The sequence below is a fragment of the Ranitomeya imitator genome, chromosome 3 (genome assembly GCF_032444005.1).
Source record: "Ranitomeya imitator isolate aRanImi1 chromosome 3, aRanImi1.pri, whole genome shotgun sequence".
In the NCBI taxonomy this organism is placed as follows: Eukaryota; Metazoa; Chordata; class Amphibia; order Anura; family Dendrobatidae; genus Ranitomeya; species Ranitomeya imitator.
In genome coordinates this window covers 139,434,782-139,578,960 of record NC_091284.1, presented here as the reverse complement: position 1 = coordinate 139,578,960, position 144,179 = coordinate 139,434,782, and the positions used below count along the sequence as shown (strand labels likewise).

Here is a 144,179-nt window from a genome sequence, read left to right as displayed (position 1 = left end):
GGTGGTGAAGAGGCAGCTCCGCTGGTGGTGAGGAGGCAGCTCCGCTGGTGGTGAAGAGGCAGCTCTGCTGGTGGTGAGGAGGCAGCTCTGTTGGTGGTGAGGGGGCAGCTCCGCTGGTGGTGAGGGGGCAGCTCCGCTGGTGGTGAGGAGGCAGCATTGCTGGTGGTGAGGAGGCAGCTTGTTGTGAATTCTGTTGTCGGGCTCCCTCCTGTGGTCATGAATGGTACTTCGGCTGGTTCTGTCCATGGACTTTCTCTGGTGGCTGTGGGTGTTTCTGAGTTTCCTTCCACAGGTGACGAGGTTTATTCGTTAGCTGGCTGCTCTATTTAACTCCACTTAGATCTTTGCTCCATGCCACCTGTCAATATTCCAGTATTGGTCTAGTTCACTCCTGGATCGTTCTTGTGACCTGTCTTCCCAGCAGAAGCTAAGTGACTGCTTGTTTTTCTCTGGTTTGCTATTTTTCTGTCCAGCTTGCTATTTTGATTGTTGCCTTGCTTGCTGGAAGCTCTGGGACGCAGAGGGAGCGCCTCCGCACCGTGAGTCGGTGCGGAGAGTCTTTTTGCGCCCTCTGCGTGGTCTTTTTGTAGGTTTTTGTGCTGACCGCAAAGCTACCTTTCCTATCCTCTGTCTGTTCAGTAAGTCGGGCCTCACTTTGCTTAATCTATTTCATCTCTGTGTTTGTATTTTCATCTTTACTCACAGTCATTATATGTGGGGGGCTGCCTTTTCCTTTGGGGAATTTCTCTGAGGCAAGGTAGGCTTTATTTTCCTATCTTTAGGGCTAGCTAGTTCCTTAGGCTGTGCCGAGTTGCATAGGGAGCGTTAGGAGCAATCCACGGCTATTTCTAGTGTGGTTGATAGGATTAGGGATTGCGGTCAGCAGAGTTCCCACGTGCCAGAGCTCTTCCTATATTATCAGTAACTATCACGTCATTCCGTGTGCTCTTAACCACCAGGTCCATTATTGTCCTGACCACCAGGTCATAACAGTACAGGTGGCCCAAAGTACTAATGCATCTCAATAGAGGGATAAGAGAAGTTCTGAGACCATTTTTTTTTTTTTGCAGTGTGTTTTGTCTCTCTTTTCCCCTTTACATCTGGGTGGTTCAGAACACAGGTGTAGACATGGACATTCAAGGTCTGTCCTCTTTGATGGATAATCTCACTATAAGTGTACAAAACATTCAAGATTTTGTGGTTCAGAATCCGATGTCAGAGCCTAGGATTCCAATTCCTGATTTGTTTTTTGGTGATAGATCTAAGTTCTTGAATTTCAAAAATAATTGTAAATTGTTTCTTGCCTTGAAACCTTGCTCCTCAGGTGACCCTGTTCAACAAGTAAAGATCATTATTTCTTTGTTACGTGGTGACCCTCAAGACTGGGCATTTTCCCTTGCGCCAGGAGATCCGGCATTGCGTGATGTTGATGCGTTTTTCCTGGCGCTTGGATTGCTTTATGACGAACCTAATTCAGTGGATCAGGCAGAGAAAATCTTTCTGGCTCTGTGTCAGGGTCAGGATGAAGCGGAGATATATTGTCAGAAGTTTAGAAAGTGGTCTGTGCTCACTCAGTAGAATGAATGTGCCCTGGCAGCAATCTTCAGAAAGGGTCTCTCTGAAGGCTTTAAGGATGTCATGGTGAGATTTCCCATGCCTGCTGGTCTGAATGAGTCTATGTCTTTGGCCATTCAGATCGATCGACGCTTGCGTGAGCGTAAAGCTGTGCACCATTTGGCGGTACTATCTGAGCATGGGCCTGAGCCTATGCAATGTGATAGGACTTTGACCAGAGCTGAACGGCAAGAACACAGACGTCGGAATGGGCTATGTTTTTACTGTGGTGATTCCACTCATGCTATCTCCGATTGTCCTAAGCGCACTAAGCGGTTCGCTAGGTCTGACACCATTGGTACGGTACAGTCTAAATTTCTATTGTCCGTTACTCTGATTTGTTCTTTTTCATCCTATTCTGTTATGGCATTTGTGGATTCAGGCACTGCCCTGAATTTGATGGACTTGGAGTATGCTAGGCGCTGTGGTTTTTTCTTGGAACCTTTGCAGTATCCTATTCCATTGAGAGGAATTGATGCTACGCCTTTGGCCAAGAATAAGCCTCAGTACTGGACCCAATTGACCATGTGCATGGCTCCTGCACATCAGGAGGATATCCGCTTTCTGGTGTTGCATAATCTGCATGATGTGGTCGTTTTGGGGTTGCCATGGCTACAGGTTCATAATCCAGTATTGGACTGGAAATCTATGTCTGTGTCCAGCTGGGGTTGCCAGGGGGTACATGGTGATGTTCCATTTTTGTCTATTTCGTCTTCCACTCCTTCTGAAGTTCCAGAGTTTTTGTCGGATTATCGGGATGTATTTGATGAGCCCAAAGCCAGTGCCCTACCTCCTCATAGGGATTGCGATTGTGCAATTAATTTGATTCCTGGTAGTAAGTTTCCTAAGGGCCGATTGTTCAATTTATCTGTGCCAGAACACGCCGCTATGCGGAGTTATATAAAGGAATCCTTGGAGAAAGGTCATATTCGCCCGTCGTCATCACCGTTAGGAGCAGGGTTCTTTTTTGTGGCCAAGAAGGATGGTTCTTTGAGACCTTGTATTGATTACCGCCTTCTCAATAAAATTACAGTCAAATTTCAGTATCCTTTGCCGTTGCTGTCTGATTTGTTTGCTCGTATTAAAGGGGCTAGTTGGTTCAACAAGATAGATCTTCGAGGGGCGTATAATCTTGTGCGTATTAAACAAGGCGATGAATGGAAAACAGCATTTAATACGCCCGAGGGCCATTTTGAGTACCTGGTTATGCCATTTGGGCTTTCCAATGCTCCATCAGTATTTCAGTCCTTTATGCATGACATCTTCCGAGAGTACCTGGATAAATTCCTGATTGTGTATTTGGATGATATTTTGGTCTTTTCGGATGATTGGGAGTCTCATGTGAAGCAGGTCAGAATGGTGTTCCAGGTCCTTCGTGCGAATTCCTTGTTTGTGAAGGGGTCAAAGTGTCTCTTTGGAGTTCAGAAGGTTTCATTTTTGGGGTTCATTTTTTCCCCTTCTACTATCGAGATGGACCCTGTTAAAGTCCAATCCATTTATGATTGGACTCAGCCGACATCTGTGAAGAGCCTGCAAAAGTTCCTGGGCTTTGCTAATTTTTATCGGCGCTTCATCGCTAATTTTTCTAGTGTTGCTAAACCGTTGACTGATTTGACCAAGAAGGGTGCTGATGTGGTCAATTGGTCTTCTGAAGCTGTAGAGGCTTTTCAGGAGTTGAAGCGTCGTTTTTCTTCTGCCCCTGTGTTGTGCCAGCCAGATGTTTCGCTCCCGTTTCAGGTTGAGGTTGATGCTTCTGAGATTGGAGCTGAGGCTGTTTTGTCGCAAAGAAGTTCTGATGGCTCGGTGATGAAGCCATGTGCTTTCTTTTCTAGAAAGTTTTCGCCTGCTGAGCGCAATTATGATGTTGGTAATCGAGAGTTGTTGGCCATGAAGTGGGCATTCGAGGAGTGGCGTCATTGGCTTAAAGGAGCCAAGCATCGCGTGGTGGTCTTGACAGATCACAAGAATTTGACTTATCTTGAGTCTGCCAAACGGTTGAATCCGAGACAGGCTCGATGGTCGTTATTTTTCTCCCGTTTTGATTTTGTGGTTTCGTACCTTCCGGGCTCTAAGAATGTGAAGGCTGATGCCCTGTCAAGGAGTTTTGTGCCTGACTCTCCGGGTGTTCCTGAGCCGGCGGGTATTCTCAAAGAGGGGGTAATTTTGTCTGCCATCTCCCCTGATTTGCGGCGGGTGCTGCAAAAATTTCAGGCTGATAGACCTAACCGTTGCCCAGCAGAGAAACTGTTTGTCCCTGATAGATGGACTAGTAGAGTTATCTCTGAGATTCATTGTTCAGTGTTGGCTGGGCATCCTGGAATCTTTGGTACCAGAGATTTGGTGGCTAGATCCTTTTGGTGGCCGTCTTTGTCACGGGATGTGCGTTCTTTTGTGCAGTCCTGTGGGATTTGTGCTCGGGCTAAGCCCTGCTGTTCTCGTGCCAGTAGGTTGCTTTTGCCCTTGCCGGTCCCGAAGAGGCCCTGGACGCATATTTCTATGGATTTTATTTCGGATCTCCCCGTCTCTCAAAAGATGTCGGTCATTTGGGTGGTTTGTGATCGCTTTTCTAAGATGGTCCATTTGGTACCTTTGTCTAAATTGCCTTCCTCCTCTGATTTGGTGCCATTATTTTTCCAGCATGTGGTTCGTTTACATGGTATCCTGGAGAACATCGTTTCGGACAGAGGTTCCCAGTTTGTTTCGAGGTTTTGGCGATCTTTTTGTGCTAGGATGGGCATTGATTTGTCTTTTTCCTCTGCTTTCCATCCTCAGACAAATGGCCAAACCGAACGAACTAATCAGACTTTGAAAACATATCTGAGATGCTTTGTTTCTGCTGATCAGGATGATTGGGTGTCCTTTTTGCCGTTGGCTGAGTTCGCCCTTAATAATCGGGCCAGCTCGGCTACTTTGGTTTCGCCGTTTTTCTGCAATTCTGGTTTCCATCCGCGTTTCTCTTCAGGGCAGGTTGAGTCTTCGGACTGTCCTGGTGTAGATACTGTGGTGGATAGGTTGCAGAAGATTTTGACTCATGTGGTGGACAATTTGACATTGTCCCAGGAGAAGGCTCAACGTTTCGCTAACCGCCGGCGTTGTGTGGGTCCCCGACTTCGTGTTGGGGATTTGGTTTGGTTGTCGTCTCGTTATGTTCCTATGAAGGTTTCCTCTCCTAAGTTTAAGCCTCGTTTCATTGGTCCGTATAAGATTTCTGAGGTTATCAATCCTGTGTCATTTCGTTTGGCCCTTCCTGCTTCTCTTGCCATCCATAATGTGTTCCATAGGTCGTTGTTGCGGAGATACGTGGCGCCTGTGGTTCCATCCGTTGATCCTCCTGCCCCGGTGTTGGTTGAGGGGGAGTTGGAGTATGTGGTGGAGAAGATTTTGGATTCTCGTATTTCGAGACGGAAACTCCAGTACCTGGTCAAGTGGAAGGGTTATGGTCAGGAAGATAATTCCTGGGTTTTTGCCTCTGATGTTCATGCTGCCGATCTGGTTTGTGCCTTTCATTTGGCTCGTCCTGGTGGGCCTGGGGGCTCTGGTGAGGGTTCGGTGACCCCTCCTCAAGGGGGGGGGTACTGTTGTGAATTCTGTTGTCGGGCTCCCTCCTGTGGTCATGAATGTTACTTCGGCTGGTTCTGTCCATGGACTTTCTCTGGTGGCTGTGGGTGTTTCTGAGTTTCCTTCCACAGGTGACGAGGTTAATTCGTTAGCTGGCTGCTCTTTTTAACTCCACTTAGATCTTTGCTCCATGCCACCTGTCAATGTTCCAGTATTGGTCTAGTTCACTCCTGGATCGTTCTTGTGACCTGTCTTTCCAGCAGAAGCTAAGTGACTGCTTGTTTTTCTCTGGTTTGCTATTTTTCTGTCCAGCTTGCTATTTTGATTGTTGTCTTGCTTGCTGGAAGCTCTGGGACGCAGAGGGAGCGCCTCCGCACCGTGAGTCGGTGTGGAGGGTCTTTTTGCACCCTCTGCGTGGTCTTTTTGTAGGTTTTTGTGCTGACCGCAAAGCTACCTTTCCTATCCTCAGTCTGTTCAGTAAGTCGTGCCTCACTTTGCTTAATCTATTTCATCTCTGTGTTTGTATTTTCATCTTTACTCACAGTCATTATATGTGGGGGGCTGCCTTTTCCTTTGGGGAATTTCTCTGAGGCAAGGTAGGCTTTATTTTCCTATCTTTAGGGCTAGCTAGTTCCTTAGGCTGTGCCGAGTTGCATAGGGAGCGTTAGGAGCAATCCACGGCTATTTCTAGTGTGGTTGATAAGATAAGGGATTGCGGTCAGCAGAGTTCCCACGTCCCAGAGCTCGTCCTATATTATCAGTAACTATCAGGTCATTCCGTGTGCTCTTAACCACCAGGTCCATTATTGTCCTGACCACCAGGTCATAACAGCAGCTCTCCTGGTAATGAGGTGGCAGCTCCGCTGATGGCCGTACATTGGGTGATGAGGTGGCAGCTCCGCTGGTGATGAGGCAGCAGCTCCGCTGGTGGTGAGGTGGCAGCCCCGCCGGTGGTAAGGAGGCAGCTCTGCTGGTGATGAGGCAGCAGCTCCACTGGTGGTGAGGTGGCAGCCCCGCCGGTGGTGAGGAGGCAGCTCCGCTGGTGGTCCTCCAATGGGCAGCTTTGTAGGTCAGCATTAGTAATTTGAACTGGATGCGTTCCCACGATGAGTTTTGATGTTGTAGATTTTTAGGTCAATCAGGTTGCTTGCGTTTTCTCATTGCATTTTTTTAACATACATTTTTATTGCATTTTTCACGCTGCAGTTTTTGTTGTGTTTTTGGTATGTCATGATTGCTGCTAAAAAAAACCATGCCAATAATGTTGCTGTCTCATCATATTGACTCACAAAAAAATTGAATAAAAAGTTATTAAAAAGTCAAATGTAAAAACAAAATTGTACAAATGAAAAAACCAAACCGTCCCGCAAAAAATGAGCCCTAATATGGCTCATTCGGCAAAAAGGAAAAACGTTACATCTCTCAGAATATGAAGATGCAAAAACAAATTCACTTTTGTAAGATATTGTTTTTAGTGTGTAAAAATAGCAAAGCATAAAAAAGATATAAATCTAGTATCGCTGTAATTGTACCAACCCGAGGAACATATAAGTCTTATCACTTTTACCAAGCGGCAAACGGTGCAAAAAAATAGAAAAACAATAGCTGAATTGCAAGTTTTTGTTCATTCTATGTCTGAAAAATCTTAATAAAAAGCTATCAAATAGCATTATGTACCCCAAAATAATACCAAAACAATCTGTGACTCGTCCTGCAAAAAATAACGATGAAGGAATTTAGTTCTGAAACGCGCGTCGGCTGTGTGCGAGTACTCAGGACGGCGTGGTGCCCTAAGGTAATGATTATTAATATCATCCCTGGACTTTTCACCTTTAGCACTTGGCACTTTGTTTCAGTTTGGCACTGTGTAGGATCTGAGGAAAAGCTATCTAATATATAAAGCTGAATGTGTATGTGTATGTATGTCCGGGATTGGCATCTGCACCGTCGCAGCTACAGCCACAAAATTTTGCAGTCACACGTCTGGACCCAGAGAGCGTCATAGGCTATGTTGTGAGGCGAAATTTTAACCCCGCGCGTTCCAATTCACCAAACAATTTTGCCCCTATCTACATAATGGGGAAAAAGTGAAAGGAAAAGTGCTGGAGGCGTCGCAGCTACAGCCACAAAATTTTGCACAGTCACACGTCTGGACCCTGAGAGCGTCATAGGCTATGTTGTGAGGTGAAATTTTAACCTCGCGCTTTCCAATTCACCAAACAATTTTGCCCCTATCTACATAATGGGGAAAAAGTGAAAGGAAAAGTGTTGGAGGCAAATTGACAGCTGCCAGATGTGAACAAGGGGGACTTAAAGAGTGAGAGCGATGGCGCCAAAGAGTATATACCGTACAGATGCTAAGGTGGGGCCCCTCACCACACACGGGGATATGAACACACACACACAAAAGGCGCCACAAACTACCACGTGCTTGAACACATACACCAACCTCGCCACATAAAAGTCGAAACACAAAAGTCGCCGTTCAAAACTCGCCACGCGCAAAACTCGCCACATGCAAAACTAGGCTCACGCAAAACTCGCCACACGTGCAAAACTTGCACACGCGGAAAAATTGCCACATGCACAAAAGTTGCAACACATGCAAAAGTTGCCTCACACAAAACTTGCACTTACTCAAAACGCACCACACATAAAACTCGCCATGCGCAAAACTCGCCATGCGCAAAACTTGCTGCACACAACTTGCTACACTAACCTATCACATGCAACTTGACACACAAAAAGTTGCTACACGCATGTCGCCACACAAAACTCATCTCACAAAAGTCGCTACATGCATGTCGCCACATGCAACTCAACACACACAACTTGACACATGAAACTTGCCCTAAAACACACACAAGTCTGGTATTATCCTTCAAAAATAAAAATCTGATTAATAAGCAGACAAACTACAAGAGCAACAAATGTACCATATAGGAAATACGGCAGCTGTCAGTCACATGACCTGTCTATTATGTGTATGTGTGAGCTAATATATACTGCCAGGGGGGAGGGCTTCCTGTTGGCTGGGGATTTATCAGGCTGCCAATTTAGCTTACAAATACTGAGGTAAAAATACTGACCAAATAACGTGTGAACGCGGTCTAATACAGGAGGAGATGACACACAGATATATACTATATACAGAAGGAGATGACACACAGGTATATACTATATACAGGAGAGATGACACACAGGTATATACTATATACAGGAGGAGATGACACACAGGTATATACTATATACAGTAGGAGATGACACACGTATATACTATATACAGGAGGAGGTGACATACAGGTATATACTATATACAGGAGGAGATGACACACAGGTATATAAAATATACAGGAGGAGATGACACACAGGTATATACTATATACAGGAGGAGATGACACACACATATCTATAATATAACGCTGGGAGCGTCACTCTGTCCGAAGCCTTTATAGACTGCCCAGGCGCAAGCGCCGGCGCAGTCTGGGCCTCACAGAGTGACGCTCCCGGGAGATCGCGGTATGCGTTCACACTGATCGCACACCGCGATCTCCAACAGAGAAGCAGGGACCGCCAGGAGGGTGAGTATGAGCTATATTCACCTGTCCTACGTTCCACCGCTGAGCACCGCCATCTTCCCGGTCTTCGGCCTGTGACCTTCAGTTCAGAGGGCGCGATGACGCGCTTAATGCGCGCCGGCGCCGCCCTCTGACTGAACAGTCACAGCCAGGAGACTGGGAAGATGGCGGCGCCCAGCGGTGGAACGCAGGACAGGTGAATATAGTAAGTGCTGGGGGGCCTGAGCTGGCGGCGATACCGGCACCTGACCCCCACAGCGCGCCGGTGTCCCCGCCTGCTCAGGCCCCCGGATGGGTGCAGCACATGATAGGATGGGGACGCAGGATGGGTGCAGCACATGACAGGATGGGGACGCAGGATGGGTGCAGCACATGACGGGATGGGGACGCAGGATGGGTGCAGCACATGACAGGATGGGGACGCAGGATGGGTGCAGCACATGACAGGATGGGGACGCAGGATGGGTGCAGCACATGACAGGATGGGGACGCAGGATGGGTGCAGCACATGACAAGATGGGGACGCAGGATGGGTGCAGCACATGAAAGGATGGGGACGCAGGATGGGTGCGGCACATACCAGGATGGGGACGCAGGATGGGTGCAGCACATGACAGGATGGGGACACAGGATGGGTGCAGCACATACCAGGATGGGGATGCAGGATGGGTGCAGCACATGACAGGATGCGGGCGCAGGATGGGTGCAGCACATGACAGGATGGGGGCGCAGGATGGGTGCAGCACATGACAGGATGGGGCGCAGGATGGGTGCAGCACATGACAGGATGGGGACGCAGGATGGGTGCAGCACATGACAGGATGGGGACGCAGGATGGGTGCAGCATATGACAGGATGGGCACGCAGGATGGGTGCAGCACATGACAGGATGGGGATGCAGGATGGGGATGCAGGATGGGTGCAGCACATGACAGGATGGGGACGCAGGATGGGTGCAGCACATGACAGGATGGGCACGCAGGATGGGTGCAGCACATGACAGGATGGGGACGCAGGATGGGGATGCAGGATGGTTGCAGCACATGACAGGATGGGGGCGCAGGATGGGTGCAGCACATGACAGGATGGGGGCGCAGGATGGGTGCAGCACATGACAGAATGGGGATGCAGGATGGGTGCAGCACATGACAGGATGGGGACGCAGGATGGGTGCAGCACATGACAGGATGGGGACGCAGGACGGGGACGCAGGATGGGGACGCAGGATGGGTGCAGCACATACCAGGATGGGGACGCAGGATGGGTGCAGCACATGACAGGATGGGGGCGCAGGATGGGTGCAGCACATGACAGGATGGGGACGCTGGATGGGTGCAGCACATGACAGGATGGGGACGCAGGATGGGTGCAGCACATGACAGGATGGGGACGCAGGATGGAGCAGCACATGACAGGATGGGGACGCAGGATGGGTGCAGCACATGACAGGATGGGGACGCAGGATGGGTGCAGCACATGACAGGATGGGGACGCAGGATTGAGCAGCACATGACAGGATGGAGACCATATACCAATATAAATGCTCGCCACCCGGGCGTAGAACGGGTTCAATAGCTAGTATACTATATACAGGGGAGATGGGGCAGAGTGCTGGACAGAGATGGGGCAGAGTGCTGGACAGAGATGGGGCAGAGTGCTGGACAGAGATGGGGCAGAGTGCTGGACAGAGATGGGGCAGAGTGCTGGACACAGATGGGCAGGATTGGACACAGACGGGGCAGAGTACTGGACACAGATGGGGCAGGATTGGACACAGATGGGGCAGAGTGCTGGACACAGATGGGGCAGGATTGGACACAGATGGGGAAGAGTGCTGGACACAGATGGGGCAGAGTGCTGGACACAGATGGGGCAGAGTGCTGGACACAGATGGGGAAGGATTGGACACAGATGGGGCAGAGTGCTGGACACAGATGGGGCAGGATTGGACACAGAGAGGGCAGAGTGCTGGACACAGATGGGGCAGAGTGCTGGACAGAGATGGGGCAGAGCACTCTGCCCCGTCTGTGTCCAGCACTCTGCCCCATCTGTGTCCAGCACTCTGCCCCATCTGTGTCCAGCACTCTGCCCCATCTGTGTCCAGCACTCTGCCCCGTCTGTGTCCAATCCTGCCCCCCCTGTGTCCAGCTTTCTGCCCCCTCTGTGTCCAGCTTTCTGCCCCCCGTGTCCAGCTTTCTGCCCCCCCCTGTGTCCAGCTTTACTGCCCTAAAACACCCCCACCCGGATCGCCGCTCTCAATAAAAAAAAAAGTTCTGCTTACCTGCCGCGCTCCTGCCCTCTCCACGCAGCTGCAGCGTGCACTCGCCGGCGAATGACAATGACGTCAGACGCCGGCGAACTGCACGCTGCGGCTGGCGGCTGTTAACTATTGACGTGCGGGCTCGGGCCCGCACGTCAATAGCGTTAAACAGCTGCAGCGCCGGCCGCCGCTAAGGGCCTGCGGCTGCCGGTAGGGGGCCGGTGAGCAGGTAAGAGGGGGCCCGATGCGGGCCCCCTCTGCTCACCGGGCCCCATACGCCAGTCACGGCTGTAATGCCCTGATGGCGGCCCTGTGTTTCTGGTCATTGTCCTGTTGAAAAATAAATGATGGTTCAACTAAACGCAAACCAGATGGAATAGCATGCTGCTGCAAGATGCTGTGGTAGCCATGCTGATTCAGTATGCCTTCAATTTTGAATATATCCCCAACAGTGTCACCAGCAAAGCACCCCCACACCATCACACCTCCTCCTCCATGCTTCACGATGGGAATCAGGCATATAGAGTCCATCTGTTCACCTTTTCTGCGTCGAACAAAGACACGGTGGTTGGAACCAAAAATCTCAAATTTGGACTCATCAGACCAAAGCACAGATTTCCACTGGTCTAATGTCCATTCCTTGTGTTCTTTAGCCCAAACAAGTCCCTTCTGCTTGTTGCCTGTCCTTAGCAGTGGTTTTCTAGCAGCTATTTTACCATGAAGGCCTGCAGCACAAAGTCTCCTCTTAAGGGCTTGTTTTCACTTGCAAGGAACACGTCCGTTTCTCGCATGTGGAAACAAAGCTCTGGCGCCGGCACTGTGGAGCGGAGCGTGCGACCGCATAGCAACACATGGAGCTGCACGCTCCGTTCCGGAGTGCTGGCACCAGAGCTTTGTTTCCACATGCGAGACACGGACGTGTTCCTCGCAAGTGAAAACAAGCCCTAACAGTTGTTGTAGAGATGTGTCTACTGCTAGAACTGTGTGGCATTGACCTGGTCTCTAATCTGAGCTGCTGTTAACCTGCTATTTCTGAGGCTGGTGACTCGGATAAACTTATCCTCAGAAGCAGAGGTGACTCTTGGTCTACCTTTCCTGCGGCGGTCCTCATGTCAGCCAGTTTCTTTGTAGCGCTTGATGGTTTTTGCAACTGCACTTGGGGACACTTTCAAAGTTTTCCCAATTTTTCAGACTGACTGACCTTCATTTCTTAAAGTAATGATGGCAACTCGTTTTTCTTTACTTAGCTGCTTTTTTCTTGCCATAATACAAATTCTAACAGTCTATTCAGTAGGACTATCAGCTGTGTATCCACCAGACTTCTGCACAACACAACTGATGGTCCCAACCCCATTTATAAGGCAAGAAATCCCACTTATTAACCCCTTTCTGACCTCGGACGGGATAGTACGTCCGAGGTCAGAACCCCCGCTTTGATGAAGGCTCCGGCGGTGAGCCCACATCAAAGTCGGGACATGTCCGCTCTTTTTAAGAGCTGACATGTGCCCGCAATAGCGGCGGGTGAAATCGTGATTCACCCGCCGCTATTAACTAGTTAAATGCCGCTGTCAAACGCAGACAGTGGCATCTAACCGGCGCTTCCGGCCATCGGGCCGGAAATGAGCGCATCGCTGGCCCCCGTCACATGATTGGAGGTCAGCGATGCTTCTGCCTAGTAACCATAGAGGTCATTGAGACCTCTATGGTTACTGATGCCGGTTTGCAGTGAACGCCACCCTGTGAATTGAAAACCATTCCCAGTGACTACCTCTTGAAGCTCATCAAGAGAATGCCAAGAGTGTGCAAAGCAGTCATCAAAGCAAAAGGTGGCTACTTTGAAGAACCTAGAATATAAGACATAATTTCAGTTGTTTCACACTTTTTTGTTAAGTATATAATTCCACATGTGTTAATTCATAGTTTTGATGCCTTCAGTGTGAATGTGCAATTTTCATAGTCATGAAAATACAGAAAAATCTTTAAATTAGAAGGTGTGTCCAAACTTTTGGTCTGTACTGTATATATGTACTATATGTGCAAAATTCATACATTACAGGACAGCAGTCAAATTTAAGCATCTAAAAGGCATATAATACCCTCTCCTAGTGTTTCATCACCCATCCCCTGCAGACTGTGAGCCCTCGCGGGCAGGGTCCTCCCTCCTTATGTACCCGTGTGCCTTGTTATCTGCTCATGTTTAATGTATTTGTCTATATTTGCCTCGTATTCACATGTAAAGCGCAATGGAATAAATGGCGCTATAAAAATGTATAATAATAATAATAATAATGTCTAGTATACAATGAGATCTATATAAACCGGGGAGTAATTTTATATGCATATTTATGCACAAAAAAGGGTGGAGGAGAGAGAAGCACTCCCACAGGTTTTGCAAACCTTGTGCTAAAATAAGGAGAAATTAATAAAATAGCCCATGGGGAAAATGTCCGTGTAAGGGGAGAATGGGATGCCGACACATTGGTGCTCTGTACATCATCAAAAGGCATACAATTCCAACCTGTAATTTAGGCCTTTGGGAGCCAGACTGTCCAAGGAGATTATCCATTTGGATTCAGCGCTGACATGACTTCTATAAGATTGCACCTCTTGAATTTTGTTGAATCCTCTGGATACCCAAAAATCTGATCTCTCTTGTGCATCATTTGTGCTTTTCAAAGAAGTGCCTCAAAAGGTGGTGGCCTGTGTACCCTTTCTTGATGTCTGTGAGGTGCTCCTTGATGCGCACCATAAGCCGCCTTTTTGTTCAGCCTATGTACAATTTTTTGCACGGGCTCTCAATAAGGTAAATAACCTTAGTGGTGTAAGTGTAATGTTGCCCTTAATCCTGAATGTATTTATAGCCTCAGAATCAGTAAATGTGAGTTGCCGTGATTTATCTTGAAGCGTGTTTCGGCAGCAAGTACCACATGGGGTAAACCCAGAGGCCAAGTCCATAGGTGTCCCAACCTTATATTTATGAGTTTTAAGGGTTGGGGCCACCAAGCTGCCTAAAGATTGGGCTTTCCTATATATAACGTTAGGGACGGTGGGTAAAAGGTCCCCTATAATTTTGTCCCTCCGCAAGGTGGCCCAATGTTTCGAAATGATAGACTTGAATTTCTTGTGGTCAGTATGAAACTGCGTAATAAATGGCAATTGCTGGATCTGATCCTGAATGCTAGTACTAGTCGGATTGGTGGCTTTTACCTTGTGTACCTGGAGCTCTCTCATAGCTGTTCCCACTTCATATTTGGCCTGTTCCAATAATGAGATTGGGTATCCTTTATCCAAAAATTGTTGCGTTAGGACCCCAGCTTCCTTGTTATAATCATCCAAGGTGGTACAGTTCCGTCTTATCCTTGTATATTGTCCTCTCGGGATATTCGTCAGCCATACAGGCAAATGACAGCTACTCATATAAATGAAGCTGTTAGAGTCAACTTCCTTTCTGTAGCATCTAGTGAGCAAGTTGTTTCCTTCAATATATACATTAAGGTCCAGGAAGTTGATACTTGTAGTGCTGATCGTTGGGGTAAATTCAAGGCCAAAATTGTTCTTGCTTAAGTTAGAAATAAATGTATCTAGATCACATCTAGGGCCCTCCCGAATGAATATAATGTCATCAATAAAGCGGCGCCACAGGACTAGGCCAGTGCATAAATTACCAGATGTGTATATATGGGACTCCTCCCACTTGGCTACATAAAGATTAGCGTAGCTAGGGGCAAAACGTGTCCCCATAGCTGTACCCCATATTTGCAAATAAAACTCCCCCTCATACATAAAATAATTATGATGCAAAATGAATCAAATACATTCCTCGACAAACGAAACCTGGGTGTCCGGGTGAATTCCTAATGTATGGCAGAACTGACCTGCGATGTGACAGCCCATACTTTGATCTATTACGGTATACAGCGACTTTATATCCAAAGTGCCTAGGATGTAGCTAGGTTTCCACCTGACTTTTTCTAAAACCTGTAAAATATGGCCTGTATCTTTTAGATAAGACGGTATGAGTAGTGATATGCATTTCTGCAGGTGCATATCCACATATCGTGATAAGTTCGCTGTGAGACTATTAATCCCCAAAATGATGGGTCTCCCTGGGGGGCATGTCATATTCTTATGAAGTTTGGGAATATGATAAGAAATGGCTAGACTAGGGTCCTTATTCATCACGAACTCATACTCCTTTTTGCTCAATATACCTAGTGCTTTGCCTTTAAGGTACAGGGATTTTAGTTTTTTAACATAACTCATAGTTGGATTTTTTATATATATATATATATATATATATATATATATATATATATATATATATATATATATATATATATATATTCTCTTTTGTGTCTTCAGGTTTCTTGGTGGTGTGTGAACATGATCTTACAGACTTGTTCACTGTGCAAGTAGCCCATGTGTTCCTGTTTCCATAATTGTTCTCTTGTGTCTACAAGACTGGGGAGGTACCCACCACTCCTCCTGGGCTATCTGCACATAAGCTGTTCTACTCTGTATGCACACATGGACTTTTCCTCTCTGAACCCTGTTCATACAGGTAATATACAGATGATCAGGTTTTTAAATACATCAGATAGGGATTGTATACACTAGTTAGGACTGCTCTGACAAGGGTATACCGTGAAGTTTGGTAGAGCAGCTTAGTATACATTTTTTGCAAAAAACGTATCAACCAAATACCCTGTTTTTTACATCTTTTACTAGCACTTGCGGATTACTGCAATTTTTTTCAAACTGAGTGTTTTTGGTTTTACTATTCTCTTTTGTGTCTTCATATATATATATATATATATATATATATATATATGTGACTTCATCACCAAGAAGTCGGGTGGATTCTTTGTGGTACATCGTGCGGTCCATAGCCACAATACCCCTCCTTTGTCTGCCGTGCGGACAATGATGTCATTATTTTGCTGTATATCCTTGATAGCTTTCCTTTCTTGTTGATTTAAATTGCAAGGTGAATGTCTAGTTCGTCTCCTTTGCAATTTTCTAACATCTTCCGTGACTAGTCTATCAAAAGTGATAAACACCTCAGATTGCTCCTGGTCCGGGTTGAATGTAGATGGTTTTCCCAATGATGTCTGAATATACTTCCCAGGTTCTAGGTTGATTTTATTAGTAGAAAGTTTCTCCTTTTTAAAAAAATATTTCTTGAGAGCTAAATTTCTCAAGTACTTTTTCATAGTAATATGCAGGTCAAATGGTCGGCCTTTAGCCGTTGGAGCATATTTTAGTCCTTTTTGGAGAAGAGAAATTTCGTTGTCGGTCAGTTAATATGAGCTCAAATTAAAGATTTTGGGGGGGTTGTTAGATGCTGGGTTCATTTTTGTTTTGGGGAGTTCCCTCCCCCTCCTGCCCCTCTTTGTTTTGTAGGTCTTACCCGAAAAAATCCTGATTAATTGATTGATGGGATTTGGATCCCACTATTGTTTTCGAAGGGGCACTAACCACCCTGTTCCTATTTGATGTATTGCTCTTTGGTTTATTTCTAAGCAAAGCATTTCTTGCCGGTCTAGAGGGTAGGACGTGAGTCTTGCTCCTGCCAGGATTTGTTTTAATTTAATTTTAATTTATACTGAATTATTTTTTTATTAGTTATCACTTACATTTATTTTTATTATAAAACCACATGTATGAACAAAAAAGTTATAAAGAAAATAGGCTCGCCATGATATTAATAAAAGTTGAATCTTTTGGAATTACACATTGCACTCTGCCAGTGATTTACTTCCATCATTTTTCAGTAGGTGTGCTCCTGTGTGCAGCATTTACATCTATTGTGATTTTTCTCCAAAAAATCTTCTTTGAAAAGACCACTCACTTATTTAGGCAATATTTGCTGTGACAGATCTTAGTACCATTATATATTATGCACATAGGCTATTGTCTTTAGGAGGACCACTCCTCTACAGTTTAGAAGACCATTCTTTAGCGCAATGTTGGGTGGGCATCTCACTACCTCACTACTTTCCTTTGTCTCCCATTGACAAAGGCTTTGTCAGCCGAAACGCGCGTCGGGGAGGGCGCACTTGTGGTATTTTCCAGGCCACCTACCAGGTAAAAATACTTGTTTATGTATTTTGAATATTTGTACCTACTCTTACATGTGATGCTGTTGAGGGAGGATCTAAATTGATCCTTCACGGTTGACTCAGTGATTTCCAAATTAATCTAAAGGGCGTTGCCGGCAACTGAAAATGACCAGACGGAGACTCGTGCCTCTGTGTGGGGGATCGAGCAGATCTCTGGGCCCTCGTTTATTGTGTATGAGTTTTCATAGTCATAGAAATTATACTTCAACCAATCAGCATAAGAATACGCTCACATTTCTTAACCTATAAGAATACAGGAAAAACTTAACCCATGAGGATACAGGAAAAATGGAAACTACAGATATGGTCATGTCTTTTTGGCATAGAAAAACATATTAACAGATGCCTCAGCCTTGTATAGCGATACACCCATGAGTCTCTTATCTGGCTCACTCAAGTTAGAATACTCAAGGTCTTTATACCAATTATGAACCATAGACTAGCTGAATAACAAAATGTTATCTTCGTGAGAAACAGGACAGAGTTATTTCATAGCAGCTGTAACCTTCTACCTAAGTAAATAACAGAATTTATCTTTAACCAACAACAAAATGGAGTCAAAGCACAAAATGGAGAATCTTTCATAATTTGTTCCTTCACATTCCCCCCTAGATAAATTTTGTTAATTAATGTCCAGCATCAGAGGTACTATCCCAAGCTATAAGCTCGAGGGGTACTGGTCTTCACATGACTGGTGCCATGTTACCAGCCATGGCTGTTGCGGCATACCTGTCCCCCCTGTATACTAGAATTTATGAATAACAATTGTTGATAACGTGGTGGGGATCTTTTGAAGATAGCTATGCGCTTGGCTTCAACATCTTCATCTGGTAACTTTGTGAAATCGGTGTAGAGAGCAGGAGTGGCAACGCTTTTGGTTTCATCATTAGTTGTCTTAGTGCAGAATTTCCTAATACATACAGAAATACCCCAAAGAACAAGTTTTAGTATTACATACATGACAAGGATAAAGGCAGCGATGTGTAACAAACTTTACAAGATTCCAGCTATCCAGCCCCCAAGTCCCTCAAACCAATTGGCTGGATTAAGAAAGGAGAATGTGTCTGCCCACCAACTGTCCTTATTACGGTCATTGTCTTTATCATATTGATCTCTAAATCTTTGAATGTCCTCTAACTTTAACTTTATTGTACTATTGGGTTCTATATAATGACAGCATGCGGGTCCAATAATCTGACACATACCACCCTGTGCTGCTGTTAAGTAATCCAGTACTACAGTGTGTTGATTAGTGACTATGATAAGTTAGTTTTGGACAGCGACAGTAGTATTAAGTATATCCAATATATCCCAAATTTGATCTTCTAGATAATCTGTGGCCCTAAGCAATTTATCCCACATTTGTGTAATCATAGGGTAAATGAAAATAGAACTGAATTTTATTGGCTATACCCATCTGTACTATTAATCTTTCATGATATTGTACAAACTTATTATTCAAGGATGTTGGAGAATTTAAGCTGTCCCATTCGGTTACCAATATTATTATATGGAAATACGAAAAACCAAAACATCATGTCCCCTTATTTGCCACTAGTCTGTTTGACCAGCTTGCAGTGCGATACGTGGATCCATGTTGGCCTTCCTTCCAGCTTTACTGACATAGGAGTAATGAGGAGGACTTGGTAGGGACCGTCATACAAGGGTTCTAGTCCGTGTTTTCTGACATAGCTTTTCACGACCATAAAACCACCAGGCTTCAAATTGTGACAAGTGTCGGTTTCTGCTGAATCTGGAAGGGAAGAAAAAAACTAAAACATGGGTGTTAGCAACATTTTTACTAAGCTGAATAACATATTGAACAGTACGGTCAGTTTCCTCTGACAACTGCTGAGGCTGGAAATTTGCAACTGAGGGCCTAGCACCAAACAATATCTCATATAGGGACAGGCCATGTTTTGCCATAGGGGTAGTACGAATGTGGTACAGTACAATGGGTAGGAGCTCTGGCCATGGAGCCGTAGTCTCCTGCATCATTTTGGTCAATTGTCCCTTCAGTGTGCCGTTCAGCCTCTTAACTTTCCCACTGGATTGTGGATGGTACGGAGTAAGGAGGGCTACAGTGGATCCAAGCATTGTCAGAACCTCCTGATACACATGAGAAGAAAAGGCCGGGCCTTGGTCACTTTCATCAACTTCTGGAACACCATATCTGCATATAACTTCCATCACCAGTTCCTTTGCTGTGGTTTTTGCAGTCATGTTGGTAACGGGGAATGCTTCTGGCCAACTGGAGAACATGTCGACAACCACCAGACAATATTCATACCTTCCAGACTTAGGCAACGTGATGTGGTCCACCTGGAGCCTTTGGAAAGGATAGTCGGGCTTAGCAAGATACTTTGGGGGTACACGTTGAAGTTGACCGGGATTGCAGGTCTGACAGATATTACATGCACGGTTGAGTGCTGTCAGGACTGTAGAAACACCTGGAGTCCAGTAGAATTTTTGTACCAGGTCTAGGGCCTGGTCTTTTCCTCGATGTGTGGCCCATGCGCCCACGTGGCAATAGCAGGGTACATCCGCTTAGGGAGACACACAAGTTGGTCCTTTTTCCAGTGACCACTGTCCATACATGCTCCATCAGCTTCCACTGCTTCACTTCTTCCTTTGGAAACATTCTCTGCATCGTCATTAAGCGGTCTCGCGGGTTCCCACAGAAGACCTCAGTCTGGCATAGATCATCAGGTTCCTGTAGAGTCAGTGTTTCTTGTAACTGTTTACGCTGAGAGCGTGTGGTCACCATAGCTGGTATGGGCAGTTCAACAGGCAGAAGAGCAGCGGCTTTTGCTTGCATATCCGCAATGGCGTTACCACCAGTTTGTGGACTGTTCCATAGTACCGTGCTCCTTAACTTTGATAATGGCCACCTGAGTAGGTAATTTGATTGAGTCCATGAGGGTTTTAACAGCTTCCGCATTCTTCACTGAGTCCCGGCAGTAGTAATAAATCCTCAATTAGCCCATAGGGCTCCGAAATCATGAGCAATACCAAATGCATACTGTGAGTCCGTGTATATATTAGCCCGCCTGTCTTTGGCCAGAACACATGCAGTAGACAGAGCCTGAAGTTCTACTTCTTGCGCTGACAGTGAGGGAGGGAGTGCAGCTGCGTGCACTACAGTGTCTTCCGTAGTAACAGCGTATCCGGTGTGGAATCTGCTAAAATCATCATATCTTGAACCGTCTTTCAGGGCCTTGTAGAGAAATTGCATTATGCGGGATGCGTCCGGTATTCACTGACAACAATAAATACATAGTCCAAGAAAACGCTGGGGTTCAGTCTCTTCTTTTGGGAAAGGAAGGGAGCTGACGGCTATTTTTTTTTCTTCTGTGAGGTGTCTGGCACCCTGAAGGAGACAGTGACCGAAAAATATCACTTGACCAAGGCAGAACCGAAGTTTCGAGGCCGAAACCCGACAGTTCAGATCTGCCAGATACTTGAGGAGGCTAACAGTGGCAACAATGGCTTCCTGCTCTGTCTGTGCACACAACAAAAGATCAGCCGCATACTGAAGCAGCGTGACATAGGGATATTCTAACTGACAGGGTTAAAGACACTCGCCCATATTTTTTTGCAAACTGATTGGGAAAGGGCGTGTAAGATACACATCTCATTATATTCATCTGCATAGGGGTTATATAACATAAATACCATTTGACCATCATCTTGGAATTGTATTCTGGAGCGGAACTCGGATAATAAATCTGTCCTCAGTAAATTTACCGGACATAAGGGAGAGATTACGAACTGAACAATAACTTCAGGGAAAGGACCCACAGGGATGGGTTTTGTGAGAGTATATTTATTGGGTCTGCCATCTACTCTAATTAAAACAAGCTCTTGGTCTGAGAATTAACATGGCGAGGGAGATTTCCAGACACAGGGTTAAAATGGATATTGGAGTATGAGACTGGATTTGTGTAAGGGAGGGGGGCTGGAGCTGGAGTCTAGTGGGCCACTGATAAGGAATGGAGCTGCGTCCTTGCAGCTGTGTGGGGGGGGGGCTGAGAGCGGTGGGGGCTAGAGAGCGCAGCTGCTGATTTAGAATGGGTTAAGTTCTTCTGAAAACTTTGTACTACTTTTTTTTTTTCAATGCATCGTCCGGAGTGGAATTCTTGATGTCAGGTCTAACTGACATTATTGCCTCTTTCAATTCAGATTTAAAGCTCGGACATCAAAGCTGCCACAAAAAGGTGTGAATGGGCTTTATTATGCAGTGAAAACCCCAAATCTTGAAACACTACCATAAGACGCACATAGAACTTCTCGGCAGTCTAGGATATATTGGTGCCTTGGGGTTAAGGGGCATAGGGCTTACAGTCGGGAGAAGAGGCTTGATTTCCTGGGGAGGGACCATATTACCTAACAGGGAGCCCCCCTGTTTCAGATTATTATTTTTAATTGTTTGTCTTTCTAACACATTACCCTCAATCACTTTCTCAGTTCCTTCTTGCACCACAAACATCCAGTTTTTGTCATAGTAATAGACAACTTTCCTTTTTCAACGTAACAAAAACAAATCCGAATTTACTTTCTCTGTTAATCCTTAATCTGCTATATATCAACCACTCAACTTGAAGCAGGTGAATCTTTTACCAATCTTTCAATCACACTGATAACCAAACAATCTCTTTCAAGTTTCCTTCTAAAACTAGGCGCCATTTTTTACTTTAAACTTACAATATTTCTTTCTACTTCAATACAATATTGTACTATTGCTTTAAATAAAGCACAGATCTTCCAGTACATACTACACGACAATAGAAAATTCAGAGAGGACGCAGCATTGTGCCCGCCTCCATACCAGAAACACAGAACAGATAAGAACATCACAGCATTCCTCAACACAAAAGAAAGCAATAACGCAGCTGTTTGACTCCCTCCCATCGGATATTTTGGAAATCTATACACAGAAACAGAATACAGCAGTTCTCAGACTTAATTAATTTCTACAAAAGCTTCATCACACAATTCATATGCCAGAACACCTTAGAAAAACCAATGATTGAGAATATTTTCCTCATCTTTGGGCTAACAATATCAGATTCAACACACAAATTCAAAGTCTTCTCTTACTTCCATGGAAACATGATTCTCCTTTAGAGCTAAATATCCTTACCTAGTTGTGCACAATACCGAGAGGCCTTTACGGTTTGTTCCACTGGGTCTCTCTGTCCCCCGCTGGGACAACCCAAAAACGCGGTACTCAGTGAAAGGAGGAGGGCGTCTTAGACTTCCCTCCGAATACCTCTGGATATATATACTGTATACTTCTATATATTCCTGAGTTAGGTATCCTACCCAATCTTCGATCACCTCACCGTGCCTGATTCTAACAGTGATCAGGAATTCAGGATATTTTGACTATAAAGAGAATTACATCACTGGTCAATCCGGGGTGTACGTCCCTTATGAGGTACGGTTCGAGCACTGGGCTCCCAACGGAACTACACCTCTATATGATTCTACCCAAAAATCACCCACCATCGGGGACAAACCTCAGATCCTCTTTGCAGCAACAAACATGGGAAAACCACACCAAACGGTCAGTCTGGACAGTATAACTGCCAACTTACCGTGGTTGTTGTGGGGGATGATCAGTCCCAATTTTTCAGTGCCTGTGTCCGCTCCGAGGGTCCTTTGTCTTGTTGTCCTCCGGGGGGCAGAGGCGTTCCTGTTTGGGGCCCCACGTTTTCGGGCGCCAAGCTGTTGATGGAGGATCTAAATTGATCCTTCACGGTTGACTCAGTGATTTCCAAATTAATCTAAAGGGCGTTGCCGGCAACTGAAAATGACCAGACGGAGACTCGTGCCTCTGTGTGGGGGATCGAGCAGATCTCTGGGCCCTCGTTTATTGTGTATGAGTTTTCATAGTCATAGAAATTATACTTCAACCAATCAGCATAAGAATACACTCCCAGTTCTTAACCTATAAGAATACAGGAAAAACTTAACCCATGAGGATACAGGAAAAATGGAAACTACAGATATGGTCATGTCTTTTTGGCATAGAAAAACATATTAACAGATGCCTCAGTCTTGTATAGCGATACACCCACGAGTCTCTTATCTGGCTCACTCGAGTTAGAATACTCAAGGTCTTTATACCAATTATGAACCATAGACTAGCTGAATAACAAAATGTTATCTTCGTGAGAAACAGGACAGAGTTATTTCATAGCAGCTGTAACCTTCTATCTAAGTAAATAACAGAATTTATCTTTAACCAACAACAAAATGGAGTCAAAGCACAAAATGGAGAATCTTTCATAATTTGTTCCTTCACAATGCCTGTTACTGATCTTTGCTAGGCCACTTGGGAGTGTGCAATAATGATGGTTTATTCCTTTTCAGCATGTGCGCCCTGATGCTCGTATGAGCATGTTTTTTCCTTCCCACATGCTCCTGTACCTTTATTATATTGAATAAAAAAATGTACTTTAAATATTTTTGGGATAAATGATCGTGGGTTTTTTGTCTTTTGTTATGCTTTAAGGTTAGCCGATTTATCCCTTTACTGTCCATGATACAGTATTTTCAGGCTATGCTCTGTACTGATACTAATTTATATTTTTGATAAATGAGCAATCGTGTGGTTTCCATGAAGATTTTATGGCATTCACTACTTTCCTGCTTAATGTAGCTAGTTATAATACCCAATTACCTATATTTAGTCTGATTTTGATAAGCAGCAGTAGAGCTCTATTAAAACTGTCACTAAGGATCTGCTAAATTATATATTTTTGTGATTACCAATAATTATAGTTCAACATCCAAGCAGTTACCTGGGTAATGGTGTCATGATTGGAAAAATCATAAAGGCAGTGACTCATGGGCAGGATAGCACGTCTGGTCCCTGCTATCCAGCATATATGACGTTCAGGACGGTGTTTATAGACAATGAATATTAATGCTGCCGAGCACTGCACAGCTCTGTCCTGTTATCGATCATTACTAATTATACCTACTGACTGAGAGAATTATTCTGTGTACATGAACTGTAACTGACCTGCCAGATAAATTAGAAGGTGATGTGTCTGTGTTACATTGCAGCACCTTCAGAAAATATATACCTTTTCCACATCTTTGTTATGGTTAATATTCATTCCCACCATTCAGCACACGATTGCTTATTACCGTATATGCTCGAGTATAAGCTGACCCCCCTAATTTTGCAACAAAAAACTGGGAAAACTTATTGACTCGAGTATAAGCCTAGGGTGGAAAATGCAGCTGGGGGCAGGTGTTTTTAGCCGGGGGGGGGGGGGGGCAATAACCATGGACCCTCTCCAGGCTATTAATATCTGCCCTCAGTCACTGGCTTTACTACTCTGGCGGAGAAAATTGCGCGGGAGCCCATGCCAATTTTTTCCGCCATTTAACTTTTTAATTTAATAGCTAGAACGGCCAAATTTTGCATATACACACTACTAACATTAGTAGTGTGGAATATGCAAAAAAAATGGTGATATGAGATGGTTTACTGTATGTAAACCATGTCTCATATCATGTCGGGTTTAGGAAGGAGAAAGCAAAAGCCGGTAATTGAATTACCGGCTTTAAAGCTATCTAGCGCTGTATGAAGTAATAATATATATACATATATGTGTCTACTGACATATATATATATATATATATATATATAGACAGTATAAATGTGTTTTTTTTTTTTTACACATGGATCCCTTGTATAGCCGTATGTCGGTTTTGCAAGCCTGCGATAAAAACACGCAGTACGGATGCCATACGGATTACATACAGAGGATGCCATGCGCAAAAAACGCTGACACAGCCTGCCTACGGAGGAGCTAAGGACTACTATTTTGGGGACTTTTCAGCGTATTACGGCCGTAATATACGGACCGTATTGTCTTACACGGAGTGTGACTCCAGCCTTAAGGCTCTCTGTGCTATGGGCATAAAAGGCATCCTCCCATTATGGGAGGTGCCTGGGCAATTTGTTCATTCTATTGTTTGTGGCCTTCTGCTCAGGCCACACTCTGCTGTGCTCTGCTTTGCTCTGCAAAGTGTAGTTTATTACTTTTGGTTTTCCAATCCCTCTGTCTCCTCAGTATCCTCCTCTTGCAGTTCCCTATTCTGGATCCTTCAGGACTCTCTGGTTTCCACTCCAGGCTGACTAAGCTGCTCCTCACAGAACCTTCCAGATATTGCTGCCGGCTGGATCAGCCTTTCCAAAACTACACAGAGCTTCCAGGATTCTCTTCACTGATAGAGCCTGAATACCACCGTCTTGTTATTACGGTCTGTATGGGTCGTCCCCCTGGTCACGGGTACTGCAGCATTTAGGCCATCTGGTGTTGTGACGGGGGAATCCCTGTATAGGGGTACACCTTGCCCGGTGCTCCACTACGTGGTTTAGTGTTGTGGCCCAGAGGGTTCTTCTCTCAGGCACCTCTTTCTGTTTGTTTAAGCTTCATTAAAATAAATACCGTTGCTTTTTGGAAGCCATTCTCCTGTCTCTTGTGTACTGGGTATACAGCTGCCACTGCTCCATCAGTGGTCTAGTGAGTCCACTATATCTCCCCACGCCCTGTGGGCGTAACATTGAGTTTGTAAATTTTATGTATGTAGAAAAGCAAACATGATCGTGGGGCGCCGATGGGTTGGCATGACATCTGGTCTGCAGGAGACTCTTGTGCTTGTCATTGCCAATCTACTATGAGTGCTGCCCCGTAGCTGGTGTTCATAACAGATGAGCAATTCTGCTATCAGCCCTGCTATGTGTAGCACAAGCAATCAGACTCGCAGCCTCTAGTCTCCAAAGGAGCCTGTTAAAGCAAATAAAAATGTTTTTAAAATATATTAAAAAAATCTGAAAATTCAAATCCTTCCCTCTTTTGTGAACATGGTAAAAAAAAATATGAAAGTGCACTTTTTTCAGTTTGACTGTGCTTGTAATTTTTTGCACGTTTTCCAGTACATTATATGGTAAAATCAATGGAGAGGTTAAGAAGTACAACTCATCCCGCCAAAGACAATCCTTCACACGGCCATATTGACTGAAAAAGTTATGGATCTGGGAAGGGAGCTAAAAACGAAAACGCCCAGTGGTGAAGGGGTTAAATTCTTTACATGCCTAGAATTAATTATGGGGATAAAAGTGGCAGGTCACTAATACAAATATAATAGCTTCCGTATTATTGTTATTACATCAGGCTTAGCATAGGCTGTGCTTGGACATTGTGTACCATTAATTAAGAAGATATATCTGGCAGTACTATTATGTGAGAATTACATCTCAAGGGGATGAGGTTTGAATTACAAGTTATTATTACATCCTTCAGTGATTTCCATTGATGATCATTAATTTTGTAAAGATTATATATAGAAAATCAGAACTTAATATTTAGTACAGAAACCTTTGTTTTCAATTACAAAGGTCAGACATTTCCTGTAGTTCTTGACAAAGTTTGCGCACACTGCAGCAGGGATTTTAGCCCACTCCTCCATACAGATCTTCTCCAAATCTTTCAGGTTTTGGGGCTGACTCTGGGCAAAATTAAGTTTCAGCTCCCTTCAAAGATTTACTATTTGGTTCAGGTCTGGAGACTGGCTAGGCCTTTCAAGGTGACTTCAAGGAGACTCCAAGACCTTGAAATGCTTTTTATGGAGTCAATCCTTAGTTTACCTGGGTGTGTGTTTTGGGTCATTGTCATGCTGAAAGCCCCAGCTATGACCCATCTTCAATGCTCTTACTGAGGGAAGGAGGTTGTTGGCCAAAATCTTGCAATACATGACCCCATCCATTGTCCCTTAAATACAGTGCAGTCATCCTGTCGCCTTTGCAGAAAAGTCCCCACAAAGGATGATATTTTGCAGACTATACTTCATGGTTGGGACAGTGTTGTTGAGGTCACATTCATCCTTCTTGCTCCAAACACAGCGAGTGGAGTTGATAGGAAAAAGTTCTATTTTCATCTTATCTGACCACATAGTCTTCTCCTATGCCAAACAAACAAGATTCCGAACTGAGCGGCACCAGGTAACTAGTAATCTTCACAGGCTATAGAACATATGGGACCGGCTTTCCCTGCGACTTAAAAACACAACAATTGATGCATCCATGGGTGGTGCTCTACATATAGCAGAACAATAGAGTTCTGGACCCGTGGAAGCACATTTGTGCGAAACGGCCGTCGTCCGTTCTCCTGTCCCCACACCCCTCACTTTTACCTGCCGCCTCTCCACAGATGTCTAATGCCGCATAAAGCGAATTAAAGGACATTGTTTTTCAGCAATCTTGGGGTGAGTGCCACATCTTTTATGCTTACATAGTCTTCTCCTATGCCTCGTCCGAATCATCCAGATGGTCATTGGTGAACTTCAAACAGGCCTGGACATGTGCTGGTGTGAGCAGGGGGACTTTGCTTTCCTTGCAGGATATCAACTTTATCACACAGCAATCGGTGCCATAAGTAAGGTCACCAGGGTTCATCAGGCTTGAACTCCGGTGAACTTGCTCATGGCAGCTCAACATTAGACACTGCAGGAGTGATTACGCTTCTGTGAGTGTGAGTCGGCTGATGGGGAGAGCAGTCACTGAAGTCACTGCTCCCCAAATCATCGGATTGCTGTGGAGCAGTATAAAATATTTCACGTCGGACATGTGTGTGATATATTTGTTTATTATTTTCTGGGTTTTTTTCCAGGGGACATCGGCATAGGTAGATTAGGTGTGAAGGTGAGTATTATGGCTGTTTATTATTTTCTATCTTTTACAGGTGACATGGGTTTCAATGGATTAGGTGTAAGGTGAGTGTAACTATGTTTTTTTTATTTCAAATATAAGAGTCTGTTTCATTATGTAAATTAAAAGATTTTATTTTTGCTTTGCCTTTTTTGCAATTTAATTATGGGGTTAGTTATGAGGGCGTCTTATAGACGCCTCTACATTACTAACCTGTGGGATTGATGTCAGCAGCCATAAGACAGTTGGCATCAACACCACATCCATTACCCCACTTGCCACCGTACTAGGGCAAGTGGGAAGAGCTGGTCAAAGCCCAGAATTGGTGCATCAAATAGATGCACCTTTTTGGGGGCAGCTGTGTGGCTGCTATTTTTAAGCTGGGGGCAATATACATAGCTTCTTACCAGTCTGGGAATACCAGCATGCAGCTGTTTGCCTTAACTTGGCTGGATTTCAAAAATTTGAAGACCCCATGCTTTTTAAAAATAATTATTTAAATAATTTTAAAAAAATGGAGTGGGACCTCTCCATTCTTGATAACCAGCCATCATAAAGCTGACAGCTGGGGAATGCAGCCCACAGCAGTCAGTTTTGCCTGCGTTGGTTATCAAAAATAGAGACCCCAAATCATTTTTTTTATCTATAGCAGAGGTGTCGGCTGATGAATACTCCCATGAGCGACACCTGCTCTCGCTGTTATAAGTAACAGCAAGCGTAGACTGATGGTAGTAGTACTCTCTCATCAGCCAAAGCCCATGATCAGAGGTAGCCTTTTTACCACCAGTCACAGCTGCTGGCTCACACTGTTATCTGACAGAGTGGGAACCGTAGCTCTCTGACTGGTGGTAATAATCAGAGCCCGTGTTTGCCATGCAGATGACAGCATGGCAACCAACGGATGTTCGGGCCCCCCATTCATCTGAATGGGGTTCAGCTGCCATTCTGGTACCCGGACTGAACTTTTTTTTAGATACTTGGACAAACCCGCTGGACATGAACGTCCATGGGTTTGCCCATCACTGTTTAGGAGTCTAGTGAATGGTCTCATTCAATGACTGACAGCCTTTCTTGTTTCAAGTCTATGGATAACACTTATTAGGGGTGGGGAACACTGGGCCCCCAATTATCACAAGACTTTTATAGTATTTTTTTCCCAATACTATTATTGGGAGTATTTTGCGCTCCCCTGGGCTCTAGGGCCCAGATGCAGTTGCTTACCTTGCACCCACTATAGACACATCCCTGAATATAGATTGTATTTATTCACAGAACTTAAAAGAAACAACTGAAAAAAAGAACAAATGGAAAAATTCAAGTTAGGGTTAGTTCTGATTAATTCAGCACTCAAATGGTTTCTTTAGCATGAAAGGATGGAGAAGAGGCCACATGACTTCTCTTGTATAGTCAATGGTTTCAGAGAGTTCTTATGCTTTGATTGTGTTTCCCATTAAATCAGTAATCATGCGTTAAACACAATCTCAATCCTGTTATTTCCAAAATCAATCAACCTCTTGCATATTGTATGTATGTATTCTTGCATATTACACCAGACATTGGAATTTTTTGCAATGCTGTCAACTGTGAAAAATACAGATACAATGTTGTGTCTCCACTGAAACTTAACTATCTGAGATTATTAACTAAATTACCCTTATAAACATTCTGTGATTGCCTTTCCTGAGCCTACAGCAACAAATGATGTCTTTAAGGGAATCTGTCACCCCAAAATTCGCCTATAAACTGTGGCCACCGCCATCAGGGGCTTATCTACAGCATTCTGTAATGCTCCGATGGGAGTCGAGGTCCGAGTCCTGCGCCTCCCATCTTCATATGATGACGTCCTCTTCTTCCTACCGCAGCTCCTGCGCAGGTGTACTTTGTCCTGTTGAGGGCAGAACAAAGTACTGCAGTGCGCAGGCGCCGGACCTCTCTAACCTTTCCCAGCGCCTGCGCACTGCAGTACTTTGCTCTGCCCTCAACAGGACAGACAAAGTACACCTGCGCAGGAGCCGCGGTAGGAAGAATAGAAGAGGACGTCATCGTATGACGATGGGAGGCGCCGGACCCGGACCGCAACTCCCATTGGGCCAGAACAGAACTGGGAACGCCCCAGGTGAGTATAATATAACCTGTTTTTCTTATCTTGCAGGTTACATCAGGGCTTATCTACAGCATTACAGAATGCTGTAGATAAGCCCCTGATGGCGGTGGCCGCAGTTTATAGGCGAATTTTGGGGTGACAGATTCCCTTTAATGGGGAAATCAGGTACAGTGTTATGTATGTCTCATCTCATGAAATCTCGAATGTATATGATTTAATAATTGTGTGGGTAAAATAATGGCAAAATCAAGTTAAGAACGTTAAACCTTTTAATTATAAATTATAATTAATACATTATAAATTTATAAATTATAAATTAAATCTGTATCTCCGAAATAATAAGTACAGCTAAACATCTTGTGTACGAGTGAATACAATACAGCTCTAACAAAAATTAAGAGACCACTGAAAAATGTTCAGTTTGTCTGATTTTTCCCTTTATAGGTATATTTTTGAGTAAAATGTAAATTGTTCATTTATTCTATAAACTTCTGACAACATTGTCTTCGAATTTCCAAGCAATAAATTTTGTATTTTTTTTCTGAAAAGGAGAAATGGTCAAAATAAAAAAAAAAAACAGTGATTTCAGACCTCAAATAATGCAAAGAAAACAAGTTCATGATCGTTTAGAAACAAAAATATTAATGTTTTAACTCAGGAAGGGTTCAGAAATCAATATTTTGTGGAGTTTTTAATTACAGCTTTCATGCATCTTGGCATGCTTTCCACCAGTCTTTCACACTGCTTCTGGCGCAATAATTTAAGCAGTTCTTCTTTGATGGCTGACTTCTTGATTACATTCTCGAGGTTTTCAATGGGGTTCAGGTCTGGCGATTGGGCTGCCCATGACAGGATTTTGATGTGGTGGTCTCTTAATTTTTGCCAGAGCTGTAACTCAGATGCATCTCTTAGGCCGGAGTCACACTACAGCGAGATATGGCCGAGTCTCGCAGGTTAAAAACAAGCTCTGACAGCGGCACTCCAGAGCTGAGCGTGTAGCTCCATGTATTGCTATGCGGCCGCACGCTCCGCTCCGGAGTGCCGGTGCCCGAACTTGTTTTTAACCAGCGAGACTCGGCCGTATCTCGCTGTAGTGTGACTCTGGCCTTATATAGATACTTTGAATCCTTTGTACATGGATGTACAAATGTAAGGTTATACACATGGGAAGAAGGAATCAATATCACCATTACACACTGAATGGGAAACCACTGGGTAAATCTGACAGGGAGAAGGACTTGGGGATCCTAGTTAATGATAAACTTACCTGGAGCAGCCAGTGCCAGGCAGCAGCTGCCAAGGCAAACAGGATCATGGGGTGCATTAAAAGAGGTCTGGATACACATGATGAGAGCATTATACTGCCTCTGTACAAATCCCTAGTTAGACCGCACATGGAGTACTGTGTCCAGTTTTGGGCACCGGTGCTCAGGAAGGATATAATGGAACTAGAGAGAGTACAAAGGAGGGCAACAAAATTAATAAAGGGGATGGGAGAACTACAATACCCAGATAGATTAGCGAAATTAGGATTATTTAGTCTAGAAAAAAGACGACTGAGGGGCGATCTAATAACCATGTATAAGTATATAAGGGGACAATACAAATATCTCGCTGAGGATCTGTTTATACCAAGGAAGGTGACGGGCACAAGGGGGCATTCTTTGCGTCTGGAGGAGAGAAGGTTTTTCCACCAACATAGAAGAGGATTCTTTACTGTTAGGGCAGTGAGAATCTGGAATTGCTTGCCTGAGGAGGTGGTGATGGCGAACTCAGTCGAGGGGTTCAAGAGAGGCCTGGATGTCTTCCTGGAGCAGAACAATATTGTATCATACAATTATTAGGTTCTGTAGAAGGACGTAGATCTGGGGATTTATTATGATGGAATATAGGCTGAACTGGATGGACAAATGTCTTTTTTCGGCCTTACTAACTATGTTACTATGTTACTATGTTACTATGATGTGGTATTAGTCCATATTTTTTACTGAATTCCAGATGTTGCACAAGTTATCTTAGTTTAAGTAAATATCTTATGCATTAACAGTTTTTTTTTCAAATGTGTTAGTGATTTAAAATAGTCGTTTTTCCCGCCTATAAAAACACAATTTAGGGAATAAAAAATGGAAGGTTGGAAAAAGTGACCTGAACTTTGATCCAAATTAAAATACTTTAAGAAACGACCAAAGACGTCTTTACTTCTGTAATTTGTAACTGTGAAAAGATGGGGGGGGTAAACATTCCAAATGCCTCTCACCAATAGAAGCCACTGGAGAAAGATGCCTACATTTATTAAAATGTGCATGCCTTTTAGACAATTTGGGACATATTGGACTGGCGTAGATTTTGTCTATAAATTAGAACAATTTGCGGTATAAAGTTATAGTAAATCTGACAGATACTGGTTGGCCACGTGCCTAGCACCAGTGGAATGAACTTGTCTGTAGTACTGACTCCGACACTGACCTTAGACCCAGCCATGCCTTCTTCAACCCTGTACACCTCAGGTTCTGCAACCACTACCTAAAGGCATTTCTTAACACTAGATGTACCTAATGTAAATTCACTAGTTGTGACATCATCATTCACTAGAACATTGTTGATGGTATGTAGATGGTATTCCTAACACTATGGATTACGTAACCAATAAATAAAGTGGCATTCTGTAGCGCTAGAGCATACAAACATAAAATATTTGAAATTTGAATTGAATTACTGCTCTAGAAAATAGGAAAAAATGAGAATACTTAGTGCATAAATTGGCCAATTCATGTGTACCCGGCAGCCACGATAAGGCGATTCTCATTGCTGGGACCCTAATGTGAATCCTCTCTTAGACTAAAGTCTACATTTCTATGGGAAAATAGGATCCTGCTGTAATAAAAAAATGCCTGAGGCTGAGGGGCGGAGTGCTCAGTCAGAAAGCCTATGTATACAAATATCAAAAGACTGACCGTCACTTCCAAACAGAAATCAGGTGTGAACAGGTGCTTACTAAGAGTAGCCATCTCCATATATAACCAACAAATAAATCAGTACTCTGTAGCGCTATAGCATGCAAACATGAAATATATGAAATTTGAATTGCATTACTGGACTAGAAAATATGAAAAATTGAGAATACTTAAATTACATAAATTCGCCAATACATAAATTGGCCAATTCATGTGTACCCTATGACATGCACACTATAGAGTCTGTGATAATCCAGGGTAACCTGGACTGTTCAGAACACAACAGTGGGATTCAGATGGCATCACTCCTTCATTCTGTAAAAGTGTAGAAGACCTCAATTTTCAATTGTCTTCCATTAATATATTAAGATTCTTAAAAATGTTGGCCATTAACATTATTAGTACACATGTAAGGCTCTGTTCACAACTGCTCTAATTTCCAATGTTCTGCTTTACGATCAACAGAAATTAAGTGATGATAGTGCAGGATCTTTCAAATGATGCACAACAATGGCCCCCAATGGAATCCTTCGAATGAAATGGGATCTGACATGTTTCTATTAAAGTATTCGTCAATTTTCTGGAGGAAATATAGCATTTCATCTGGGATTTTTTTACATACTCATCAAGGTAGAAGTGAACATAGTATTAGTTCTGTATAAAATCCACCTACTATTGAACAGTTCTCCTAGAAAACATTAGATTATGCATGTTCCTTAATTTTCTTTGCTTTACCTAGAAAACGAAAAATAATGAAATGTAAAAGTTAAGATACACAGTGACATCATAATTTTTATTTTTCATACACTACAAGTTCCAGTGATTGAAATGATGTAATATCGAGCAGATGTTTCAGTGAGAATCTGGTTTACAAGATCCTCATCATGTGAGGTGCTTCATAACAAGCATTAATGATTTCGATGCAGCAGTCCCTTTGAAACCACACTCTGCTAATCCATGTAATTTAATTTCTCGCTATTCTTCTTATGTGACACACCTCCTTCCCTTTGTATCACGGACCAAAGCGGTTAAAGGCAAACAAGCTTGGGATTTGGAACAACATCAGTCACAAGACTTAGACTGTATGAGCCATAGTAGTGGGCATAAGATTTGAAGTCATGGGATGTGGAACATCTGTCAAGACAGAATATCAAGGCAGAAAGTCTGAAAATGGTAAGTGCTTAAAGTAGGTCTAGAAATTAATATTAATTCAATATAAAGTTTTCATATAAAATGCAACTAATGTCATAAACTTGCATATTTGTCAGTAGTGTACCATTAGACTATCTGGGTATATTCGTAGTATTTTTTTTTTCGTTTTGTATTTATATATTACACCTCCTAAAAACTAAAGATAATAAAAAAGAAATTCTATATATAAATTAGAGTTTTCACTACAGGAAAGAAAAAAAATAATTTTGTGTTCACTTACACCTAAACACCATTTTGGGACTTCAAAAAATGGATCCTTGTTTTTTGTGTGCATGCATGTGTTTTGATTGCAAATTGAGCAATTGTAAACAGTATGTATGTATGCATATATAATATACATAATCTAATGGTATTATTATACACTCCCCTAAATTAAAATTGCAAAGCCAAGAAGAAAAAGTTGTGGACTTATGGAAATAAAATGATTGATAGACACGCTATTGATATTTATATGCAAATGATGAGGATATGGAAACAAACTTTTCAAAACCTCTAGATTTGCTATTTGTGACGTCGATTCAGCGATATCTTCACTGGTAACCAGGGTAAACATCGGGTTACTAAGCGCAGGGCCGCGCTTAGTAACCCGATGTTTACCCTGGTTACCAGCGTAAACGTAAAAAAAAAAATCCTACATACTTACATTCCGGTGTCTGTCCCCCGGCGCTGTGCTTGTTTTTTTTAACGTTTACGCTGGTAACCAGGGTAAACATTGGGTTACTAAGCGCGGCCCTGCGCTTAGTAACCCAATGTTTACCCTGGTTACCAGGGGACTTCGCATAGTTGGTCGCTGGAGAGCTGTCTGTGTGACAGCTCTCCAGTGACCACACAGCGACGCTGCAGTGATCGGGATCGTTGTCTAGATCGCTGCAGCGTCGCTAAATGTGACCGTACCTTTACACTTCTTGGCTGCTATCAATATCAATTAGGTTAATAAAGGGAGCCTTTCACTTGATTCATCCTTTATAAACCAAGGTCAGAACATGGCAACATCATTAAAACTAACTGTATTTTTTCTCTGAAATGCCAGAGAAAGATCCAGCAAAAAAACATAGCTGGTGACAAGACTAGTGGCGCTGCTTCTCCCCCAACTTTTCTATCTAGATGGTTGACATGTATGTTCCATAGCGAGAGACCTGTCTATCACCTGAAACGTCACAGAACCAGACTAGTCAGGCTGGACAGACATCTGTCTGAGATGCTTTAGTAAATCCTGCATTGAGCAGGGGGTTGGACAGGATGACCCTGGAGGTCCCTTCCAACTCTAACATTCTATGAATAGTCTCATCTGTCTATGGTTCCCCGGTTGATCTTCTAACTATATTTTATTTGAAATGCCAGATCAGGCTCGGCTCTGATTCTTGCAGCTCCCATTATACCACTGTACATCATAATCCTGGAGGTAGGATTGGTGTGACATTACCTGATGAAGGCCTTTTTATAGCGTTGCCCACATACTCTCATGTTGAAGACTGGAGTCAGGAATGGAGCAGTGGAGGCTGGAATGTAAGTCTATGCTCTTCAACGATGAGTCCGCTTTAGTTTTCATTCCAGGTACACTGACAGTTCGGCGTTCTATTGATTTGGTTGGGAAACCAGTAATACGGCCATTTTTCCAAAGTGTCAAGGAGTCACTTTTTTAACACAATAAGACCAGATCTGCTACTGTGAGCAGCCTACGTATCCTAAATGTGCTACCATGTCCTGCAGCATCTTCAGACTTGACTTCCATCAAACACAGCTGAGATGTCATTGGTCAGTAATTGAAAAGGGGCTGACAGCAGCGTACCTTGATGATTTGTGTGTCCAAATGTATTCAGCATGGCAGAACATTCCTTAGATATCAATTAATAACCTCATTGACATCATGCCGACGCTTGTAAGTGCGTGTATTTCTTTCTGTGCTGCTCATACGAAATGCTGAATAAGTTGAGATATTTTGAAAATTTAGTTTCCATTTTTTCAACAAGAGTGGTGCTTGAAGTTATGTGAACCCATGCGAATTTTCAATATTTCTGCATACATCTTTACCTAAAACTGCATCAGATTTTCACACAAGTCCTTAAACTAGGAAAATAGAACCTCATAAAACAAATGAGTAAAAGATATTAGACTTAGCCATCTGAAAAAGTATAAGAACCGTTAGTATTAGCAGACAATTGGAGCATAAAACTATAGTCTTTTGTTTTCAGTCAATGGGATAGCAAACAGGTGTGGGTAGATGACCTGTTTTACTTAAAGAAGCACTCCTGTCTTCAAAGTTTTTATCTTTGTAATATATTTGTCATATTATATAGCACTGTGTACTTATAATTGCTCATTTTGCCTTTCTATCCAGTTAATTATTATTTTTTCTCTGCTCTATGTAGAAATAGGAAGTCTCTTTTTCCTGCATGAGTCATCTCCCTTTTCAGCTCCTGACCCAGCTGCTCCTCTGTTCCTCCCTGCCAGAAACGTTTTCAGTGATGGCTCATGCAGCGAAAATAAACTTCCTCTTTCTACCTAGAGCTTAGAAGGATTCAGCTAGTCTGTTTTTAATCAGGTGATGTCATAATCCTAATGGAAATGAGAAGAATTAGCTGAGTAGAAAGGCGCAAAATGAGAAATTGTAAGTACACAGTGGTGTATAATATGATGATTGCAATATACAGTATTAAGAGGATAAAAGTTTTGATTGGAGTGCTTTTGATTTATCAAAGTCTGATCTTCACAACATGTGTTTGTGAAAGTGTATTATAGCGTGAATGAAAGAGATCACTCCAAAAGCAAATTGTGTAAAAGTTTGTGAGTTTACAGGTACAGACATACCTAGGGTAACCTACAAGCAACTAAAGTCCTCTCTCACATTAGATAATACTAATGTTCATGAGTCCAGTATCCAGGGCCGTATTTGCCACTAGGCACTTGAGGGCACGTGCCTAGGGCGGGGACAATGCAGGGGGCGGCACCTGAGCAAGTTTAAAAAAAATAAATATTTTTTTTTTTTTAAATTCCGGGGTCGCCCCGCCCACCCACCTCAGTCCCGGCTGCTGCGGAGAGAGGGGGTCTCGGGTGCAGGGCCACCATCAGGACATTGCTGCCCTGACTACTGTATGGGGCAGAAATGGGTGCTGTACCTTTAAGCAGCAGCAGCCCAAGTTTATCATGGTCCTGACGCCGGTCATGTGACTCGCTGCGCGCTCTTTTTAATGTAAGAGGCTGAGGAGCACTGGAGCAGACTGCAGAGAAGCAGGTAATGTTTGTGGGAGAAGATACTGAAGTCGGCGGTGAGCAGGGAGAGGAGGCGGGCAGTGTGTGAGGACTCACAGGAAGCTGCAGAGAGGAGTGAGGTGAGAGAGGAGATGGGAGTCTGCTGATGTGAGTGAGTGAGGAGAGGGGAGGCTGCTAAGGGGAGGAGATGAGAGGCTGGTAAGGAGAGGAGAGGCTAGAAAGGAGGGGAGAGGCTGGAAAGGAGAGGAGAGGCTGGAAAGGAGAGGAGAGGCTGGAGAGGAGAGGCTGGAGAGGAGAGGCTGGAGAGGAGGGGAGAGGCTGGAAAGGAGAGGAGAGGCTGGAAAGGAGAGGAGAGGCTGGAGAGGAGAGGCTGGAAAGGAGAGGAGAGGCTGGAGAGGAGAGGCTGGAGAGGAGAGGCAGGAGAGGCTGGAGAGGAGAGGCTGGAAAGGAGAGGCTGGAAAGGAGAGGAGATGAGAGGCTGATAAGGAGAGGCTGGAAAGGAGAGAAGACGAGAGGCTGGAGAGGAGATGAGAGGCTGGAGAGGAGATGAGAGGTTGAAAAGGAGATGAGAGGCTGGAAAGGAGATAAGAGGCTGGAAAGGAGATGAGATGAGAGGCTGGAAAGGAGATGAGATGAGAGGCTGGAAAGGAGATGAGAGGCTGGAAAGGAGAGGAGATGAGAGGCTGGTAAGGAGAGGAGATGAGAGGCTGGTAAGGAGAGGAGATGAGAGGCTGGTAAGGAGAGGAGATGAGAGGCTGGTAAGGAGAGGAGATGATAGGCTGGTAAGGAGAGGAGAGGCTGGAAAGGAGAGGAGAGGCTGGAAAGGAGGGGAGAGGCTGGAAAGGAGATGAGAGGCTGGTAAGGAGAGGAGATGAGAGGCTGGTAAGGAGAGGAGATGAGAGGCTGGTAAGGAGAGGAGATGAGAGGCTGGTAAGGAGAGGCTGGAAAGGAGGGGAGAGGCTGGAAAGGAGAAGAGATGAGAGGCTGGAAAGGAGAGGAGATGAGAGGCTAGAGAGGAGATGAGAGGCTGGAGAGGAGATGAGAGGCTGGTAAGGAGAGGAGATGAGAGGCTGGTAAGGAGAGGAGATGAGAGGCTGGTAAGGAGAGGAGATGAAAGGCTGGTAAGGAGAGATGAGGCACCCTCTGCCTGAACAATCACTGCGGAGAGGCGGAAGACACAGCGGCACGTGGCGGTGGAACGGGGACAGGTGAATATTGCAAGTGCCGTTATCCTGAGCCAGCGGAGACTCCGGTACTTGGCCCCCGTAGCGCGCCAGTGTCCCCGCCTACTCAGGCCCCCGGCACTCAGCGCCCAGTGATGAGAGGTGAGTTTGTCATTTTTTTTTTAATCGCAGCAGCAGCAGCATACAGGGCATATTATTGTCACTTCCCTGCCACCGCCGCTTCCTGAGCCCTGCCATACTTACCTTTCATCGGTGTCCCGGCGCGCTCCCGCAGCTGCTGTTCCCTGCCTGGCACCGCCTCCTCCTCAGCGCTCGCAACCGGCTTCTGCTTCATGCTTCACGACGGGTGCGCATGCGTGCTGGGTTCAGCGCTGCACGCACACTTCTGAGCTTGGTCTCTTGCCTGCCCTCTCTATCTCCCTGGAGGACTCCAACCCGGAAGTACTGCACTGCACTGCCCTCATTAGGCAGCCTCTTCCTCTTGGCCATGCCTGATGCTCATTTGTGATCCACAAGTGAATCTGGCTCCACGTCTCTCCTGCGTTCCTTCCTGCCTTTTTGTTCGCCACTCACTTCCCGTTGCTGTATCCTTTAGCTAATCCTGGTCTTCTCCTTTGTTCCCTCCTAGTGCCTGCCTTTGGGTGTCCTCCGTTCTGTCCATGTTCCAGTGTCCTTGCCTGCCGCCCTCCTCCACCTTGTCCGTGTTCCATTCTCCAGCCTGTCTGCCCGTGTCCTCCGTCCAGTCCCTGCTCCCGCGTCTTGCCTTCCTGCTCATCCTTTCCGTCCAGTCCGTATTCCCACGCTTTCCCTGATCCTGTCTCCTCGTTAGTCCTTACTGATCCCTATTAGTTGCTTTCTTGTCCGTCCATCCTTACCAGCTGCTGTGGCGATAGTCTCCCTCGGGTCTGCCCCTAACGCTCTCTGTATAGGGGGTGGTGCACATGTTCAGCTCGCCCATAGGAAGTTCGTTGTCACGGTCCAGTGGGTCCACCCTATAGTCTCCACAGTTAATCCTCACAATTATTCTATGGAGCATCTTATGGGGCCATCAACCTTTGTGCAGCATTATATGGGGCATAATCTATGGAGCATCTTATGGGGCCATCAACCTTTATGGGGCATTATATGGGGCATATTATGCTATGGAGCATCTTATGGGGCCATCAACCTTTTTGGAGCATTATATGGGGCATATTATTCTATGGAGCATCTTATGGGGCCATCAACCTTTTTGGAGCATTATATGGGGCATAATATTCTATGGAACATCTTATGGAGCCTGTTGTGAATTCTGTGGTCAAGCTCCCTCTTATGGTCATGAGTGGTACTTCGGCTGGTTCTGTCCATGAGCTTCCTCTGGTGGATGTGAGTGGGGCTGCGGCTTCTGAGGTTCCTTCCTCAAGTGACAAGGTTAAGTCGTTAGGTGCTGCTCTATTTAACTCCACCTAGTTCTTTGTTCCTAGCCTCCAGTCAATGTTCCAGTATTGGTCTTGCTCTCTCCTGGATCGTTCTTGTGGCCTGTCTGCCCTGCATAAGCTAAGTTCTGCTTGTGTTACTTTTGTTTGCTATTTTTTCTGTCCAGCTTGCTATATTGGTTTGTCTTGCTTGCTGGAAGCTCTGGGACACAGAGGGAGCACCTCCGTACCGTTAGTCGGTGCGGAGGGTCTTTTTGCGCCCTCTGCGTGGTTGTTTGTATGTTTTTGTGCTGACCGCAAAGCTATCTTTCCTATCCTCGGTCTATTCAGTAAGTCGGGCCTCACTTTGCTAAAATCTATTTCATCTCTGTGTTTGTATTTTCATCTTTACTCACAGTCATTATATGTGGGGGGCTGCCTTTTCCTTTGGGGAATTTCTCTGAGGCAAGGTAGGCTTATTTTTCTATCTTCAGGGCTAGCTAGTTTCTCAGGCTGTGCCCGAGGCGCCTAGGTCTGGTCAGGAGCGCTCCACGGCTACCTCTAGTGTGGTGTGATAGGATTAGGGATTGCGGTCAGCAGAGTTCCCACATCTCAGAGCTCGTCCTATGTTATTAGTAACTATCAGGTCATTTTCAGTGCTCTTAACCACCAGGTCCATTGTGGTTCTAAATCACCAGTTCACAACAGGAGCCATCAACCTTTATGGAACATTATATGGGGCATATTATGCTATGGAGCATCTTATGGGGCCATCAACCTTTATAGAGCATTATATGGGGTATATTCTGCTATGGAGCATCTTATGGGGCCATCAACCTTTATGGAGCATTGTATTCTATGGAGCATCTTATGGGCCCATCAACCTTTATGGAGCAGCATATGGGGCATAATATGCTATGGAGCATCTTATGGGGCCATAAACCTTTATGGAGCAGAATATGGGGTATATTCTGCTATGGAGCATCTTATGGGGCCATCAACCTTTATGGAGCATTGTATTCTATGGAGCATCTTATGGGCCCATCAACCTTTATGGAGCAGCATATGGGGCATAATATGCTATGGAGCATCTTATGGGGCCATCAACCTTTATGGAGCAGAATATGGGGCATATTTTTCTATTGAGCATCTTATGAAGCCATCAACCTTTGTGCAGCATTATATGGGGCATAATATTCTATGGAGCATCTTATGGGGCCATCAACCTATATGGAGCAGCATATGGGGCATAATATGCTATGGAGCATCTTATGGGGCCATCAACCTTTGTGCAGCATTATGTGGGGCATAATATTCTATGGAGCATCTTATGGGGCCATCAACCTTTGCGCAGCATTATATGGGGCATAATATTCTATGGGGCCATCATTAACCTTTTATGCAGCTTTATATGGGGTGTATTTTGTATAGGGCCCATCATGAACTTTATGGAGCATTATATGGGGCTCCTGATTCAATATGGATATTCAAAAACACTTAACCTACTGATGTCTCAATTAATTTTACTTTTATTGATATCTATTTTTATTTTTGAAATTTACCAGGAGCTGCTGCATTTCCCACCCTAGGCTTATACTCGAGTTGATAAGTTTTCCCATTTTTTTGTGGCAAAATTAGGGGTCTCGGCTTATACTCGAGTTGGCTTATACTCGAGTATATATGGTATTCCTATTTATATTTTTTAATAAATGTGTGTATATGTGCATGTAATGTGAGTGTATTAATATACCCATCTACCACTGCTCTCTGTCCATACAGCTGTGGGTTAATATTAATTGCCTAAGAAGGGGCTATGGATATTGTCCCCCTCCGAGACGAAGAACATCAGCCTCAGCCACCGCAGAAAGGGCACGTCCATAAGATGTGCCAATTCTGTGGCTTAGCTTCACTCTTCCCGCGTGCCCTGGTGCGATGGCAAGTGGGGTAATAGTTGTGGGGTTGATGTCAGATGTTTTATGGCCGCTGACATCAAGCTCACAGGTTAGAAATGGAGAGCTTCTATAAGACACCTATCCATTAGTAAGCCCATAGTTAAATGTAATAAAGTACTTTAATTGAAATAAACATACAGAGTGCTTTATTTGAAATAAAAACTCCTCAACCCTCTTCTACCCATTTATTATTCCACAAAAATAAAAAAGCAAAGTTATACTCACCTTTCCGCCGATAATACATTAATGGCCATGTCCCACAATTCAGATCTGATCTGGTCTGGATAAGAGATGTACAATGATCACCCTTAGCATTAAAACTAATGTTGTGCAAGTCTACTTCATCACTTTCGGCCATTACCCTCTAGTCCAATTCTGATGCTCATGTCACCACTGTAGTTGCTTTCAGTGGTGGACAGAAATCTGCATGGGTACACTGACTTGTCTGCAACTATGCATTCCTGTATGCAGCAAGCTGTTATGCATGGTGTTTCTGACACTTTTCTTCTGTAACCAGGATTTAGGTTAGGTTCACATTGCGTTAGTGCAATTCGTTTAGCGCATACACTAACGGAATGCGCTAACGCAATGTACAAAAAGGGATTGCGTTTAGCGATCCCGCTAGCGCAGATGCCCGATCTGCGCTAGCGAGAACGGGCCCAAAAACACTGCAAGCAGCATTCAAGGTCCGTCAGAAAATAACGGGACATCGCTAACGCATGCCAAAAATGGCATACATTAGCGATGCGTTAGATACATTGCGGTCAATGGGTGCACTAACGGATCCGTTACATAGCATTAATTGCGCCATGTAACGGATTCCGTCAGCGGACACCCACTAACGCAATGTGAACCCAGCCTAATTAACTTTTTCATAAATTTGTTTTGCAGTAGGATTGCTACTGTACTAATGAGGAATCGCACCAGACAGACAAGTCTTCACTCCCCTTATAGATCCTCAAACTTTTGGTGTAAATGACCCTTTTGCTAGCTCACCGATTGTCCTACTTTGGACTACTTTTGATAGGTACTAATTGCTACTTGCTGAGAGAATCATTTTTCATGATCAGAAAACCATTCTGCTATTTTAGAGATGAATTGACCCAGTCATTTTGCCATCACAACTTGGCTTACTGTTCAGTTATTGCTTAACATATCCTACTTTTGACAGGTGGGGGGGGGCAGATATTAGGCTGTGGTTTAATTTTATGGCTAATTAGTGTGCACATACATTTAGAATTTGTCATCAATTAGTAACATAGTAACATAGTTATTAAAGTTGAAGGAAGACTTTAAGTCCATCTAGTTCAACCCATAGCCTAACCTAACATGCCCTAACATGTTGATCCAGAGGAAGGCAAAAAAACCCATGTGGCAAAGAGTAAGCTCCACATTGGGGAAAAAAATTCCTTCCCGACTCCACATACGGCAATCAGACTAGTTCCCGCGATCAACACCCTAACAAGGAATCTAGTATATATACCCTGTAACATTATACTTTTCAAGAAAGGCATCCAGTCCCCTCTTAAATTTAAGTAATGAATCACTCATTTCAACATCATACGGCAGAGAGTTCCATAGTCTCACTGCTCTTACAGTAAAGAACCCGCGTCTGTTGGTATGCTTAAACCTTCTTTCCTCCAGACATAGAGGATGCCCCCTTGTCCCTGTCTCAGGTCTATGATTAAAAAGATAATCAGAAAGGTCTTTGTACTGTCCCCTCATATATTTATACATTAACATAAGATCACCCCTTAGCCTTCGTTTTTCCAAACTAAATAGCCCCAAGTGTAATAACCTATCTTGGTATTGCAGACCCCCCCAGTCCTCTAATAACCTTGGTCGCTCTTCTCTGCACCCGCTCTAGTTCAGCTATGTCTTTCTTATACACCGGAGACCAGAACTGTACATAGTATTCTAAGTGTGGTCGAACTAGTGACTTGTATAGAGGTAAAATTATGTTCTCCTCATGAGCATCTATGCCTCTTTTAATGCATCCCATTATTTTATTTGCCTTTGTAGCAGCTGCCTGACACTGGCCACTAAATGTGTGTTTGTCATCCACCCATACTCCCAGGTCTTTTTCATTGACGGTTTTGCCCAAAGTTTTAGAATTAAGCACATAGTTATACATCTTATTACTTCTACCCAAGTGCATGACCTTACATTTATCCCCATTAAAGCTCATTTGCCATTTATCAGCCCAAGCTTCTAGTTTACATAAATCATCCTGTAATATAAAATTGTCCTCCTCTGTATTGATTACCCTGCAGAGTTTAGTGTCATCTGCAAATATTGAAATTCCACTCTGTATGCCCCCTACAAGGTCATTAATAAATATGTTAAAAAGAAGAGGGCCCAATACTGACCCCTGTGGTACCCCACTGCTAACCGCGACCCAGTCCGAGTGTGCTCCATTAATAACCACCCTTTGTTTCCTATCCCTGAGCCAGCTCTTAGCCCACTTACACATATTTTCCCCTATCCTCACTATTCTCATTTTATGTATCAACCTTTTGTGTGGCACTGTATCAAAAGCTTTTGAAAAGTCCATATACACTACGTCCACTGGGTTCCCTTGGTCCAGTCCGGAACTTACCTCTTCATAGAAGCTGATCAGTTTAGTCTGACATGAACGGTCCCTGGTAAACCCGTGCTGATACTGGGTCATGAGGTTATTCCTCTTCAGATACTCCAGTATAGCATCCCTCAGAATGCCCTCCAAGATTTTACCCACAGTAGAGGTTAAGCTTACTGGCCTATAATTTCCGAGTTCAGTTTTTGGCCCCTTTTTGAATATTGACACCACATTTGCTATACGCCAGTCCTGTGGTACAGACCCTGTTATTATGGAGTCTTTAAAGATTAAAAATAATGGTCTATCAATGACTGTACTTAATTCCTGCAGTACTCGGGGGTGGATCCCATCCGGGCCCAGAGATTTGTCAATTTTAGTGATTTTTAGACGCCGGCGTACTTCCTGCTGGGTTAAGCAGGTGACACTTAATGAGGAATTTTTGTTATCACTGATCATATTGTCTGACATGGAATTTTCTTGTGTAAATACTGATGAAAAAAAGTCATTTAGCATATTGGCTTTTTCCTCATCCTCATCCACCATTTCACCCAGACTATTTTTAAGGGGGCCAACACTCTAATTTTTTAGTTTCTTACTATTTACGTAGTTAAAGAATATTTTGGGATTATTTTTACTATCTCTAGCAATGAGTCTCTGTCTCAATCTTTGCTGCCTTGATTTGCTTTTTACAGAATTTATTTAATTTTTTGTATTTATTTAATGCCTTATCACTACCTACTTTCTTTAATTCTCTAAATGCTTTCTTTTTGTCACTTATTGCGCCCCTTACAGCTCTATTTAGCCATATTGGGTTCCTGTGCACAGGTCCTATCCAGGATGCTATTAAACGTCTCCCATTTTCTTTGTGTATTTTTATGTCCCAGGATATCGTCCCAGTTAATTGCACTAGGATCATCTCTCATCCGTTGGAAATTTGCTCTCCTGAAGTTTAGTGTCCTTGTAACCCCTCTACTACACATCTTATTAAAGGATACATGAAAACTTATTATTTTGTGATCACTATTCCCCAAGTGACCCCCAACCCTTATATTTGCTATGCGGCCTGGCCTGTTGGTTAATATTACGTCTAACAGTGCCCCCCTTCTTGTTGGGTCCTGAACCAATTGTGAAAGGTAATTGTCTCTCATAGTTGTCAAAAACCGATTACCTTTGCTGGAACTGCAGGTTTCTGTTCCCCAATCTATTTCAGGGTAGTTGAAGTCCCCCATAATAATGACTTCTCCTTGAGTCGCAGCTTCATCTATTTGCTTTACGAGGATATTCTCCATTGCTTCCATTATTTTTGGAGACTTATCACAAACCCCTATCAGTACTTTATTATTTTTTCCCCCTCCCCTTATCTCCACCCACAGGGACTCTACATTTTCATTAGATTCACCTATATTATCACGCAGGATGGGTTTTAAGGACGATTTTACATATAGACACACCCCACCCCCTCTCTTATCTGTACGGTCATTTCTGAACAGGCTGTAGCCCTGCAAGTTAACAGCCCAGTCATGGCTCTCATCCAGCCACATTTCAGATATCCCCACCATGTTATAATTATGCTCCAACACCATTAATTCTAATTCATCCATTTTGTTGGCAAGGCTTCTGGCATTAGTATACATGCACTTGATGTTCCTCTCTGTACCTCTATTCTTTCTTAAATTATTAATTGATCTAACCCCACCGCCACCCCGAATTTCCTTATTTGTGCCCAGGTCTCTATTTGCACTATCTTCCCCTCCTATAAAATGAATACCCTCCCCCCCAATTCCTAGTTTAAACACTCTTCCAACCTTCTAGCCATTTTCTCCCCCAGCACAGCTGCACCTTCCCCATTGAGGTGCAGCCCGTCCCTAGCGTAGAACCTGTAGCCAACTGAGAAGTCGGCCCAGTTCTGCAGAAACCCAAACCCCTCCTTCTTACACCAATTCTTGAGCCACTTATTAACCTTCCTAATCTCCCGTTGCCTCTCTGGCGTGGCACGTGGTACAGGCAGTATTTAGGAAAATACCTCGTTGGAGGTCCTTGCTTTCAGCTTGTAGCCCAATTCCCTGAAATCGTTTTTAAGGACCTTCCACCTACCTCTAACTTTGTCATTTGTGCCAATGTGCACCATGACCGCTGGGTCCTCACCATCCCCTCCCAGTACTCTGTCCACCTGATCAGCGATGTGTCGGACTCGAGCGCCAGGTAGGCAGCACACCGTTCGATGATCCCTGTCTTTGTGACAGATTGTCCTATCTGTTCCCCTAATAATTGAGTCCCCCACTACCAGCACCTGTCTGGCCTGCCCTGCTCTCCTATTTCCCTCCTTACTGGAGCAGTCACTCCTCCAGCTTTCAGAGGACATGCCTGGCTGCAGCAGTGCTACCCCTGTACTGGCACCCCCCTCATCTGCCAACTTGGCAAACTTATCAGGGTGTGCCAGATCAGGACTAGCCTCTCTGGCACTCTTCCCTCTACCCGGCCTTCCAACTCTCACCCAGCTTGCTGCTTCACTGTCCTGCAGCTCCATCCTACCATCCCCCGCCTCATCTATCCCATTGGGTAGAATTATTTATGCATGTTCATAAAGAAAATATTTGAAATACATGTTGCATAGTTGCAGCAATAAATGCAAAACAGATGAATAAAAGAGCACTAAAACATTTGGCAGCGGTCCTCTACATTTACAAACTCCTCTGAAACTTATTGGCCAATTATTCTTGTTATTTTCCTAACAAAAAGATGTAAAGCATAATCTTGTGAAGGCAAAATGAGCAGATCACTGTGAACAATAAAGTCCTCAGAGGTATTAGAGGCTTGGGAATGTGGTTGTTCTAATGTTTTTTTTCTTTGTCCTATAATGACGTCTACTTTGTTCCTTCTTTTTTTACAAAATCAAAAGTTCCAAAATGAAAAAGTAATTTAGTAAAGATTGTTATCGTCACACTAAAACTCTAAAAGAGGAAGAAATTATGGCTTATTAATTTCCCAGTATTCTACAAACTCATTGTGGTCATTGTTGCATAAAACCGACAAGACAACTTTTGTGTGGGGCTGCTGACTTTCACCAGTTTTAGCATGTTGAAGTGGCCACATCATGGAGTTGAATAGAAAATTTTTTTTGTCTTTTTTTAATTATTAGATATTAGCTTGTAAAGTTCAGATTCTAATTTATCATCAGCCCACAAGGGCTTTATCAGAGTTTTTTTTTCTGGGGGTGTGTACTTTTTCTCCAGCATGATGACCGTGTTGACCAGTCATAAGCAAGAGGTGTCGCCAGGAAAAAAAAACATGCCCCTAGACGGTCAGAAGAACATGCTTTCTCCTCTGCGACATTTATGACAGATTGCTCTCCTCTCAGCCCTGATTCCTCTAGCAACTGTGTACTGTATAATACTGCAGAGCTAAGTGTCATTACAAACACCTATTGCAGCTACAGCTTTCCTCTCACAGAACTTTCAGGTCTGCTATATTCCCACTGATATGAGGTGTTTGTAAAGAGAGCTGTACTTTACTCTACATGGAGCTGTAGATATTAGGAATGTCTATCATTATATCTCACAGGAGAAGGCATGTTCTTTTCACCTTCTGGGGGTGTGTTCTTTTTTCCTTCTATGAAGCCTGCTGCTTTTGATTGGTCAACGTAATACAGAGGAAAACAGTTTATACCCCCAGAAAAGAATCTCCGAGACGCCCACTTGGTTTTATCATAAGTTATAATGGAGCTCCCCCAGACACAGGGCCACTCGGTCCGGGGTTGTCACGGTGGCTAGACCCGGTCCGTGACCCTGCTAAGGGGCGTCCAATAAAAGGTGATAGTGCGTAGTGCAGAACGCGAGGAATAACAAGGACACAGGGTTGCAGCTTCTCTACCTTTTTACTGAAGGTTCCAGGATCCGCAATCCAGAACACTGCTAACAGGGCTGGCTGAGACCGGCGGTCCGAAGGCACATCCAGAGTTCCCTTTGCAGGTGGAAATCAGTGTCTACCTTCTAGCACCTGTGAGTTGTAGTCCTTCCCTGCTGAGCACCACGGGATAGTCCTCACAACTGTCGTATCTGTCCTCTCTCTTCTCTCTATCCCCCAGTATGATATGGCTAGGACGCACCCGTATGATACGTAGGCCTGGAGTTATTCTGGGACCCTAGCGATGCCCCTCTCCCATGATTGCCTCCTATGTCCGTTTAGGTAATGTAAGGTAGACAGCCAACCTGTAGTTAACTGTCCTGCCGCTGTTTGAAGTAATGCGTAGAGTCTGTTACTTCCTCGGTGCTCCGGCCACCGGCTACGTGCTTCAGTAGGATGTTGCCATCCTCGGGGCATGACTCCTACTGGCTCTATCTCCTTTGTACTCTGATCCCGTTTCTCACTGCTCCACAGTATCCTTCTCTTCGTGTCCTTTCTAAGATGCCGCCTCAAGGTAGTGCAGGCGCGGCTCTTTAACAATCAGTCTTTTCTGCTAGGCCCCTGTCAGGAACCCACCTCTGACAGGTCCTCCCTGGAGCTCTCCCAGGCTACTTTCTCTTCTAACTTCCTATCCGACCCCTAGTTTTACCAGTGTGAGGAGTGACCTAGTAAATAGTGCCTTTTGCTCCCCCTAGTGGCCGGAGCGTGAAGTGCTTGTGATACCTGGTCAGATGAACCCCTTTAGTGCAGTCAGACATAACATCACCCTCCTTAGCGGCAAAGCGACATTACTGCAACGACCAGGTCTCTGGGGCGCTGCATATAACATAAACTTTACAAGATAATATCTATGCAGTCAAGATTAGAAATTTAAAAATAAAAATAATTTTGTTCAGCTCTGCAGCCACTGTTTTATGATGTGGTCAGTTTTACATGTTAAAATTGGTGAAAGTTCCTTTTTAACCCCATTAATGCTGGAATTCCAAACATCCCCTCTTAGAAGTTATGTATCGCTTCTGACCTAAAGGTTCTCCAATACTAAGGTCAGATTGGAAAAATTAGTCCATGTATGGATACTATTGAGTAGATATGTTTTGCATTTTAGGGGCACCGTGGTTGGTTATATTAGTAGGGGCATTTATTCTATTACTAGTATGTACTCTGTGAGCGCAGCTTTATGATTTTAATTATTTTATGGGCACTGCTCTGTGGTTTGCACTGCTTTAACAGTGAATCTGTCTAAGAGTACAATGTTATTGGATATTTTAACTATGTATGTTATTACCATGCAGGTTATTCTGTTTTGCCTGCTGTACAGTCCAGTGTTTTCTAGGTATGGCACTTTCTCCTAAAGTAATTACTTTACAATGGGCAAGTACGGTATATTTTCTCCATTCTAAACAGCGCTATACTATTCATGGATAAATTGAAAGAACACAAAGTCTAGCTGACATAAAAATAAATTATTATGCTAGGATAAAAAAAAAAAAACACTTATAAATTAGATAATGTTTCTTCACACATTTGTACCTGAAGGGAATGCGAGTCAATCAGGTTACAAGTATGGTATTGGATTATTGATATCACTTTCCTCTTATTACATAGCTAAAACAAGTCACATCTTGTTTCTTTTTGTGGTGTTTGTTTGCTTTCCTGCTTTTATTGTAAATGTTTACTTTTTGCCTCCAGGAAAATTATAGACAAAAAACAGCTTAATTGTTGCAGAACATCAAACTACGGTAATCATAGTTGAAAGTCGATTTATGTTTTTTGTTCACTTAAAGAGAACTTGTCACCAGTGGCAGAAGATGTGATTCTGTTTAGTGATCATAACTAATTGCCCCTTGGATATTGATGTTCATGTACAAATCATTATTCTGGTTATCACTGATAAAGTCCTTCTCTGCCTGATAAAACATTGGGAATAACTTTAATATTTATTCTCAAATAAAACACAGCTATAAGCCCCATTACATTAGCTACTCTGGACACCTGCAAATTTGTAGAGACCTGAAACCACAATAGAATAAAATAGAGAAACCAGCAAGTTTCAGAATGATGTATGACAGTATATAATGGAGTGCTGTACGTCACCAAACAGATTTCCCACAAACAAACATAAATAATGTAATGTAATGTCTTATGGTCAGTACACTCTCACCTGTAGAGTGTAAGCTCTTATGGTCAGCGTGGCCGTCTCTCACCTGTAGAGTGTAAGCTCTTACGGTCAGCGTGGTCATCTCTCACCTGTAGAGTGTAAGCTCTTATCGTCAGCGTGGTCCTCTCTCTCACCTGTAGTGTGTAATCTCTTATGGTCAGCGTGGTCCTCTCTCTCTCTCCTGTAGAGTGTAAGCTGTTGTGGTCAGCGTGGTCCTCTCTCTCTCCTGTAGAGTGTAAGCTGTTGTGGTCAGCGTGGTCCTCTCTCTCTCCTGTAGAGTGTAAACTGTTGTGGTCAGCGTGGTCCTCTCTCTCTCCCCTGTAGAGTATAAGCTCTTATTGTCAGCGTGGTCCTCTCTCTCTCCTGTAGTGTGTAAGCTCTTATGGTCTTATGGTCAGAGCAGTAGCGTAGCTACCAGGGGGGCAGAGAGTGCGGGCGCCCCAGGTCCGGTGCTCTGAGGGGGCTCACCCGGAGCTATGCTACTGTAACTGTATCGGCGCACCGACTATGGGGCCTGCCTCATTGCAGAGTCTGACTATAGGGGTGCTGCCTCATTATAGGGTCTGACTATGGGGTCCTCTCTCTCTCTCACCTGTAGTGTGGAAGCTCTTATGGTCAGCATGGTCCTCTCTCTCACCTGTAGAGTGGAAGCTCTTATGGTCAGCATGATGGTCCTCTCTCACACTTGTAGAGTGTAAGCTCTTATAGTCAGCTTGGTCCTCTCTCTCTCTCTCTCCTGTAGAGTATATAAGCATGGTCCTCTCTCTCACCTGTAGAGTGTAAGCTCTTATGGTCAGCATGGTCCTCTGTTTCACACCTGTACAGTGTAAGCTCTTATGGTCAGCATGGTTCTCTCTCTCTCCTGTAGAGTGTAAGCTCTTATGATCAGCGTGGTCCTCTCTCTCTCACCTGTAGTGTGGAAGCTCTTATAGTCAGCATGGTCCTCTCTCTCTCTCCTGTAGAGTATAAGCTCTTATCGTCAGCATGGTCCTCTCTCCCTCCTGTAGAGTGTAAGCTCTGAAAGTCAGTGTGGTCCTCTCTAACCTGTAGAGTGTAAGCTCTTATGGTCAGCATGGTCTTCTCGCTCTCTCCTATTTTGTGTAAGCTCTTATGGTCAGCGTGGTCCTCTCTCTTTCCTGTAGTGTGTAAGTTCTTATGGTCAGCGTGGTCCTCTCTCTCACCTGTAGAGTGGAAGCTCTTATGGTCAGCGCAGTCCACTCTCTCTCTCCTGTTGTGTATAAGCTCTTATGGTTAGCATGATCCTCTCTCTCTCCTGTAGAGTATAAGCTCTGATGGTCAGCGTGGTCCTCTCTCTCTCTCTTGTTGTGTATAAGCTCTTATGGTCAGCATGATCCTCTCTCTCTCCTGTAGAGTATAAGCTCTGATGGTCAGCGCGGTCCTCTCTATCTCTCTTGTTGTGTATAAGCTCTGATGGTCAGCGTGGTCCTCTCTCACCTGTAGAGTATAAGCTCTTATGGTCAGCGTGGTTCTCTCTCTCTCCTATTGTGTATAAGTTCTTATGGTTAGCGTGATCCTCTCTCTCACCTGTAGGGTGTAAGCTTTTATGGTCAGCGGGGTTATTTTTCTTTGTCTCTCTCCTTTCCCCAACATGTATATTCCTAGCCATTACTAGTTTTCCAGTATTGAAATTCTCAAATTTACTGCCTGCAAATCAATTTCTTGGGGAAAATTCATAGACGTTGGTAATTCGAATTTGAAAAGATCCACTAATTTCCTGATTTAATGATGTGGAGAGCATAAGTAAAGATGTGCTGCCATGGAGGAGTGGACTGGACACCTGACCTGCGAATTAAATTACTCATTTTAATAGTTACTTCAGTTTTCTCCTTAATAAATCCTCTCTTTTTTGTTTCAACTAGTAATTAAAGCTGCAGTTTTGATACAGAGATGGTATCGTTTCTACATGGCGAGGTTAGAAATGAGACGGCGTTACACCCTCAATATTTTTCAGTCTATAGAGTATACGGAAGAACAGACCCAGCTTCAGGTCAGTAACATTTTTATTTATACAAGTGTTATTTTGCATATTAAAGCTGTTGTTTAAGCTAAGTTAAAAAAAATGCTCACAGCCAGTAATGCTGCTAAAATTATTAAATAATATATATCCACCCTACGTTCCATTTCTTAGTCTTTGATGCTCCCCATTGCTATACTGTTGAATTTATATACCACATGTGACTTCTGCAGCCAATCAATGGCCTCAGTGGCCTTGGAGTTTTGGCTCAGTGTTTGGCTACTTTCACACCTCAGGTTTTTTGCATCAGGCACAATCCGGTGAATTTAAAGGGACACTGTCACCTGAATTTGGAGGGAACAATCTTCAGCCATGGAGGCGGGGTTTTTGTGTTTTTGATTCACCCTTTCCTTACCCGCTGGCTGCATGCTGGCTGCAATATTGGATTGAAGTTCATTCTCTGTCCTCCATAGTACACGCCTGCGCAAGGCAAGATTGCTTTGTGCAGGCATGTACTACGGAGGACAGAGAATGAACTTCAATCCAATATTGCAGCCAGCATGCAGCCAGCGGGTAACGAAAGGGTGAATCAAAAACACAAAAACCCCGCCTCCATGGCTGAAGATTGTTCCCTCCAAATTCAGGTGACAGTGTCCCTTTAAGAAAAAAAAAAGGATCCGTTTTTTTCCCGCCGGATCCGGTTTTTTTTTCATAGAGTTGTATTAGTGCTGGATTGTGCCTGATGTCCCAACGTTTCATACGTTTTTGCCACATCCATCAAAAATTAGCTTTCCGGCGGACGGACAAAATGTCAAGAGCAACGTTTTTCTGTCCGGCGGAAAACCGCACAACAACTGATCCGGCCAAAAATGTATGAAACGCAGGTAGAAATGGCTGAATCCAACGACTGGATCCAGTTTTTAACAGAAATCATGCATTTTCCATTCTGGAATATCTCTCTCACTATTTGCGACGGATCCGTTTTTATCAAATTAGCCGGATTGTGCCTGAAACAAAAAACCTGATGTGTGAAAGTAGCCTTTGGCTGCATCAGTCGCATGTGTATACAGACTGCGATATCTGCAGCCCATGTAAACAGTATGCTAGTGCAGAGCATTAGGGACAGTGTGCTGAAGCAAAAGGTTAGTATATATTTTTTTTATTATGGGCAGAATTTTGATTAATTTGGACAACCTATCTAATTCATCCATAAATGACAAAATAATCACTGCTTTAACAGTTTAGTTTTAACAGTTGCAGGGGTGGCGACAGATCTTGACACGGAGTGTTGCGTTGCTATTAGTGATGAGCAAGTGTACTCGTTGCTCGGGTTTTCCCGAGCACGCTCGGGTGACTTCCGAGTATTTGTAACTGCTCGGAGATTAAGTTTTCATCGCCTCAGCAGCATGATTTACAGCTATTAGCCAGCTTGACTACATGTGGGGATTACCTAGCAACCAGGCAACCCCCACATGTACTCAGCCTGGCTAATAGCTGTAATTCATTCAGCTGCCATGATGAAAACTAAATCTCCGAACACTAACAAATACTCGGAGGTCACCCAAGCAACGAGTACACTCGCTCATCACTAGTTGCTATACAGGGTAGCACTAAAGAAATCTTATATTAAGAAGGAGGATGTGAGTTGAGTGTAAGTAGTGGCACAGTAGGTCGAGTTGAGTACTAACAGCCATTTGGTGCAGTCTGGCTCGGTAGGGCCTCCTGCGGAGGGTGAGGTCTATGACCATGGTTAAAGGATCACTCAGGAAGGTTAATACACTTTTAAGGAATAATCCATTAATCGGCAACTGCATAATTTGCATCATCCAATGAAATATAGAAGTCAGAGTATGGTTGAAGCAGACCTGCAACTTTACGACAGACACTAGGACACATTGTTTATATTATTTCATATATCTGCCTGAAGTTTGCTTTGCATGAAATGGCTCATAGGGAGGTTTAGCATTCAGACATTTACCAAAAATTATTTCTATTCAACTTTATGTATTATTTCACTGTTTTTACCAGTCATCTTATCTCGTTTTCCAGCTTTCCAATTTTTTTACATTCATGATGGATCACTATGCACAGATTAATGAGCAACAACTAGGACCAGGTAAGAATTACCAGATAAGTGTTAGGCTGCATTCCTACTATAATTTTTGGTGATTTTTTTATGCTGAATATTTTCTAAAAAAATAGCTGATTTTTACTTAAAGTGAACCTGGCAACGGGATTTTGCTAAGTAAACTAAAGGCATTGTCATGTTGGCGCTGTTGTACTGATTAAAATGATACCAGGGGTGAACAAATCTGTCTTGTGTTTCTTGTGTAATCACTGTTAGGATTTTTTCAGTAAATGATATGCTCGTGCTCCGGAGTGGGACGGTAAGCACTTATCTTCCTGCTCTAAGGGCAGTCTCACACGTCCAGATATTTCCGGTACCGGAAAAATCGGTACCGGAATTATCCGTGTCCGTGTGCCGGTGCGTTTCTGTGGTACATCAGTATGGCACACGTGCGGCACGTGTGCCGCCCGTGTGCCCACTGGGTACCACACGCACCGTGCCGGAGACAGCGCTAAAGTTTAGCACTGTCCCCGGCATCGTGCTGAAGCCCCATTCATATCTTCCCTGCAGCAGCGTTTGCTGTAGAGAAGATATGAATATTAGTGTGTAAAATCAATATCCAGGTCCCCACCCCCCTCCCACCCCCCGTGCGCCCCCACCGCTGTGATTAAAATACTCACCTAGCTTCCGGATCCCTCGCAGCACCCTGTCCTGGCCGCACCTTGTACTGTATGAGCGGTCACGTGGGGCCGCTCATTTACAGTAATGAATATGTGGCTCCACCCCTTTGGGAGGTGGAGCCGCATATTCATGATTGTAATCGGCGGCCCCACGTGACCGCATACAGGAGAAGATGCGGCCAGGAGAGGAAGCAGCGCCGTCGAGGGAACGAGCCGGGTGAGTATTTTCAGAACAGCGGGGGGGACGGGGGGGTGCGCACATGGGGTGGGAGGGCGGGGGGCACATAGATCTTTATTTTAAACACACTTATTCATATCTTCTCTACAGCAAACGCTGCTGCAGGGAAGATATGAATGGCGAATTCAGCACCAGTGGGGGGGACAGCGCTTAATGTAGCGCTGTTTCCTGCACGGCACACGGACTGCACATGGACAACGTCCGTGTGCGGTACGTGCTTTACACGGACCCATTGACTTTAATGGGTCCGTGTAATACGTGCGCTCCCACGAACACTGACATGTCTCCGTGTTTGGCACGCAAAAAATCAATGACATCTGAACAGAATACAGATGCATTGATTTTTATGTGTCTACGTGTGTCAGTGGCTCCGGTACGTGAGGAAACTGTCACCTCACGTACCGGCGCCACTGATGTGTGAAACCGGCCTAAGACAGAGAAACCAAGGAAAGACTCTGCCCTCAGGCCGCCCCGAAGCACAAACATGTTCCTCATCATAGAGACAGAGAGAGACAGACTGTTTGTTCTTCGGGGGCAGCCTGTGGGCAGGTCTTTCCTTGGTTTCTCAGGCTAAGAAAAAGAAGATAAGGCCCTACCTACAGTCTCACCCGGAAGGACGGGTGTTGTGAATTCTGTTGTCGAACTCCCTCCTGTGGTCGTGAATGGTACTTCGGCGAGTTCTGTCTATGGGCTCCCTCTGGTGGCTATGAGTGAAGCTGCTGCTTCTGAGGTTCCTTACACAGGTGACGTGGTTTATCCTTTGGTTGGCTTCTCTATTTAACTCCACTCAGATCGTTACTCCATGCAGCTGTCAATGTTTTAGCATTGGTTCAGTTCGCTCCTGGATCTGCTTGGTGACCTGTCTTCTCCTGCAGAAGCTAAGTTCCTTATTGTTATTTTTGCTCATTGTTTCTTTGTCCAGCTGGTTATCCTGATTTTGTCTTGCTAGCTGGAAGCTCTGGGATGCAGAGTGGGCCCCCCCCCCCCACACCGTGAGTCGGTGCGGAGGTCTTTTTTGCACACTCTGCATGGTCTTTTGTAGGTTTTTGTGCTGACCGCAAAGATTCCTTTCCTGTCCTCTGTCTATTTAGTAAGTCTGGCCTCTCTTTGCTGAAACCTATTTAATTTCTGCGTTTGTGACTTTCATCTTTTCTCACAGTCATTATATGTGGGGGGCTGCCTATTCCATTGGGGAATTTCTCTGAGGCAAGGTAGGCTTTATTTTCTATCTCTAGGGCTAGCTAGCTCTGAGGCTGTGACGAGGCGCCTAGGGAGCGTCAGGAGCGCTCCACGGCTATTTTTAGTGTGTGTGATAGGATTAGGGCTTGCGGTCAGCAGAGCTCCCACATCCCAGAGCTCGTCCTGTATGAGTTTAACTATCAGGTCGGGTGCTCCTAACCACCAGGTCATAACAGACGGGCCTATCATTAACTGAAAACTTCTAACACTGATTACACAAGAACCACAAGATGGATTTCTTCACTCCAGGAATCATTTTAATCAGTATAACAGTGGCAACATGACAATGCCTGAAGTTTACTTATCAAAATCCTGCTGACAGGATCACTTTAATGGGTGCAAAAATGGTGCAGAAAATCTACAATGTGAAAAACTCACCAAAAGATAATTGTGGGAACTGTTGTGAATTCTGCTTTTGGGTTCCCTCCAGTGGTTGTAGGTGGGAATGCAGTTGTCTCTGAGTCGCAGTCCTGGCCAGGTGTATCTGCTGATTGCAGTTCTGACTGGGATATTTAGGTGTGCAGGATTCATTAGTCCTTGCCAGTTGTCAATGTTTCTTGTGAAGTGTTGGATCACTTTCTGGCTTCTCCTGCTTAGCTGCCAATTCAGCAAAGATAAGTGTCTGTTTCTTTTTCAGTGGCACACATGCAGTGTGCTTATATTCTGTGCTATTCATTTGTTTTTCTCTTGTCCAGCTTAGACTGTGTCAGTGTTTTCTCAGTCTTGTTGGATTCTCTGGAGTTGCAGATATACGCTCCACATCTTTAGTTAGATGGTGGAGTTTTTGTATTTTCTGCTGTGGATATTTTTGGAAGGATTTTTAATACTGACCGCTTAGTATCCTGTCCTATCCTTTCCTATTTAGCTAGTGTGGCCTCATTTGCTAAATCCTGTTTCCTGCCTGCGTGTGTCTTTTCCTCTACTACTCACAGTCAATATTTGTGGGGGGCTGCCTATCCTTTGGGGTTCTGCTCTGAGGCAAGGTAGGATTCCTATTTCCATCTATAGGGGTATTTAGTCCTCCGGCTGTGTTGAGGTGTCTAGGTTTTGTTAGGCACACCCCACGGCTACTTCTAGTTGCGGGGTTAAGATCAGGGTTTGCGGTCAGTATAGTTACCACCTACTCCAGTGAAAGTTTTCATGCTGCTCCAATGTCACCTGATCATAACAGGGAACCTCGTCTTACTCTAAGGCTGTGATACTATGCTTGCAGCAAAGAGGGACATGCCCACCTTCCTGGTAACATAGGCCTAACTATAGCCAGAAAATAAAACTAGTTTTGTCGCGCCCAGAAGCTGAAAGGACCATATATAGAAACATTGATGCATGTTTATCAATCTAAATATAATTTCTACCTAAACAACTGTCTTTCTTTTGTTGCAATATGGGGTCAATTCATTAAGACTGGCATTGTGCTTGACAAAACATGACAAATAAACGCTAAAATTAATGAACATATTCATAGAAGTGTAAAAACGACTGGCTCTGCCTTTCCACCTGAAAAACTTGGCTAGTTCACACGCGTCTAAAAAAAACGTCATTCACACATATCCTTTAGAGTTAGACTATATGAAAGTATCTACGAAATTCTTAAGTGTTAAACAAAAAGCAAACATAAATGCTTTATGTTGCAGACTTAATATCGGATATATTCAGCAACTCAAAAGAGGGACAAAAAAAGCTTTTGGACTATGAAACAATTGAAGTGCCTGACTCTTATGATGGACCACGACTTTCTTTTCCGTTATCTGAATCTGACACAAATATTCTCCTCGATGCTTTCAAGCAAGAAAAGGTAAGCCCATTAATCAGATCAGCAGGTCCCTAGAAATTGCTAACATTTGATTGGTTATAACTGCTACAGCTTTCTTGATCCATCCGTCCTTAATCCCTTCCTGCAAAACGATGTAACTGTACATCCAAATTGCAAGTGCTTTCCTGCAATCTGCCACACAGTTACTTCACAGGGATGACACAGGAGTAGCACCCATGCCAACTACAGTGTGTGCTTGGTCCAGTCTTGGCTCCAATCTCAGAACCTTATCCCCCCACATGCTGATATCAATACTGACAGCTGATTGTGATGAGTGTGACGGAGGGAGAAAACTCCCTCTTTCAGTCCAACATCACCCCACATCGTACTTGTGGGGTACCAATGGTTGCTATGGCAACAAGGCAGCTCGGCAATGGCTTTCATGACTGCAAACTCCTCAGCCTATCAGATCCCAGATGGTTTAATTATGAAAAAAAACAGCAAAGCCAACATATATCTGGTATCACTGTGGCTGTAACACACTATGAAACTATATCATGGCTTATACTGCATAGTGGTACAATGTGAAAATTACTTTTTGTGTTCATCTTGCCTCACAAAAAAATGAAAAGTGATCTAAAAGCTTCATATATTGCAAAATTAAAACAAAAACAAAAGCAAGCTTTGTGGCAAAGCATAATTAAAAAACAATACATGTTGATTATCACCATAAAGGTATTGAATCACAGAAGAAAGTTACCAAGTCAATTATATTGCATCATGAACCCCATAAAAGTATATACAGTTATATGAAAAAGTTTGGGCACCCCTATTAATCTTAAGCTTAATGTTTAATAAAAAATGTTTTTTTGCAACAGATATTTCAGTTTCATATATCTAATAACTGTTGGACACAGTAATGTTTCTGCCTTGAAATGAGGTTTATTGTACTAACAGAAAATGTGCAATCTGCATTCAAACAAAATTTGACAGGTGCATAAGTATGGGCACCCTTATCATTTTTTTGTTTTAAATACTCCTACCTACTTTTTACTGACTTACTAAAGCACTTTTTTTTGGTTTTCTAACCTCATTGAGTTTTGAACTTTATAGCCAGGTGTATGCAATCATGAGAAATGCTACTTAAAGTGGCCACTTGCAAGTTGTTCTCCTGTTTGAATCTCCTCTGAAGAGTGGCATCATGGGCTCCTCAAAACAACTGTCTAATGATCTGAAAACAAAGATTATTCAACATAGTTGTTCAGGGGAAGGATACAAAAAGCTGTCTCAGAGATTTAACCTGTCAATTTCCACTGTGAGGAACATAGTAAGGAAATGGAAGAACACAAGTACAGTTCTTGTTAAGGCCAGAAGTGGCAGGCCAAGAAAAACATCAGAAAGGCAGAGAAGAAGAATGGTGAGATCAGTCAAGGACAATCCTCAGACCACCTCCAGAGAGCTGCAGCATCAACTTGCTGCAGATGGTGTCACTGTGCATCAGTCAACTATACAACACACTTTGCACAAGGAGAAGCTGTATGGGAGAGTGATGCGAAAGAAGCCGTTTCTGCAAGCACGCCACAAACAGAGTCGGCTGAGGTATGCAAAAGCACATTTGGAGAAGCCAATTTCTTTTTGGAAGAAGGTCCTGTGGACTGATGAAACCAAGATTGAGTTGTTTGATCATACAAAAAGGTGTTATGCATGGCGGCCAAAAACACAGCATTCCAAGAAAAAGACTTGCTACCCACAGTAAAAATTGGTGGAGGTTCCATCATGCTTTGGGGCTGTGTAGCCAATGCCGGCACCGGGAATCTTGTTAAAGTTGAGGGACGCATGGATTTCTCTCAGTATCAGCAGATTCTTGACAATAATGTTCATGAACCAGTGACAAAGTTGAAGTTACGCAGGGGATGGATCTTTCAGCAAGACAATGATCCAAAACACCGCTCCAAATCGTCTCAGGCATTCATGCAGAGGAACAATTACACTGTTCTGGAATGGCCATCCCAGTCCCCAGACCTGAATATCATTGAACATCTGTGGGATCATTTGAAGAGGGCTGTCCATGCTCGGGGACCATCAAACTTAACTGAACTGGAATTGTTTTGTTAAGAGGAATGATCAAAAATACTTTCATCCAGGATCCAGGAACTCATTAAAAGCTACAGGAAGCGACTAGAGGCTGTTATTTTTTCAAAATGAGGATCTACTAAATATTAATGTCACTTTTCTGGTGGGGTGCCCATACTTATGCACCTGTCAAATTTTGTTTGAATGCAGATTGCACATTTTCTGTTAGTACAATAAACCTCATTTCAAGGCAGAAACAGGCCCGGATTTAGGGGTGGGCCCAAGGGGCCTGGGCCCTGGGCCACCCACCAAGCGGGGGCCTCCCACCAATATAGGGATAAATATCTCAAAACATGTAAAATACACGTCTCTTTGCTGTGAACCATATCTAATGATAAGGAATATTTAACAAAAGAGAAACTATTGAAAGTGTAGGGACCTGGCAACGGTCCTACATCTCAGTGGCTGGCGCAGAGCGGCAGAGTCATAGCACCTGACCTGTGTCAGCATTCACTGACCTGGCTAGTCAGAGTTCCTTAGTACCCTCCCTGTACCTAATGCTTAGCTTATGGCATGCGTCAGCCTTCTCTGATCCCAACAGAAGCTTCTAGGTGCTACCTATTCAGCTACATGATCGCTACCTCGGATTAGATGAGATGAGAGTTTGTTCAGCTACCTTTGAGGAAGGAGGTGGAGCCACGATGTCAGCGCGAGAAGAGGATTCTCCACCGCGGAGCGCGGCAGGACTTCACTCTGGATCTTCAGTCACTGAAGATCCAGAGGTGAAGTGGTTCAGTCTTCACAGTGTCGCGGTGGGTGAGTATGATCTCTGTCTGTGTGTGTGTCTATGTGTGTCTGTCTGTATATCTTTCTTGGAGCTCCTGTCCTACACAGTACCATACTGTATATACAAGTCCACACTATATCCTGCATTACAGTGTGTCTGTGTATACTGTATGTATATAGTATGGACCTGTTTACAGTATATTGCTGTGTATACACTTTATACCGCCCCTCAGCCTCTATTCTATATACAGCCAGCACAGCAACAGCCTCTGATATATACAGCCCAGCAGCAGCCCCTCATATATATACAGCCCAACAGCAGCTTCTAATATATCCAGCCCAGCAGCAGCCCCTTATATATATATACAGCTCAGCAGAAGCCCCTCATATATATACAGCCCAGCAGAAGCCTCTCATACATATACAGCCCAGCAGAAGCCTCTCATACATATACAGCCCAGCAGAAGCCTCTCATGCACATAGAGCCCAGCAGAAGCCTCTGACATATAGAGCCCAGCAGAAGCCCCTCATAAACATACAGCCCAGCAGAAGCCCCTCATATATAAACACAGCCCAGTAGAAGCTTCTCATACATATACAGCCCAGCAGAAGCCCCTCATATATATATATATACACAGCCCAGCAGAAGCCTCACATACATACAGTCATGGCCAAAAGTATTGACACCCCTGCAATTCTGTCAGATAATACTCATTTTCTTCTTGAAAATGATTGCAAACACAAATTATTTGGTATTAATATCTTTATTTAATTTGCCTTAAGTGAAAAAATACAAAAATAATTGTCCTAAAGCCAAATTGGATATAATTCCACACCAAACATAATAAAGGGGGTGGACAAAAGTATTGGCACTGTTTGAAAAATCATGTGATGCTTCTCTAATTTGTGTAATTAACAGCACCTGTGACCTACCTGTGGCACCTAACAGGTGTTGGCAATAACTAAATCACACTTGCAGCCTGTTAACATGGATTAAAGTTGACTCAACCTCTGTCCTGTGTCCTTGTATGTAACACATTGAGCATGGAGAAAAGAAAGAAGACCAAAGAACTCTCTGAGGACTTGAGAAGCCAAATTGTGAGGAAGCATGAGCAATCTCAAGGCTACAAGTCCATCTCCAAAGACCTGAATGTTCCTGTGTCTACCGTGCGCAGTGTCATCAATAAGTTTAAAACTCATGGCACTGTGGCTAACCTCCCTAGATGTGGAGGGAAAAGAAAAATTGACAAGAGATTTCAACGCAAGATTGTGCGGATGTTGGATAAAGAACCTCGACTAACATCCAAACAAGTTCAAGCTGCCCTGCAGTCCGAGGGTACAACAGTATCAACCCGTACTATCCGTCGGCGTCTGAATGAAAAGGGACTGTATGGTAGGAGACCCAGGAAGACCCCACTTCTTACCCCGAGACATAAAAAAGCCCGGCTGGAGTTTGCCAAAACTTACCTGAAAAAGCCTAAAACGTTTTCGAAGAATGTTCTCTGGTCAGATAAGACAAAAGTAGAGCTTTTTGGGCAAAGGCATCAACATAGAGTTTACAGGAGAAAAAAAGAGGCATTCTAAGAAAAGAACACGGTCCCTACAGTCAAACATGGCGGAGGTTCCCTGATGTTTTGGGGTTGCTTTGCTGCCTCTGGCACTAGACTGCTTGACCGTGTGCATGGCATTATGAAGTCTGAAGACTACCAACAAATTTTGCAGCATAATGTAGGGCCCAGTGTGAGAAAGCTTGGTCTCCCTCAGAGGTCATGGATCTTCCAGCAGGACAATGACCCAAAACACACTTCAAAAAGCACTAGAAAATGGTTTGAGAGAAAGCACTGGAGACTTCTAAGGTGGCCAGCAATGAGTCCAGACCTGGATCCCATAGAACACCTGTGGAGAGATCTAAAAATGGCAGTTTGGAGAAGGCACCCTTCAAATATCAGGGACCTGGAGCAGTTTGTCAAAGAAGAATGGTCTAAAATTCCAGCAGAGCATTGTAAGAAACTCATTGATGGTTACCGGAAGTGGTTGGTCGCAGTTATTTTGGCTAAAGGTTGTGCAACCAAGTATTAGGCTGAGGGTGCCAATACTTTTGTCTGGCCCATTTTTGGAGTTTTGTGTGAAATGATCAATGTTTTGCTTTTTGCTTCATTCTCTTTTGTGTTTTTTCATTTAAGACAAATTAAATGAAGATAATAATACCAAATAATTTGTGTTTGCAATCATTTTCAGGAAGAAAATGAGTATTATCTGACAGAATTGCAGGGGTGTCAATACTTTTGGCCATGACTGTATACAGCCCAGCAGAAGCCTATCATACATATACAGCCCAGCAGAAGCCTCTCATACATATACAGCCCAGCAGAAGCCTCTGACATATACGATACGATACGATACACTTTATTGATCCCGTGGGAAATTATGGTATCACAGCAGCACAACTTAAATCATAAAAATCATAAAGGAATTACATAGTTGACATGACAGTTTGTTGACAGAAGAGCATTATACATTATACATTAGAATAGGACATACACAACGAGTGATATAATGCCCAGCAGAAACTTCTGACATATAGAACCCAGCAGAAGCCCCTCATATATATATACAGTGGGGCAAAAAAGTATTTAGTCAGTCAGCAATAGTGCAAGTTCCACCACTTAAAAAGATGAGAGGCGTCTGTAATTTACATCATAGGTAGACCTCAACTATGGGAGACAAACTGAGAAAAAAAAATCCAGAAAATCACACTGTCTGTTTTTTTAACATTTTATTTGCATATTATGGTGGAAAATAAGTATTTGGTCAGAAACAAAATTTCATCTCAATACTTTGTAATATATCCTTTGTTGGCAATGACAGAGGTCAAACGTTTTCTGTAAGTCTTCACAAGGTTGCCACACACTGTTGTTGGTATGTTGGCCCATTCCTCCATGCAGATCTCCTCTAGAGCAGTGATGATTTTGGCTTTTTGCTTGGCAACACGGACTTTCAACTCCCTCCAAAGGTTTTCTATAGGGTTGAGATCTGGAGACTGGCTAGGCCACTCCAGGACCTTGAAATGCTTCTTACGAAGCCACTCCTTCGTTGCCCTGGCGGTGTGCTTTGGATCATTGTCATGTTGAAAGACCCAGCCACGTTTCATCTTCAATGCCCTTGCTGATGGAAGGAGGTTTGCACTCAAAATCTCACGATACATGGCCCCATTCATTCTTTCATGTACCCGGATCAGTCGTCCTGGCTCCTTTGCAGAGAAACAGCCCCAAAGCATGATGTTTCCACCACCATGCTTTACAGTAGGTATGGTGTTTGATGGATGCAACTCAGTATTCTTTTTCCTCCAAACACGACAAGTTGTGTTTCTACCAAACAGTTCCAGTTTGGTTTCATCAGACCATAGGACATTCTCCCAAAACTCCTCTGGATCATCCAAATGCTCTCTAGCAAACTTCAGACGGGCCCGGACATGTACTGGCTTAAGCAGTGGGACACGTCTGTCACTGCATGATCTGAGTCCATGGTGGCGTAGTGTGTTACTTATGGTAGGCCTTGTTACATTGGTCCCAGCTCTCTGCAGTTCATTCACTAGGTCCCCCCGAGTAGTTCTGGGATTTTTGCTCACCGTTCTTGTGATCATTCTGACCCCACGGGGTGGGATTTTGCGTGGAGCCCCAGATCGAGGGAGATTATCAGTGGTCTTGTATGTCTTCCATTTTCTAATTATTGCTCCCACTGTTGATTTCTTCACTCCAAGCTGGTTGGCTATTGCAGATTCAGTCTTCCCAGCCTGGTGCAGGGCTACAATTTTGTTTCTGGTGTCCTTTGACAGCTCTTTGGTCTTCACCATAGTGGAGTTTGGAGTCAGACTGTTTGAGGGTGTGCACATGTGTCTTTTTATACTGATAACAAGGTTAAACAGGTGCCATTACTACAGGTAATGAGTGGAGGAAAGAGGAGACTCTTAAAGAAGAAGTTACAGGTCTGTGAGAGCCAGAAATCTTGATTGTTTGTTTCTGACCAAATACTTATTTTCCACCATAATATGCAAAAAAAATGATAAAAAAACAGACAGTGTGATTTTCTGAATTTTTTTTTCTCAGTTTGTCTCCCATAGTTGAGGTCTACCTATGATGTAAATTTCATCTTTTTAAGTGGTGGAACTTGCACTATTGCTGACTGACTAAATACTTTTTTGCCCCACTGTATATACAGCCCAGCAGAAGCCTCTCATACATATACAGCCCAGCAGAAGCCTCTCATACATATACAGCCAGCACAGCAACAGCCTCTGATATATACAGGTAAACAGCCTCTGATATATACAGCCCAGCAGAAGCCCCTCATATATATACAGCCCAGCAGAAGCCCCTCATATATATACAGCCCAGCAGAAGCCTCTCATACATGTAGAGCCCAGCAGAAGCCTCTGACATATAGAGCCCAGCAGCAGTCTTTGATATAGATAGCCCAAATTTCTACAATATACATACATACATATGAACATATTTTAATCTTTAACGCCCTTTCAGGACTTCAAGGGTTGACAAGGTCAGATATACTGCATGAATTGGACTTTAGTGACATCATTAGTGATTTTGCAGCACAAAAATCAAGGAAAGTGCCCGGATTGAAAAAAAATTAATGATTTTACTTGAATTACTCTGTGTAAATGATTTTTGTAAATAAACTTGCGTTTGTTTAATTTTGTGTTTTTGCATTACATATTGCAGCACCTTGAAAAATGGGCCTCCCTCCAAAATGGGCCCCGGGCCACCCACCTCCTAAATCCGGCCCTGGGCAGAAACATTACTGTGTCCAACAGTTATTAGATATATGAAACTGAAATAGCTGTTGCAAAAAAAGCAATTTTTATAAAACATTAAGCTTAAGATTAATAGGGGTGCCCAAACCTTTTCATATAACTGTATTTAAAAACATTGGCAGAACTGATGTTTTGTTTAAATTCCTCGTAATAAAGAGTTAAAAGGTTTGCTATTTGCTAAGCTATTCGCTCTTGTAAATGACTAAAAGCACAACTCATCGCAAAAAAAAGAAAAAGATTAAATGTTGTGAGTTGTGATAACAAAAAAAGTGAAAAAAAGGATTTGTCAGAAAGGCATTCAATGCTCACTGTGACATCAAAGAGGTTAAAATAGTTTTCGAAATAATTAATGGCTTACTCTGGCCATTAAACGATTGTTGATCAGCTACATGCGGTTATTTAGTATCCTATTTATACAGGCCCACCAAAATTCTACATGCACAGAATGATCGTTAAAATGATTGGTTAAATAGGACGATGTGCTGGTAATAAGAATGTTTTTTAAGCAAGCTCAAAAATAATTTTACCCGACAAACATTTTATTCATTCGTGGGGTGATTGTTGGGCCTGTTTAGAGAGAGGCGAACATTCGGAAACAATTGCCCCTAGGAACACTCATTACAATGACTGTGGCATTGTTGCCTGTTAAACTGTACTTTACAGGACAATTTCAGATTTTATAGATCTTTTCCTAATTGTCAATGTGAAGAAATTCTAACAAGAAATGTCCCAATATATATACCGTATATACTCGAGTATAAGCCGACCCGAGTATAAGCCGACCCCCCTACTTTTGCCACAAAAAACTGGGAATACTTATTGACTCGAGTATAAGCCTAGGGTAGGAAATGCAGCAGCTACCGGTGAATTAAGGTTAAGTGTTTTTGAATATCCATATTGAATCAGGAGCCCCATATAATGCTCCATACCGTTCATTATTGCCCCATAAGATGCTCCATATAAAGCTGTGCCACATATATGCTCTGCACCGTTCATTATTGCCCCATAGATGTGCCATATAAAGCTGTGCCATATAGTGCTCTGCACCGTTCATTATGGCCCCATAGATGCTCCTTATAAAGCTCTGCCATATAGTGCTCTGCACCGTTCATTTGTGCCCCATAGATGCTCCTTATAAAGCTCTGCCATATAGTGCTCTGCACCGTTCATTTGTGCCCCATAGATGCTTCTTATAAAGCTGTGCTACCGGTATATATAATGCTGCCTGCGGCTGCTGCAATAAGGAAAAAAAATGACATACTCACCTCTCTTGCTTGCAGCTCCCGGGATCTCGTCCCGGCGTCTCTCCGCAGTGACTGATCAGGCAGAGGGCGGCGCGCACACTATATGCGTCATCGTGCCCTCTGACCTGCACAGTCAGTGCGGAGAGACGCCGGGAAGATGGAGCGTCGCCCGGCGTGTGGAATGGGGATAGGTGAATATGCGATACTTACCTGCTCCCGGCGTCCCGCTCCTTCTCCCGCACAGCTGGTTTTCGGTGCCGCAGCCTTTTCCTCTATCAGCGGTCACCGTTACCGCTGATTAGAGAAATGAATATGCGGCTCCACCCCTATGGGAGTGGAGTCCATATTCATTTCTCTAATGAGCGGTCCCACGTGACCGCTGAACTGGGGAAGAGCTGCGGCACCCGGAGACCGTGGGTTTGCAGGGACAGCGCCAGGAGCGGCGGGACTAGGTAAGTATGCCTCAGCGCCCTCTCCCCCTCACCCGCCGACACTACCGCCCACCGTGACTCGAGTATAAGCCGAGAGGGGCACTTTCAGCCAAAAAATTTGGGCTGAAATCTCGGCTTATACTCGAGTTTATATATAAATATATATAAATATATATAAATATATATATATATATATATATATACTAGATGGTGGCCCGATTCTAATGCGTCGGGTATTCTAGAATATCTATGCATGTATATAGCACAGGCCATATGGTATATAGCAGACAAATACTACGTGGCCTGTGCTATATACTATGTGGCTGCTATATACATACATATTGTAGAATACCCGATGCAGTAATACAGGCCACGCAGTATATAACACAGCCCATGCAGTATATAACATGGCCCACGTACTATATAACACAGCCCACGCAGTATATAGCAGTGTGGGCACCATATCCCTGTTAAAAAAAATACTTAAAATCAAAAATAGTTATATACTCACCCGCCGGGATCCAGCGAAGCTGTGCCGAGACGCGCGTGGCTGCCGCCATCTTCCGTTCCCAGGATGCATTGCGAAATTACCCAGATGACTTAGCGGTCTCACGAGACCGCTAAGCCTTCTGGGTAATTTCACAATGCTTCTCTGGCACCGGTGGCGCACCCTCGGCGTGAGGATGACGGCTTCTCCTCACCAAGGAGCTCCTTTGCTGCTTACATGTGGACGCTTAATAGGTACCGAGTACGGAGAGAAATACCGGGGGGCCTGGAGAGCAACCCAGAACCTGCGCCATTTTCTGTCAGAGGAGGCCCAGGGGGTGGGCCTATGTGTCAGTGAGATTACATGGAGAGATGGCGCAGCGTGTGCACGGCGGTGTAAATAATGTGCGGACACTGCAGGGAGGAGGCGGTGTATACCGGCCATTATCTGTACTGTATAGGGGGAGGGGTGTATATATATATATATATATATATATATATACATACATAGTGTGTGTATATAATATATACCCTGTGTAATGTGCAGACACTGCAGGGAGGAGGCGGTGTATACCGGCCATTATCTGTACTGTATAGGGGGAGGGGTGTATATCTATATATATATACATAGTGTGTGTATATAATATATATCCTGTGTAATGTGCGGACACTGCAGGGAGGAGGCGGTGTATACCGGCCATTATCTGTACTGTATAGGGGGAGGGGTGTATATATATATATACATAATGTGTGTATAATATATATCCTGTGTAATGTGCGGACACTGCAGGGAGGAGGCAGTGTATATACCGGCCATTATCTGTACTGTATAGGGGGAGGCGTGTATATTACGTGGGCTGTCTTATATATTACGTGGCCAGTGTTACATACTACGTGGGCTGTGTTATGTACTGCGTGGCTGCTATAAACTGCGTGGCTGCTATATACTGTGTGGGCTGTGTTATATACTACGTGGGCAGTGTTATTTACTGCGTGGCCTATATTAACGCATCGGGTATTCTACAATATGTATGTATATAGCAGCCACATGGTATATACCACAGGCCACATAGTACTCATATATACTACGTGGCATGTGCTATATACTATGTGGCTGCTATATACATACATACATACATATTCTAGAATACCCGATGCGTTAGAATCGGGCCACCATCTAGTATATATATATATATATATATATATATATATATATATATATATATATATATATATATATATATATATACAGACCAAAAGTTTGGACACACCTTCTCATTTAATGATTTTTCTGTATTTTCATGACTGTAAAAATTGTTTGATTTCACAGAAGTTTGATTTACTTGGAGTTATATTCTGTTGCTTAAGTGCTCCCGTTATATTTTTGAGCAGTGTGTACATATATATATATATATATATATATATATATATATATATATATATATATATATATATATATATATATATATATATACAGTACAGAGCAAAAGTTTGGACACACCTCATTTAATGATTTTTCTGTATTTTCATGACTGTGAAAATTGTACATTCACACTGAAGGCATCAAAGCTATGAATTAACACATGTGGAATTATATACTTAACAAAAAAGTGTGAAACAACTGAAATTATGTCTTATATTCTAGGTTCTTCAAAGTAGCCACCCTTTCCTTTTATTACTGCTTTGCACACCCTTGGCATTCTCTTGATGAGCTTCAAGAGGTAGTCACCAGGAATGATTTTCACTTCACAGGTGTGCCTGTCAGGTTTAACCCCTTCATGACCTTGGGATTTTCCGTTTTTCCGTGTTCGTTTTTTGCTCCCCTCCTTCCCAGAGCCATACCTTTTTTATTTTTCCATCAATATGGCCATGTGAGGGCTTATTTTTGCGGGACGAGTTGTACTTTTGAACGACATCATTGGTTTTACCATGTTGTGTGCTAGAAAACAGGAAAAAAATTCCAAGTGCGGTGAAATTGCAAAAAAAAAGTGCAATCACACTTGTTTTTTGTTTGGCTTTTTTGCTAGGTTTGCTAAATGCTAAAACTGACCTGATGGTATGATTCTCCAGGTCATTATGAGTTCACAGACACCAAACATGTCTAGGTTCGCTTTTATCTAAGTGGTGAAAAAAAATTCCAAACTATGCTAAAAAAAAAATTTTTTTAAAATTGCGCTATTTCCCGATACCCGTAGCGTCTCCATTTTTCGTGAACTGGGGTCAGTTGAGGGCTTTTTTTTTGCGTTCCAAGCTGACCTTTTTATTGATACCACTTTTGTGCAGATACGTTCTTTTGATCGCCTGTTATTGCATTTTAATGCAATGTCGCGGCGACAAAAAAAAACTTAATTTTTTTCTCGCTACACTGTTTAGCGATCAGGTTAATGATTTTTTTATTGATAGATCAGGCGATTCTGAACCCGGCGATACCAAATATGTGTAGGTTTGATTTTTTTATTGTTTTATTTTGAATGGGGCGAAAGGGGGGTGATTTAAACTTTTATATTTTTTTTATTTTTTTCACATTTTGTTTTACTTTTTTTAACTTTGGCCATGCTTCAATAGCTTCCATGGGAGGCTAGAAGCTGGCACCACTCGATCGGCTCTGCTACATAGCAGCAATCATCAGATCGCTGCTTTGTGGCTGAAATACAGGCTTGCTATGAGCGCAGACCACAGGGTGGCGTTCACAGCAAACCGGCATCAGTAACCATAGAGGTCTCAAGGACCTCTATGGTTACTATGCACAAGCATCGATGACCTCCAATCATGTGACGGGGTCGGCGATGCGCTCATTTCCGGCCCGATGGCCGGAAGCGCCGGTTAAATGCTGCTGTCTGCGTTTTCACCAGCCGCTATTGCAGACACATGTCAGCTCTTCAAAACAGCTGACATGTCCCGGCTTTGATGCGGGCTCACCGCCGGAGCCTGCATCAAAGCGGGGGTTCTGACCTCGGACGTACTATCCCGTCCGAGGTCAGAAAGGGGTTAATAAGTGGGATTTCTTGCCTTATAAATGGGGTTGAGACCATCAATTGTGTTGTGCAGAAGTCTGGTGGATACACAGCTGATTGTCCTACTGAATAGACTGTTAGAATTTGTATTATGGCAAGAAAAAAGCAGATAAGTAAAGAAAAACGAGTGGCCATCATTACTTTAAGAAATGAAGGTCAGTCAGTCCGAAAAATTGGGAAAACTTTGAAAGTGTCCCCAAGTGCAGTGGCAAAAACCATCAAGCGCTACAAAGAAACTGGCTCACATGAGGACTGCACAAGGAAAGGAAGACCAAGAGTCACCTCTGCTTCTGAGGATAAGTTTATCCGAGTCACCAGACTCAGAAATCGCAGGTTAACAGCAGCTGAGATTAGAGACCAGGTCAATGTCACACAGAGTTCTAGCAGCAGACACATCTCTACAACAACTGTTAAGAGGAGACTTTGTGCAGCAGGCCTACATGGTAAAATAGCTGCTAGGAAACCACTGCTAAGGACAGGCAACAAGCAGAAGAGACTTGTTTGGGCTAAAGAACACAAGGAATGGACATTACACCAGTGGAAATCTGTGCTTTGTCTGATGAGTCCAAATTTGAGATCTTTGGTTCCAACCACCGTGTCTTTGTGCGACGCAGAAAAGGTGAACGGATGGACTCTACATGCCTGGTTCCCACCGTGAAGCATGGAGGAGGAGGTGTGATGGTGTGGGGGTGCTTTGCTGTTGACACTGTTGGGGATTTATTCAAAATTGAAGGCATACTGAACCAGCATGGTTACCACAGCATCTTGCAGCGGCATGCTATTCCATCCGATTTGCGTTTAGTTAGACCATCATATATTTTTCAACAGGACAATGACCACAAACACACCTCCAGGCTGTGTAGGGGCTATTTGACCAAGAAGGAGAGTGATGGGGTGCTACGCCAGATGACCTGGCCTCCATAGTCACCAGACCTGAACCCAATCGAGATGGTTTGGGGTGAGCTGGACTGCAGAGTGAAGGCAAAAGGGATAAGTGCTAAGCATCTCTGGGAACTCCTTCAAGATTTTTGGAATACCATTCCCGGTGACTACCTCTTGAAGCTCATCAAGAGAATGCCAAGAGTGTGCAAAGCAGTCATCAAAGCAAAAGGTCGCTACTTTGAAGAACCTAGAATATAAGACATATTTTCAGTTGTTTCACACTTTTTTTGTTAAGTATACAATTCCACATGTGTTAATTCATAGTTTTGATGCCTTCAGTGTGAATGTACAATTTTCATAGTCAGGAAAATACAGAAAAATCTTTTAAATGAGAAGGTGTGTCCAAACTTTTGCTCTGTACTGTATATATATATATATATATATATATATATACATATACAGTGGGGCAAAAAAGTATTTAGTCAGTCAGCAATAGTGCAAGTTCCACCACTTAAAAAGATGAGAGGCGTCTGTAATTTACATCATAGGTAGACCTCAACTATGGGAGGCAAACTGAGAAAAAAAAATCCAGAAAATCACATTGTTTGTTTTTTTAACATTTTATTTGCATATTATGGTGGAAAATAAGTATTTGGTCAGAAACAAAATTTCATCTCAATACTTTGTAATATATCCTTTGTTGGCAATGACAGAGGTCAAACGTTTTCTGTAAGTCTTCACAAGGTTGCCACACACTGTTGTTGGTATGTTGGCCCATTCCTCCATGCAGATCTCCTCTAGAGCAGTGATGTTTTTGGCTTTTTGCTTGGCAACACGGACTTTCAACTCCCTCCAAAGGTTTTCTATAGGGTTGAGATCTGGAGACTGGCTAGGCCACTCCAGGACCTTGAAATGCTTCTTACGAAGCCACTCCTTCATTGCCCTGGCGGTGTGCTTTGGATCATTGTCATGTTGAAAGACCCAGCCACATTTCATCTTCAATGCCCTTGCTGATGGAAGGAGGTTTGCACTCAAAATCTCACGATACATGGCCCCATTCATTCTTTCATGTACCCGGATCAGTCGTCCTGGCCCCTTTGCAGAGAAACAGCCCCAAAGCATGATGTTTCCACCACCATGCTTTACAGTAGGTATGGTGTTTGATGGATGCAACTCAGTATTCTTTTTCCTCCAAACACGACAAGGATTGGGCATTTTCCCTGGAATCTGGCAATCCTGCTTTGCTTAATGTTGATTCTTTCTTTCAAGCATTGGGGTTAATGTATGATGAGCCTAATTCTGTGGATCAAGCTGAGAAAATCTTGCCGGACCTGTGTCAAGGTCAAGAATATGCAGAATCGTATTGCCAGAAATTTAGAAAATGGTCTGTACTGACTAAATGGAATGAGGATGCCTTGGCGGCAATTTTCAGAAAGGGTCTTTCTGAATCCGTTAAAGATGTTATGGTGGGGTTCCCCACGCCTGCTGGTCTGAGTGATTCTATGTCTCTGGCCATTCAGATTTATCGGCGCTTGCGCGAGCGCAGAGTTGTGCACACTGTGGCGTTGTCCTCTGAGCGGAGCCCTGAGCCTATGCAGTGTGATAGGATTTTGTCTAAAGCTGAACGTCAAAGATTCAGGCGTCAGAATAGGTTGTGTTTTTACTGCGGCGATTCTGCTCATATTATTTCTGATTGCCCTAAGCGTACAAAGAGAATCGCTAGTTCTGTTACCATAAGTACTGTACAACCTAAATTTCTGTTATCTGTGACCTTGATCTGCTCATTATCATCATTTTCTGTTATGGCATTTGTGGATTCAGGCGCCGCTCTGAACTTAATGGACTTAGAATTTGCCAGACGTTGTGGTTTCCCCTTGCAGCCTTTGCAGAACCCTATTCCTTTAAGGGGCATTGATGCTACACCGTTGGCTAAAAATAAACCTCAGTTTTGGACACAGCTGACCATGCGCATGGCGCCAGCCCATCAGGAAGATTGTCGTTTTCTGGTGTTGCATAATTTGCATGATGATATTGTGCTGGGTTTTCCATGGTTACAGCTACATAATCCAGTGTTAGATTGGAAATCTATGTCTGTGACTAGTTGGGGTTGTCAGGGGGTTCATGGTCACGTTCCTTTGATGTCAATTTCCTCTTCCCCCTCTTCTGAAATTCCTGAGTTTTTGTCAGATTTCCAGGATGTATTCGATGAGCCCAAATCCAGTTCCCTTCCACCACATAGGGACTGTGATTGTGCTATTGACTTGATTCCAGGTTGTAAGTTCCCTAAGGGCCGACTTTTCAACCTGTCTGTGCCAGAACATGCCGCCATGCGGAGCTATATTAAAAAGTCTTTGGAGAAGGGCCATATTCGGCCATTTTCTTCACCATTGGGAGCAGGTTTTTTTTTTGTTGCCAAGAAGGATGGCTCCTTGAGACCCTGTATTGATTATCGCCTCTTGAATAAGATCACGGTCAAATTTCAATACCCGTTGCCTTTGCTTACTGATTTGCTTGCTAGGATTAAGGGGGCTAGCTGGTTTACTAAGATTGACCTTCGAGGGGCATATAATCTTATTCGTATTAAGCAGGGTGACGAATGGAAAACTGCATTTAATACGCCCGAAGGCCATTTTGAATACCTTGTGATGCCATTCGGACTCTCTAATGTTCCTTCTGTGTTCCAATCCTTCATGCATGATATCTTTCGGAGTTATCTTGATAAATTCATGGTTGTATATTTGGATGATATTTTGATTTTTTCCGATGATTGGGAGTCTGATGTGAAACAGGTCAGGATGGTATTTCAGATCCTCCGTAATAATGCTTTATTTGTGAAGGGGTCAAAGTGCCTCTTTGGAGTGCAGAAGGTTTCTTTTTTGGGCTTCATTTTTTCTCCCTCATCTATAGAAATGGATCCGGTTAACGTTCAGGCCATTCATGATTGGATTCAGCCCACATCTGTGAAGAGCCTTCAGAAATTCTTGGGCTTTGCTAATTTTTATCGTCGTTTCATTGCCAACTTCTCCAGTGTGGTTAAACCTCTGACCGATTTGACGAAGAAAGGCGCTGATGTGACGAATTGGTCCTCTGCGGCTGTTTCTGCCTTTCAGGAGCTTAAACGCCGATTTACTTCTGCCCCTGTGTTGTGTCAGCCGGATGTTTCTCTTCCATTTCAGGTTGAGGTTGACGCGTCTGAGATTGGGGCAGGGGCCGTTTTGTCTCAGAGGAATTCTGATGGTTCCTTGATGAAACCGTGTGCCTTCTTTTCTCGGAAGTTTTCGCCTGCGGAACGCAATTATGATGTCGGCAATCGGGAGTTGTTGGCTATGAAGTGGGCATTTGAGGAGTGGCGACATTGGCTTGAGGGGGCCAAGCACCGTATTGTGGTCCTGACCGATCATAAGAATCTGATTTACCTCGAGTCTGCCAAACGGCTGAATCCTAGACAGGCTCAATGGTCCCTGTTTTTCTCCCGTTTTGATTTTGTGGTCTCGTACATTCCTGGTACTAAGAATGTTAAGGTGGATGCCCTCTCTAGGAGTCTTTTTCCTGATTCTCCTGGGGTTCTTGAGCCGGTCGGCATTCTGATGGAAGGGGTGATTCTTTCTGCCATCTCCCCTGATTTACGACGGGTTCTTCAGGCGTTTCAGGCTGATAAACCTGACCGCTGTCCAGTGGGGAAATTGTTTGTTCCTGATAGATGGACAAGTAAAGAGATTTCGGTGGTTCATTGTTCTGTGTTGGCTGGCCATCCTGGGATTTTTGGTACCAGAGATTTGGTTGGTAGGTCCTTTTGGTGGCCTTCTTTGTCGCGGGATGTGCGTTCTTTTGTGCAGTCCTGTGGGATTTGTGCGCGGGTTAAGCCTTGCTGTTCCCACGCTAGTGGGTTGCTTTTGCCTTTGCTTGTCCCTGAGAGACCTTGGACGCATATTTCTATGGATTTTATTTCAGGTCTCCCGGTTTCCCAGAGGATGTCGGTTATCTGGGTGGTTCGTGACCGGTTTTCTAAGATGGTTCATTTGGTACCTATGCCTAAATTGCCTTCCTCTTCTGATTTGGTTCTGTTGTCTTTTTCAGCATGTGGTTCGTTTGCATGGCATTCCGGAGAATATTGTGTCCGATAGAGGTTCCCAGTTTGTTTCTAGGTTTTGGCGGGCCTTTTGTGCTAGGCTGGGCATTGATTTGTCTTTTTCTTCCGCATTTTATCCTCAGACAAATGGTCAGACCGAGCGAACTAATCAGACTTTGGAAACTTATTTGAGATGCTTTGTATCTGCTGATCAGGATGATTGGGTGGCTTTCTTGCCATTGGCCGAGTTTGCACTTAATAATCGGGCTAGTTCTGCTACCTTGGTTTCGCCTTTTTTTGTAATTTTGGTTTTCATCCTCGTTTTTCTTCAGGGCAGGTTGAGACTTCTGATTGTCCTGGTGTGGATTCTGTGGTTGACAGGCTGCAGCAAATTTGGCCTCATGTGGTGGACAATTTGGTGTTGTCTCAAGAGGAGGATCAACGTTTTGCTAACCGTCGTCGGTGTATTGGTTCCCGGCTTCGGGTTGGGGATTTGGTCTGGTTGTCTTCCCGTCATGTTCCTATGAAGGTTTCTTCCCCTAAGTTCAAGCCTCGGTTTATTGGTCCTTATAGGATTTCTGAGATTATCAATCCAGTGTCTTTTCATTTGGCCCTTCCAACCTCTTTTTCCATCCATAATGTGTTCCATAGATCTTGCGGAAGTATGTGGTGCCCGTTGTTCCCTCTGTTGATCCTCCGGCCCCGGTGTTGATTGATGGGGAATTGGAGTATGTGGTTGAGAAGATTTTGGATTCTCGTTTTTCGAGGCGGAGGCTTCAGTATCTGGTCAAATGGAAGGGCTATGGCCAGGAGGATAATTCTTGGGTTGTTGCCTCCGATGTTCATGCTGACGATTTGGTTTGTGCCTTTCATTTGGCTCGTCCTGATCGGCCTGGGGGCTCTGGTGAGGGTTCGGTGACCCCTCCTCAAGGGTGGGGTACTGTTGTGAACTCTGCTCTTGTGCTCCCTTCGGTGGTTATGAGTGGTAGTGCTGCGGTAGTTGGATCGCAGCATTTATCAGGTGTATCTATTTTTTGCAATTTGGGCTGGGCTATATAGCCTTGCTTGATCCTTTAGTCTGTGCCAGTTGTCCATTGTTTTTGGCGGATTCACATCCCTTCTGGTCTCTCCTGTTTGCTGTGCTTTTCTTCAAAGATAAGTCCTGGCTTTGTTTTTGCTGTCCACCTGCTGTGGACCTTATAGTTCTGTGCATTTTCATGTTTTTGTCTTGTCCAGCTTAGTCTGTGAAGGATTTTTTTGCAGCTTTGCTATTTCTCTGGAGATGCACATATACCCTCCATGTCTTTAATCAGATGTGGTGTTTTGTATTTTCTGTGGTGGATATTTTCTAGTGTTTTAATACTGACCGCATAGTACTCTGTTCTATTCTTTCTTTTTAGCTAGTATGGTCTCCTATGCTAAATCCTGATTTCATTTCTGCGTATGTTATTTCCCTCTCCTCTCACAGTCAATATTTGTGGGGGGCTGTCTATCCTTTGGGGATTTTCTCTGAGGCAAGATAGGTTTCCTGTTTCTGTCTTTAGGGGTAGTTAGTTCTTAGGCTGTGTCGAGGGGTCTAGGGAGTGTTAGGTACTCCCCATGGCTACTTCTAGTTGCGCTGTTAAGTTTAGGGTTTGCAGTCAGTACAGGTGCCACCTTCTCCAGAGTACGTCTCATGCTGCTCCAAGGCCACCAGATCATAACAGAGGTTGTGCTCACAGCCCAACACAGTGCAGGACGATTGACATTTGCCACAGAACACCAGGATTGGCAAATTCGCCACTGGTGTCCTGTGCTCTTCACAGATGAAAGCAGGTTCACACTGAGCACATGTGACAGACGTGACAGAGTCTGGAGACACCATGGAGAGCAATATGCTGTCTGCAGCATACTTCAGCATGACCGGTTTGGCAGTGGGTCAGTAATGGTGGGGGTGGCATTTTTTAGGAGGGCTGCACAGCCCTCCATGTGCTCGCCAGAGGTAGCCCGACTGCCATTAGGTACCGAGATGAGATCCTCAGACCCCTTGTGAGACCATATGCTCGTGCGATTGGCCCTGGGTTCCTCCTAATGCTGGACAATGCCAGGCCTCATGTGGCTGGAGTGTGTCAGCAATTCCTGCTAGATGAAGGCATTGAAGCTATGGACTGGCCCCCTGTTCCCCAGACCTGAATCAGATTGAACACATCTGGGACATCATGTCTCACACCATCCACCAATGTCACGTTGCACCACAGACTGTCCAGGAGTTGGTGGATGCTTTAGTCCAGGTCTGAGAGGAGATCCCTCAGGAGACCATCCGCCGCCTCATCAGGACCCTCCCCATGTGTTGTAGGGAGGTCATACAGGCACGTGGAGGCCACACACACTACTGAATATCATTTCCTTGTCTTGAGGCATTTTCACTGAAGTTGGATCAGCCTGTAACTTCATTTTCCACTTTGATTTTGAGCATCTTTCCAACTCCAGACCTCAATGGGATATTAGTTGTGATTTACGTTGATCATTTTTAGGTTTTATTGTTCTCAACACATTCCACTGTGTAATGAATACAGATTTACAACTGGAATAATTAATTGAGTGATATCTAGGATGTGGGATTTTAGCGTTCCCTTTACTTTTTGAGCAGTATATATATATATATATATATATATATATATATATATATATAGTATATATATATATAATGTGTGTGAGTGTATGTATATATATATATATATATATATATATATAATGTGTGTGAGTGTATGTCTACAGTGGGGCAAAAAAGTATTTAGTCAGTCAGCAATTGTGCAAGTTCCACCACTTAAAGAGATGAGAGGCGTCTGTAATTTACATCATAGGTAGACCTCAACTATGGGAGACAAACTGAGAAAAAAAAAATCCAGAAATTCACATTATCTGTTTTTTTATCATTTTATTTGCATATTATGGTGGAAAATAAGTATTTGGTCAGAAACAAACAATCAAGATTTCTGGCTCTCACAGACCTGTAACTTCTTCTTTAAGAGTCTCCTCTTTCCTCCACTCATTACCTGTAGTAATGGCACCTGTTTAAACTTGTTATCAGTATAAAAAGACACCTGTGCACACCCTCAAACAGTCTGACTCCAAACTCCACTATAGTGAAGACCAAAGAGCTGTCAAAGGACACCAGAAACAAAATTGTAGCCCTGCACCAGGCTGGGAAGACTGAATCTGCAATAGCCAACCAGCTTGGAGTGAAGAAATCAACAGTGGGAGCAATAATTAGAAAATGGAAGACATACAAGACCACTGATAATCTCCCTCGATCTGGGGCTCCACGCAAAATCCCACCCCTTGGGGTCAGAATGATCACAAGAACGGTGAGCAAAAATCCCAGAACCACGCGGGGGGACCTAGTGAATGAACTGCAGAGAGCTGGGACCAATGTAACAAGGCCTACCATAAGTAACACACTACGCCACCATGGACTCAGATCCTGCAGTGCCAGACGTGTCCCACTGCTTAAGCCAGTACATGTCCGGGCCCGTCTGAAGCTTGCTAGAGAGCATTTGGATGATCCAGAGGAGTTTTGGGAGAATGTCCTATGGTCTGATGAAACCAAACTGGAACTGTTTGGTAGAAACACAACTTGTCGTGTTTGGAGGAAAAAGAATACTGAGTTGCATCCATCAAACACCATACCTACTGTAAAGCATGGTGGTGGAAACATCATGCTTTGGGGCTGTTTCTCTGCAAAGGGGCCAGGACGACTGATCCGGGTACATGAAAGAATGAATGGGGCCATGTATCGTGAGATTTTGAGTGCAAACCTCCTTCCATCAGCAAGGGCATTGAAGATGAAACGTGGCTGGGTCTTTCAACATGACAATGATCCAAAGCACACCGCCAGGGCAACGAAGGAGTGGCTTCGTAAGAAGCATTTCAAGGTCCTGGAGTGGCCTAGCCAGTCTCCAGATCTCAGCCCTATAGAAAACCTTTGGAGGGAGTTGAAAGTCCGTGTTGCCAAGCGAAAAGCCAAAAACATCACTGCTCTAGAGGAGATCTGCATGTAGGAATGGGCCAACATACCAACAACAGTGTGTGGCAACCTTGTGAAGACTTACAGAAAACGTTTGACCTCTGTCATTGCCAACAAAGGATATATTACAAAGTATTGAGATGAAATTTTGTTTCTGACCAAATACTTATTTTCCACCATAATATGCAAATAAAATGTAAAAAAAACAGACAATGTGATTTTCTGGATTTTTTTTTCTCAGTTTGTCTCCCATAGTTGAGGTCTACCTATGATGTAAATTACAGACGCCTCTCATCTTTTTAAGTGGTGGAACTTGCACTATTGCTGACTGACTAAATACTTTTTTGCCCCACTGTGTATATATATATATATATATATATATATATATATATATAGTTATATTACTCACCCATTAAATTCCCCATTGCTGCTTGCTTGCTTCTTGTTGTCATCCCCACCGATATGTATTTATTTTCCTACAGGGTCTGAAGAAGCTATTCACTGGCCACAGCATTGATATTAGCATGTACGGCACATGATTGCTGAGGCCAGTGGTTGCTGCAGCATGCTAATCTCAGAGCTAATTTAAAGTCATTGTATATATATAAATCATTGGCAGTGAACATGTTAATATTATAAATCCTAGATGTTTCCAATGGATGTCAAAACAGTATGCAACACATTATGGTAGTGGAAGCATTTATATGAAATGATTACATATACATATTATACAATAATTAACTGTTCATGTTGCAGCTACTTCATGCCCGCTATGTTCTTCAGCTCTTCCACGAAATCAAAAAGTTCCTGAAACAAATGCCAAACGTTGTTCATTTAACTACATCCTACTCTAAACAGATTACCGTATGTGGTGAGTATAGCATGCAGGAGAAAACATTGTGCAGCTTCATGTGACGACATTTGATAACAGGATTAGTATCTGACAAGATGTAAAATAAAGGGACTGTATTGAAATTATTTCTTAAATGGGTTGTCCACTATTGCAAAACACAAGCTTAATCATTTCAGAGCCCAAATTAAAATAAAAATAATGTATACTCACCTTCAGCAGTGGCGCTGTTCCAGTGATGTCTGCGCCATTGTTGTCTCATGTGCCTCCCCGGTGCCGGCTGCTATCAATGAACGGCCGCTGTTTGACTGCAGATCATTAATATTCTATCAGGGTGGACATCCACACTGACGATAAAGGAAAGGCTGTGGCTGACAAGCGGCTGCTCACTGACTGCAGCCAGAATGTGACACAACAATGTCACTTCACTCTCTGGGAACAGCGGCGCCAACATCGCTGGAATGACGCTGCTGCAGAGGTGCAGTGAGGACACATTTTTGTTTTTTCATTTTTACTTTGGGCACTGAAATTATTAAGTAGGGGTTGTCTAGTAGTGGACAACCTCTTTAAGCTGCAGTGTGAGATTCAGGCAAGAAAATAGTACATTAATGAGCTTTTTCAACTGCAATTTGTAGCTGTGAATGGCTGGATTATTTTAAAGGCCATTAGAACACAACTTCACTAATCAAACCTAAAAACTCACCAATCCTCAGAGTATTGCTGTTTTGCTGTGCAAGAGGACTGCTAAAGAAACTGCTAACATAACTTCTGTGGCTTCATTCTTTGTCCCCACCTCTGGGACACCACTGATCATAATGTTATAAATAATAATAATCTTTATTTATATAGTGCCAACATATTCCGCAGCGCTTTACAGTTTAACAGCTTCAAACACAACAGTCATAAGTAACAACGTTAATACAATAATTAAAGCGAAATAAGACGCCCCTGCTCGTGAGAGCTTACAATCTACAATGAGGTGGGGGAGATACAAAGCACAGGTGTGTATTTACAATGGTGTATTTACAATGATGGTCCAGCCATCTTCAGGGGTTGGGTAATAGATAGGGATAGTGAATGGGCTACACACACACACAAACATAAAATGACTTTGATTAGTGAACGTGATAGGCCGCTGTTATGAAAGGCAATTCAGTACTACAATGGACATAGCGGTCAGAGCACATACAGTGATCTGACAATAACCCAAAATCATAGAACGAGCTCTGAGACGTGGGAACTCTGCAGACCGCAATCCCTAATCCTCTCCAAACAACACTAGAGGCAGCCGTGGATTGCGCCTAACTCTGCCTATGCAACTCGGCACAGCCTGAGAAACTAACTAGCCTGAAGATAGAAAATAAGCCTACCTTGCCTCAGAGAAAATACCCCAAAGGAAAAGGCAGCCCCCCACATATAATGACTGTGAGTAAGATGAAAATACAAACGTAGAGATGAAATAGATTCAGCAAAGTGAGGCCCGACTTTCTTAACAGATCGAGTATAGAAAAGATAACTTTGCGGTCTACACAAAACCCTAAAGAAAACCACGCAAAGGGGGCAAAAAGACCCTCCGTACCGAACTAACGGCACAGAGGTACACCCTTTGCGTCCCAGAGCTTCCAGCAACAAATTAGACAAGCTGGACAGAAAAAATAGCAAACAAATAGCAAAGAAGAACTTAGCTATGCAGAGCAGCAGGCCACAGGAATGATCCAGGGAAAAGCAAGTCCAACACTGGAACATTGACAGGAAGCCAGGATCAAAGCAGTAGGTGGAGTTAAGTAGAGAAGCACCTAATGACCTCACCAGATCACCTTAGGGAGGAAACTCAGAAGCCGCAGTACCACTTCCCTCCACCAACAGAAGCTCACAGAGAGAACCAGCCGAAGTACCACTTGTGACCACAGGAGGGAGCTCTGCCACAGAATTCACAACAGTACCCCCCCTTGAGGAGGGGTCACCGAACCCTCACCAGAGCCCCCAGGCCGACCAGGATGAGCCACATGAAAGGCACAAACAAGATCGGGAGCATGGACATCAGAGGCAAAAACCCAGGAATTATCTTCCTGAGCATAACCCTTCCATTTAACCAGATACTGGAGTTTCCGTCTAGAAACACGAGAATCCAAAATCTTCTCCACAATATACTCCAATTCCCCCTCCACCAAAACCGGGGCAGGAGGATCAACAGATGGAACCATAGGTGCCACGTATCTCCGCAACAATGACCTATGGCATACGTTATGTATGGAAAAAGAATCTGGAAGGGTCAGACGAAAAGACACAGGATTAAGAACCTCAGAAATCCTATACGGACCAATGAAACGAGGTTTAAACTTAGGAGAGGAAACCTTCATAGGAATATGACGAGAAGATAACCAAACCAGATCCCCAACACTAAGTCGGGGACCCACACGGCGTCTGCGATTAGCGAAACGTTGAGCCTTCCCCTGGGACAAGGTCAAATTGTCCACTACATGAGTCCAAATCTGCTGCAACCTGTCCACCACAGTATCCACACCAGGACAGTCCGAAGACTCAACCTGTCCTGAAGAGAAACGAGGATGGAACCCAGAATTGCAGAAAAATGGCGAAACCAAGGTAGCCGAGCTGGCCCGATTATTAAGGGCGAACTCAGCCAAAGGCAAAAAGGACACCCAGTCATCCTGATCGGCAGAAACAAAGCATCTCAGATATGTTTCCAAGGTCTGATTGGTTCGTTCGGTCTGGCCATTAGTCTGAGGATGGAAAGCCGAGGAAAAAGACAAGTCAATGCCCATCCTACCACAAAAGGCTCGCCAAAACCTTGAAACAAACTGGGAACCTCTGTCAGAAACGATATTCTCTGGAATGCCATGTAAACGAACCACATGCTGGAAGAACAATGGCACCAAATCAGAGGAGGAAGGCAATTTAGACAAGGGTACCAGATGGACCATCTTAGAAAAGCGATCACAGACCACCCAAATGACTGACATCTTTTGAGAAACGGGAAGATCAGAAATAAAATCCATAGAGATATGTGTCCAAGGCCTCTTCGGGACCGGCAAGGGCAAAAGCAACCTACTGGCACGAGAACAGCAGGGCTTAGCCCGAGCACAAATCCCACAGGACTGCACAAAAACACGCACATCCCGCGACAGAGACGGCCACCAAAAGGATCTAGCCACCAACTCTCTGGTACCAAAGATTCCAGGATGACCAGCCAACACCGAACAATGAACCTCAGAGATAACTTTATTGGTCCACCTATCAGGGACAAACAGTCTCTCCGCTGGACAACGATCAGGTTTATTAGCCTGAAATTTTTGCAGCACCCGCCGCAAATCAGGGGAGATGGCAGACACAATTACTCCTTCCTTGAGGATACCCACCGGCTCAGACAAACCCGGAGAGTCGGGCACAAAACTCCTAGACAGAGCATCCGCCTTCACATTTTTAGAGCCCGGAAGGTACGAAATCACAAAGTCAAAACGGGCAAAAAACAGCGACCAACGAGCCTGTCTAGGATTCAACCGCTTAGCAGACTCAAGATAAGTCAAGTTCTTATGATCAGTCAATACCACCACGCGATGCTTAGCTCCTTCAAGCCAATGACGCCACTCCTCGAATGCCCACTTCATGGCCAGCAACTCTCGGTTGCCCACATCATAATTTCGCTCAGCAGGCGAAAACTTCCTGGAAAAAAAAGCGCACGGTTTCATCACTGAGCAATCAGAACCTCTCTGCGACAAAACAGCCCCTGCTCCAATCTCAGAAGCATCAACCTCGACCTGGAACGGAAGAGAAACATCTGGTTGACACAACACAGGGGCAGAAGAAAAACGACGCTTCAACTCTTGAAAAGCTTCCACAGCAGCAGAAGACCAATTGACCAAATCAGCACCCTTCTTGGTCAAATCGGTCAATGGTTTGGCAATACTAGAAAAATTGCAGATGAAGCGACGATAAAAATTAGCAAAGCCCAGGAACTTTTGCAGACTTTTCAGAGATGTCGGCTGAGTCCAATCATGGATGGCTTGGACCTTAACAGGATCCATCTCGATAGTAGAAGGGGAAAAGATGAACCCCAAAAATGAAACCTTCTGCACACCAAAGAGACACTTTGATCCCTTCACAAACAAAGAATTAGCACGCAGGACCTGAAAAACTGTTCTGACCTGCTTCACATGAGACTCCCAATCATCCGAGAAGATCAAAATGTCATCCAAGTACACAATCAGGAATTTATCCAGGTACTCTCGGAAGATGTCATGCATAAAGGACTGAAACACTGATGGAGCATTGGCAAGTCCGAATGGCATCACTAGATACTCAAAATGACCCTCGGGCGTATTAAATGCAGTTTTCCATTCATCTCCTCACCTGATTCGCACCAGATTATACGCACCACGAAGATCTATCTTGGTGAACCAACTAGCCCCCTTAATCCGAGCAAACAAATCAGATAACAATGGCAAGGGGTACTGAAATTTAACCGTGATCTTATTTAGAAGGCGGTAATCTATACAAGGTCTCAGCGAACCATTCTTCTTGGCTACAAAAAAGAACCCTGCTCCTAATGGTGACGATGACAGGCGAATATGCCCCTTCTCCAAGGATTCCTTCACATAACTGCACATAGCGGCGTGCTCAGGCACGGATAAATTAAACAGTCGACCTTTTGGGAATTTACTACCAGGAATAAAATTGATAGCACAATCACAATCCCTATGCGGAGGTAGGGCACCGGACCTGGCCTCATCAAATACATCCCGGTAATCAGACAAGAACTCTGGAACCTCAGAAGGGGTGGATGACGAAATTGACAGAAATGGAACATCACCATGTACCCCCTGACAACCCCAGCTGGACACCGACATGGATTTCCAATCTAATACTGGATTATGGGCTTGTAGCCATGGCAACCCCAACACGACCACATCATGCAGATTATGCAACACCAGAAAGCGAATAACCTCCTGATGTGCAGGAGCCATGCACATGGTCAGCTGGGTCCAGTATTGAGGCTTATTCTTGGCCAAAGGCGTGGCATCAATTCCTCTCAATGGAATAGGACACTGCAAAGGCTCTAAGAGAAACCCACAACGCTTAGCAAACTCCAAGTCCATCAAATTCAGGGCAGCGCCTGAATCCACAAATGCCATGACAGAATACGATGACAAAGAACAGATCAAGGCAACGGACAGAAGAAATTTTGACTGTACCGTACCAATGGTGGCAGACCTAGCGAACCGCTTAGTGCGCTTAGGACAATCAGAGATAGCATGAGTGGAATCACCACAGTAGAAACACAGCCCATTCAGACGTCTGTGTTCTTGCCGTTCAACTCTGGTCAAAGTCCTATCGCACTGCATAGGCTCAGGTCTAAGCTCAGGTAATACCACCAAATGGTGCACAGATTTACGCTCACGCAAGCGTCGACCGATCTGAATGGCCAAAGACATAGACTCATTCAAACCAGCAGGCATAGGAAATCCCACCATGACATCCTTAAGGGCTTCAGAGAGACCCTTTCTGAAGATAGCTGCCAGCGCAGATTCATTCCATTGAGTGAGCACGGACCACTTTCTAAATTTCTGACAATATACCTCTATCTCATCCTGACCCTGACAAAGAGCCAGCAAATTTTTCTCTGCCTGATCCACTGAGTTAGGTTCATCGTACAGCAATCCGAGCGCCAGGAAAAACGCATCGATATTACTAAATGCAGGATCTCCTGGCGCAAGAGAAAATGCCCAGTCCTGAGGGTCGCTGCGCAAAAAAGAAATAACAATCAAAACCTGTTGAACTGGATCACCAGAGGAGCGCGGTTTCAAGGCCAGAAATAATTTACAATTATTTTTGAAACTCAGAAACTTAGTTCTATCTCCAAAAAACAAATCAGGAATAGGAATTCTTGGTTCTAACATAGATTTCTGATCAATAGTGTCTTGAATCTTTTGTACTCTTGCCGAGAGCTGATCCACAAATGAAGACAGACTTTTAATGTCCATCGCTACACCTGTGTACTGAACCACCCAAATGTCTAGGGGAAAATAAAGGCAAAACACAGTGCAAAGAAAAAAAATGGTCTCAGAACTTCTTTTTTCCCTCTATTGAGAATCATTAGTACTTTTGGCTTCCTGTACGGTTATGAAAGGCAATTCAGTACTACAATGGACATAGCGGTCAGAGCACATACAGTGATCTGACAATAACCCAAAATCATAGAACGAGCTCTGAGACGTGGGAACTCTGCAGACCGCAAACCCTAATCCTCTCCAAACAACACTAGAGGCAGCCGTGGATTGCGCCTAACTCTGCCTATGCAACTCGGCACAGCCTGAGAAACTAACTAGCCTGAAGATAGAAAATAAGCCTACCTTGCCTCAGAGAAAATACCCCAAAGGAAAAGGCAGCCCCCCACATATAATGACTGTGAGTTAAGATGAAAAGACAAACGTAGAGATGAAATAGATTCAGCAAAGTGAGGCCCGACTTTCTTAACAGATCGAGGATAGAAAAGATAACTTTGCGGTCTACACAAAACCCTAAAGAAAACCACGCAAAGGGGGCAAAAAGACCCTCCGTACCGAACTAACGGCACGGAGGTACACCCTTTGCGTCCCAGAGCTTCCAGCAACAAATTAGACAAGCTGGACAGAAAAAATAGCAAACAAATAGCAAAGAAGAACTTAGCTATGCAGAGCAGCAGGCCACAGGAATGATCCAGGGAAAAGCAAGTCCAACACTGGAACATTGACAGGAAGCCAGGATCAAAGCATTAGGTGGAGTTAAGTAGAGAAGCACCTAACGACCTCACCAGATCACCTGAGGGAGGAAACTCAGAAGCCGCAGTACCACTTCCCTCCACCAACAGAAGCTCACAGAGAGAACCAGCCGAAGTACCACTTGTGACCACAGGAGGGAGCTCTGCCACAGAATTCACAACAGGCCGCTCTGAACAAATGTGTTTTGAGCGAGCGCCTAAAACTATGCAAATTGTAGATGGTCCTAATATCTTGGGGTAGAGCATTCCAGAGGATTGGCGCAGCGCGGGAGAAGTCGGGAGTGGAAGGTACAGATTAGTGCAGAGGTTAGTCGAAAGTCATTTGCAGAGCGCAGCGGTCGGCTAGGCCGAAAGAGCGAAATGAGGGAGATGTATGAGGGTGCCGCACTGTAGAGAGCTTTGTCGGTGAGATAAATGTTATGGCATAGTCTAGTGATATGTCATAACGATAAAGGATAGGAAAATACATTTGAAACTCACCACTTTGCATTACAGGAGATGGAGCAACAATAAAAATCGTTCTTTTAGCTTTCAAATCTGCTCCCTCAAAAACAACTTTATTACAGTATGTCAATGAAGGTGCTCAGTGCACCGTTGGTGTGGCTAAATACCTCAGTGCAATGTTCTACGCACTTAAATTGATTATGGCCACGACTTTTATGTTGATTATCAGCACTGTCTGAACATAAACCTCTGTTTATCTCCTCACTTCTGCCATTGCGCATCTCCTCTGTTATCACCTAAGTGCCGGAGAGAGCGCATAAATCACTCTCTCCTCGCATCGGCCATTGCACATCTCCTCTGCTATCACTTAAAGGGACACTGTCACCTGAATTTGGAGGGAACAATCTTCAGCCATGGAGGCGGGGTTTTGGGGTTTTTGATTCACCCTTTCCTTACCCGCTGGCTGCATGCTGGCTGCAATATTGGATTGAAGTTCATTCTCTGTCCTCCGTAGTACACGCCTGGGCAAGGCAAGATTGCACTGTGCAGGCATGTACTACGGAGGACAGAGAATGAACTTCAATCCAATATTGCAGCCAGCATGCAGCCAGCGGGTAAGGAAAGGGTGAATCAAAAACCCCAAAACCCCGCCTCCATGGCTGAAAATTGTTCCCTCCAAATTCAGGTGACAGTGTCCCTTTAAGTGCTGGAGAGAGCACAAATGACTCTCTGCTCGCTTTTACCATTGCTTGTCTCCTCTGCTATCACATAAGTGCCGGAGAGAGCGCAAAAATCACTCTCTGCTCGCTTCTGCCATTGCTCGTCTCCTCTTTTATCACATAAGTGCCAGAGAGAATGTGGCACCCCATGAGTCCGGTTGCCACAGTGGCATTGCCTCCCTCACAAGGGGTGATGTCATGCCTGGAAGCAAGAAGGGATTCCCTTAGCAGGTACGCTGGCATACATGACCTTTCCTGACCTCAGACCAGAAGAGGGAGCTCTAAACCTGGATTCAGGGTAGCTTTCCTATAAGTTGTTGCTTGGAGGCGGGATTAGGAAGTGCAGTGTGAGACAGTGAAGGGAGAGGAAGTATGTGAGGAGAGCCTAGGAGTGGAGCTGCAACTGAGATCACCCCAGGATTGAGCGCAACAGAGCGGACACCGGAGTCCGTGGTTGTGTGGGAACTGCATGCCCTGCAGCCAAATCCGGAGGACAAGAGATTGCAGGTCTCCTGGCCACAACTGACACCCAAAGGCACAGCCGCATATCAGAGCCCAGCGTGACTACGAAGGAGTGACATATGGAAAAGGCTCAAGCTGCCTGCCATGCAGGTAGCGTTTCACTAAGTGGACAGACTGAGAGAGGAGCTTGAGGAGAGCTACAAGTATCAGGAACCCAGAGAGCAGCGCAGTAGGGAGGCTTCAAACCCCACCTGGCTAGGGGAATTCTGAACTGCTTCAGGGCTGCCTGGATTACATATACCACCTGTTACCTGTGCTCTGGACTGCACCTACAATTAAAGGTAAAGAAACTACAGTCCCTGTGTCCTTGCACCCCAACGTCCACAACCCCTCATAGACTGTTCTGGTAGCCCTGGAGCCCCGCTCCACCTGTGGGGAGTCAAACCATCTCAGCTGCTGTGACCACCCCTTTAAGAGCCATCTGACCTGGTTCAGAGTACCCTTCGGCCCTAGCGGGTGTTGCAAGAGCACAAATCACTCTCTCCTCTCTTCTGCCATTTCTCGTCTCCTCTGCTATCACCTAAGTGCCGGAGAGAGCGCACAAATCACTCTCTGCTCGCTTCTGCCATTTCTCGTCTCCTCTGCTATCACCTAAGTGCCGGAGAGAGCGCACAAATCACTCTCCCCTCGCTTCTGCCATTACTCGTATAGTCTGCTATCACCTAAGTGCCGGAGAGAGCGCACAAATCACTCTCTGCTCGCTTCTGCCATTTCTCGTCTCCTCTGCTATCACCTAAGTGCCGGAGAGAGCGCACAAATCACTCTCTACTCGCTTCTGCCATTTCTCGTCTCCTCTGCTATCACCCAAGTGCCGGAGAGAGCGCACAAATCACTCTCCCCTCGCTTCTGCCATTACTCGTATAGTCTGCTATCACCTAAGTGCCGGAGAGAGCGCACAAATCACTCTCCCCTCGCTTCTGCCATTACTCGTATAGTCTATCACCTAAGTGCCGGAGAGAGCGCACAAATCACTCTCTGCTCACTTCTGCCATTTCTCGTCTCCTCTGCTATCACCTAAGTGCCGGAGAGAGCGCACAAATCACTCTCTGCTCGCTTCTGCCATTTCTCGTCTCCTCTGCTATCACCTAAGTGCCGGAGAGAGCGCACAAATCACTCTCCCCTCACTTCTGCCATTACTCGTATAGTCTGCTATCACCTAAGTGCCGGAGAGAGCGCACAAATCACTCTCTGCTCGCTTCTGCCATTTCTCGTCTCCTCTGCTATCACCTAAGTGCCGGAGAGAGCGCAAAAATCACTCTCCCCTCGCTTCTGCCATTACTCGTATAGTCTATCACCTAAGTGCCGGAGAGAGCGCACATATCACTCTCTGCTCACTTCTGCCATTTCTCGTCTCCTCTGCTATCACCTAAGTGCCGGAGAGAGCGCACAAATCACTCTCTGCTCGCTTCTGCCATTTCTCGTCTCCTCTGCTATCACCTAAGTGCCGGAGAGAGCGCACAAATCACTCTCCCCTCGCTTCTGCCATTACTCGTATAGTCTATCACCTAAGTGCCGGAGAGAGCGCACAAATCACTCTCTGCTCGCTTCTGCCATTTCTCGTCTCCTCTGCTATCACCTAAGTGCCGGAGAGAGCGCACAAATCACTCTCCCCTCGCTTCTGCCATTACTCGTATAGTCTGCTATCACCTAAGTGCCGGAGAGAGCGCACAAATCACTCTCTGCTCACTTCTGCCATTTCTCGTCTCCTCTGCTATCACCTAAGTGCCGGAGAGAGCGCACAAATCACTCTCCCCTCGCTTCTGCCATTACTCGTATAGTCTGCTATCACCTAAGTGCCGGAGATAGCGCACAAATCACTCTCTGCTCGCTTCTGCCATTTCTCGTCTCCTCTGCTCTCACCTAAGTGCCGGAGAGAGCGCACAAATCACTCTCTGCTCGCTTCTGACATCGTATTCTATTCAGCTTTCATCTAAATAAGTGGGTGGAACAGTGTACCAAGGCATTGAGGCACACCAAGTGCACTGAGCAGACACATTTGTATATTACAATAAAGTTCTTTTTTTAGGCAACGATGGGAAAAATGTTAAGTTGAGGTAGAAGAACACGGCATTCATACACTGAAGGAGGGGAGGTGCTCAAGTAGGGTATCCAGCCCCAAATATCCAGAATTAGAAAAAAACTTGGCACTCAATTGGTAGTGTACCTTGAAAATAAATCATTTACAGTAATGTGCATCCATAGGCAAATGGTTGAACGTTTTCGGTCCACATCCGGACCTTCATCAGAACAAATTACTGTTACGGTAGATAATGTTAATGTCCTGCTGTTCGCAGATCCAACGAGGGTTTCAAAATGCCTGGATGCCGTGGTGAGTCCTGCGTGCGTCAGCGCAAAGTGTTATGCGAACGAGGTCGTGGAGCGCACGGAGCGGGAAAAATTTAAAAACAAAAGTTACAATTTGTATTGTTGTCCATCTCCTACAAGGCTTATAGTTAGTTTGAAGTGTAAATTTGGGATAACAAACTCCCTTTATTTAATATTTTGGACTGTTAAAATAACTAATTTAAATATTGTTGTCACTTTTTTTTATATATCTATCCATTTTTGATTAGGGGACCTTCATGGAAAGTTGGAGGATCTACTTCTTATATTCTATAAGGTATTTGGTTTACATGTACTATATCATACTTCCTCTAAATAGTTGTCCATCCTTTTGTTTAGGATCTAACATGTTTTACCATATGTACAAAGAAGAACTAGTTCACTCATGAACTCTATCTACTGTACTGTCCAGTTCATTTATCCTTTAAAGGGATCTTGTCAGCAGGTTTTTGCTATGTAATCTGAAAACAGCATAATATACGTTAAGAGAGCCTGACTCCAGCGATGTATCACTTACTGGGCTGCTCAGTGCAATTATGATAGAATCCCTATTTCTCTGTTATAGATGTAGCAGTTTTCACAAACCTAAACTGTGTATAACCCGCCCCAAGGCCTCACTGGCATCTTCCTTTGTGCAGTGTACATTGTCAGCAAGCTGCTAATCAATGATGGGTACTGGCTTACACAGATTAGCCTGACTGCTGTACGCATGAGACCTAGTCAGGCTGTGATGATCTCCTGCTGATAAAACACTGATTGTATTGAAACTACCACACATGACCTAATAAGGGACACATTTCTAGAATCAGGATCTCGTGCCCTCTATTATGCTGCTCTCAGATTAAGTTGCAAAAACCTGGTGACAGATTCCCTTTAAGTTAACTGTATTATGATGTAGCAGCCATTTAGCCAACACACTCAAACAGATGTGTCTTTAGAAAAGTTCTGTCATATGAATATGTGCATTGAAGGGGTTATTTATTAAGAAAAAAGGGCCTTCTCTTTTCTCCAAAAATCAGTGCCTCTTTTCTACATTGGATGCGTGTGGTATTGCAGCTTAGTCCCACTCATTTTAATAAAGCTGAGTAGCTACACCAGACACCTTTACCTCAGTAAGGCATAGTGATATGTCCTGTGAATGGCGCAGGAGCATTGCCAATGCCATTAGCAGTGGTTGCCAGTTGTATACTGCTTAGATCAAGCCACAAAACATTTTAGATCTTGCAATCAATAACTACTGTGGCATCCAAGGAGTTTGTCAGCCTTTTGGCACCCCACAGCATCTTTGCGGAGCTCTTGATAGGTCTCGAAATTCCGTGTAAGCCACCAGTGGCTCTTAGGACTGTTGTAAAGTGTAAGGCCATTATGCTATTGCCTGTTAGTATAAAACATTATTACTAGTATTACACTAACGATTCAACAATCCCAGATCTTTCTCCATACGTGTCTCTCTGCATTAACTTCAGTGGGTGTTCCGAAGACTACATCGTGCTTGGTAGTATGTAGAACTTCCATAGAAGTCTATGAGTAAGGCCGGGATCACACATGCAAGAAACACGTCCGTGTCTCACATGTGAAATCCAAGCTCTGGCGCCGGCACTCCAGAGCGGAGCGTGCGGCCGCATAGGAACACATGGAGCCGCATGCTCCGCTCCCAAGTGCCGGCGCCAGAGCTTGGATTTCACATGCGAGACACAGGCGTGTTTCTCGCATGTGTGATCCCGGCCTAAGGGGCACATACGCGGCCACCTCCCCACTGACAACTGCTGCATCTCCAGGCAGATCATGGATGACAGTAAACCCCTGTTCTTGAGAAAAAAAATAATATAAATTGTTCTGTTTGATGAATCCTGTCATAAATCACACTCTGTGAGTATCTCCAGGATCTTTATTCACATCATGTCTCAACCTCCATTACATGAATTCCGAGTACAACAACATCCAACAAGTTCCAAACAAAGAATATAGAACAAACATAAAAGTAGTGAGACCCCTAGAGGCCACATGAACATATAACATATTGCTACATCCTTTCTCTTTTAACTAGAGGAACAATAAAAGATACTAAACTAATGTATACTATGACAAAGTTAGAAATTAACCTAGTACGTCCAGTTAGATATAATCTTTGAGGTGCGCCGGCTTTTTGCTAATTCTGCCAGCTCTGGTAATATAAGATGTGTCACTTTCTACATCTGGTACATCTGGAAGTTCTTCTGATATTGTCTGTCTCTGGCCAGAGTCCTCACCCTGATGGTCAGCTATCACTGTTGGTGCCTGACTTGTACTTGCTGCCTCGTTGTCTTGGGTGTCTGGATACTGTTCAAAAGGCCATGAATCATCTCTTTCTTGCGTTTTCCTCATATATCTTCGATTCCTCCTTAGTCTTCTTCCGTCGTCTGTTAGAATTTCGTAAGACCGAGGTCCCAGTTTCTGGACAACCTTTGCCTTTTGCCAGTGTTTGTCAAATGTGGTGCTTGGCTGCAGCCGAATGTTGTCATTTCTCTGGAGCTCAGGCAGATCCTTTGCAGATTTATTGTAATAGAAAGCTTGCCTAGCTTGATTCTTCTGTAATTTAGCTTCGATGTTTCCCAGCAGCTTTGGCTCTAACAGATGACACGCAGTTGGTACTAGTGTCTTTGTACGCCTACTCATGAGCCTCTGTGCCGGACTGCTGTCTAGGCCTTGGGTGGGTGTGTTTCTATGATCCAGTATAGACAGATATACATCAGCACCCGCCTGGTTTGCTTTCTGCATGAGTCTTTTGGCCGTTTTTACTGCTGACTCTGCTTTCCCATTACTCTGAGGATATCTTGGAGAAGACGTCTGGTGTTCAAATTCCCATTTCTTACTGAAAGTTTTGAATTCTTCCGACGTAAACTGTGCCGCATTTTCAGAGAAAACGATATCTGGAATGCCATACCTGGCAAAATGGGCCTTGAGTTTTTTAATCACTGTTCTCGCCCTTGTGTCCTGCACCAAATCAACCTCCCAGAAGTTAGAGAAATAGTCCACTGTAATCAGGTATTCTTTGTCATTCCATGTGAACAAGTCTGTTCCTATTTTTGACCAAGGCCTATGTGGAATTTCATGAGGTTGCAATGTCTCCTTTGGTTGCTTATCATTGCAGGATGCACATATTTCACATTGTGCTATGTAATTTTTTATGTGGTCATTCATTCCTGGCCAATAAACTGATTCTCGTGCACGACGTAGGCATCCTTCCATGCCTAAGTGAGAAGAGTGCAATGTCTTCAATATGCCTCTTCTGAGAACTTCAGGTATAACAGCCCTGTCTCCTTTAAATATGATTCCTTGCTGCACTGACAATTCATCTCTTATGTGGAAGAATGGTGAGACTTCCCTCGGAGCATGCTGCTTGTATTTTGGCCAGCCCTGCAAGATGACAGTCTTTAAACTCTGGAGACTTTTATCCTTCTCTGTAAAAGTCTGGATTTGCTTGACCTTTTCTTTTGACACTGCAAGGTAGTTACACATATTGATGGTTTCAATGTCTTCCTCCTCATCATTTGTGATAGGAAGGTAAGCTCTGCTTAGCGTATCTGCAATCAGTAAGTCTCTTCCTGGACAGTACCCGATGTCAACATCATATTTCTGAAGTCGCAACAGCATGCGCTGTAGTCTCTTTGGGGCATTTAGTAATGGTTTCTTTGTAATGCTCTCCAATGGTTTGTGATCCGACTGCACTGTTACCCGTCGACCGTAGGTGTACTGGTGAAACTTCTCCATCCCAAATACCACAGCCAGTAGTTCCTTCTCAATCTGCGCATATCCCTGCTCTGTTGTTGTAAGGGCTCTGCTTGCAAATGTAATTGGCTGTTTGTTCTGCATTAATGTGGCTCCAAGGCCTTTTTCCGAAGCATCACATTGTACCACCAGTTCTCGATCTGGATCGAAATACTTTAGGGTTGCTGTATCTGCAATGGCATTCTTTACTGCTCGGAAAGCAGTCTCCTGGCTTTCTGTCCATTCCCAGCGCACATCTTTGTGGGTTAGCTGTCTCAGTGGCTCACACATGTCTGACAGATGTCTGCAAAATTTTGAGAGATAATTCACCATGCCCAAAAATCGTTGTACTCCAGAAACATCAGTAGGGGTAGGCAAATCTTGTATTGCTCTCACCTTTTCAGGATCCACTTTGACCCCAGTTGAAGTCAGTCGATGACCAATATAGGCCACTTCTGTCATTTTCAATTTGAATTTGTCCAAATTCAGCTTTATGTTTTTTTCTCTGCATCTGTCCAAAAATTGTATCATCTTCTGATCGTGATCCTTGATTGCAGATTCCATATTTTCACCTTCTCCCACTACTAGGATATCATCCGCTATTGTCTTCACTCCAGTAAGTCCTTCCAAAGCCTGCATCAATTTCTGCTGGAATATCTCTGGAGCAGGTTTTAGTCCCATGGGCATTTTCAGCCATTTAAAGCGTCCAAATGGTGAAGAAAATGTTGTCAATAAACTTGAATCTTCAGTCAGGGCCACATGCCAGAATCCATTTTTTACATCACATACAGAAAATATTTTAGCCTCTGATAAATCTGGTAGAACATCATCTAATGTTGGCATTGGGTAATGATTTCGTTTCAGCGCCTTGTTGAGTGGCTTAGGATCAATACATATTCTTAACTTGCCCGATGGTTTCTGCACTATGACCAAACTGCTGATCCAATCTGTGCTCTTATGGACTGGTGCTATCATGCCTCTTCTCTGTAGATCTTGCAGTTCTACTTTCAGCGGTTGCATTAAAGCTACAGGCACTCTTCTTGTAGGTAATCTGGTGGGCTGCACTGTGTTGTCAATTTCTAGCCTATATTTACCTTCAAAGCATCCATCACCTTCAAATACATCAGCATACTCTGCTTTTATTTTCTGCATGTCCAAGTTGTGCTCTGCATTTAGTTTTGGATTTTTTATATCCTGGGCAACTTCAACAGACATAATGTTCTGAGACTGTACTTTTATTAAGTCCATTGCCTGAACTGCTTTTACTCCCAGTAATGGTACATAGTTACCACCCCGTAACACAGTAAATTCAACTCTATAACTCTTTCTGTTACATGGGTTTCGTATTTTTAGCTTACATGTCCCCATTGGTTTCAGAACACTTTTGTTGTACATCACCAGTACCTTGTCAGTTGGCTCAATAGAAACCTGTTTGTTTAGCAGATCAAATGAAATTACATTGCAGCTTGCTCCACAATCCAGCTGAAATCTAATGGGCTTCTCACCCAACAAGAATGTTGCATAAAGCTGCTTGGCATCCTTCACTACTGACTGCCCGACTACATTGACTTTCTCTGTTGTAGACTGCATTTGTAGCCATGTAATGTCCTCTGCACTGTCAGTGTCTGGTGTCACAGTGTGGAGCTGTCTGTACTGTTTGCCTCTTCCTTGCCTGCAGACAGCAGAGGAATGATACTTCTTGCCACATGACCTGCAGGTTTCCCCATATGCTGGACACTTGGTTTTGTCTCTCTCATGTCTTTTCCCACAATACTTGCAGTGGACAGTGTTTATAGGGTAGTCTGGTCCTGTCTTTCCTTTCATAGATACTGCATGTACCTTGTCATCATCATTCTCACTGGTGCCTGCCATCATCTTCAGGCTGTGCTTTGTGAGCTCAGCAGCCCTGCAGATTTGCATACATTTCTCTAAAGTCATGCCTTCCTCTCTCAGTAATCTTTCTTTGAGATGACTGTCCTTTATGCCACACACCATTCTGTCCTTGATTAGACTGTCCCTGATCTCTCCAAAGCCACATGTTTCTGCAAGTCTCCTCAGCTCTGTCAGATATCTGTCCACATTTTCACCATCCTCCTGATGTCTTGTGAAAAACTTATATCTTTCCACTGTCTCATTCTTCTTTGGGTCACAGTGTTTATCAAATGCCTGCACAATGTCTGCTAGGAGGAGGTTGTCTGTGTCTGGGAGCAAGGTGTGGGCTAATTCTCTGCCATTTTCCCCAATTAGGTAATAAAACAGCTTTACTTTCCGTTTGTCATCAGTGGGGCCCACAGTCAAATCCACATACAGTGTAAACTCTTCCTTCCAATGTCTCCAAGTCTGGGACAGATTACATGAAGTGACATCCAGTCTCTGAGGGGGCTTCAGACCAGTCTCCATTTTTCTGTACTGTCAGGGAATCTGTACTTACAGTTGCAGTGATCTGTGCAGTTCCAGCCTCATATAAGCTCTAAGAATTTGCAGGTTCTGTGCCCGGCTGCCACCATGTTCTGTTTGATGAATCCTGTCATAAATCACACTCTGTGAGTATCTCCAGGATCTTTATTCACATCATGTCTCAACCTCCATTACATGAATTCCGAGTACAACAACATCCAACAAGTTCCAAACAAAGAATATAGGACAAACATAAAAGTAGTGAGACCCCTAGAGGCCACATGAACATATAACATATTGCTACATAAATGTATGTGCTTATTCTCCTGTAACTGGCAAGCTTGCTAATTGACTTAAGGCTGAAGAGTAGGTTTGGGATAGGTGCAGGTCCCAGGATATGCTATAGATTAGTTAAGCATTTTTTTTCCAACCCCATGAAATAAATACCTGAAAACACCAAACTATGGTACCATTTTATTATTCTTTTATTATCAGGACTGTTAATCAACAATATTAAATATGTTTTTATAAATTTACGTACATTAAGCAATCTACTAACTCTAAGATTCATATCGCCTTCTCCTGGCAAGCTTGCTAGCTGAATTACTGAGGTCTCCAGTGACTAACCATTACCAGAATCCACAAGGGTAGGGAAGTGTACAGCTCCATTGGGAGTGCTCTTAGAGAATAACTATGCTTAGTGCAACTGAGGACACAGAAATCAACTGGTGTCTGGATAATTGCCTCTCACAGGCTTCCAACACTTTATTAGATCCAATGCTACAGAATTTAATCTATACATATGAAATGGAGAATTCTATGGGTGTATATCATTCAAATTATTTGTACATTTAAATTGTTTGGAAGATACAGATTGAGGAAGAGTTAGTAACAGTGGATGTTATCTGGTATAAATGCATGTATTATGAACAAAAAGTGAAAATCTAGAGCTCGGCAGCAATATGAGACCACCTGCAAGAGGATTAGGCTATGTGCACACGTTGCGGATTTTGCTGTGGGTCCGCAGCAGCTTTCCATGCGTTTACAGTACAATGTAAACCTATGGAAACTGCAATCCGCAGTGCACATGCTGCGGAAAAAAACGCGCAGAAAAGCTGCGGGTTACATTCCGCAGCATGTCAATTCTTTGTGCGGATTCCGCTGCGGTTTACACCTGCTCCACAATAGGAATCCGCAGGTGTAAAACCGCAGGTGGAATCCGCACAAAATCTGCATAAAAAATGCTGTAAATCCGCAGGTACAACGCAGTGCCTTTTACCTGCGGATTTCTCAAATCTGCTGCGGAAAAATCCGCAGAGCTCCAAAATACGTGTGCACATACCCTTACTGTAGTTAACATGCAACATTAAAGGAGTTTTCCATCATTGTGGTCTGCTATAGTTTACATACTGAACTTCCTGACAGCTCTCACTCTATGATCTATGATTACATTTCCCAAGAGACAGTGAGGGCAGTATCTGACCTATAGCTCACATACCCCCACCATCAGAACCTACACACTCCTTTTGCAAAGCACCATTCCGAGACTCCTACACAGTAGCATCCTCTCTGGTCAAAGTCAGTACATGAATACAGTGCCAAAACCATCATGAGTACATGAATGCATCCACAAAACCACCATCAGTACATGAATGCAGTGCCAGAACTGCTGTCAAGTCAATGAATGCAACACCAGAGCCACCATAAGTACATTATTGCAGCACCAGATCTACCCTGAGTACATTAATGTAGTGTCAGAACACCCATCAGCACATGTATATAGCACCAAGGTTAGTGCAGCGATCAATTGTAATGTCGGGTCAGCCCTATATATAATAGTATTGCATGACTCTACAATTCCCAGTATGCCCTTAACAATGGTAATGAGATACTGGGAATTGTTAACAGCCATCATCAGATTGCGAATCATACAGAAACCACAGTACTGATGAGACGCAGGCAGGATCACAAATAAACGTTTATATCCACATTCATCTTCTCTGATCTCTGATTGGAGTCAGTTACATCCATTTTGCCTCCATATAGCACAGACGCCTTCTTCTCCGGTCTTCAGCAGCACATCCCATCATGGTGTCCATAAAAATAAAAGTATCATTATATTGCCCCATAAATAAAAATATCCTTCATGCTGTGCCCTTCAATAAATAATTGCCCTTCAGTGTGCTTCCTATACAAAATATCCCCCCACACAGCCCCTATAATAACTTCCACACGGACTTCTCCATAATATTCTCACCACATTGCCCCTCCATAATATTCCCACCACCCAGCATTTCTCCATAATATCCCTCCACACTTCCCCGGTCCATAATATTCCCACCACACTACTCCTCTCCATAATATCAGATGCAAATACATTTGAATACAAGGAGAATGGAGTGGCGTCTGCCAGGTCCTGCCTGCCACAGCAAACCCTTGGGCGGACCACATGTGGCCGGAGGGCCGTATGTTTTGGCCTGCCCAACATCATGCTGGTCTCAGACAAGTAGCCAATACCAGACTCTCTGTTGTTGTCTAGGCATGGAAAACCCTTTATCTTGCAGGCTACCTTCTCTCACCCATCCTCCATCCCAATTCATGATAACATACTGTTCTCTCACACCTCTCTCATTCTAATTCTTTATAACATACTGTGTTCTCACCCATCCCCATCCCAATGTATTCACTGTAAAGAAAAAAAAAAAGAATAACTCACTTCTCCTGGTGATCCCCTGCAGTCCTGCTTCCTTCCTCTTTTCATGGTAAATAATGCAGTCACTCAATAACGTCATCACTCCGGCTGTGTCATACAGAAGGTGCCCGACTGCAGGTACTCTCCGTTTCTTATTGCTGGCAGCTGAGCAACAGGAACCCTCCCTAGCGGAGATAAGCACCGCCGATGGTGACGCAAAAATATGAGGGCAACCTCATAATCCTCTTATGTCTGCAACCAAATGCTGCTGCAGAAAACGAAGCCTAAGGCCCATTCACGCTCATGTTTGCTTTCCTTTTTAATAAATAGCGCATTGATACATTATATCATACAGTTGCATTTACTCCTCCTTTTATGTTGTAGCAAAACATGAGCTAGGACAGGAGCTAGTCCGATTCTGGACTACACTCGCACATTTCTATTAAAGGGTCTGTATGTAACCCGCGTGCACGCATGTCCTGCCTGTTAAAAAACGCCAACTTGTGAATTAGAACTTCATGAATGTTTTTTTTAATAATTTTTGCTGATTGTCTTGTTTCACTTTGTAGTTCCTCCACTGGTTAACTTCTGTTGTGATTGTGTTCTGCAGAATGGTCTCCCCTCACCAGAGAATACTTACCTTTTTAATGGTGATTTTGTAGACAGAGGGAAGAATTCAATAGAAATACTGATTATCCTGTTTGCATTCCTCCTCGTCTACCCTAATAATTTACATATGAATAGAGGCAACCATGAGGACCCCATCATGAATCTAAGGTACCTCAGGCATTAGTGTGTTTTTCTAATTCTACCTATCTTCCTTCTCATAGAAATCAACAGCATTAAGATATATTGTGGTAGAAGAGTTCTTCATCTTACTTTGGGTAACGCAAGTAACAACCTTCGCCTCTAGGACTTCTCTTAAATATTTTTATATTGTGATTGGTGCTGCAGATTTTTTTAGGATATACAGGTGCTTCTAAAATTAGAATATTATCAAAAACTTAATTTATTTCAGTTCTTCAATACAAAAAGTGAAACTCATATATAGAGTCATTACAAACAGAGTGATCTACTGTATTTCAAGTGTTTATTTCTGTTAATATTGATGATTATGGTATACAGCCAATGAAAATCAAAAGTCATTACCTCAGTTAATTAGAATACTTTATAACACCAGCTCAATAACACTCAATACTTGCTCCTCTTGCATCAATTACTGCATCAATACCTGGTTTAAAAACAACAGTATCACTGTGCTTGATTGGCCAGCAAACTCGCCTGACCTTAACCCCATAGAGAATCTATGGGGTATTGTCAAGAGGAAGATGAGAGACACCAGCAACCTGGGCTTCCATAAAACCTCAGCAGTGCCACAGGCTAATCGCCTGTGGCACTGAAAATATTCTGAAAATATTCAGAAAAATTCCCACGCTAGAGTTCATATGAGTTTATGCCACCAGGGGGCGCATCACCGCAAGTCTACAAAGCTACATTCTCCTGCATTCCATTCATTCTCCAGTTTTTACAGCCAGGGGCAGCTGCATTAGCAGGCTCCTGGTTGTAAAATTATTTAACCCCTTCAGATGGATTTACATCGTGGGACATGGCGGACAGGTATGGGATATTGTTCCTTTTTTATTTTCCCTTTTTTCAGATGACAAGAGTCATCAGATGGATTGAGCGTACAATAAAGATGTTAAAACCCCATGTGTATTTATTTGATTAAAATACTTTATTCATAATGTGTGTGTGTGGTTTTTTTTTAACCCTTTATTACTGCTGGATTAATAATGGATAGGTGTGTTATTGACATCTCTCCATTATTAACCAGGCTTAATGCCACCTTACATTAGCAAGGTGACATTAACCCTTTAGTACCTCATATCCCACCGCTACAGGGGAGTGGGAAGAGAGAGGCTAAGTGCCAGAATGGGCTCATCTTACAGATGTGCCTTTTCTGGGGTGGCTGGGGGCAGATGTTTTTAGCCGGGGGGGGGAGGGCAATAACCATGGTCCCTCTCTAGGCTATTAATATCTGCCCTCAGTCACTGGCTTTCCCACTCTGGCAGAGAAAATTGCGCGGGAGCCCACGCCAGTTTTTTCCGTGATTTAACCCTTTATTTTAACACCTAGAGCTCCTAAATTTTGCACACAGACACTTCTTACATAATTAGTGAGGAACATGTAAAAAAATAAGGGATATGAAATGGTTTACTGTATGTAAACCATGTCTCATATCCTGTCGGGTTTTATAAGGAGACAGCAAAAGTTGGCAATTGAATTACCGGCTTTTCTGCTGTCTAGTTCTGTATTATATATATATATTAACATAATATTTGCATGTAGTAGAACAGTAGGCTCCCAAGGTCAATGTTACCTTTGGACCCCAGCCTGCCACTGCTTGTACAACGCCTCTGCGCATCCTGCTCCAGCATCTAATAGCTGTTAACCTGTACAGACAGCGGGACAAATTTACTGAGATGAATGCATCAGAGTTCTGGCTTTGTTATCACCAAATACTGACTTATATGTCTAGAAAATTATTTGCACTAAGTAAGCCAGCTAAAATCATTAAGGTTAGAAGCTATACATGTCCGCAGCCCATAATTCTGATATGAAGTTATCATTTGAATTCACTGTAACCTGTAAAATGATGATAGTTAGTCAAAATAATTTTTAGACGTTAGGTCTATACTGGTAGGACCAAATAAAATACTTCCCAAAATCAATAATAGTGCAGTGCCTCAAGTAGTCATTATATGATAACGATCATATCCAAGTAAAACTGTAGGAGAGATCAGCGCAAAATAGGGTCTTATCCGAGAAATATAGTGAGCTTGACGATCAGATTAAACTTACCTGTTTAATCCGTAAAAACAGCATACAGTGCAATATCAGCTGCAGCAGATCCACGGGTCAGGTAGTGACCATCAGGCATCAGTAAGTTAGAAGGGGTTTGTGGATAGTCTCTGCACTGCCCACAGGATTTAACACATATATTCCAGTGTAATAAAAATGATTGGTTTATTTCAACGATGTGGTTTTCCTGAAAAGAAGTAGATTTGTACTTTGAAACGCTTCGAAATAAACCAATCATTTTTATTACACTGGGTTATATGTTTTAAATCCTGTCGACAGCGCGGAGACTATCCACAAACCCGTTCTAACTTAATGATAACGATCATGATGTATATGTACGTATCTCAAAAAGGCACTAAAATGCAACACTTAAACATTTTCAAATAATAGAACATGAGCACAGTCTTAGGATAAACCAGAGGATATTACGGCACAAGTATACAACTCTGTAAGAGTAAGACATGCAAAGTTTCAATAGAAATTCATAGGGGAAAAACAAGTAAGACCTGCATGGTGGCCACTAAGCACCCCTAATGCGTGTTTCTGGTTTCGCTTCCTCCGAGGGGTGATATAGGGATGTCTTATCAGATAATAAATGCACTAGCAGGATGCAGCAGGCCCCCACTATAAAAGCAGGGGCAGCACAGGTGCAAACTACTGATAGAAACAGCCACCCACACACCTACCCGATTATGGAGGGGTTGGCTGCCTAGTAGAAAAATTGCACACTAATGAGGGTTGAAGAACGCCAGTCACACAGGTATGTGTGACGCAAAGTGTCCGGCCTACAGCCTATAGATGATGCCCATAATATTATATCAGCACTACTGTGTATACATGCACTCCACAGGGACAGACATCCCAATACACCGAGCAAACAAAAAGGGAGGGGGCACTTTCCTTATGGGATCTTTAACTTTGCCAACATCAGGTGGCGATGAAGAGTCAGGATACCCTCATACACATTAGACCGTCAACTCTTTAGACCAACTAATGTTCGTCTAATGTTAGTCATGTGGATTTGGGCTTTAGTTTTACATTTTATTTAACCACTGGAGTGGTGCCACTAATCTAAGTTCCCTGACCTTGGTGCTTTAGACAGACTGGGCCTCCGAATAATAAAAGTGCGTATATATCTTATTTGACTCCATAGTGACTAGTGAGTTACTTATAATACAATGAAAATGAACAAAGCATCAAATTTGTCCTCTAGCCGGTTACATATAGGATTTCTTCATTTAGAGGACTAGACAGTCATACCACTAATGATAAAGAATCTCAGGCATATCCAAGCAGTATGCCATTACTTCTAAAGGCAGAAAAAACCTTAAAGCGATTGTCCAATATAGATATGTATGCACTTCCACCGCCCTTCACAGATCTACTCAGGTCTGCACCAACTCTGACAGCAATATCTGCTCCATTCAAGAGTTAGACACCCACTTAGGGCAGTCTCACACGTCCAGATAATTCCGGTACCGGAAAAATCGGTACCGGAATTATCCGTGTGCCCGTGCGTTTCTGTGGCACAGCAGTGTGGCACACGTGCGGCACATGTGTGCCGCCCGTGTGCCCACTGGGTACCACACGCACCGTGCTGGGTACCACACGCACCAGCATCTGGTGCTGAAGCCGCCATTGATATCTTCCCTGCAGCAGCGTTTGCTGTAGAGAAGATATGAATATTCCTTTTTTTTTTTAAGTTTCTCGTGTTTAAAATAAAGCTCCATGTCCCCAACCCCCTCCCACCCCCTGTGCACCCCCCGCGCCCCCTTCCCCGCTGTTCTTAAAATCCTCACCTGGCTCCCTCGCTGGCTGGCGCTGCTTCCTGTCCTGGCCGCACCTTCTACTGTATGCGGTCACATGGGGCCGCTCATTTACAGTAATGAATATGCGGCTCCACCCCTATGGGACATGGAGCTTTATTTTAAACACGAGAAACTTAAAAAAAAAGGAATATTCATATCTTCTCTACAGCAAACGCTGCTGCAGAGAAGATATAAATGGCGGCTTCAGCACCAGTGGGGGGGATAGCGCTTACTGTAGTGCTGTCTCCTGCACGGCACACGGACTGCACACGGACAACGCCCGTGTGCGGTACGTGTTTGACACGGACCCATTAACTTTAATGGGTCCGTGTAATCCGTGCGCTCCCACGAACACTGACATGTCTCCGTGTTTGGCACACGGAGACACGGTCCGCAAAAAATCAATGACATCTGCACAGATGCATTGATTTTAATGTGTCTACGTGTGTCAGTGGCTGCGGTACGTGAGGAAACTGTCACCTCACGTACCGGAGCCACTGACGTGTGAAACCGGCCTAAAGCCTGAAGACAGCGTTCATACTGGCGGATAATGTATCAAAGAATGGTTTATTGTGCCAAATACATAATCGCAACATTTCAACCCATTACAATTCTATGTCAAGCTTGACAAAGACCTGTAAGGAGTTGAAACATTGTGATTATGCATTTGCCGCAATAAACTGTGGTTTGACATGTTATAAGTAGTGATGAGCGAGTGTGCTCGTTACTCGAGTTTTCCAAAGCATGCTCGGGTGTTCTCAGAGTGTCTTGGGCGTGCTCGTAGATTATGTTTGTGTCCCTGCAGCTGCATGATTTGCATCTGTTAGACAACCTGAACACATGCAGAGATTGCCTGGTTGTTAGGGAATTCCCACAAGTATTCAGGCTGTCTAGCAGCCGCAAATCATACAGCTGTGGAGACACAAGCATAATCTACGAGCACACCCAAAATACTCGCAGAACACCGAGCATGCTCGGAAAACCCGAGTAATGAGCACACTCGCTCATCACTAGTTACTACTATCTTCATATTTACATCATTGCCAAGTGGGTTCCTTGGTTTTTGACCTGACATCCCTCTGATGTAAGAAAGCTGCACTTTCCATTGTTGTCTACAGTATTTGAACCTGCTATAGCCTGTGAATGGCTGGCTACAGCAGTTAGGTGACTAGAAGAGCACGTCATCGTATGTTTTCTGATGACACATTTCTCAGTCACCTGCCCAACACAGTCTGTAGCCCTCCTGTGGTTTCCGAACGGAGCAGGTGTCTAACCCAGACATATGGAGAGAAGCCTGTGCTGGATCCGCATTAACGGAGGAGTATGACACCGTTTTTTCTAATTTTCAATGAATCCATGCCTGAATTTTTTTTTATTTCTAAATTGGACAATCCTTTTAATGACTAAAGAAGTAGTGGAAATTGAGATGTGTTTTTCATCTTTTTTTGTCCTTTTATTCAGGTATGGCTTCACAAAAGAAGTAATGTTAAAGTACAAGGTCAGTGTGTATGTCATTATTACATCCATGAATGTATTCAAAGGGGTTGTCTCAACTGGATTATTCCTTGTTCGATAGCAGACATCTTGCTATGTCTTTTAGTCCAGCTTTGACAATTGTTCTGTGAGGCCACTTATTTCCTCTGTTCTCAACTGAATTGGCGATCATGTAATACATACACTAGGTAAAGTGGGGCAATGTGGCACTCAAGACCCACACTTTGCAGATCTAGCACATAGATGGGTGTCCTTAGCAGAGAACGTCCTCTATAGAAGTGCTATTGCCCATACGGAAGGGGGTGTAGTTCTGTTGTGATAACCCCTTTAAGGCCACACTCATATAGTCATTATTTGGTCAGTATTTGAACACTAAAATCAGGAGTGGAACAGTCAGAGGAAAAGTATAATAGAAACTTGTGCATATTTTTCACCCACTCTTGGTTTTGGCTGACTTAGGCTACTTTCACACATCAGGTTTTCGCCGTCAGGCGCAATCAGGCTAAATTTCAAAAACCGGATCTGGCGAATGTAGCCGCCGGATCTGGTTTTTTCCCCATAGACTTGTATTAGTGCCGGATTGCGCCAGATGTCATTGCGTTTCGTCCGGTTTTTGCTGTTTCCGGTTTCTGGAAAAAACATCCCTAGCAACTTTTTTTTGTCTCTGGCTGTTTCCTAGAATAGAAGCCTATGGGAGCCGGAAGGTACCGGATCCGGAAAATGAAGGATTACGGAGCTGGATTTTGTTTTTTTAAACTGAGCACGCTCCAATTTTTTGTTTATCCAATTATCTAGATATGCAAGTCGGATCCGTCGAAAAAAACGGATCCGTCGCATCAGTTTTTCACAATTTGCGCCAGATCTGATTTTTCCAACGTTCGCCAGATTGTGCCTGATACAAAAAACCTGATGTGTGAAAGTAGCCTAAGGCTGCCGACACAATAGCAGTATTTGGTCAGTATTTTACATCAGTATATGTAAGCCAAAACCAGGAGAGGAATAAATAGAGGAAAAGTATAATAGAAACATATGCACCACTTCTGCATTTATCATCCACTCCTGGTTTTGGCTGAGAAATACTGATGTAAAATACTGACCAAATACTGATAGTGTGACGGCAGCCTTATAGTGATGTAAAATACTGACCAAATGCGGGACGCATGAATGTGGCCTATGAGTAGTTTTAGGCTTATTATTACTACACTACTAACAGAGAGACAGTAGCTAAAAGTCCTCAGCATGTGAACAATTATATTTGAGCTAACATAACATTAAACTAAATATTATCATAAATCATAGAAATCACTTTTGCTACAGATTCATGCCAAGAACATTCTACGTCTACTTGAAGACATTTATAGTTTGTTGCCTCTCGCCACCATTATTGACAGCAAGGTTCTCATTTTACATGGAGGGATATCAGACACAACAGACTTGGATTTCCTCACGTCTATTGAAAGAAGCAAGGTGAGTGAAACACCGAAGATGTCAAAGTAGGAATACTTTTATCAATGAAATCATTAACTGATAGACAGAGAAATCTTTTGATAAAATGTTTTTGCATTACTGACTCTCCCTCAGCCTTGAAAGTTTTTTTTTTTTTTAAATTAAAACATTAACTTTACGAAGGATATGGAGAGCAAGAATAAGGCCGGTGTCACACTTGCAAGTGCATTGCGAGAAACTCGCATGAGTCTCTCGTATCAATACCTGGCACTGCCACCGGAACTCAGGTCCGGAGCGTGCAGTTGCATGTATTTCTAAGCAGCTGAACGCTCCGGTCCGAACAGCTGGCGGCAGTGCCGGGTATTCATGCTAGAAAATCGCTCTAGTTTCTCGCATTGCACTCGCAAATGTGACACAGCCCTAACAATTAATATTCAATAATAATGATAATCTGTAGATCTGATATTGCTAGATATCAAAAAGCGCCATAGAAAACCAATGTTTAAAGTCCATGTGCAGAAATTAGGTTGCCATAGGATACACCAAGGCCAAAATCAATGTCTCCTGTATAAGGTGTTCTAAAGTGAATATAATTTACACATCCTGACCCCGAGAACAAGTTACCTATCCTGGAGAATGTGCAATCAGTAGGATGAACCGGATCCTATAGCAGAATGGGGTACCTGCAACCATTTTGTGAAATTTTCAAGGGAGATGTCAGAGATGGTACAGCCATTTATTATGTGGTGACATACCATTAATGAGCAAATTCCATCCTGTTATGGTTGCGGATTGAACCGCGTTACACATATTCAGCATATCAATTCCAGGGGTGTTTCTATGAAAATTTAGTTTTTGAATTAAGCAAAATTTAAATGGAATATTTTGAGGTGAATTTGGAAACCAATACACTCCACAAATAGCGTCAGGAAAAGATGCAGTATGAACATACTCTAAAGAAAAACAGAAGAAACATGTCACATCTTTAAGAAGGATTCCCCTTGTAATCAGCCTCAAACTTATCCCTGCCAAGTCGAAAAGCTGCAAAAACACTGTGAGAAAAAAAAAATTAAAAAAGTTTTCAGAACGGTTTTAAAATCACTTAAAATATCTCTTTAACAAAAAGAAAGAAAGCAAAGTGGATTCCTCTTGAAAAACTGTCAGATCTTTAGCCTTTAAAAAAAGGCTATGTGCACATAATGTCTTTTAGACCCCAAGCTTAGATTAAAAAACTAAACAAAACTGTAGTGTTTTTACTGAAGCGTCTTCTTTGATATCTTTAGGCCGTTTTCTCAATGGTATCTTTTTGTTAACTGTCTATATAAACTAGTGAGCAGCTTCCAAATGGAGAAGCCGCCTGGAGAATGGTCTGCTCACTTCTTGACTTTTGAAGCTTGAAGCAGTTAAAAGAAGCCCAAGTAGACTGAACATTTGCACAGCACATCATTTTTACAATTGCCGTGCATATGTTAATTCTTTTTATCATTTTTCAGCAATTTTTTAGGCAGATTTCATGTTAACTCTGCCTGAAAAATACGCCTCTTCACAATGCTGATGTTTCTCAACAATTACCCTCTTGTTGTGATGACTACGTCATAGAAATTTACAAGCTGAAAATGTTATTTAGCTGAGGGATGTTTAGAGATGCAGAAAATTCCAGACTGGTATGTTTTAATAAAGTTTTGTAGGGTATCATAAATAGAGGTTTTGTCATTTTTAGCCGCGGATCTGATTCATCAGCAGATACATTTTCAAGTAGTAGAAGTATTTTTGCTGCCGTTATTTCAGTTAGCTGGACTTTACACAGGTGATATTGTCTAAAACCATTTGGTTGTCTCAGTGGTGCTTGAGGAAAGCCCCTTTCATGCCACTTTTTAGTGTATTTCTCAACATGTACAGTTTCTTTTTTAAGCCAAGAAATAATATATGCATTGTATAAAGTATGAAAACATATACTGTAGCATATATTTGCCCCTGTGAATCACCTTCTACTCCTGATTTTGTCCTCACAAGTCTTAGGCTAGGGTCACATTGCGTTAGGGCAGTCCGCATAGCGCTATGGACTGCGCTAACGCAATGTTCCAAAAGGGATCCCGTTAGCTGATCCCGCTAGCGCAGATCCCCGATCTGCGCTAGCGCGGAACGGACCGCGTGCGCTAGCGATGCATTTGCCATAGACAGTGATGGCGTTAACGGACTACGTTACACCGCGTTATGCCGCGGTGTAACGTAGTCCGTTAAACTGGTTCACACAACGCAGTGTGACCCTAGCTATCACAAATTTCCCACTATCACAGGCCTAGTACAGGGCACAGTACACTGCCCCCATCTTCACTTCCAATATAGACAAACCATGATCTTTATCCCAAGTGCAAACAATATAGGCAGCTATGATGCTACTGAATAGAGGGACCCCAACCCTAGCTATACTTTTTTTTTCATGGATAGCGAGAACCCTAACAGACATAGCAGACCAGGAGGCAGGAAAGTGCCAAGAGGCATGAAGAGGACAAAGATGCACCTAGTCCTTCTGCTCACGGTGGCTGAACACATAATGGGTGTCTTAATCTGATCTTTATTTTATCTATACGGCAGAACCTTCACTCTTCTGTGTAGGCCACTGCATGTTTCTTACTGTCTTTTTCCTTTTCTACACATTTGTCTTGATTTTTTTAGTATAAATCCGCTTTGAAACCTCCAAGACCAAATCCAGAAAGAAACAATGTAATACATAAAGGTAACGAGTTGCATGTAGACGCAGTAGTTATAAAGCTTCTAAACATGCATGCACATTTACTGGATCTTCAATCGATGGAGACTAGCCCTGATATATACTTCTCTACACAACTGTTCTCAGATTCTTATCAGCAGACTGGAAGACTGCAAGAAGGCTTCAGAAATGAGGCCATTGTGGACATAGATTTCTTGGATTCCAGTCTTCACTTACCTGATATGACTCCAGAGTTAACAGTCAATGAACAAAATGAGTGGAAACAGGTTTGTTACATTTATTTCTGTAACAGATGACTTATTATAAAACCACTTTGTCTTTATTTTAAAAATGTATATACCGTATATAAAAGAAAATGTGAAAAATATATGTAGATATACCCTATTAGTTGTGCCTATGAATATTTCTTTAATATAAACCGATAATAAAATAATCAAAGTGCTGGTGCCGATAAATATTATGATTAAAAATGATTCATGAGTAAAACAATTAAAAAAAAGTGTGCTGAAATTTAAATTAATTATAAATATTCTGGTTATAAATAATTCATAAGCAAAACACATGAATTGAAAAAAAGAGGTGCACTTCAAATCAATTATGCATAAGTGCAAACACCAAATGTGCAAAAACAAATGAATAAATCACAAGCGTGATCAAGAACATACAAAATATTTGGTGCAAAAAAAAAGAAGAGCGACTATACCAACCAGTACTAACACGCCACTGTCCCTGCACACAGCACTCCAACGCACGTTTCGCTTCAGTTTAGTCAGCGTCAGACACTTTTGAGGATTATATATTTGTAGTAAGGTCACAGTCTGTGGTCAGAATTCCAAGAAGGTAGCGGATCAAGACAAAGGGGCTAGGTAAACGGAAGGTACAAGGCAAGGTAAAAGGTTGGGCAACAAAGATCAGAATACATGAAAATAGAGCATGGAGGAAAAAGCCCACCACTTGAGCAAAGCTACAACTGGAAGTAATCTTCAGCAGAGAGCCAGCTAAAAAGCCAGACAATCACCCGGAATGGTTGACACCTGTAAGACCATTCAGGCCTGACCTGATTGTGCTGCTTGGCTGTCAATCACAATGCGGACAGCCCAGCACGCCCCTGCGTCAGATTGGGCTATCATTCACAATACTGACAGCTCATCATGCCCCTATTCTATAGAGCAGCTGAGCTGTCACAGCGTGGAGATATCATGGCATGATATATGCATTTTATGAGGTAATCCATTTAATCTTTTTTTCATCTAGGAAGGAGCTGAACTAGAAAATAAGCTAATTTCCAATATCTAGGTTTTACTAATTAGGTTGTACAAAACCAGTGTAAACCTTGTAGCCCAATATTGCATCCATAGGCTTCTCCTTGTGTCCTGGACACATATGAATGTTTCCAGCAGAAATGTATCTATACATTTACATATACATAGGAAATATAATAAACTAAATCTAAGGAACATGAAGGCAAAATCTTTTTTTTATCAGTTTGATGAAAGCAGATAAATGTACACAGTTTACAAAGTAGACAATCAGATTTCATGGTTTGCTAATTGGTTATTTATTGTATTTTTACTCTTTTATTTAGGAGATAAAGACACTTTATGTTATATATTAGCCATTAGCTTGTTGTTACACTGATAGTGAGTGTACTGTACTAACATTTGTTCTTTATTGGCTAAGGTTGTAGACATAATGTGGAGCGATCCGAAGAACCAAAATGGCTGCTTACCGAACAGTTTTAGAGGTGGAGGTTGTTACTTTGGTCCAGATGTAACCCAAAAATTACTTGACCGATACAATTTAAAAATGTTGATTAGGTCGCACGAATGCAAACAGGAAGGTTATGAGTTGGGCCACAATGGAAAGGTAAAAAAAAGTAATTACATTGTTTTTCTAAAAGGAGAAAAAAAGGGTCATGCTCTAACCTATGGGTATTTCACATGGACCCTTAGTGCCGTATTTATGGGGCAGGCAGGATATTATGTGAATCAAATATATACATAGCCGAGGTGGGGTGAAAAATGGAGACCGCCATTGTGCTAGTTTAAAGCACCTTTATTACATATACACAGACATAGATACTAAGCCAAGCAGCAGTATATATAACTTTAAAGATACAGTTATCGCAAAGTGGAGGTATAAAGGATGTACATTTTCAGCATTTCACCGTCAATTATATTCACTAATGCAAAAGAATGAAGCACAGTGAGTAACCAGAAGGGCCTCAGACTGCACAGATTTATTTTGATTCAGATATTTTAATTTGAGCTTTCTAGGTCACACTTGCGCAGTGGTGTGAGGTTTTGGTCTCTTGATCAGTCACTTGTAAAGGGGGACATGAAGCGATTAAAGCCACTATAAGGCTGCCGTCACACTAGCGGTATTTGGTCTGTATTTTACATCAGTATTTGTAAGCCAAAACCAGGAGTGGGTGATAAATGCAGAAGTGGTGCATATGTTTCTATTATTGTAGATTGTGAGCCCTCACGGGCAGGGTCCTCTCTCCTCCTGTACCAGTTGTGACTTGTATTGTTCAAGATTATTGTACTTGTTTTATTATGTATACCCCTCCTCACATGTAAAGCGCCATGGAATAAATGGCGCTATAATAATAAATAATAATAATAACAATAATAATACTTTTCCTCTATTTGTTCCACTCCTGGTCTTGCCTTACAAATACTGATGTAAAATACTGACCAAATACTGCTAGTGTGACGGCAGCCTAAGAGTTATGTGATTCATAATATTGGATCTAGGCTACGTTCACATTTGCGTTGTTGTGTGTTGTGTTGGCGACGCAACGCACAACACATGCAAAACGCATGCAAAAACGCATGGTTTTGTGACGCATGCGTCCATTTTTAGCTTGATTTTGGACGCAAAAAAAAATACAACTTGCAGCGTCCTCTGCGCCCTGACGCTTGCGCCAAAAATGACGCATGCGTCACAAAACGCCTGAATAATGTTAGATGGTGTTTCAGGATATAAGTTACAGGAATATGTTTTATGTAGTGTTCTATGTCATTTTGAGTCTTTTCAGCAGTATTATAGTAAAAGTGAAGTTTTCTGGCAATAACCCTTATTCAGTAAAGGGTTACACGTAGATCTTTGTTGCATCTCCTTTAGGTCATAACCATATTTTCAGCATCTAACTACTATGATGAAGGAAGTAACAGAGGGGCATATCTCAAGTTGTGCCCAGATCTAATTCCACGATTTGTGCAATATCAAGTCAGTAAGTGCACACGAAAACTTACCCTTAATCAACGGTAAGAGTAGATTATTTTTTTATCTACTGTATATACTTAGCGGTTAATTGCTTTAATGTATCTTTCCTGACTACCAACATATAGAGCATATGCAAATAACTATTATAAACACACCTAAGACATGAATACCATGCAAAGAAAAAAAAAAGGTGTATAGAGTCTAAAAAATGTTTTTCTTAAACTTTCTTAAAGATTAAATAATGCAAATCTAATATATCAAGCTGAATGTGTGTATGTGTGTATGTCTGGGATTGGCATCTACACCGTCGCAGCTACAGCCACAAAATTTTGCACACTCACACGTCTGGACCCCAAGAGCATCTTAGGCTATGTTGTGAGGCGAAATTTTAACCTCGCGCTTTCCAATTCACCAAACAATTTTGCCCCTATCTACATAATGGGGAAAAAGTGAAAGAAAAAGTGTTGGAGGCAAATTGACAGCTGCCACATGTGAACAAACATAGTAACATAGTTATTAAGGTTGAAGGAAGACTTTAAATCCATCTAGTTCAACCCATAGCCTAACCTAACATGCCCTAACATGTTGATCCAGAGGAAGGCGAAAAAACCCATGTGGCAAAGAGTAAGCTCCACATTGGGGAAAAAAATTCCTTCCCGACTCCACATACGGCAATCAGACTAGTTCCCTGGATCAACGCCCTATCAAGGAATCTAGTATATATACCCCGTAACATTATACTTTTCAAGAAAGGCATCCAGTCCCCTCTTAAATTTAAGTAATGAATCACTCATTACAACATCATATGGCAGAGAGTTCCATAGTCTCAGTGCTCTTACAATAAAGAACCCGCGTCTGTTATTATGCTTAAACCTTCTTTCCTCCAGACGTAGAGGATGCCACCTTGTCCCTGTCTCAGGTCTATGATTAAAAAGATCATCAGAAAGGTCTTTGTACTGTCCCATCATATATTTATACATTAAAATAAGATCAGCCCTTAGCCTTCGTTTTTCCAAACTAAATAGCCCCAAGTGTAATAACCTATCTTGGTATTGCAGACCCCCCAGTCCTCTAATAACCTTGGTCGCTCTTCTCTGCACCCGCTCCAGTTCAGCTATGTCTTTCTTAGGCCTGTCCCACTTGTCCAGATAATTCCGGTACCGGAATTATCCGTGTCCGTGTGCTTACGTAACACATCAGTGTGGCACACGTGTGGCAGCCGTGTGCCGCCAGTGTGCCAACTGAGGACCACACGGACTGTGCAGGAGACAGCGCTACAGTTAAGCACTATCCCCTGCGTGCGGTGCTGAAGCCGGTATTCATCCCTTCTTCCCAGCAGCGTTCACTGGAGAGAAGAAATGAATAAATTTTTTTTTTCCCCCCTTAAAAATAAAGTTTGTGCGTCCCCTCCCGCCTCCCATCCCCTGTGCACCCCCCCCCGCTTGCCAGGAAATACTCACCAATACCCAGCTCCAGCGATGTCTCCTCTCAGCGTCGGCAGCAGGCCCTGTGTGAGCGGTCACGTGGTCCCGCTCATTACAGTGAGGAATATGCGCATATTCCTCACTATAATGAGCGAGACCACGTGACCGCTCACACAGCACAGGCTGCAGCCGCTGAGAGGAGACATCGCTGGAGCTGGGTGTCGGTGAGTCGGTCGGTGGGACGCACAAACTTTATTTTTAAGGGGAAAGAAAAAAGAGATTATTCATTCCTTCTCTCCAGAGAACGCTGCTGGGAAGGGATGAATTCCAGCTTCAGCACCACACACGGGGGAGGACAGCGCTTACAGTAGCGCTGTCTCCTGCACGGCACACGGACAGCACCCGTGTGCAGTACGTGTTTTACACGGACCCATTGACTTTAATGGGTCCGTGTGATCCGTGCGTTCCCACAAACACTGACATGTCTCCGTGTTTTTCAAATGGACACACGGTCCGTGAAAACACGCTGATATGTGCAGAGACACATTGATTTTAATGTGTCTATGTGAGTCAGTGTCTCCGGTATGTGAGGAAACTGTCACCTCACGTAACGGAGCCACTGACATGTGAAACCGGCCTTATACACCAGAGACCAGAACTGTACACAGTATTCTAAGTGTGGTTGAACTAGTGACTTGTACAGAGGTAAAATTATGTTCTCCCCATGAGCATCTATGCCTTTTTTAATGCATCCCATTATTTTATTTGCCTTTGTAGCAGCTGCCTGACACTGGCCACTGAATATGAGTTTGTCATCCACCCATACTCCCAGGTCTTTTTCATTGACGGTTTTGCCCAGTGTTTTACAATTAAGCACATAGTTATACATCTTATTACTTCTACCCAAGTGCATGACCTTACATTTATCCCCATTAAAGCTCAGTTGCCATTTATCAGCCCAAGCTTCTAGTTTACATAAATCATCCTGTAATATAAAATTGTCCTCCTCTGTATTGATTACCCTGCAGGGTTTAGTGTCATCTGCAAATATTGAAATTCCACTCTGTATGCCGCCTACAAGATCATTAATAAATGTGTTAAAAAGAAGAGGGCCCAATACTGACCCCGGTGGTACCCCACTGCTAACTGCGACGCAGTCCGAGTGTGCTCCATTAATTTGTTTCCTATCCCTGAGCCAGCTCTTAACCCACTTACACATATTTTCCCCTATCTCCATTATTCTAATTTTATGTATCAACCTTTTGTGTGGCACCGTATCAAAATCTTTTGAAAAGTCCATAAACACTACGTCCACTGGGTTCCCTTGGTCCAGTCCGGAACTTACCTCTTCATAGAAAGAAGAAGGGGGACTTAAAGAATGAGAGCGATGGCGCCAAAGAGTGTATACCATACAGTTGCTAAGGTGGGGCCCCGACATGGGATACTCACCACACACGGGGATATGAACACACGCACAAAATGCGCCACACACTACCACGTGCTTGAACACATATACCACCCTCAGCACACATTTCACCACACATACACCAACCTCGCCACATAAAAGTCGAAACACAAAAGTCACCACTCAAAACACGCAAAATTCGCCACATGCAAAACTAGGCTCACGCATAAAAATTGCCACGTGCACAAAAGTTGCAACACATGCAAAAGTTGCCTCAAACACAACTTGCACCTACTCAAAACGCAGCACACATAAAGCTCGCCACGCGCAAAACTCGCCGTGAGCAAAACTTGCTGCACACAACTTGCTACACTAACCTGTCACATGCAACTCGACACAAAAAGTTGCTACACGCATGTCGCCACACAAAACTCATCTCACAAAAGTCGCTACATGCATGTCGCCACACGCAACTCAACACACACAACTTGACGCATGAAACTCACCCTAAAACACACACAAGTCTGGTATTATCCTTCAAAAATAAAAATCTGATTAATAAGCAGACAAACTACAAGAGCAACAAATGTACCATATAGGAAATACGGCAGCTGTCAGTCACATGATCTGTCTATTATGTGTATGTGTGAGCTAATATATAGTCATATACACAGCCCTCACACAGGGTTAATGCCAGTGTTACCGGAGCGTGGTGTAACGCACTCTGGTTACGCAGCTATTAACCCTGTGTGACCAAGTTTTTACTATTGATGCTGCGTATGCAGCATCAATAGTAAAACGATCTAATGTTACAAATAATAATAATAAAAAAAAAACGTTATTCTCACCCTCCGATGTGCGTGCTGTCCGCCGGCAGGTTCCGGTGCTAAGGATGCTATGGCAGAAGGACCTGCCATGATGTCACAGTCATGTGACCGCGACGTCATCACAGGTCCTGCGCTCATAGTCATACCAACCCTGGCACTGGAAGATGCCGCGTGCACCGTACACAGGAGCCAGGACTAAGGTGAGTATATGTTTATTTTTTATTTTATGTCACTGGCCAATATACTACATTACTGGGCAATATACTACGTGGCTGACCAATATACTACATACTACGTGGCTGTGCAATATGCTACGTTGCTGGGCAATATACTACGTTGCTGGGCAATATACTACGTGACTGGGCAATATACTACGTGGCTGGGCAATATACTACGTGGCTGGGCAATATACTAAGTGGCTGGGCAATATACTACGTGGCTGGGCAATATACTACGTGGCTGGGCAATATACTATGTGGCTGGGCAATATACTGTGTAGCTGGGCAATATACTACGTCGCTGGGCTATATACTACGTGACTGGGCAATATACTACGTGGCTGGGCAATATACTACGTGACTTGGCAATATACTACGTGACTGGGCCATATACTACGTCGCTGGGCAATATACTACGTGGCTGGGCAATATACTACGTCGCTGGGCAATATACTACGTGGCTGGGCAATATACTATGTGGACACGCATATTCTAGAATACCCAATGCGTTAGAATCGGGCCACCATCTAGTATACTATATATAAGAGGGGGTGACACACAGGTATATACTATATAAAAGAGGAGATGATACACAGGTATATACAGGAGGAGATGACATACAGCAGGTACATACTATATACAGGGGAGATGACATACAGGTATATACTATATACAGAAGAGATGACATACAGGTCATCAAGCGAAAAGCAACTGCATTTATATCTGTGAAAGAGCTGGAGAGTGATTTGTTTTTAAGTGTAATTTGTCTGTAATTTGTTTGTAATTTTGCTATCTATAGGAGGAGTTGACACATAGGTATATACAATATACAGGAGGAGATGACATACAGCAGGTATATACTATTTACAGGGGAGATGACATACAGGTATATACTATATACAGGGGAGATGACATACAGTTATATACTATATACAGGAGATGACATACAGGTGTATACTATACATAAGGGAGATGACAAACATGTATATACCGAGGGGAAAATGAGAGGTGTAAGGTGAAAATGAGGTGTCATGTGAAAATGAAAAGGTGTGAGTGCAAAATGAGAGGAATGAGGGAAAATAGTGGAGTGATCGGAAAATGACAGTTGTGAGGTCGAAATGACAAGTGTTAGGGGGGAAAGAGAGGAGTGAGGGGGAATGAGAGGAGGGGGGAAATAAGAGGAGTGAGGAGGAAAATGAGAGGTGTGAGGGAGAAAATGAGAGGTGTGAGGGAGAAAATGAGAGATGTGAGGGGGAAAATGAGAGGCGTGATGGGAAAATGAGAGAAGTGATGTGCTAAATGAGAGCTGTGATGGGAAAATAAGAGAAGTGAGGTGCTATAACTAACCACAGATATTTACTATGCCCAGGCAACGCCGGGCTCTTCAGCTAGTTACATATAAAATTCAAGAGAGAGATGCAATGGAGGACCACCTGCTATGATATATAACTACATGCAGACCGATAAAGAATAGTATAGAACAGTGTTCCCCAACTCCAGTCCTCAAGAGCCACCAACAGGTCGTGTTTTTAGGATTTCCTTAGTATGGCCCAGGTGATGGAATTGATACCTGTCTAGATTATGGAGTTCTCACCTGGGCATTACTAAGGAAATCCTGAAAACATGACCCGTTGGTGGCTCTTGAGAACTGAACTTGGGGAACACTGGTATAGAAGATAGTAAAAATACTAATTGTAGATACAGTACAGACCAAAAGTTTGGACACACCTTCTCATTTAAAGATTTTTCTGTATTTTCATGGCTATGAAAATTGTACATTCACACTGAAGGCATCAAACAATGAATTAGCACATGTGGAATTATATACTTAACAAAAAAGTGTGAAACAACTGAAAATATGTCTTATATTCTAGGTTCTTCAAAGTAGCAACCTTTTGCTTTGATGACTGCTTTGCACACTCTTTTAGAAAAATATTTAGAATTGAGAGTCCTCAGTGGTTGATACCTTTTAATTGCCAACTGAAAAAATGGTAACAAATTGCAAGCTTTCGAGACTACACAGGTCTCTTCATCAGACAAAGACTAAAAAAATTTCAGAAAAATCACATATTTATGCATAACATAGCACAGAAAAAAACATGGATAAGACAGGTGACATGAGGCAGAAATACCATGAGTGATAAACAGTTATGTCCATACATATCGGACCAGTTCTTAGATAAGGAATGTTTTATTGTCCTCTGATTAAGGTCTTGTTCTGTTGTGATGACCCCACATGGTCTGAGGGGCAAGTTCCTTAGTTGATGTAAAAAGACAAATCCATGCGACACATTCTCATTCTCATTCATTATCTTTCCTTGCACACTCTTGGCATTCTCTTGATGAGTTTCAAGAGGTAGTTACCAGAAATGGTCTTCCAACAATCTTGAAGGAGTTCCCAGAGATGCTTAGCACTTGTTGGCCCTTTTGCCTTCACTCTGCGGTCCAGCTCACCCCAAACCATCTCGATTGGGTTCAGGTCTGGTGACTGTGGAGGCCAGGTCATCTGGCATAGCACCCCATCACTCTCCTTCTTGGTCAGATAACCCTTACACAGCCCGGAGGTGTGTTTGGGGTCATTGTCCTGTTGAAAAATAAATGATGGTCCAACTAAACACAAACCGGATGGAATAGCATGCCGCTGCAAGATGCTGTGGTAGCCATGCTGGTTCAGTATGCCTTCAATTTTAAACAAATCCCCAACAGTGTCACCAGCAATGCACCCCCACACCATCACACCTCCTCCATGCTTCACGATGGGAACCAGGCATGTAGAGTCCATCCGTTCACCTTTTTTGCGTCGCACAAAGACATGGTGGTTGGAACCAAAGATCTCAAATTTGGACTCATCAGACCAAAGCACAGATTTCCACTGGTCTAATGTCCATTCCTTGTGTTTTTTAGCCCAAACAAGTATTTTCTGCTTGTTGCCTGTCCTTAGCAGTGGTTTGTTTCCTAGCAGCTATTTTACCATGAAGGCCTGCTGCACTAAGTCTCCTCTTAAGAGTTGTTGTAGAGATGTGTCTACTGCTAGAACTCTGTGTGGCATTGACCTGGTCTCTAATCTGAGCTGCTGTTAACCTGTGATTTCTGAGGCTGGTGACACGGATAAACTTATCCTCAGAAGCAGAGGTGACTCTTGGTCTTCCTTTCCTGGGGCGGTCCTCATGTGAGCCAGTTTCTTTGTAGCGCTTGATGGTTTCTGCAACTGCACTTGGGGACACTTTCAAAGTTTTCCCAATTTTTTGGACTGACTGACCTTCATTTCTTAAAGTAATGATGGCCACTCATTTTTCTTTACTTAGAATTTGTATTATCGCAAGAAAAAAAAACAGCTAACTGTCTATCCAGTAGGACTATCAGCTTTGTATCCACCAGACTTCTGCACAACACAACTGACGGTCCCAACCTCATTTATAAGGCAAGAAATCCCACTTATTAAACCTGACAGGGCACACCTGTGAAGTGAAAAACATTTCCGGTGACTACCTCTTGAAGCTTATCAAGAGAATGCCAAGATTGTGCAGAGCAGTCATCAAAGCAAAAGGTGGCTACTTTGAAGAATCTAGAATATAAGACATAATTTCACACTTTTTTGTTAGTATATAATTCCACATGTGTTAATTAATAGTTTTGATGCCTTCAGTGTGAATGTACAATTTTCATAGTCATGAAATTACAGAAAAATCTTTAAATGAGGTGTGTCCAAACTTTTGGTCTGTACTGTATATGTAAATGCTACCTCACTAGCTAAGATATTTGCATAGTGCAAAAAAAACGGATTACTTACCGGTAATACTCTTTTATAGTGCCACGACAGCACCCACTTGAGAGAGGGGATCCGCCCCTAGGAACAGGAAACCATATGGAGAGAGAAAAGCGGCGGTCTACCTTGCTCCCACGGTTGGGTTACAGAGAATAAGAGGAACCGCCCACCAGTTTTAGTAGGCAATGCAGTATTGTTATTTAAATTTAGTTAACTTAAGTATGAGTAACTAAAGAACTATTCACCCTTATCAGTGCTCTTATGCAAAATAACTTACTAGGGAGGGAAGTGAAGGGGTGCTGTTGTGGCTCTATAAAAGATTATTACCAGTATTTAATCCGTTTTTTCTCTTCGCCATGACAGCACCCACCTGAGAGACTCAGAGATAGTCATTTGGGGGATCACAGTGTTAAGAACTGATCTACCGAAAGATAAGTCAGTGGAGGAGGACATGTTCAATCTATTGTGACTATAAAAGGTAGTGGGAGAAGACCAAGTTGCGGCCTCACATATTAGTTCTATTGGGACCTCCGCTCTTTCAGCCCAGGATGATGCTATCGCCCGGGTGGAGTGTGCCTTTACGATCTCGGGCGGATTCTCCCCTTTTGACAAATAAGCCAGGCATGTTCCATCCCGAATCCACCGGGATAGTGTACTTTTCGTGACTCCAGATCCTTTCTTATGGCCCTGGAAGGAAACAAAGAGAGTCCTGCTCTTCCTCCAGAGGCTAGTTCTGTGTAGGTAAGCTATTATGGCCCTTCTTACATCTAGTGTATGGTATTTTTCCTCTTCCTGATTTGCGGGGTTACTAAAGAAGGAAGGAAGGAAGATTTCTTGAGATCTGTGAAATTTGGTACCTACTTTAGGTAAGTAAGAAGGGTCTGTTTTTAGGACAATTCTATCCTGGAATATTGACAGAAAAGGAGGATCTATTTATAAAGCCTGAATGTCACTTACTCTTCTTGCTGACACTAAAGCAACAAGAAGAGCTGTCTTAAGGGAGACGTATTTTATGTGGGCTGAGTGTAGTGGCTGCAATGGGTGCCTTGTTAAGGCTTCGAGGACTAGATTAAGATCCCATGGCGGTATGTGGGGAATTTGGACTGGTTCTGACCTTTGGCATGCTGAAATAAATCGGATTACCACCTATCTCCTGCAATATTGTGACTATATAAGGCCCCTAGAGAAGAAACCTGTACTTTCAAAGTACTGACTGATAGGCCTAAATCACGCCCTCTTTGGAGAAACTCTAAGATAGCGGGAATGGGAATGTCTTTTGACAGAGCTGCTAGGTAGAAACTAAGAAATTTCCTCCATACCCTTACATATATAGTTGTTGTGGTCTTTTTTTGTACTTAGTAGAAGGGTATCAAATAATTTATCTGAAAAGCCTCTTAGCTTTAGTAGCTGCCTCTCAAATTCCAGGCTGTCAACCGTAGGCCCTTTACATGAGGGTGGTTGAAGGGGCCCTGGAAGAGGAGATCCTGAATCTCTGGGAGAATCCATGGATCCGAGATTGCCATGGCTCTGAGCCAGGAAAACCATGGTCTCATGGGCCAAAATGGTGCTATTAGAATCACGTTTGCTCTGTCCTCCCATATCTTCCTGATTACGGTTGGAAGAAGTATCAATTGAGGAAATGCATATGCTTGCCGGTATGTCCACGGAACTTGGAGGGCATCGAGAATATTGGGATTGTCGGTCAGAAATAGTGAAGCGAAGTTTTTGACTTGTCTGTTGCTCCTTGTTGCAAAAAGATCTATTTCGGGTGTACCCCATTTCTCGGTTATCATTGTGAAGATATGACGGTTGAGTACCCACTCTCCTTGGTGGAGGGTGTGACGGCTGAGAAAATCCGCCTTTGAATTGTCCACTCCTCTGACATGCAGTGCTGACAAGGATAGAAGATGTTTCTCGGCTCTAGATAGGATGTTGTCTGCTACAGACATGAGAGTTCCTGATCTCGTTCCTCCTTGATGATTTATGTACGCGACGGATGTCTGATAGTAATCTTGTGTGGCTTTTAGTTCCCTTTCATTAAATGAATCGTCTGACTCGCTAGTATGGAATTGAGCCCATGGGACAGCCGGAATGCATGATGTAAAAGAATCAAGAAGGGACATGCCTTCCCTGAGGGAAATAATAGGGTTATTAACAACTGATTGTACGTTATTCCTTATTGTTATTTGTTTAGATTCTGGAAGGAAATACTTCTGACTTACGGAGTCTAAGAAAAGACCTAGGAATGTTTGGTGGGTTGTTGGAGACAATCTGGATTTTTCCCAATTAATTAACCATCCCAATTCCTGCAGGGATAAAACTGTATCAAACAGGCGTTGCTGACACTGGGAAGGGGAATTTCCCACCATTAAATGGTCATCTAAGGATGGGACTATGAGGGTATCTTTTAACCTTAAGTATGACATCACTTCTGACATTAATTAGGTAAAGACCCTGGAAGCTATTGACAGTCCAAAGGGCATTGCTGTATATTGAAAATTACATACTTGTCCTTTCATCATGACCGCCACATGAAGATACTGCTGATGTTCGATATAAATTGGTAGATGGTAATACGCATCTTTTAGGTCGAGGACTGCCATAAAGCACCTGAGAAACAGAAGTTTTACAGTGGATCGGATAGACCATCTTGAAGGTTTGGTTTTCTAAGAAGATATTCAATTTCCTAAGATTTATTATAGTTCTATATGACCCATCTGGTTTTGGAACCAAAAATAAAGGGGAGTAAAATCCCTTACCCCTCTGATGAAACAGGACTTCTACTAATACCCCTTTGGATAGGAGATTTATTATTTCCTGCTCCAAAAACTCCTGTTGAGATTGAGATTTTAGAGAAGTCAACAGGAAGGAGTCCGGGGGGACTCGGGCAAATTTTAATTTTAGGCCTGAAGTTACAAGGCTAGTTGCCCATGAGTTGGATGTTACTATTCCCCATTGTTGGGAGAAAAAAGACAATCTACCACCCACTGGTAAATCTGTCCTAACGTGGTTTGTCATCCATTTTAAATGGATGCTTTCCGGAAAAAGCACCTTTTTGTTTGGTATCTTTATTGGCCCAGCGTTCCTGGTTTCTAAAATCCTTTCTCTTATTAAATACGAGTTTCCGGAATGCTCTCCTATAAGATGGAAAATAATTATTAGGGAATCGCTTTTTCCTCTCGCCCGCTTTGATGAGAATTTCATCTAATTTTGTACCAAACAGGTACTCACCCTGGCATGGTAGGCCACAGAGTTTAGATTTAGTCTGAGCATCTCCTTTCCAACCCTTTAGCCAAAGTGCTCGGCGTGCTTCGTTGGTTAGGCCTGCTGATTTAGCTGCTAAACGAATAGAGTCAGCAGAAGAATCCGCCAGGAAGGCTGTAGCACCTCTAATCAAAGGTATGGAAGAGATTATTATTATTATTATTTTATTTATATTGCACCATTAATTCCATGGTGCTGTATATGTAAAAAGGGGTTACATACAGGGTTATAGATATCATTAACAGTAAACAAATTTACAGTGACAGACTGGTTCAGAGGGGAGAGAACCCTGTCCTTGCGGACTTAAGGTACCGTCACATTAAAGGACGCTGCAGCTATATAGACAACGATGTCGATCGCTGCAGCATCGCTGTGTGGTCGCTGGGGAGCTGTCACACAGACAGCTCTCCAGCGACCAACGACGCCGAAGTCCCCGGGTAACCAGGGTAAACATCGGGTTACTAAGCGCAGGGCCGCGCTTAGTAACCCGATGTTTACCCTGGTTACCATTGTAAATGTAAAAATAAAAACACATACTCACATTCCGGTGCCCCGGCGTCCACTTCCCTGCACTCCTCCTGCATCCTGTGTAAACGCCGGCCGTAAAGCAGAGCGGTGACATGCAGGGAAGTGCAGGGACGTGCAGGGAGTGCAGGGAAGCGGACGCCGGGGGACGCGACAGACACCGGAATGTAAGTGTGTAATGTTTTTTTTTTTTTACATTTACAATGGTAACCAGGGTAAATATCGGGTTACTAAGCGCGGCCCTGCGCTTAGTAACCCAATGTTTACCCTGGTTACAAGTGAAGACATCGCTGGATCGGCGTCACACACGCCGATTCAGCGATGTCAGCGGGTGATCCAGCGACAAAGTAATGTGCTGGCCTTCTAGCTCCGACCAGCGATCTTACAGCAGGACCCTAATCACTGCTGCGTGTCAAACACAACGATATCGCTATCCAGGACGCTGCAACATCACGGATCGCTATCGTTCTAAAGTCGCTCAGTGTGAAGGTACCTTTACATTCTTCAGGAGATTAGTTTATCTCTGGAGAGATTTTATTAAACCTTCCTCTAGATCGTTTAACCAGACTAACATGGACCTTGCCGTACATGTAGCTGATATTGCCGGTTTAAATGCCCCTGTACATGTTTCCCATGACCTCTTTAGAAGGGAGTCAGCTTTTACGATCCAGCGGCTCCTGTAAGGAACCCGAATCCTCTACTGGTAGTAAAGATTTTCTGGACGTGGATGCTACTGCAGCATCTACTTTTGGGGCTTTTGTCTATGTAGACAAATCCTCATCATTAAAGGGATAGCGCCTTTTTGATGATGAAGGCAACCCTTTTTGCCCCTGGCTTTCCCATTCCTTTTTGACCAAATTTTTGATTGCTGCAATTACTGGAAAGGTTGGTCTTTTTTTTCTCTGATAAGCCTGCGAACATGATGTCCTGTGGCGTTTTGGGGTCTTTGGTATCTTTAATACCCATGGTGTCTCGGACAGATTTAACGAGATTATCAATGGTTTCTGTTGGAAAACATGTGTCTTGTTCACCTTCTGAGGAAAGGTATTCTTGGGAAATATCCGTATCCCTATCCTCATTATTAGTAGAATGGTTGGATTTTGGTGAATCATATTTTTTCCTGGTTTTAATTTCTGGAATACTATCCGAACCCCTTAAGGCTCGTCATTCCTCTCTGATCATTTATCTAATATCTTCTGACCTTACTGAGGATTCTTCATGTAAGGTGGACTCAATACATGTGTGACACATCCTTTTTGTATGACTATCTGGGAGGCGCTGGGAGCACAAAGCACATTGTTTGTGCTTAGATTTTTCAGTTCTTTTTGCCTAGGGTGCATAGAAGAAAGAGGGAACAACAATCAGCTTAATAGGGGAAATACACTCACCCCAGTGAAGCTTTCGGTCAAGGTACCAGCTGAAGAGGAGGAGACGGAGGCACAGGCTGAGAGGTAGATCGACCGGATCTTTCTTTAGCGCTCCTTGTGGAGGATCTGCTCTGCTTGGAGCGTCCGCTTCTGCTTGTATGGCTGCGTGCTGCTACTGCTGTGTCTTCTAAAGAAGGCACCTCTGAGTCCTTAGGAAAAGCCATGCTGGACACCAGAGTATCACTGCCGGTGTCTTTTTATAATGGAAGCCGCCATCTTCTTCCTGCTGCACCTGGAAGTACTTGTCACTTCCGGGTCGTGGCCATGTTGTATGTGCCTGCGCATTGCCGCTGTCCTCAGCGCAAGCGCCGTTTCTCCTCATTCGCCCCGGAAGCTTTCACATCACTTCCAGGGGAAGACACACCGGGCCACACGACCTCGCGTGCGCCCGCCGTGCTTACCTGCGTGTTTTCACCCTCTGCAGGCCACGAGATGACGCTCATCCTCTGTGAGCCAGGCAACTCTCCGAACCTGGCCTCACGGCACCTGCCAGCAGAGGGGGGAGCTGAAGACAGGACCACCGACACTGCTTCCAGCTCTGGAGCCCTTGTCGTCCTCAAGGTAACCGCGCAAGCGGCATCCAGGCTAGGCATCCTCTTCTCTCCATGAGTTCCCTTAGGAACAGGAAACCAACTGTGGGAGCGAGGGGGACCATCCCTTTTATCTCTCCATAGGGTTTCCTATTCCTAGGGGTGGATCCCCTCAAGTGGGTGCTGTCGTAGCGAAGAGAAAAAATGCATGAAAATATAATGCAGGTTGCATAATGATAATCAGATAATAATAAGAAAGCTTACTTTTTTGCAAACTGTAAGATATCTATGGGCATTTACTATTTGTTTTTTTCTGCTCTGACGCTGGCCAGTTAGAGCATGAAGGTGCCCACAAAAGTTCTCTAGTATACGCCCAATTGTTAAAGGGGGCATAACTTTGGAACAGAATGGTACAGAGGAAAAAGAAAAACTGATCCAGAATCAGTAGAACAGTGCCAGGCGGAGGAGATACTTAGATTAAATTTAAAAATAATCCAGTGAAAAGTCCTGGTTAATAACTGCTGGTTTCTCGCTGCAGGATGAGTGCTGTAGAAGATTCTGCTCTCAGAGCACTTCAGGAACAATTTTTTGCCCATCGCACTGATCTTATAAAAGCTTTTAAAGAGTATGACCCAGATGATACAGGTAAATACAATGATCATTTTGCTATATTTGACAGATCCATATCCTTGTTACTCTACATGGTGCTGTATAGAACAATTTCATATATAATACTATATAATTTTGTTTCATCTTATTATTACTGTTAATATTATTATATTGCATTGATTTTCCATGGTATGCACTAACTTTCCCCAGCTCTCCCTGGCTCCTGAATGTCTCTGTATATTGCACTGATTTTTCTATGCTTCCGCTGGATCTGAGTGTCTTGTTGCAACATATATAATCCTTTTTACTACGCTTTCTTACCTATCAGGTTGTTTCCATGTCTCTCATTGTGCTGTCCTGGCATCCTTGAGTGGTCACTCCAACCCCTCCCTCTCTTTATGACCTCTGCTTGCTTAGGCTAGGGTCACATTGCGTTAGTGCAATCCGTTTAGCGCTAGCAGATTGCGCTAACGCAATGTTTTTACCGGGGCCGCGTTCCGGGGTCGCGGTAACGTCCCCGCTCTCACAGATCCCTGATCTGCGAGAGCGGGGAACGGACCGCGGGAGCGCCTCGGACGCTGCAAGCAGCGTCCGCGGCGCGCCACAAAACACCGGAGCGTCGCTAGCGCGTGCCGAACATGGCACGCGCTAGTGCTGCGCGTTCCCATTGCCGTGAATGGGCGCGCTAACGGACGCGTTGCACGGCGTTAATTTCGCCGTGCAACGCTGTCTCTACATCTGGTCTCCCATACCCAGCCACCTCCTCATTCACACCTGATTACCCTTAACTGGGGATATATTCACATGCAGCAGTCTGCTACAGACGCAGTCTGCTGCAATTCATCTTTTAAATTATGAATTTGAATTAGACTGAATTGGACTGGAATTGACTGGAAAGTAACAGAATACTAAACCACTACAATGTTTCGGTTTCTTTTCTCTTTCACCCCCATACTACTTTCCTTCTTACAATCTCCTGCAATCCCTCCATCTAGTAAGGAACTAGTCATTTCTTTATCCATCCTCCCTAGCCATTTCACCTCCTGCTCAGAACTGTTCCTCCACATACAATCATTTTTCTCCAGGCACACACGGCCGCATCATGTCCTATCCTGCTCCCACCTTCTAATGCTCTGTCTGCTACTCCTCATTGCTGGTGACATATCCCCAAATCCCGGCCCTCCCCAACTCATCCCCACACTCGTCTCTAACCCCCTGCCACGATCCTCCGCATGTTTTCCCAACCATGACAACCTCATACCAGCCCCCTCTCCCCCGCTCCCCCTACCTGGAGCACTATGGAACGCACGCTCCATCTGCAATAAACTGACATTTATCCATGACCTCTTCATCACCAACAAACTCTCCTTCCGCGGCCTCCCTGAAACCTGGCTCACCCCCTCTGACTCGGCCTCTCCTGCTGCGCTTTCCTATGGCGGATTCCACCTCCCTCACACCCCTCGCCCCCGCAACAAACGTGGTGGAGGAGTTGGCTTGCTCATGTCCGACACCTGCTCCTTCACTACAATCCCACTACCACCCTCTGCTACTATTCCCTCCTTTGAGGTGCACTCTGTCCGCATCTATTCCCCCTCCAACCTCCAGCTGGCAGTCATCTACCGCCCCCCAGAACTAGCCATCTCCACCTTTCTCGAACACTTCACCACCTGGCTACTTCATTTCCTCTCTGTCGACATCCCCACTATCATCATGGGTGATTTCAATATCCCCACTGACACTTCCACCTCAGCTGCCTCTAAACTTCTATCACTGACTGCCTCCTTCGGCCTCACCCAATGGTCCTCTGAGGCCACTCACAAAGATGGCCACACGCTGGACCTCATCTTCACCCGCCTCTGCTCCCTTACTAATCTCATTAACACACCCCTCCCCCTGTCTGACCACAACCTACTGACATTCTCTTCCCTCTCCTCTCCTAATGTGCAACCCCCACTCCACAAACTCCCTCGCAGAAATCTCAAACATCTCAACTTACAATCACTCTCGGAGTCCCTTCTCCCTCTCACAGACATAGCTTCCCTTCATGACACAGATGCTGCTGCCACTTTTTATAACACCACAATAACAGCAACACTCAATTCAGCTGCCCCGCTCATGCATAGTAAAACTCGTACAATCAACAGGCAGCCCTGGCTGACCAGCCTGACCAAAGAATTGAGACGGGCTTCCAGGATTGCCGAGCGGAGATGGAAGCAATCCCGCTCTGCTGACCACTTCACTGCATACAAGCAGTCCCTCGCCAGCTTCAAGTCTGCGCTCACTGCCGCAAAACAAACTTACTTCTCATCTCTCATATCCTCCCTGTCTCACAACCCTAAACAGCTTTTCAACACTTTCAATTCTCTACTCCGTCCCCCAGCACCTCCCTGTCATTTCTGCTGAAGACTTTGCCTCTTTCTTTAAACAGAAGATCGATACGATCAGAGAAAGTTTTGGCCCACAGCGCCCACTGCCCCTCTTAGCTGCTCAACCCTGCTCCTCCAAAACCAACTTCTCCACCATGACAGAAGATCAGCTCTCCACCCTCCTGTCAAGATCACACCTCACCACCTGCACGCTTGACCCGCTCCCGTCCCACCTCATCCCTGACCTTTCCACAGTCTTCATCCCAACCCTAACGTACCTCTTCAACCTCTCACTCACAACAGGTGTCTTCCCCTCATCCTTCAAGCATGCCAAGATCACACCCAACCTCAAAAAGCCCTCCCTCGACCCATCCTCTGTGTCTACCTATCGCCCGATATCTCTTCTGCCTTATGCCTCCAAATTGATGGAGCAACACGTCCATCTTGAACTGTCCTCCCACCTCTCCTCCTGCTCCCTCTTTGATCGGTTACAATCAGGCTTCCGTTCCCATCACGCAACTGAAACTGCCCTAACTAAAGTCACCAATGACCTACTAACTGCCAGGAGCAAGCGACACTACTTTGTCCTCCTTCTCCTGGACCTGTCTTCTGCCTTTGACACTGTGGACCACTCCCTTTTGCTACAAATCCTCTCATCTCTTGGCATCACAGACTTGGCCCTTTCCTGGATCTCGTCATATCTGACAGACCGAACATTCAGTGTCTCCCTCCCCCACACCACCTCCTCACTTCGCCCCTTGTCAGTCGGTGTTCCTCAAGGCTCTGTTCTAGGACCCCTACTCTTCTCCATCTACACTTTCGGCCTGGGACAGCTCATAGAATCCCACGGTATGCAGTACCATCTCCACGCTGACGACACGCAGATTTACCTATCCGGACCTGACCTCACCTCCTTACTTACCAAAATCCCGCACTGTCTGTCTGCTATTTCAGCCTTCTTTTCTGCTCGCTTTCTACAACTGAACATGGACAAAACAGAATTCATCATCTTTCCCCCATCTCACTCTACCCCTCCACCAGACCTATCCATCAATGTAAATGGCTACTCACTTTCCCCAGTCCCACACGCTCGATGCCTCGGGGTGATCCTCGACTCTGCCCTCTCTTTCAAGCCACATATCAAAGCCCTTGCCTCCTCCTGCCGTCACAAACTCAAAAATATTTCCTGGATCCGTGCTTTCCTTGACCGCGACACCGCTAAAACGCTAGTGCATGCCCTCATCATCTCCCGCCTTGACTATTGCAACCTCTTACTCTCTGGACTCCCCTCTAGCACCACTCCAATCCATCCTACACTCTGCTGCCCGACTAATCTACCTGTCTCCCCGCTATTCCCCAGCCTCTCCCCTATGTCAAGCCCTTCACTGGCTTCCTATCGTCCAGAGACTCCAGTTCAAAACCCTCACAATGACATACAAAGCCATCCACAACCGGTCTCCTCCATACATCTGTGACATGGTCTCCTGGTACCTACCTACACGCAACCTCCGATCCTCTCAAGACCTCCTTCTCTACTCCCCTCTCATCTCTTCTTCCCACAACCGCATCCAAGACTTCTCCCGTGCTTCCCCCATACTCTGGAACTCTCTACCCCAACACATCAGACTCTCGCCTACCATAGAAACCTTCAAAAAGAACCTGAAGACTCACCTCTTCCGACAAACCTACAGCCTGCAGTGATCCTGAAGTTACTGAACCACCGCACAACCTGCCCTACCCTTTCCTAGTGTTTCATCACCCATCCCCTGCAGACTGTGAGCCCTCTCGGGCAGGGTCCTCCCTCCTTATGTACCCGTGTGCCTTATTTGCTCATGTTTAAAGTATTTGTCTATATTTGTCCCGTATTCACATGTAAAGCGCCATGGAATAAATGGCACTATAAAAATGTATAATAATAATAATTATATTCCTATATTGTACAAGTTAATTTTTTGTATACCACTACGTTAAAAAAAAGTACAAAACCAGGTCATTTTCCAAAATTGCAAAAAACGTATATTAACTGGACAATCTGCATGACAAGGCTGCCCTTCTGGCATTTGCTGGAGTGTACAATCGCTGCTGGCTTGTGCTGGAGACTATATTGAGCTGACAACACATGACGCTGTGTTGTTAGACTTTGGTCAGACTCTACTGTGTGACCCCTTTGATTTTGTATTGTGTGTCAGTTCCTTCACTGCAGTCTTGTTGTAATGATAAAGATAACACTTCCAGTGTGTCCCCAGTAAAACAGTTCATTCTCCCACAATATCCATGATGATTTTGCTGAAAGCTGCAAAAATGATTATGTGATAAATTGTGTAATTATTAGAAAGCAAATAATTTTACAATTAACAGGAAAAATCTCCATTAGTGATTGGGCATCAGCAATGGAAGCAGTGCTACATTTGGATCTACCCTGGAGGACATTACGCTCAAGACTTGCACGACTGGCTTCTGATGGCAGGGTAGAATATCTTTCATGCTTTGAAGATCTGCACATTGAAAAATCCATTAAAGCAGTGAGTGTATCTTAAAATTTTATTATATTATCTCAAATATTTCAATAGTGACACAAGTTTACCAAAACATATTCAAGATACCATTATATAATCAATATATGCTCAAAGTGCAGACTGTCTGTCAGCTATAATTGGAGGGTATTCACATCCTAATTTGAGTAAGGGATTAGGAATTAGACCTCTTTAAAGCGAACCAGTCAGCAGTTTTGACTGATATAAGATACGGCCACTGCCTTTCAGGGATTATCTACGGCATTCTATAATGCTGCAGATAAGCCCCCGGTCCGACCTAAAAGTTAAGAAAAACAAGTTTTATTACACTCAGCTGGGGGGGCGGTTCGGTCCGATGGGGGTCGCAGGTCCGGGTCCAGCGCCTCCCATCTTCTTATGGTCGCCGCCCTCCTGTTGCTTCATCGCTCCCCGGCATTGCTCTGCTGCGCAATCGTACTTATCTGCCCAGTTGAGGGCAGAGTAAAGTGCTGCAGTGCGCACACACTGGGCCTCTCTGACCTTTCCCAGCACCTGTGCCCCCCCGGGTGAGTATAATAAAACTTATTTTTTTTACCTTTTAGGTCGGACCGGGGGCTTATCTACAGCATTATGAAATAGCTTTTTAATGGGCTATTCCCTAATGAATCCATCATCAATTATGCAGATAAAAAGTCTGGAGCTGATTACAGGTGTGGCATTTGCATTTGGAAGCTGTTGCTGTGAACCCACAACATGTGACTAAAAGAGATCTCAATGGAAGAGAAGCAGTCCATCATTAGTCTGAAAATAAAAGAACCCCCATCAGAGAGATAGCAGAAATGTTAGGAGTTGCAAAATCAACAGTTTGGTACATTCTGCAAAAAAAGGGCACACTGGTGAGCTTGAAAACTCAAAAAAGCCTGGATGTCCACAGAAGACAACAGTGGTGGATGATCGCAGAATCATTCCGAAAGTGAAGAAATACCCCATCACAACATTCACCCAAGTGAAAAACACTCTCCAGAAAGTAGGTGTTTCAATATCTAAGTCTACCATAAACAGAAGACTTTATGAGATCAAATACAGAGGGAAGCAATCTTTGGACAGATGAGACTAAGATCAACCTGTACCAGAATATTTGGAAGAAGAAAGTATGGCGAAGGCCTGGAACTGGTCATGATCTAAAGCACAGCACATCCTCTGTAGAACATGGTGGAGGCAGTGTGATGTCATGGGCATGCATGGCTTCCAATGTCACTGATTCACTAGTGTTTATTGATGACTAGATAGTGGCCCGATTCTAGCGCATCGGGTATTCTAGAATATGCATGTCCACGTAGTATATTGCACAGCCCACGTAGTATATTGCCCAACCACGTAGTATATTGCCCAGCCACCTAGTATATTGCACAGTCACGTAGTATATTGTCGAGCCACGTAGTATATTGCCCAGCCACGTAGTATATTGCCCAGACATGTAGTATATTGCCCAGTGACGTAGTATATTGCCCAGTAATGTAGTATATTGCCCAGTTACGAAGTATATTGCCTAGTGACGTAGTATATTGCCCAGACATGTAGTATATTGCCCAGTGATGTAGTATATTGCCCAGACACGTAGTATATTGCCCAGCCCAGTGACGTAGTATATTGCCCAGTGACGTCGTATATTGCCCAGTTGCGTAGTATATTGCCTAGTGACGTAGTATATTGCGCAGCCACGTAGTATATTGCCCAGTTACGTAGTATATTGTGCAGCCACGTAGTATATTGCCCAGTGATGTAGTATATTGCCCAGTGACGTAGTATACAGCACAGAGCCACGTAATATATTGCCCAGTAACGTAGTATATTGCCAGTGATGTAGTATATTGCACAGCGACGTAGTATACAGCACAGAGCCACGTAGTATATTGCCCAGTTACGTAGTATATTGCACAGCGACGTAGTATATTGCCCAATTACGTAGTATACAGCACAGAGCCGCGTAGTATATTGCCCAGTGACGTAGTATACAGCACAGAGCCACGTAGTATATTGGCCAGTCACGTAGTATATTGCCCAGTGACGTAGTATATTGCCCAGTGACGTAGTATACAGCACAGAGCCACGTAGTATATTGGCCAGTCACGTAGTATATTGCCCAGTGACGTAGTATATTGCCCAGTGACGTAGTATACAGCACAGAGCCACGTAGTATATTGCACAGCGAAGTAGTATACAGCACAGAGCCACGTAGTATATTGGCCAGTCACGTAGTATATTGCCCAGCCAGGTTTGTCACAGGTTAAAAAATAAAAAATAAACATATACTCACCTTTCTGAGGGAGCCCTTGTAGTCCACCGCAGCTTCCGGTCCCAGGGTTGGTATCAGCACAGGACCTGTGATGACGTCGCGGTCACATGACCGTGATGTCATGGCAGGTCTTTGTAGCGCAGGCGCGCAGGGCCTGTGATGACGTCGCGGTCACATGAACGTGAGGTTATGGCAGGTCCTTCTGCCACCGGAACCTGCAACGAAGGATGGCGGCCAGCGCGAGCGGCAACGGAGGGTGAGTTTAGCAGGATTGTTTTTTTTTATTATTATTTTTAACATTACATTTTTTACTATTGATGCCGCATAGGCAGCGTCAATAGTAAAAAGTTGGGGACACACAGGGTTAATAGCGGCGGTAACGGAGTGCGTTACCCGCGGGATAACACGGTCCGTTACCGCCGGCATTAACCCTGTGTTAGCGGTGACCGGAGGGGAGTATGTGGGCGACAGGCACTGACTGCGGGGAGTAAGGAGCGGCCATTTTCTTCCGGACTGTGGCCGTCGCTGATTGGTCGCGGCAGCCATGACAGGCAGCTGGCGAGACCAATCAGCGAATGAGTAACCGTGACAAAGACAGAAGGACAGACGGAAGTGACCCTTAGACAATTATATAGTAGATATGACTGAAGACAGAACATACAAGATGAATTCTTAAGTGTATGGGGCTAAATTTTCTGCCCAGATTCAATCAAATGCAGCAAAAACATGCTGTAAAAGCAACCATGGAGTTTTTTAAGGCAAATAAGTGGAATATTCTGCAATGGTCGAGTCAATCACCAGATCTCAAACCTATTGAACATTCACTTCACATGCTTGAGACAAAACTCAAGGCAGAAAGACCCACAAACAAGCAACAAGTGAAGTCATCTGCGGCAAAGGCCTGAAATACTTCACAAAAGAGTATTTCTACAAGGTATTGAAAATGAACATTTTATTTATGGTAAAATTAATTTATCCAATTACTTTTTACACCCTGAAATGAGATTTTGTAGGGAAAATGGTTGCAATTCCTAAATGTTTCACAAGATATTTTTGTTCAACACCTTCAATTAAACCAGAAAGTCTACACTTCAGTTGCATTATTGTTTTATTTTAAATAAAAATAGTGGCATGCAGAGCGTCAATCACGAAGATTCTGTCACTGTCCAAATATTTCTGGACCAAACTGTATATGATCCATAAAATTTGATATAATAACTTGCCATACACAGAGATTTTTTTTAATCTAGTATAAATTCCGCTGGTCCTCTGACTCTGGCATTAGTTTTCTTTTGTTCCTCTGCTTCTCCATTCCTGAACTATGGCATTCTGTATATAAATCTTTTTGGCCGAGAGTGTGGTGCTATTCAGCTCTTCTCTTATCATTGTCTTGAGGACCATGCCCACTTGGGATTAAAAAAAAAGACTAGATTTGTATACAGAGAAGATAGAGGCAAATTTCAGCACTGAAGGGGAGCAAGAACAAACAGAAATGGCCAGATTAAGGAGAACAGCGATATTTATACCACGTTGATCTCAAGTCTTCTTTAACCCCTTTCTGCCATCGGACGGAATGCAGTGAGCCCGCATCAAAGTCGGGACATGTCAGCTGTTTTGAACAGCTGACGTGCCAGCAATAGGCGTGGGTGGAATCGTGTTCCGCCCGCACCTATTAACTAGTTAAATGCTGCTGTCAAACTCTGACAGTGTCATTTAACAAGCGCATCCGGCCAGAAATGCGCACACCGGTGACCCCGTCACATGATCGGAGGTCATCTGTGCATTGGTATAACAGCCAGAGGTCTCCTGCCGACCTCTATGGTTGTTGATGCCAGATTGCTGTGAGCGCCACCCTGTGGTCGGCACTCATAGCAATGCTGTAATTTAGCTACATAGGAGCGATCTGAGCATTGCTCCTATGTAGCAGAGCCGATCAGGCTATGCCAGCTTCTAGTCTCCCATGGAGGCTATTAAAGCATGGCAAAAGTAATAAAAAAATGTTTTTAAAAATATGAAAAAAATAAAAAAAAATATAAAAAAGTTTAAATCACCCCCCTTTCACCCCATTCAAAATAAAAGAAAAACAAAAATCAAAACTACACATATTTGGTATCGCCGAGTTCAGAATCGTCCGATCTATCAATAAAAAAAAAAGAATTGACCTGATCGCTAAACGGCGTAGCGAGAAAAAAATTCAAACCGCCAGAATAACTTTTTTTGGTCGACGCGACATTGCATTAAAATGCAATAATGGGCAATCAAAAGAACATATCTGCACCAAAATGGTATCATTAAAAACATCAACTCGCCACCCAAAAAATAAGCTCCAACCCAACCCCAGATCATGAAAAATGGAGACTATCGGTAACGGAAAATTGCGCAGCTTTCTTTTTTTCTTAGAAAATTTGGGAATTTTTTTTCACACTTAGATAAAATAAAATAACCTAGACATGTTTGGTGTATATGAACTCGTAATGACCTGGAGAGTCATAATGACAGGTCAGTTTTAGCATTTAGTGAACCTAGCAAAAAAGCCAAAACAAAACAAGTGTGGGATTGCACTTTTTTTGCAATTTTACCACACTCTACTTTTTTTCCCGTTTTGTAAAACCAATGGTGTCGTTCAAAAGTACAACTCGTCCCGCAAAAAATAAGCCCTCACATGGCCATATTGATGGAAAAATACAAAAGTTATGGCTCTGGGAAGGAGGGGAGCGAAAAACAAAAACGCAAAACCGAAAAAAGCTTTGGTCATTAAGGGGTTAAAGAGTCCCTATTATATTGTTTTGTGTCAGAATTAATGAATTAGAATCTCTCTCTAGAGAGTATGAATGTAAATGATTGTGGTTTCTCATTGGGTCAGAATCAAGAGAAGCTATTCTGTATAAAACTCCAATAAATTTAAGAAGGATCCAATGTAAATTGATAGAAACAGTCTCATTGTATAGCCTTCTCTAATGCCGGATGATTTTTCTTCCATGCATGTTTAATATATTCATGTCTTGCAACTTGCAGAATAGAAAGCTTGATTTTTTTCTTAATGCTCATCTTGAGAAACAAAAAGGTTAATGTACTAATATTATCTTTGCACTCCGTGACCTTATGTACTGTGAGGACGTGTAGTCTTTATACTGCCTCTTTTATCCTTTATATCTTAATGCAATATTGAACATATATGTTACTCTTATTAGGTTCAGCCTAGTTTGGTTGAGACATTATACAGATACAAAGCAGACCTTGAGATCATCTTCAACATAATTGACAAGGACCACTCAGGTATTTTTGTTAATTTAGTTGATAACTTGAATGTGTCACATAACATGGCTTTTATTCGATGTTTCTTGACGACAGATATGACTGATAAATAAAATAATCAGACTGTATATCCGGATTATAGTATTTATTATTTTAAAACTAGTTGGATAAGTATAAAATATCCTTTATTTAAAGGGCTTGGCCGATGTTCTTGTACCATCTGTTAATAGTGATAAATATATTATCCCTGGGGGTCCAAGACCATAACCATGAAAATAGGCGTTTGGTGTCCTGCGCTTGAATGTAGCTATGGTCACGTTGATGCTCTACAACTTTATGCAGTATCTATTGGATGGACTAAGTCTATGTTCGCATAATGTTTCAGCCAGATGTCAGTGGCTTTCTCTGGGCCTTTGTCTGAAGCCCTGAAAATCAGGATTTAGGCATATTTACCAACGGGGCCATTGACTGTAACTTCTTTCCGACATCCACTGTACATGTAAGGTGCAAGTTGGCAGCGGAGTATGGAGTGGACTCATAGGGTGACACAGAGCCAGGATCTGCCTCTAACATGGTTAGAGCGGGTCTATTACAAATTTCCGATTTTTTTCCACCACTAAAATGATAAACAAAACTGGACAAGTTTGGTATCGGTGTAATCGTGCTGATGAGGAGAATCATGGTGCCAGGTCATTTTTACTATGAAATGTACGCCGTAAAAACAAGTCCCCATTTTGTTTTGCAATTTGAAAGCTTTCGGAATTGATTTCCTGTACGGTATGTGTTAAACTGAATGGAGTTTTTCAAAAGTGCAAAAAACAAACCTTACATATCTGTGTAGACAGGAAAATATAATAGTTATGGCTTTTGATAGAAGGGGAGGAAAAAATGAAAATGCAAAAATGGAAATTGGCCATGTTGGAGTAGGGGTTAATAAAGCAGATGCAGTCATTTGTGCATTGTCTAACCTCACTTTTGGAAGTATCCAACTTCTTGAGGTGGGGACAACAGTTCAGTCAACCAGGCTTTTTGTACCCACCTCAAAAAGGTATACACTGCTGAAAAGTAGGTCAAACAGAGAATAAAATCACTCGGTCTGCTTTATGGAAGACACAGGCCACGTCGGCTGATGTGCCAAAATCCCATTTTGTAGGACTGCAGTCAGAAGTCCAGACAGAGCCACTGACGTGTTGCTGTAACAGGATGTGAATGTAGAAAGCCAAGTACAGCGACAGAGTCTGAGTAGTAGATCAATATCTGACAGCAAATTGAATGAAAGTACGCTGGTCAGAGCTTAGTCTTCAGATGGATGTAATATAGAAATCTTTCCGACACTGGTATGGTTTGCTTTGTAATCTAAGATAGTCCTATAGATATATATATATTTTAATTTCTATATGGAATATGAGTTGCCAACACCTTCTTGGAAAATCTTTTGTTATTTAAGCAGAAGTTTCGTAAATCAGCATGGACAGGCTTGACTTTGTGAACAAACCGTACGACACCATCAATGATAGAATACGATAAGTCATTGTATAGTTGAAATCGATCTTCCTATTACATGCAATATTTTTAGGATCTGAAAAATATGAGGGCCCTAATTTAATGCCTTTTCTTAGGTTTGATATCCATTGATGAATTTCGTCAGACATGGAAGCTTTTCACCTCCCACCTTCACATCAGTATAGATGATGCAACTATAGATGACTTGGCCCACAGCATAGATTCTAACAAGGATGGTAGCATTGACTTTAATGAGTTTTTGGAAGCTTTTCAAGTAGTTCACAAATTTGAAAGGAAGGATAGTAACAGAAGATGAAAGCAGTTATACTAACCACGAAGAATTTCCCGGTCGATATTGCCTACAGGCAGCTGATTGTCTCTAAACATTACAGTCAATGGCCTTTCTCAGCATGATGTGTGCCCTGCCAATAGCAAAGGATGGCAATGCTTGAGAACGGTGATGAATGAGAAGAGAATTATGTACAATCATGGAGCAGGAGTCAATGCTTGAACATTGGAGGCCTTCAAAAAAAGACACATGTTCTAGTGTGGACTGCTACGTTGGATTTTTGAAAAAAAAAAACCAAAAACATTTAATACCAGGTTTCTAAAGATTATATAGAAACTAAAAGCTGTCACTTAAAGGGCAACTGTGCTTTCAAGTAACTTTTCAGAATAAGGTGTCCTGTGTGTGTACATGAGGAATGATATAATTTCTAGCCATTACTTGACTAATATTCTGCATTTTCACCAGTTTTCTCCTCTCCTTTTTCTCTAACTTGCAATCAACTGGGAGCTGGGGCAGGAGACTTGTTGGAGTTATTTCTCTTATATGCATCCGATCAGCACAGGCTGTCGGAGGGGGTCTTGCTCTTCATTCATTCATTCATTCATAAGTTGCTGCAATATGGGGGACACAATATTCAGCTGAGCAGTCTTGATCTGAATCCAACTCTGCCTCCCTTTTCCTCATAGTTTGTAAGCTTGCGAGCAGGGCCCTCACTCCTCTTGGTATCTATTTTGAACTGTGATTTCTGTTATGCTGTAATGTCTATTGTCTGTACAAGTCCCCTCTATAATTTGTAAAGCGCTGCGGAATATGTTGGCGCTATATAAATAAAAATTATCATTATTATTATTAAAATTATTATTAACTCTGGAGGTGAGGTAAAACACTTTTTATATACCGTAGCTCCCTTTCCCCTTCTTCATGGAGGATAATGGGGTGTATCACATGACACCTGTAATTATCTCCTCTAAGCAAGATGGACTTCAGCTGCTATTTCACAATTGATGGCAAGTTAAGGAGGCAGCGAGGAGGGGAAGACGTGTCTGATAAATGGGGAAGGAAGCCAATATCTCTGATAAGATACTGTACATTATAAAGTTTTCACCTGTAGTATATATTTGTGAAATGATTGTTGAAAGTACAATTCCTGTTTAAGTATTGCCCAAATTCAAATGATGACAAGTTACAACATATATGAAAACTTTAATACTGAGAAACATTTGTAGTCTCCTAACTGGTTTCCACCTTTGAAAGCTATATGCATGAAACACGACATAGCTTTTTGAGAATATGGGGGTCTTTCCTCAATTCTGAATCAGTGTAAGAAAATATTTATTCATTTTATTTAGACATAGAAGAATAATTTAATTAAAAGACATTTAACAATAATGTAACAGTTTAAACAAGAAGTAAAAAAAAAATTATACTATAGTCATGCTATTTATTAGAGTAGGTGCGAATCAATTCGCAGGACCTGGGTCCATCAACCGCATCAATAATCTGTGTTCAGTGGATGGGAGGCCTGAGAACCACCTCTTTCCTGACGTCATCTGTGGTTTTTCTTTAGATTAGGTGATGTAGTAAAACTTCATGACGTAACCAGGACATCATGCCAGGCTGGCAAACTAAAAGAAAAGCCATGGATGCCATCAGGTAAGAGGCGGCTCTCAGGCTTCCCATCCATTGGCCACAAATTACTGACATGGCCGATAGACCGGGTCATGCAAATCGATTTGAACCATTTATTATTTATCTTAAATCAGAACTGAATTTTTGACAAATGTTTGTATAGATTTTGACATTTAAACTACAAACTGTTCATTTTGAGAATTTTAACAGAATTTAACAATAAACAAATATTAAACAAGACATATAAATGTAATCTATAGGATAAGGGATAACTTACTGATTGCTGGGACTCGTAGTGATGCCAAGAACTTGACCCTGGATGCTAAGAATACCGTTCAGCAAAGCCACTTGTACAATAGCGCGGAGGAGCACATGTTTGACCACCTCTCCATTCATTGTCATGGCTATTCATGTCTGCCAAAAATAGCCAAGCACTGTACTCCGACAATCCCATAGATAATGAATGGAGGGGCACTCGGGCATGCACACCTCCACCACATTGAAGATAGGGCAGTTTTGAGATTTTTGGGAGGATCCAGCAGATCATCAAGCTATGAATAGATTTAAAATTTTGATTACATGTCAAGTATATTAAGAAAATTAATAAAAGTGTATTGTAAATTGTCAGTTTGTGGTGACATTTTTTTCTTTTATGAAATTGTGTACATGCTTTTTTTTCCCCGAGTCCTGAGTGAAACCCATATCCAAAGTATTATGTATTTTGAAAAAAATGCCACTGATCCAAAAATAGATAGATGCTAAATGGGGACAGACGCACATAGAGTGATACCATAAAAAACATGAAGAATACAAAAGGGAATGCACTCACTTATAGAAGTTGTGACTGGCACAACACCATAAAATGCCAATAAATCCCAGCTGTTGCTGCTCCGAGTGCTGGAGGGTGACGCTTAGCAGATGAGTGACTGGATAAGGAAACATTCACAGTTAGAAAGCTGCTCTGCTGGATATAAAAAATGTCATACTTGGTAACCGTTCCACATAAACATGCAGTTTTATTTGTTGTCACAGAGGTGCCCCGGCTCCTTTTTCAGAACAAACCGCAATCCCAAACCAAATTGTGGTTGTCTTGAAAAATGAGCCGATGCGGCTACGAAACACATCGACAAATAACCATAAACATTTCCTTATTCGTGCACCGATCTGAAAATGGCACAGACCAAAGTAAATGTACAGTGAGTTCTGGTTAAAAAAAACAAACAAAATCAAAACGTAAAAACCGATGTGCCAGCCTTGTAGATAACGTGTGCCTTTGCTTCTAGACACATTTCACAATCTGGTCAATTGTGCCTGAATTTGAAGAGTTGTTTTCCTCATTTTAGAATCTTCGGCCTTTTTTTATTTACACTGAGATAAAAAACAAAGAAATATTTGATCAAAACAAGTAGTAGAAATGTGTGGATTAAATGACCTCAGAGAAATGTATACTTTGTAACCTCACATTCACATACGTCATTTCTGTTGCACAAATATCGGTGCCTGAAAATCCGTTTCATTGATCTGAAATTATTGCAAACAATCTGCCTGTAGTTGAAAAAAAGTCAAAGTACAAAAAGTTCAAGCCATAATCTTACCTGCAGGTTAAGGAACTACCTTTTATTTTTGTAATAACTATTATCCATTGAAATTTTTTTTTTTTTTTTTTAAAGAACTTGCCGGCTCTCCTGCTGGTTCTGTTTGATTATATATTTGTATTCCTCAGAATAGCACTTTTCAAGCAGCTTTTTCTATAAGAAGTCAACACTGTATTTTTCATGTTATTCATACTTTTCCTTGGTTATTAGGTTTTTTGTAACTAAATTGACAACTAGGTGTCATTATTTTGCTGACTCGCTTGCCAACTTATTTAATTTTTTTTTTTTTTAGTATTTTTGTAGTAGGAGTGACAGAGAACTGTACAGTGCATTATTTCATAAGGAATACAATTGTACACTAAAGCAGACATGTCAGGAGAAATTACTACATTTCTAATGTTTGACATTGAATA

The 144,179-nt window shown here is 43.4% G+C and overlaps 1 protein-coding gene across 1 annotated transcript; it reads left to right on the top strand.

The window, feature by feature from the left end:
• The first annotated feature begins 34,032 nt into the window (after positions 1 to 34,032).
• PPEF1 (protein phosphatase with EF-hand domain 1) lies at positions 34,033 to 142,721 on the top strand. Its single transcript, XM_069760064.1, has 16 exons — positions 34,033 to 34,095; positions 52,394 to 52,521; positions 54,538 to 54,604; positions 58,348 to 58,508; positions 81,042 to 81,156; positions 92,169 to 92,215; positions 101,385 to 101,551; positions 106,906 to 106,942; positions 108,256 to 108,405; positions 111,061 to 111,381; positions 112,796 to 112,981; positions 114,245 to 114,387; positions 128,271 to 128,377; positions 133,066 to 133,229; positions 138,687 to 138,771; positions 140,370 to 142,721. The coding sequence occupies exons 1-16, from the start codon at positions 34,041 to 34,043 to the stop codon at positions 140,567 to 140,569; spliced, it is 2,133 nt and encodes a 710-aa protein (XP_069616165.1). The 5' UTR covers positions 34,033 to 34,040; the 3' UTR covers positions 140,570 to 142,721.
• Positions 142,722 to 144,179: the final 1,458 nt, after the last annotated feature.

Bases quoted from the DNA above. Each gene is read 5' to 3' on its own strand.
- PPEF1 (XM_069760064.1), top strand. From the start codon at position 34,041: ATGGGATGTGGAACATCTGTCAAGACAGAATATCAAGGCAGAAAGTCT. The intron at 52,522-54,537 runs GTCAGTAACATT...CTCGTTTTCCAG, and splicing joins AAGAACAGACCCAGCTTCAG to CTTTCCAATTTTTTTACATT. The intron at 138,772-140,369 runs GTATTTTTGTTA...GCCTTTTCTTAG, and splicing joins AATTGACAAGGACCACTCAG to GTTTGATATCCATTGATGAA.